This window comes from Anser brachyrhynchus (genome assembly GCF_964034855.1).
Source record: "Anser brachyrhynchus genome assembly, chromosome: 2".
Taxonomy (NCBI): Eukaryota; Metazoa; Chordata; class Aves; order Anseriformes; family Anatidae; genus Anser; species Anser brachyrhynchus.
In genome coordinates this window covers 85,665,666-85,809,844 of record NC_137695.1, presented here as the reverse complement: position 1 = coordinate 85,809,844, position 144,179 = coordinate 85,665,666, and the positions used below count along the sequence as shown (strand labels likewise).

Here is a 144,179-nt window from a genome sequence, read left to right as displayed (position 1 = left end):
ATTTGCATATCACTTCAATAAAAATGCAACGTACACCTTAAAATTCAGTTCTAAAATAATTATGTGCTTACAGAAACACACTGTAGTGGCAACTGGAAGACGCTGTCAAACACTGGCAAACAGAAGATTACATGTACACAATCACACAGCATAATAGTGACAAGATTTGTTTTAAAGTCCTATCAGTGCACGGCATTACCTTTACAAGAAAAACAGAATCAGCCGTTCTCACCGTGACTGTAAAGTATGTGTTCTGGAAGAACAGAAGAACTTCAGAAAATGAAGTGCAGTTGAGAAACATTCAGCATGTGCATGCAATGCCTTCAGAAGCAGCTCTTCACAGACACGTAAGATGAACACTGAATACAATTATTGCTAGCTCTAGCAATGTAGGTTGAAAATTCTTATTCTACTTCAAAACTGTTCCACAGAGAGCCTTTTGGTGAAAAATTTCCTAACTGAAGAATCGTCACCTCAGATGCTAAGATGGAAGGATCAATGCTACTACAAAATTTCTCCATGTCCAGGGTCTGTGAAAGTCACTGTGCTGCCTGCACAAATTTTGAGCTAGGGCAAAGCTGCAAGACGGGCTTCACTGTGATTCTGAGCTACCAGCGAGGGGCAAGGCTCCCTTGGCTCACATGGAGGCTCTCAGCCCGAGCCTCCTGTAGGCCTCCTGCTCACAAGGCCATGAGGCCAGTCAGATCAGGGACTGATCCCACTGAAAACTTTATTCTGCATCTCCTTCTGTTCTTCCCTAGCTTTGGGGACAAACAAGAAAGCCACTAGGGAAAAACATCTTCTGGCTTCAGTGCAGGCCGCTACCAGTCAAGTCCAGTCCATGAGGCCTCAGCAAGTGAACACACGAGCTCTCTGCTCCTCTTCCCGCTAATGACCAGCTACACACCTCTCCCACTGCCTCTGTACCAGTTCTGGTGTTCACCAAGCTGCCATTACAGTGAGACAAAGAGTGCACTCATGTTAAATCCAAGACAAAGAATGCAGTGGGCCACTGTGCCAATAAACATTGCTGAGCAAATTATTTTGGGGTGCGTGTTGCACAGCAGCAAGGATAAGGGAGGCCAAGGCCACTACACCAGTCAAGACAGACAAGGTGGATCCAAAGCAAGCAGGAGCACTGTAAGCATCAAGAGCCCAGCCTACTTGAGATGAGCTTGGGAATCCCTGCCCTGACCAAACGCCTTCCCTGTAACAAAATGGAATGGTCTAAGATAAAATCTCCTAGTCTGCACATATTCTGCCACATGTGGGCATTGGTAGAGTAGTGGCTGTTATGACATGACATCAGTCGGCACTCTGTAGATATTTATTGATTTTTACTAGTACAGTGTATGAGGAAAAAAAAAAGGGATTAATTCATTCCATTTTTATTTAATATATTGTTTTTCTTTTATGTGTAGTATATTGAGAATCACTGGAACCTTATTACCTCCAAGATCATTAAATTCTGCCAGAGTTTGAATTAAATTTATTCGTTACTTTTCAACTGTTTTGATTAAATTAGTTAATGTAGTGCTAAAAATGTAGTACTTTAAGTAAGAAGGTGTCTAAAAAGTTATTATGCAACTAAGGTCTTACTAAAATGTGGTTTGATAGGAAGCTGTGGAGGTAGAAAAATGAGTTGGGGAGGGGAAATGAGCAAACCGGGGAAGCTGCTACAGACAAAACTGATATATATTTTTTCACCCTAGAGCTCATGTCCAAATAAATGTATTAAGATTTAATTTTGATCAAAATAAATAGAAGAGTTCTCCACAGCCGTACAATTATCACATAAGAATATTCATATAAAATTTGAATGTTCTAATATTTATTCACATGAAAAAATATACAAATTAGTTTTGTATCGATTTCAATATTCTGGAATATTAAAAAGGGTTCCACTACTTCTAAAAAAGAGACAGCAGAGGTATGGGAATACATGGTTTAAAAACATTTTAAACGTATTTTCCTTTTATTTTGGTGCTTTGTTCCTGAATGTGTTTGGGACAGATATATAAACACACTAACGTACGCTCATGCTGACTTTATCAAAAATATGCTCCTACCATTTTCTAAGTCACAGTTTCCACAGTTTCTTGTTACTTTAGACTACGTCTCATTGGTTTTGTTGTTTGTTTGTTTTTTTCCTACCGAGTACAAATTGCTACCAGGTCATTCATCATCGCCCATAATTAACCAATCCAATTCATTTTAAGCAGAGTTTTTCCAGAGAAAAGCAGGATTTCCCATAGGGGAGATACTGACCTTTGAAAGTATTACCCTACTAGCACACCATTTTTAAATACAGTAAACAAACCCTTCACATACTTTATGCAAATTTGTAGCTACACTGATAAAAGTCTACTATGTTTCAGGATACTTTAGAAGAAGCAGACTTGTTTATGTGAGGATAAAAAATTAAAAGTATATAAGTACATCTTAAGAATTATCTCGGCCTTATGCAAAAATGCTTTTTACACAAAGTTTAGGTGTCACAGCAGATTAAATAAAAATGAAATCTCACCAGTTAGCAACCAGTAACTGGAAGCATAAATTTTTCACACTGAAACATACAAAAGTTTTTTTCCCCTACCAGTTTATATTACTGGATTTTGTACATCAAACTCTCTTACTTTTGTGACCTTTTGCAAATAAAGATGTTAATATGTATACTCTTACAAAACATAACCAAAAGATCTATGGAACAATAAATTATCTAATTTCTATAAATGACCTTTTTAGACATTTGCCTAGTCTCACGTTCTTAACATCTATAAATCTTTAAAAGGAAATTCTGAATTGAGACACTACTTTTGTTGGAGGCAACCTACGACAACAAAACTAAACTTTATGAATTAAAAAACAACACATTCCTTAAGAAGGACAACACATTCTGTAAGAAGAAATATACCTGCTTTATCTTCTACTGCAAGTGTTTATAGACAAAATAAAACTTATTCCAGAAAAGCTGAAAACACAATTTAGGAAGAATTATGAGTATATTTAACAAGTACACTAACAGAGCTGAATCAGATCAAAACTGTTAAACCATGTATACATATTTTTCTAAGTGAAAACTCCACCTTTTCCACCATCTTAATATGCTTTGCTGCAGAACAATGTCATGTTTCATAACAAAACTTACAAATTCCAGATTGGTTTAGCTGTTCAGGACTTTGCATTTGTGACAGTCATCTAGCCAGGTTTCAATATAAACTCAAGTTTATTGTCTCTAAAGGTAAAAAATATCGTCAGCAAATGCTAGTTTTACAGTCTTCACAATATTTCAGAACTGATGAAACAATAAATCTAATCAAACTTTCAGAACAACAACAGCTGGGCTGATATTTAAGTGAATTTTTTTAAAATCACATTTCTGTTGCTGTCAGTTATATTTAGGATAAATAAATATGGCCCTGCATTTCAAGCTATGAAGTTACAATGCCTGTTGTGCAGCTGTTTGCACAAGATCGTTCACTGGCAAAAGCCAGGCATTCTGGCACCAGTGTTTCAATATTCAATTCAGCAGATTAGCAAAGCCAGAGGCTGTCAAAAAGGATGAGTGGGAGGGTGGGAGTGTAAAGTATATAGAAGATGACATCTATGTTTAGGAGGTAGGTAGTTTAATTATCTATGAAGTTATTGATCTGGAGTTAAGAAGCAGTTGAGCAAGTGTTTTAGGGAATGCCTTGAGCAGCCAGCTCATAATTAAAAGAATGCTCATGCCCTCAAAGGAAACTGGAAAGCAAAAAATACTTTGACACACTTTAAGAAGAATCAAAAGAGAAACTTGAAATATTCGCATCTGAGTGTGCCACATCTATAGTTGATTTTTTTTTTCCAAACAGAAATTTTCACATAACTTCAAATTCACTTTCTTTAGAAATAGTTTCATACTTTTCCTGTTAAATTTCCTCAACACAAGTAACGTTGAAAGATGGTCTTATTTATACAGATAAGTATGGAGCACACTACAAGCTTCTGGTCGAATACTTACTCATGAGCCACTGAGTGGGCACACAACTATTCCATGCACCAGGAAAAGAATAAATGCTTATATTCACTGAAGCAAAATACCAGTCTAGACTCCAAAGCATCACCAGCAGGAAACCTAAAAGTTTAACCCTATTCTTTAAAACAAGTTCATTCTTTTAATCTTTGCCTCAGTCTCAATCTCATTTGTAGCTTCACCACTTCTGTTGCTGGATATAGTGAGATTATCCCAAACTCCTGTCAATATCGCTCTTCTGGTCTCTTTATATAAACATGTACAATTAACAAACAGTAGAGAAATCAATTCAGTTTGTATTATAAATCAAATACTGCCATTCCTCATTCCCTAAATACCCATAAATTAAGCTGCAAACGGCTTCAAATTTACAAGGTAGATGTAAGACATGGGATAAACAGAGTTCCTTATCTACAGCATGCTACTTACGGCCAAAGTTTCAGGCACACAGCAAAAGGCTGCGCACCTACACCCTGCAAACAGAAGGTAGGACCTGTTTACACAAGGAAACGCCCAGACAATTCTGTGGCTACAGTTATTGTGGAACTTTCTCAAAAATAGATCTGTAAAAATATTCCTCTCTCCTTTCTGTATGCTGCTGCAAACAATTTGCCATTGGAAACCCCTAGTCAGCTTGGTTAGGGCAGTATTTCCCTGAATTTTCCTGTCAGAGCTTATCTGTGCTGCAGATACCAGTATAGCTCTACTCAGCACAGGTATCAATAGCAGCACAGGCATGAACCTGATCACGTACAAATCTAAAGTAGGGGTGAAGCTCAAGTCCCCAGTGTTTCCAACCTGAAATAGATATATGAAAACTAGCCTGGGAACATCTGTGTGCATGTCAGTCACACTTCCCAGCTACAGAGCAGTCCTACACAAGGACGTAGTACCCATGGAATTAGTATTTGGCACCTCAACATGACTTGGACTTTAAAATAAATTAAAACAACAACAACAACAGCCTGTTACTGAGAACCATCTTTACAACTATTTTGATTTTGTTAATGTGTGCTTATCCACTGGTGCTCAAATATTATGATTAGAGACGACATAAAAACTAAACAGATTAGACAGAATAATTTATACATAAAGAAGCTGTGCCGAGGGTCCTGAGACATCAGTAACACAACCGAAGCCAAATCTGATTACTCAGTTCTTCTCTAAACATTTCAACGTCTTTTTTTTTTCATCTGTTTTCACTAACATGTTTCATGACAATCATGAGATCCACCTTTTCTAATTTTTTTTTTGCCCTATAAAGTCAAGCAGAACAGACAAGGTACTACTTTGAATGTAATAGAATATAATTTTCATTTGGGGACAATTTGCACATATATGGGGTGTTAAAATGCCTTCTCTGTGAACCACATACGAAAAAGAAAGGAGTAAAACCTCAAAGTCTTTCTGCTTCAAGGACATACTTCTAGATAAACTAGATTGGTCTTGTTAACTAGACATATCCAATAAAGTATTTCTTTATTCCTCTCGCCAACAAAATATTACTTCAATAAATTATTATACTGTCACATTCCCAGTCCCCATGCTTCTTATTTCTGGAAGTATTTTACTATTCGAAATAGTTTTCCCCTTAAAGACTACAAAATGAGACTACTTTTATGTTAAGGGGCAATTTTTGACAGATGGGATTATTATGAGCCATCAAGAAAAACACGCATATAAAAGGATTTGTGGATGTGAAAAATCCTTTTCCCCTTTAAAAAAAAAAAAGCTTTAATCACCTCATTTTGTTTTTCCTTTATAAAATAAATAAATGTATATTCCTATTAGAAAATGTCTGAATAATGTCCTCTTTTCAACTAGCCTGTTGCACAGTGAGCACTTAAGGTTTTCCTTTTATCTTTCTATGATAAGAATAAGCAAATATTTAGGTAAGTATGAAGAAAAATGATTGCATTGGTTGTATTCTGGGAAAAGAAGAACAATATTGGTTCTTGATTTATAAAGAGAGTGAAATGACTGAGTAGTTAGCATGGTATTTTATAGCCAAAACTTCTCCCAAATCAGGTTTTAGCAGTTAATTTAGGTGTCTTATTTTGGATATACATGAATATAATAAGTACTATACACACTAGCACTGAAGTGCATGATGCAACAGAAAGTTCGGTTTCACTTCAAGTTGGAGAAAAAACCGTATCTATGTAACTCAGGAATGCACAGTTATTTGAACTGAACTTTTATTTTCCCATTAGAAAACTGTTTTCTTTAAAACTAGCTAGATGAGCAATTCCTGGATGTCATAAAAGAAGCTAAAATCTGCTTTGCTCCTGTCTCTGTGTATATATCAGTCACACGAAGCTTTCACAGGGCCACACAAGTCCCTCACTCAGCGCCAAGCTCCATGCCCCCATCATGGCACGAAATTACACTGAACAGACCCCTCCATAAAACAGCAGATGTGAATGTTTTATGCAGCACAAAACAGAAACCGATTATAGAAACAAAGCAATAAGCATTTCAGTCAAGGAAAAAGCAACTAGGAAGTGGCTATGGTCAGGTCCATCCCTTGCATCTCCTTACCCTCTACCCCTGAAGTCATTGGCCAATCTGATACAGCTGGAGGACGTGGCCAGCCCGCCCAGTAGCAAGCAAAAGTGGGGATGAGAGCTGGGGGTTAAGCACTGTGACACCTCTTGTTATTCTTCCAGACAGTGTCACACCCAGACAGCCTTCAAGGACACTAACTGCAACGTTCACAACTCATTCATCTCCCACACCCAGAGAACTCAACAGAAAGTTTTACGAGAAAAGCAGCTGGACTGTCAAGGACAATTTGCTTCTACCGTAAACACTATTTTAAGGTCATAATTACTACTTGCAGATCATAACTACTACCTACATGTTTTTATTTTCATTGTCCATTTCAAAAACAAAACAAAAAAGGCTCGTCAGTTTAGGACCAGCTTTACTTAGAATCCCAGTGACATTACAGAAGGCAAGAACTAGCAACAGTACATTTTGGCAAGGCTCTCCTCCTAAGCCTATGCATGGGGCTGAAAAGCACTTCAAGGAATGGAAGTGAAAATTGCTTGATTCATCAAAACAGATATTTCTGTTTTATTTTTACACCTAAGTTAAAAAGTTTGTTTTTAGAACAGTTTTACCAATGATAAAAAAGATACTGATTTTCACCTTAATGAATCACACTTGTCACACAGCTGCCAAATATAAAAATCTTTAAGAAATACTTTTTACATCCTCAGAAGTATAATAAGCTCACACAGAGTGAAAATTCCTCAGTATATCTCACCTATAGGCACCTTATATTTATATATATATATATAACAACAACTGGCAACAAAAATACCAGACTGTCAGCATGAGAAGCTTTGTTAAACCTCTGCTCAGTGAACATACAGACAACTGCTTTCTATACAATATCCTCCCTCTGTGCCTAAATTCTTGCTAAGAGAAATCAGCTACTGCCATGCAATACAGATAGCAAAGCATAAATGGGCATAATACAACGTACCATGAGCAAAATTATTACAGGTCACCTCTATATTAAGAGTGCCTTACCAGTATAGCAACTTCACGCCTTCTGCTTAAGATGAAGCTGCACTATCAAAGTTATCACAGGACCATTGAATGGTTGAGGTTGGAAGGAACCTCTGGAGGTCATTTGATCCAACCCACCTGCTCAAGCATGATGGTCCACCTATAGCAGGCTGCCTGAGAACATGTCCAAGCAGCTTTCGAAGACCTGAAAGGAAGGAAGGAAACTCCACAACCTCTCCAGGAAGTTATAACTTCATTAAACTGTATCAATACTGCAAAACTACGACCAGCACTACAGAAAGCCAAATAGGTTGGGTTCCACTGTAACGGTCTAAAGGCCCTTCCTTGAAAAAAATCTATTGGTATCCAACCACACCTTTCCATCTTTCAGCACAACTATATAAGTCACAGGCTTTGTAGCAGAGACAGAGGTCTTGCAGGTAGATAAAGCTGATGTATCTGCACCTGTCCCATCACATGCAACACATCCCATGAAACACACTAAAGTTGGTCAGCATGATCCAATGGGCATTGTGCTTTCCATACATTATATACCAACACCAATGGATACCCAGGCACCAAACCTGACCTGCCCAAACACTCAAAGACCAGGAGTGGAAGCAACTCACATCATTCTATGCATCCGCAAAAAACTGGCAGCTGTTATGTTACTTTGGTCTACAACAGGTGGGAAGGGTCCCCCAAAACTCATCTGTGATCAGAATCATGTAATCATTGGACTATCCTGAGCCAGGATATTAGCCTAGTGTGCCCCTCTCCTCATTCTGAGTACTTAGATGTGTTCTCAGAGGATAATGGAGGCAACCTGACAATCCAAACAATTACACAAGTGGCATCTGACATACCATTGTCCTTTCCACCTCAGGCAGGATGGTGTGGGAGATCATTGCAATCAAAAAGTAGCACCTGGTTATTTTTCATCTGCGGGGGTAGCAAATGTCTTTTTGGTGAACAGTAATTGTAGACAAGTAGCTGTGTAGATCTACTTTTGTAGTACCTGCTGGCATATATTCAGTTCACCCTTATTTCATGCAATATGTATTGTATTGTGTGGAGTCACAAGGGCACATGAAGGTTTCGTGAAGAAACTGGTAAGATAACTTGAGCAGTAAAGCTTGAAAGGAAATAAGTCAGAAAAGAAGGATGATGTCTTAAAAATAATAGGAATTAAACAGAATGATTAACACAAGAAAGGACAACATTTTGCAACACATCTTTGTGGGGAGAAAACAAACAAAAACAAAAAAACTATTCAGAAAGTTACACTCTACCTCTTTGGAAACACAAAAGAATGACTAAATTGAACTATTAAAAATGTGTTATTGGTGAGAAGTTACAAGCACCACGGAGCTGGTGCAAGAACGTGACAGACCAAGGATACTTGTCACAAACTGAGAACAACTTCTCACCAATAGCTTCTGTTGGGCTGCTATTCTAAGCATCAGTGGAAGTGGTAGAGAAGATTGCTATATTTAGAATAAGAAATGGATCTTAAAGGATACTAGCACATCACAACAAGGATTAGATATACGGCTTCTATGACTTTTTCCATTCTCAGACTTATAGAAAAAACTAAGAGGAAATGGAAATCAAAGGGGCTTACATTTCCTATGCTTTTATCAAAGTTTTTCTCTCATAGCAAGGTTTTATTAAACAGGGTGTTTTTTTTATTATTGGGGTGGTTTTCTTTGAATTTTTTGACAGATGTTGAAAGAATTAAATAGGCATGAAACGGTTCTTGGTAAATATACATATATATATATTTAATATATATTTTATTATTTGGTTGTTGGGTATTTCTTCTTCCTTTGTGAAGCTAACTTGGGGATGAAGGGAAAGGAGAAGGCTTCAAGTTAGTCATACTTACTCCTGAGCAATAACATGCAATTTTTCTTAAAAGAATTTTAATTCAAGTTGATTTAGCAATGAGTTAAAGAAATGTCTATGTATTTTCAAAGGCTTTAACAAAGACACCACTCTTCTCCAGAGAAAGGCTAAGAGGCTGCAAGAGAAGTAGCTGAGAAGCATGCTTAGTACCTCCTTATCACTGCATCTCCAAAATTAGTATCTGCTCTTAGAGAAACCTCAAGAACTCTAGCTTCCTTCAAGTGCCCTGCCATCCCACACAAGACAGACAATGCCTGCACAGAACATTTAAGAGGAGGCAGGGCAAAGGTGTCACCAGCAGCATAAGAAGTCAGCATACAGAACATGTAGGTGTGTGCATGCTGTCTCTAGATACAAGAAGAACCATGCCTGTGGAAACAGGATTTCCCTAGGGTTACCCAAACATAGGAGCAACTTTACCTGGCCACACTTGGATCCCCTACTGAGCTCACAGGCATGGACACAAAAGCATTTGTTACCTCCCTCAGTCCTTACGTCAGAGCCCAAACACAGCACTGAATATTTCAAATTCTGAAGGCCAGACTGGAGCTTAATAATCCTGCAGTAACAATAACATTATGGTACATAATGATTTTACTGGTCTATTCTTCACTTACTGATTTATGAGGCAAAGGTGACCTATTCAGCCCTCTGGAAAAACAAAAACTTCATAGGAAGCATTTTGTTGTTGTTGTTTTGGTTTGCTGGTTTTTTTTTCAGTTTTTTTTTTAAAAAGGCAGAGGCTTCATCTGCAGATAAATAAATAACAGGATAGGGAAAATATATGGGTTGTGATGCTCCATTAGCAGACATCACATCTGTTACTCATATTTTAATATCTTCACTGTCACCCTGAAGCATACCATGTGCAATTAAGAGGAAATTGCAGTGCAATTTTTTAAATAACTTATTGTCAACAGGCATAGAGCACTAAACCAAATACAAATCACCAAATCAATTCAGCACCAGTTTGGAAAGTTTTGATTAATCCTCAATTCATTGCTCTGCTATTATAATGTGTTATTAAATGCACCCACCACTTTAAGACTCCCTCATTTCATTTGTAATTATAGTAAATATTGATTGCATGGGTGGCCTGGAGACAGCTCCAAAATGTGCAAGCAGAGTCCCTGGAGACAGAGTTTAGCGACAGGACTCTCTTCTTATGATTGCCATTCAGACAAACTCAGCATAGATATAAAAAGTCACAATACTAATATACTGGTTAAAATGCATACCTGCTTGGATTTTGCTCAGTTAAGCACATCTATTTGTTACAGTACACGTTTCTAAAAGTCTTAATCAATTTTATCTTTAAATATTGTTGCGGAAACTTTTCTAAAGCTGTTCTGGGGATGGTTTAAAAACAAAACCACAGTCTCAAAGCCCACCTGATATCACCGGCCTCCATTAGCTTTTTTCCTCACTAGCTGTTTAACAAAACCAACACATATAGACAGCAGAGGCCATAGCCAGTTCAGTAAAAACTTAGCACTTCTAAACAGAGCATCTGACTGCACCTTTCTTCCAACATCTGCTCCTTCTGATGAAAGAAGGCCAATTCAACAGTCCTCCCTCTCTTTCATATCGCACCCCTTCAGCTAAGCAGAATCCCAAGCTCTCCCTCTGAGACCTACTATGCACCCTGTTCCCAAAAGGCACAGACACTCAAAGCTTCCTCACTTTCTTCTTGCTAGGTTAAGGGGATGTCCAACAGAGCTTCCTCACGTACAGGCTTGTGTCTCTAGGCCATCAGCTCCTGCTAGGGCTTCAGCTAGATAAACATGCTGTCCAGCAAGTTTCCCTCCACCATAACCAAGCAGATACACTGCAGATTTGATCACACTCTTTCATACACTTCAATAAAGAATTTTAAAAGCTTAATTTTAATTCAAACACATAGGTAGAACAGTCCTGTGAAGCATAATTGGCTTTGTTATAAAATTATCTTGTGTAAACACGCTGTGTACACCTCCTGGCTAGCCATTTAGAGTGATGCTGGTCTAGCTACAGGCTACAGCTTGGTTTCATTTAAAAGGCACCACCAACACCTGGCAGAGGATTCAGTCACACCTCGAACCCAGTTCCATTAGAAGGTTTTGCAGAGTACAAATGTCACATGAGTGCATGCCAAACCAATATATTTAAAAAATGGACCTAAAACCAGACAGCAAAAAGGTCAACATGGAACACAAACGAATTCATCCACAAGTAGCACCTCATTACATGAAAGTGCCATCAGTACCACTGGCGATTTTATTGCCATCAGAACATCATCATCATTTTCCACTAACATTCTTACCTAGCTGTATGCACTCTGTTAGAAGACACTAAGGCAACATCAAACAAGTTGATTAAATAGTACCGATAAATATTCCCAGGCACTGGAAATTTCATTATCCGTAATGTTTGTTAGAATGACCCCCAGCACAGTTTTCAGAGCTGACTATCATTCATCCCAACACTTCCTGCGCATGCTCCAGGAGCCAGCAGTAACTGGGAAATACCACATGCAGACAGCCTGCATACCACCCCCCTTTCTGAAGACTGGAAAGTTTAACGCTAACAGTGCAGGATGCACTGTGTCATTTGGCTTCAGTGTCAGACAGCTATCCTGAATTTACACGTAGAGATGCGAACTGAAAGATTGATATTTTGTACAAACCTCCATTAAAAATAAAGCAGAAGCCTACACTTTACTTAAAAATAGAGAAGAAAACCTCAGTGGAATTTTACATTGACCAGTCTGTTTCAAGATTTTGATATATTTTTTTGATATACTAAAGCACCTTTTGCAGCACTGCAACGTGTCCTCCCTCTTGCATGATATAATAAAATGGCTAGAATTTGAACAAGGAGGTTGGACAATAATCAAATCAAATTTTTGCTGTCCATCTCTCTTCACACTGCAAAGATTTTACCTGTGAACAAAATTTCTTTTGCTCTTCCTCCATGTGTACTAGATTCAGAATGAAACAGAATCATGTGCATACATCACATGTTAATAAAACTATGGCCAGGTGGGGTGTGTGTGTGTACACACAACAGCTAACATGAGTTTCCATAATGCACCTACAGATCAAACTTGGCTGTACTGCAAGTTTATAGGATACAGTACATGCAGATAGAAAAATCTAATTAGATTTTTTGGAACTTTTCTCTCGTTTAAGTACCTGAATAAAGCAGCCAAATCTCCAGAAGTGCTCAGTAATAAGTGGATTACAATTTTTTGTGGACACTGCTGGATACTGAGAACTTTCAGACAAGGCAAAGTAGAGTCAGTGTGTGATCACTTTTGCCATCTGGTGCAACAGCAATTGGCTCAACAGTGAATAATAATTATTACAACAGAAGTCAAAACTATAATGCTGCTATAAACACTGGCTAACACAGCTTCCTCTTAGAATGCTATCAATATTTGGCACAGGACACAATCACCTTAGCATCCAGTTCAGGTTGCAGAAATTTGCTTTAGCTGAACAACCAAAATGATCTTGGGATCTTGGTGAAATAAGCAGAATCCCTGAGGCATTGCAGTGCAATCAGAAAAAAGATTTTTGTGAACTTTTTTTTTCTTTATCATTCATTATTTACCACATCATCCTTATAAAATTCTAAAGGAATATAGAAAGCATGCCAGAGTTTCTTATTTCAACTCCGTTTCTGTTCTTTTTCATCATTTTCTTTATTCCCCCTCTACCACACATGCTCCTCTTTATCCTCTCCCCTCTTTATTCCTCCCTCCGTCCCTCTCCCCATGCCCACCTCCCCTCTCACCTATGCTCTGCTGAGTCCATGAGATGGTACTGCCTGCTTCCAAGGCTGTCTGACACCTCACACACTAAGATCCTGTTTTCACCCACTTGGATTGCAGCCTCTCATGGCTACCGCAGAATGAATACTTTGCAAAAGCTTCAGCTGAAGATTTCAGTCGCTGCCTGGACCAAGGTTATGGAAAACACAAGGTCTTGCTCACAGTAAACTATTCTGAAGATTATTCTCTGAGTTACTCCATGGCTTTCAGTGACAGGGAATGGAGGGGATACCAGCAGTCTTCCTTTTGCTGAATTCCACCTAGGTTTGCTGCATGGTCAACCAAGGCAGCCAAGCTAAACAAAGAGCTTATTGCTGCTGGCATGGTGGGACCCACTCCCCCTTCACCCTCACTTTTTCTGTCCCTCAGAGTCAACTGTGATGCTTCACAAGCAAACCAGCTCAAAGAATGACCAAAAAAAAAAAAAAACACAGGGGTCTCCTGGAAAGAGTCCAGCGGAGGGCAACAAAGACGGTACGGGGCCTGGACTTGGAGCACCTTCCCTATGAGGAAAGGCTGAGAGACCTGGAGAAAAGAAGACTGAGAGGGGATCTTATCAATGTTTACAAATATCTTAAGGGTGAGAAACAGAAGGATTTGGCCAACCTCTTTTCAGTGGTTTGTAGGGACAGGACAAGGGGTAATGGCCACAAGATGGAGCACAGGAAGTTCCGCACCAACATGAGGAAGAACTTCACGGTGAGGGTGACGGAGCACTGAACAGGCTGCCCAGGGAGGTTGTGGAGTCTCCTTCTCTGGAGATATTCAAGGCCTGTCTGGATACCTACCTGAGCAGCCTGCTCTAGGGAAGCTTCTTTGGCAGGGGGGTTGGACCCGATGATCTCTGGAGGTCCCTTCCAACCCATACAATTCTGTGAAAACCACAGTTAGACCAAAGACTGCCCTTCGCAGCAAGCATACAGATAATCCCAGGGCATCTTGTCAGTCTGTACCTTGAGTCAGGCTGTAGAAGGAGAAGTGAAATCCATTTCCACAAAATCACAAGAGGCCACCTAGAGCCTAACATCTGCAACACTGTCTGACTTCAGTATGTTGGATACTGACACAATTATTATCACAGTTCTGCCATTTTGGTTTCCTTCCATTCCGGAGCACAGACCAGAGATCTCTTTCTTCCAGGTAAGTCAAAGTGTTAAAGGGTTAAACCTCAGCACCTAAGATTGAATGTTGACTGAGACTTATTAAACTACCATGCAGCTCTTTAGTAAACACAGAAAAATTGCTGCCACTTACAGTGCTTTCTGCATGGAGTATTATGAATAACTTTTAAATGGAAATGAGAAAACAGAAAACCTATTAACATTCTTCACAGAGACTTTCCATTCTTTGTTAGTCACATATTTTGACACCTTGCATTGAACAAGTAACATTTGCACTCCCTTCCCTTAAGATGCTTATCTTTTTTTTATGTACCCTGTTACACAGCGATATTAATAGCAAGCATGTCACCTCAGCTCTTTAGTGCTTAAGAGGGGAAAGAGAAAAAATGCTTGGCCTGCACCTGCCGTTAAGTTACACAAGTCACTTGTGTGGCAATCTCCAGTCCTGGCCACAACCCAGCCCTTGGGCTAACGACTGATTTGCTCATCATTTGTTAGTGAAGACAAAAATGTCCAGAGTGATCTTGAGTGCTATCTATTATACTAATTTTTTTCCTCATTTCAGTACATTTTCATTTCACAGTGCAGTGAAACCTTTCCCCCACCCCCAAACTCCAGCTACTTTGGGAGATCTACTCTTTGCCAGGTATACAGCCCAGCCCTGGGAACAAACACAGGCTGTCCAAATTCAGTGAGGCCTTTTGCTCTTGCGGACCAGCCCTTCCAACTCCCTGAAGCTCAGCTGGTTCATCTATCAACAAGTGAAAGGGTGTGAGCTTACTACTGCTCCAGAAAGCAATAAGTAGTATAACCATTAAATGCCACATTTTATTTCTGAAAGTTTCCAGATCCTTTTAGCTGAGTTATCCCACATAATAAACACAGTATGCTTGGAAAAGAGCAGCCTATTCCATTTCAGCTAAGATCTATGCTTTCTCCACTTACCTCTCTCTTCAGGCTGAAGTCAGATGCTATTGGAAAAACAGCCATATTATAAATCACACTCTTCAACACCTGCAATTGCCCAGACTGGTTACACATGTCCATTGGAGATGACTAACTGGAGGAAGCGAGTCCCTAGATCCAGCTGTGCTGGGGAGGACACTAAGAGAGGACTGAAAGAGAGCCAGACTTGTACTAGCAGTGACTCCCCCAAGACACCCAAGGCAAAAAGTAAGCTGTTCAGTGAGAAAGGGAGAGGGTTAGGGAGGGAAATGGTTCAGTTAGGACTATCTCCTGAAAAAAAAAAGAGGTATGACCAGAGAACTACCCACGCTTGCAAAATGGCAGTCATTTGACCTGAAATCCAAATTCTTTGGGCTGGTTGAAGAGACTGTCATAGCCACATAAGGCTCAGGAGGGAAAACAGAGGGGAAAAAAAACCAACAGGATTTTCTGGTCTGTTAGGCCTGGAATAAAAGGAACATATTTGCTGGTCTTTACAGGTGACAAACAAAAATACAGCCTGTGACCAGTATAGCAAAACCCATATAAATGCCGCATTGGAAACCAACATTTCCAAACACCTCTTTTCCTCTCCTTAGCACAGATCCCTGAAATTCTGGCCACGTTTTGATCTATCCAAAAGCTGGTTCACTCCGCAGTGAATCATTTCCCTAGCATGTCCTCTAACAACTCAAGCAAAGGTGGTCTGCATTATAGGTCAAATCACCAACAATGACCCAAATCATACACTTTTCACACAAACACGATGCCTTTCTTTTAGTGGATATGTCAAGCCTGCTGGACTTAAATAATAATAATAATACTCTTTTCATAAAGGTAGGATTCATATTTTTTTTGCACAAAGAGGTGGAGATATGGGGAAAAAGAATAGAGAGTTTCATGACTACAGGAGTCATCTGTGACATTGGAAAATAGGCCTTTATTGTAAACTTCTCCTTTTATCCTAAATCTTGTAATAAGCCTAAATATGTTACTTAGAGAAACCACGACTAGAAATCATAAGGGTTTCAAAACCAAGATAATAAAGGGATGCCAATGGGCAAACAGAGTCAGAAAACCCTGACTGAAAACAAAGTAATCAAGAAATTTATTTTTTTTTAAACCTTATCTAGTTTTTTTTTTTTTTTTTTTTTTAATTATTCATGACAGCGAACAACATGACCTGGCACCAGGAAAACATTCCTCTGGCACGGAATATGTTTTCGTGTTCATTCTGCAGATACTTCAGAAACCCTCCTTAAAAAGTCTCTAGAGTTATGTACAATTTTCCATCCTATTAAGTTAGTTTACTTTCAGTATTCTTTAAAATGGTCCTTGATTACCTATTCTTCTTTCATATGTATCTACTAAGTGAAAGATTATAATCATCAACTGCATACAGTTTCTATGATTATTTCACACAATTTTTCTGTTGTATTTCTATTAGTTTTTGCTCATTGTGGTGCTTAAAATATTATACAAAATACCAAAAGTAATAAAATTATAAAACAGTATGAACTAAGGAAATTTCTAAATTTAGAGGGTTCTTATAAAGCTCGGAAAGCAGACTAGAGATTGCAGAAAAGTAACATACATGTTTTAAACAGTAATTCAGACTGATTTGGGTTGAAATCTAATGCTGACAACATGGTTTGGAAAAGCAAATACAAATCTGAAATGCCACAGATGGAACAAATCCAGGTCCGTGACGGCACACCCCATTCCGATCCGGCATCAAAACTGGCAGAGCTGCCTGCGCACACATGCACTCAGCAGACAGATGGAAAGGAGCATCCCTCCTGTCTCTGCCATCTCCCAATCAGAATGGGAAGCTGGCCCTGGATTTATTAAGGCAGTGGATGGAGAACAATAACAGAGCCCTGTGTCAACTGTACACTAAAATATCAGGTGAGAAATAATAGGAAACACAGTCCTCTGAACTGGGGAAGAGCACATATTTCCAGCCTGCAAGTGACAGGCAAAACACACTCCCCTGCTTCTCCTTCTATTCCCCATCCATAAAGGGCTTTCCATGAACTCCAGTAAGAGAGGCATACCAAATTCTTCAAATTACAGGCCTGCAACAGATAGCAGCACTCATTACATTTAAACAACAACAACAAAAAATAAATTATTTGATCAATTCTCAAAGAGAACTCTGTCCCACCCACTAGAACTAAAGAAATCTGGATCCAAAAAGGTAAAATTTCAGTTATAAAGAAGCAACAAAATCAGGATCACCAAGAATTTGGTATTGAAAGTGCTGCAAACAAATAACAATTACAAAGATGAACAAGAGGAAAACAATAGTGCAGGAAAAGGTAATCTTCAATTTCCTTGCCCTATCATCCAGCCCCAATTAAAGCTGAAGTATCAAAATCCATAGCTCATCTTATCCCTCCATGTCAGGAACAGGAGGGAGTTATAATTATCATTGCCAACATCAAAACTTCCAACCAAGCAGAACAAACTTCTAAATCTGAAGCTCCCCCAGGTTCTTATGCACAGCTACAAAGCAAAGATAATCAAGGAAAAGAGGCTGACCCTGTATACATATCGGTTCTATTCCTCCTCCCACAACAAAAGCAACAAAGAAATTTAGAAGTTTTAAAAACTACCTGAAAACAAAGAAAAAAATGAACATTGAAATCGTTGAACTGTTAAATTTAGGTAACTGATAACAAGAGTGAAAAGATACCAGCCTCTCATCTTAGAGAAGGATTTCTTTTTTTTTTTAATAACAAATAATAAATAAATAAATAACAATAAAAACAGCAAAACAATAATTATATATACCTTTCAACATCCAAGGTTAAAAATGTTAAGGTAGTGGCCAACTCAAAAAGATTTTTAGATTATGAAGCTCTTGGTCAGCATCACGTTTGACAGACAAGAGACCCCCGTGGGATCAGAAGATGCCGTCCAGCCATTGCCATCACCTCTGCCCATGCACCCACGTGCTGAAGCAGTCACAGGCCCCCACAGTCCCACCCTGGGGTGGGAGAAGGGGCTGTAACGTGCCACCTGGCAGAAGGAACTGCTACCCAGTTTTTGCAGCCAGTACTAAGAAACTGCATTTTATTGGCTGACCTGGTCACGCCCTTTGACTAAATTTCTTTGGATATTGAAATAAAGGTCTGGTGCTAAAAGGGACTGGGTCACAGTTTAATCTTGTAACTGGGATCAGATTTCCTCGCTACAGAGAATGCTGCCCATTAATCTGTGGTTTTCAGCCCCAGCTAAAAGACACTTAGAAATTACCAATGCTATTTAGAGGCATCTGTAGAAAAAAATATCTTCTTTCCTTTACAGTTGCAAATGCATGCTAACTTTTCTAAATGACAGAGCAGCAGCTAAGGTTTCTGATTATCCAGGGAACACAGAACCTGCTTAACAGCAAGCAGGTCTGATTAACGTCTGCACCCTCGTGACTTCAACAGCCCTTCTTTCAAAGGGATCGACCTTTAATTTCTGATAAAGTTCGCTTCCAAACTTCTGAAACCAGCAGAGAAGATACCATTGCTGATAAGCACAAATTCCATTTGTATTCTCAAGAATATTACAACTGCCCTAGAAGAGGGTAATTAAGTACAAAAAAATGTCAGTTTTGCGTCTTTTACTATCCCATTTGAAGGGTCAAAGGAATTTGGTGGCCTGCCACTGATTAAGTTACCACAACAAGTGGTCCTTTGCGATGAACGTGCTAAGAGTGCAGCCAGTCAACAGATGTGAAATGTTCCAGGGCAGAAAAGCACATCTGAGTAGGGAGCAGTGACCCTTGCAGAGCTCAAGCTGACCACAAGTACTTCAGATTCCTGCTTCCACTCCCGGTTACTCTGCCACCACTGGTCTGTCGCCTGATGCTGTTGTGTTTTGTGCTCCAGCCCAGCAGCCAAGGCTCGAAGCTCCTTCAGTTCTGCTCAGCAGCCTGTTGCTGTTGCTCTGACCTTTCCAGCACCTCCCCACTTCCACTCCACACTCCCCTATAGCTAGAGGGGCTGGGGCGGGGGGGGGGGGGGGGGGGGTCTCTGCAGGTAGGTGCTGACTTTGATAGCAGCGGGGCTTGCAGAGGAGATAACGATGGGGTTGCTTGGGGTCAGTCCTCTAGCTCCTCATTCAGCTATGATTAACAAGTCACTTAGGCTAACTTCCCATGAGTACTTCCTATGTTTCCTGGGTATCCAGCTCACAAGTGGGATGTGAATTAAACTATCATGTAGCAGATATAAAAACTGTGGATTAGATTTTCCAGTTTTAAAGTTAGCCATGAGCTCTCTAACTTGCATACTCTTGATTTTGGCTTTCTTCCATACCCCATTTTTGAAGTGCTGCAGTAACAAAAACAGTAATTGAGCACAAAAAGCCTTAAATGCTGTTAAAGGTTCCAAACAGCATATGGGTTTAGGCATGTAGGTAGAGCAGAAAAAGTGAACAGTCTAAGATTCTAACCAAGAAACCCATTTCACCACCTGCCAAAGAAATCAAAGACATATGTGACAAAGAACACATCTGTGCTACCAGTTGCAGAATGGCTTATATCTCATGATCTCCAAGCTGGCCAACATGTCCAAAGGGAGGAGGGAAAAAAAAAAAAAAAGACAGTAGGGTGGTGTTAACTTAAGTCTGGCACTGTGCTGCACTGAAAAGTTGCATTGCTTTCAGGTTGGAGCCAGCTCCCGGTCAGCCAGCTTCAACCACAAACACAAGCTTACTTCTGCCTTTAAGAGAGCTCTGTGAGCACTTTAAGAATAAAATGAGATGTACAACAGGACACTAAGAAAGGAAGAAGTTGTTTCTCTGTGCTTCTGATCATACAAAAAAAAATTGTATTTATATATGTATTATTTTTATTTTTAAATACCAGAGTGAGTTCAATGCAGCTGGACAAAACAACGTAACAGGTTTAATAAGTTGGCAGGGTAGTTCTGGGAGCCTTAACTGCTCTCAACCTCAGTGTTACAGTAGCCTAAGTGAACAATTCAGATATTTTTCTGCAGAGTCATCTTTCTACTTTTCTAACCACTTCAGATGAATTTGTGAGAGGGCTGAATCATGCTAACACAATTAAATCCAAGTGAATTTACAGAATCACAGAATGGTTTGGGTTGGAAGGGACCTTAAATATCACCCAGTTCCAACCCCTGCCATGGGCAGGGACACCTCCCACCAGACCAGGCTGGCCAAAGCCCCATCCAGCCTGGCCTCGAACACCTCCAGGGATGGGGCATCCACGGCTTCTCTGGGCAGCCTGTGCCAGGGCCTCACCACCCTCGGAGTAAAGAATTTCCTCCTTATATCTAATCTAAACCTGCCCTCTTTTAGTTTAAAGCCATTCCCCCTTGTCCTGTCACTACACTCCCTGACGAAGAGTCCCTCCCCAGCTTTCCTGTAGGCCCCCTTTAGGTACTGGAAGGCCACTCTAAGGTCTCCCCAGAGCCTTCTCTTCTCCACGTTGAAGGACCCCAACTCCCTCAGCCCGTCTTTGTGGGAGAGGTGCTTCAGTCCTCTGATTGTCCTCGTGGCCCTCCTCTGGACTCACTCTAAAAGTTCCATGTCTTTCTTGTGCTGGGGGCCCCAGAGCTGAATGCAGGGCTCCAGGTGGGGTCTCATGAGAGCAGGGTAGAAGGGGACAATCACTTCCCTCCCCTGCTGGCCATACTGCTTTTGATGCAGCCCAGTATACGGTTGGCTTTCTGGGCTGCAAGCACACATTGCTGGCTCATGTTGAGCTTCTCATCAAAAAACACCCCCAGGTCCTTCTCCTCAGGGCTGCTCTTAGTCCATTCTCTGCACAGTTGTGTTTGTGTTTGGGACTGTCCTGGCCCAGATGCAGGACTTTGCACTTGGCCTTGTTGAACCTCACGAGGTTCACACAGGCACACCTCTCAAACCTGTCCAGGTCCCTCTGGATGGCATCCCTTCCCTCCTGTGTGTCAACCACACCACGCAGCTTGGTGTCATCTGTAAACTTGGTGAGAGCACATTTGATTCCATTGTCCATGTTACCGACAAAGATGTTAAACAGTGGCAGCCCCAACACTGACCCCTAAGGAACACCACGCATTACTGATCTCCACCTGGACATTGAGCCGCTGACTATAACTTTTTGAGTGTGACCATTCAGCCAATTCCACAGAACAGTAATGATGGCCATTCTCTCTATTCAGTAACGCTTCTTTCTCAGTCAGAGGAAGCCACTGATGACCCATAAAGATATCTCCTTGTTCAAAGAGCTCCCTCTGAGATTAGTCCAGCAAGCAAAAAACTTTAACTGAAGAATAAGCCAACACTGCCGGAATAGTTACTTGTGTGAGGATTGCACTATGGACCCACACTAGTTATTCAAAGATGGGTAGCTCCCAGAAAGATAATGCAGGAGACACTCTGAATGTATTCCATACTTAAACAAGTTGCACTATTTCATGCAAGCTGTGTAACAAAAGAACACACATGGCCATTCTGGGTTTAAAATAATTTAAACTTACACATACAATGCATCAAAGCAACCTGAAACATGTTTCTTTGGCTGAGTCATTTAGGGGTATTCAACAGAGCACCAAATTTCAGAACAGCATGAAAAAAGAGATCAATGCCAACTGGTGAAGAAATTATTAACATATGCGGTGGACAGCTCTAGTAATGTAGCTCAAACTGCTAAAACTGCAGTATTATAATGAAGAAAGCAGATGGTATTTGATGTCAAAAATAAATGAAAGCAACATATATGCCTTGCTGAAAAAAAGTCCACATTAGCTTATCATTTGTTTAGCAAAAAATTAGGTTCTGTACTTTGCAAACAAAGAATTTACTATCAAAATATAAGTTTATAAGTGCACAAATCAATGCTAAGACTATGTTTGTTAAAAAGTAGTCTCCATCTCAAAAATTTCACATGCCTTTTCACTGAAGCTGGGGAATAGTTCCATAAACACCAGAGATAGCAGCCAAGGCTTGAAGCTGAGCAATACAATTCCTCTAGCCACTAAGAAATAGAGAACAGCATCTTACAAACCTTTAGAGAAAAAGAAAGGCTTCTATCAACATCCTCCCTCATATACAGATGAATACAAAGAACAGGCAACAACCCATTGGTGAGGGTAGAGAGAGTTATAGGATTTTTGAATAAATCAGATAAAGTAATGGGTTGAAAAACTAGGATTTTTCAACTAATTATTCTATATTCTTAGGAAAACAAAACACCACAAAAAATATTTGAGCATGTAATTTTTATTCCAAAAGACTATCTTCCATAATTCCAAGTATCCCAAGGCTGAAAATCTGTTTTCTATAAGGATGCTATTCAATCTGTAATTAAGCTTGCAAGCATGAAAAAGGTCAGTGGTCTTTTCCTCTCTGTCTTAAAATATGGGAAAGTAGTTAGCTTTGATGCAAGTTTCTCCTCCTCATTTCTTTTATCAGTATCATCCACAGTTTCTAATGCAAAGCAGATGATAACAGCACAGTTCTGAATAACACAAAATAGTTAGGTATGTTATTTTCACCACCTGTTCTTTACAAAAGAAGCAGAGAATATTAATCCTACTCTATTTTTTTCATTTTTACACTGCAGCTAATCTTGTTCTGCAGTTCACACATAATTTATGTGACTTAAAGCAAATAATGCTAAACATGTAGCCAAAAAACATTACTCCTCTTGTGTCAGGAAACTCATACTGAGGTCTCTACACATAAGCCTAAAAGCCAGGACTTGAGCTCCCCATCGAAAAGAGCTCCTACCACCAGCCCTTTTCCTACACAACAGTTGACCGATACCGGTTGCAACACTGAGCTGATCTGCACAAAACTCAGCATCACAAGTGCAGATTGCTCAGCACACTCAGCTCCTGCTGCAGGCAAGTCAGGCTACCCTAGACACCCCCACATGCTCTGGTAAGGATCTCCCCACACTCCTTCAATAACCGAAAGTTCAGCATAAAATTCAATATACCACAATACTTGGGTTCAAGAACAATTTTACTGGCACCTGGTAAATCTTTGTGCCAACTGTACCACCAAGAGAAAAACAAGAACAACAACAACAAAAAATGATATTGTTGTTATAGTTTCCAGACTAGACTTTCATGTCAGGAAGGATGAAGTGAACATCAGAGTCATCTCTATGGCTATTTGGTACTAATACACCTACGAAAGCTGTACTTTTATTTAAGAAGTTTCATCGCAAAATTGACCTAGAACAAAATAAGTCTGAAAAATTTATTAAATAACTTATTCCATTGTAGATTTGATTAGAAGTTATTATTTTTCTTCTAGAAAACAGAATTATACATATTTTTTCATGTAGTCATGTTAACTTTATAAGACATGGGAACTCAGATCATTCAAAAACTCCTTCTATAATCCCTTAACTTATTGTCCAACCATACTCTTAGCTCTAAGTGCAAATACTGATATTTATTATTCAGCACTAAAAAGTCACATATGAAGATAATAAACATAAGAGTTTTTAATAATTTAGGAATACCTACACACTTCTAGCGATACTGTACATGTACTACACACAATAACCCCAATAGAGTCTATGAAAATAATTGCATGTGCAAGAATTTCAGAACTAGGCCAAAGATACTCAAAACAAATATAACATGGTTGAATAATGCATAAATATTCAAAAAGAAACTTTCCTTTCATTTTCAAGTAGATCCAAAGTTGACCTTACCACTTCTATCCCACACAGATGGGATCATATTTTATTGTAAGGCAGCTTCTATCAACTCATTCTTACAAGTCACTGTCTGGTGCTTTAATCCTCAATTAGTCCTTCAAAGGGACTATTTCCAGAGTAAAATATTTGTCCCAGCACTCTGCTTTATCAGAAGCTGGCTCATGCAGTAACACGAAGCTACCATCTGAAACTTACCATCGTAGCGTGGAATACATGCAAAGGCCTGCTGGAAGTCAGGCCACTTCCATCCTACAGGCCGCAGTGCAAGATTGCAAACAGTTTTTGCTGCCACACCTAAGTCAGAAAAGAAGCTAACACAGAGGGTTGGGAACGTCATAAACATATATTGCCACAAAATACATCAAAATTTATTATGGTCTCTAAAGACACAAGCTCCCAAATAGTCTCCCATTGCTGTAGCAACGCTCTCACTGCTATGGCAATGTGGCAGGAGCACGTCGTGCAGGGCATGGCCTATGCTGGCCGCATGTGGGGCAGGCATGGGGAGGCCCCTGCCTGTCCACAGAGAGTGTGGCTGCTCAAAGGCTACACTGAAAACCTTCACTAGAAACGCTCAGAGCTGACAAAACATCAGCTGTATGTGCACAACCAGATAGTCAGTACAGTGTCCAAAGCCTCCTGCCTACCAGTGTCTGTGTGGATCCAGCCTCAGTTAGTTATGGTTGGTGGGTATCACCACGTGTTGATTGCTTACAGAAAACACCAGTGATTGGAACCCAGATTGGTATCGCTAAATCCATCAGCTGAACTGGGCACCAGCATTGACAGCTTCAGCACAGAAAAAAAATAAAAATAAATTCACAACAAACACTTTGCCTCTGAATAAACTGACAATATCTACAAGTACCAGTGTGTATGTCTGAAGGAAGTCACACAGTCCAAATAAGGTTTCATCACTTCCTTTGTTTTATAAGGAAAAGTATTCTAAAACTTAATTTTGGTTTACGCAATGTCCTCATGGTGATCTACTGGATGCTAATGCTAAATCACTCTTTTAATAGCATCTGCAGGTTATGTTCCAGGACAAGTGCCAGTAGCTAATGATCCTCCCATTATTGATTCTTCCTAGATGGGATGAAAACTCATTTTCCTGGTCTTGACACACAAAGACCCTGTCTTGCTTATTATAAATATATACGTATATAAGTAGTTTGGTTAGTGGAAGGCATTTAAGAGGATGCCTTAGCTGGTGTGGATTTGTTTTTAACCACAAAACTAATTTTTCTGTATTTAAAGAAATGGAAATAGGTAATACAACACAGATGTACAGATGAAATGTATGAGGTTAGCAGGCAAAAAAAAGATAACATGCACATCATGACCCCTCCACCAGACACTAATTTTCCACTGTTTCCTTGCCAGCAATAGGACTGACCAGCTCAGATCACAAGCCAGAATACATTCAAACATCCCAGTGGGTGCTCAGGCCAAGACACGGGACAAACACAGTTTCCTGTATCAAGAACCATGGGCCACAGAAGTTAAACGGATTAGAAAAATCACAAAGAACTAATTGTGAGGATTTTCAGGGACACCAGACATTTTAGGTGGCAAATTAAAGGGTGTCTCACCTCAGTACCTAGACAATTTTAGACAGCATGAAAAATCCCTCTCCCTGCATGATAGTAAAGTAGGAACTCTGAACCAGGGTGTCATTTCCCACCCCCAGTATCAATGTTGAAGTGATAATAATGAAAGAAACACAGTCTAAAGATCACAGTTAGCTTCATCAAAGAGGTATTTAACAGAAGCGGTACATGCCCTATTCTCCTGCTATTTGCCAGCATTTTTAAAATATATTCTGAAGCAACAGATATTTACCTAGAAGCACCATTTTGTGTACCTGTTAGAGAACAAATGCAATTCATCACACTCTCCTTTGTTACTGGGGTAAAATAAAGATATCCTTGAGTCTGAAGTCTTACCAACTAATAATACCATCTGATTAATAGATGCAAACCTTTCACCTTTCAATTATACAATAAATTTTGACCACTTCACAAAACTGATTAAGCCTGCCATATCCATGTCCTTACATAACATAAAACGCATGTTCAGTATAGAACCAATTATCTTTGACCGATGAAGGAGGCATTCTTTCTTCCTTTCCTTCCCTGCCAACCCCTCCCTTTCTTTTTATACCTGCCAAGTCCTCTTATCTGAGGTCTTTCTACTACAAAAATAGTGAAAAGTGAATAATGAATATCAAAATATCAATATCAAAATTCAAACACAACTATCGTTTTGTTAGTTTTCTACAGGGTATTTCCATCAACTACTGGAAGTCATGAAGAACACAGTTTCTGCGGTTCAGATACTCCATAAAACATGCTAGAAGATGCCAAATAAAAGAAATATGATTGGAACAGATGGGGTTGACCTCAGGGTGTGCTACTCAGGCCTCAGAAAAATACAACATTGAGAAGGACACTCAGGTCACATAATGACAGAATTTTACAAGATCTCCACCAGTCCTAACCACACTACATATGGTGATTCTGCAACAGTGACAACAAATTAGTAACACTCACCCAGGGCACAGTAAGCAACCAAATGGACACTGGAAAATACTGGTGATACAGAGGGGAAGAGTGGTTGATGTTTAATAATCTTTTCCCATGTATTCAAACACTTGTCCAAAAGACCACTTTAGAAGAAAGAGAGCCTGGAGAAACAATTTTTGTTCTCTGTTCTGCTAAGCTTGTTTGCAAAAGAGCTGGAACCATCAGCTTTGTACAAATAATGAACATTGTGCCACATCTATGGGAGAGTGACTACATTTACTTTCAATTCGGTTAGAACACAAACATCCATGAGTTATTTGGCAAACAGAATACATTTTCTTTCACTACTGGGTATCAAATGTCAAAGAGATCCCATGGAGCCAAAACAATGAAAACTAATAATAAAACAAAGTCTACTAATGTCATCAAGAGCAGAAGGATCTAAAGATAAACTCAGATGACATGATCACATACAAAAGTCAAACCATTTCCACTTTGTCCTTTCCCAAAAGCCACTCATGCAAAAGCAAGTTGTTTTTTGTTTGTTTTTTGGGTTTTGTTTGGGGGGGGGGGGGAGGAGGGGGGAGTAAAATATGTCTCTATTCAGGGAAGTGGAAGCTTTCAAATGTGCAGATGTTTGTGATTGCACACTAGCAGCCTGCTGGGAACCATTATTGCTGTTGAGAGCAAAGCTATTCAATCATCTATAAGTCACTGTTCAACACTGTTGCCCTCAGTCAAGGAGGTGATTAATGGATTAATGGAGTCCAGCAATGACATGGACTACACCCTGCCCATGAAAGCTCTTTGATTTTAATTCAGTTAAACTATTGAAGTAAACAAACCAATTTGGGTGTTCAGCTAGCTCTGTCTCATTAAAAATTATTTAACTAGACTAGTGGTAAAAGAATATTGCACGTCCTCAAATTCAGTTTGGCATTCTGTAATCATAGCAGCAATTACATTTGTAAAAAGTTAACAGTGGCAGAAAATGCTCAACCTTTCATTAGGGATTTTCATGTGCAATGAAATTAATACTTTCTAATCACCACAGTACAGCAAACATGCTCCTGTATGTTTCAATGAGGCCAGCAGTAACTACAGTCACAAGGCAAAAGTCTCAGCCAGAATTTGCAAATTGTATGTTCAAAACACAACAGCACTCTGCCCCTCTCAGCTAGGATTTCTGCAAGCCACAACAACAGAAGCCCTCAAGAACACCGTAGAGTCTGGTGTCAGACTGTACACGGCATTTCATGCAGGGACAAGTTTTACTTGTCTCTGGTTCTACAATTGAGATGGTGAGTCCAGATGTAGCAAGTCACATTATCAGGGCTCAGGAATTTTACCTTTTTATTTAAGTGCCCAGTGCCCCATAATGATTTGAGCATACTTTTAAGTACAAAACATGAAATCACAACACCTGTAAACAAGAGTATCATTACCTTTGTGCTCTATATACATTCAGCAACAGAGAATACTACCACAGAGGGCACAGAGAGAAGACCAGTTGTTTATACCAAGGGATGCGCTTTGGAAAGCTGACAGCAAAACCACTGCATGAGAAGCACTGGAGGGAGCATCACCCCAGCCATGACCTGTTGACTGCTTTAATTCCTTTTAAAGTGCTGCAACAGCATCACACCTTACATCTGTTTAAGGCATTGGGCAGTCCCACAGCACCCAGAGCTGGCTGCAGCCCTGGCAGAAGCACTCTGCAGCCTTGCAGCATGGCTGCACCACCATCCTGGGTTATCCTATGGTATTATCACTGCCTGTTGTTGTCACTGTCACACAGTACAGAAATGGAAAAAAATAAAATAAAATTGTCGTAATGTAAAGTGGAGCTGACAGCATGCCATCTTTAGAAGATATTTTTTTAAATGTCATTGTCCACATATTTCACAATACATCAAAGGTTGCTTTCAGACCTTCAAGACATCATTTTTCACCACATTCTTCATGACAAATTAATACCAGCCTTCTGTATCTTATGTCTGAGAATAACGTATGTTTCCCACACATCCCAATCAGCCTCTTTGCTCTTAATTCACTCCAAATCCATCTCCTAACACCCTTCTGCTTCGTGATCACTGATCCCTTTTTCTCTCTCACATGTGACTTTTTAGCAAGTATTCTACACATATCCACAGCACTATAACCTGATATAAACTTTGTAAAACTGCTTAAATTCACACAACACAAGATAGTAGAGAGGATTACTTTCCTTTGGCTGCATGAAACAATCACCATCCAGAAAGCATACTAAAAAAAGTACAGTTTCCATGCTAACAAAGAAATAACGTTCTCTATATACAGAGTTCTGATTGGCACTTCAGTCTCCTGGTACCACAGGACATCTTAGTAGAAGATGTTACCATCTGATAAATTCTCAGCAAATGAATGATCTATAAGATCAAAAATGACAAAACGACTTGCACACAGTATACATGTGAACATGGGAGAGCCTACCATCCTCAGTCTGCAAAATTCAGTACACAATATCTGTACCATCTAAATCTCCTTTTATCTTACTTTTAATGCTAATCTGTCAATATACAACTCCCTGGCCACGTGTATAATACAAAGAAACCCGCAACTTTCCAAGGAAAAATAACCATATATTTTCAGCAAGAAGTATATGCACGTTGCTTTGGTTCCAAAAGCAAAGTGAAATATGAGAAAATTGTATTGACTTGCTAATGTATTACAAAAAGCATTTACATTTTTAGTAGGCTTCCTTTTTAGCTTTTAATTTTTACTAAAAAAAAAAAATGTCCTACTTTCTGGTCTATTAAAAGAATTCTTCACTTCTTCATTTTAATTATCTTCTCTTTAGCCTTTCTTCACTTCTTAGTATGACAGGAAATTATTACTCCTTATGGAGAATGTTCTTTGATAAATAGAGAGGACCACTACTTTAAAGCTGCATTTAATTCCTCTTACTTCCTCAGTCTGAACCAGTTTGCCATTGAGCACTTACTCTTTTGAAGGAGTTTTGTACATGAATCAAATTTCAAGAATCAAACCCACATTATTAACTGTTGTCATAAAAAATGAACCTCACTATGAACTGAAGCAATAGATGCTGAAATCTAAAAATCTGAAGCCATTAATGGATTTGTGTGTCACTTCCATTACAATTTTCTTACATGACCTCTACAAAACACCACTTGGTCTAAAGCAAAGGACAAAGTAAAGCAGGCACACAGACTTCTAGGACAGCATTCTTTAACTTTGTTAAAACCGTTCTTAGAGTTTTATAAGAAGCAGTTTTATAAGAAGCAGATGCAGCTTCTTAAAACACCATTCAAACTGAAGGTTTGTCAGATAAAAATCTTCTCCAGTCTGTTACCTGTCCACAAAAGTTGATACATTTCATTGTTTTCAATTACGTTCTGTGGAAAGTGGATGAGTGGATGAGTCTGACAGTGTCAAGATAACGGAAAAGTGTTTAAAAATGAACAAATGTTGTTAATGATTTCTATGTCTGATAACTAAAATTGGAATTTTAGCTTCCTAACAAAGCCAGGAAACTGCACAGAACTCAGTAAGGCATCAGATACAAATAAAAGCTCCCTACTGCTCAATAACCACACTGAAATTAAAAAAGCAGAAGGAGAAGCTGTTTTCTGAAGACAATCCAGGTGTTAATCATACAAGAAAATAGCTTAAATCATAGCTTGCTCTTCTCTCAACTGTGTGGTTTTGTTTGTTTTTTTATTTGCTTTGTTTTAAACAAAAGCTCACCTTTTCTCCCAGCAGTGTTTACATTTAGGTAAGGCAGCGAATTCTTACTTTTTGACACCGTTCCCCACAACATTCTCCTCAAGAAACTGGCTGCTCGTGGCTTGGACTGGCGTACGCTTCGCTGGGTTAGAAACTGGCTAGATAGCCGGGCCCAGAGAGTTGTGGTGAATGGAGTCAAATCTGGTTGGAGGCCGGTCACTAGTGGTGTCCCCCAGGGCTCGGTACTGGGGCCGGTCCTCTTTAATATCTTTATCGATGATCTGGATGAGGGCATCCAGTGCACCCTCAGTAAGTTTGCAGATGACACCAAGCTAAGTGCGTGTGTCGATCTGCTCGAGGGCAGGAAGGCTCTGCAGGAGGATCTGGATAGGCTGGAGCGATGGGCTGAGGCCAACTGTATGAAGTTCAACAAGGCCAAGTGCTGGGTCCTGCACCTGGGGCGCAACAACCCCAAGCAGCGCTACAGGCTGGGAGATGAGTGGCTGGAAAGCTGCCTGTCCGAGAAGGACCTGGGAGTATTGGTTGATAGTCGGCTGAATATGAGCCAGCAGTGTGCCCAGGTGGCCAAGAAGGCCAACAGCATCCTGGCCTGTATAAGAAGCAGTGTGGCCAGCAGGTCTAGGGAAGTGATTGTGCCCCTGTACTCGGCTCTGGTGAGGCCGCACCTCGAGTACCGTGTTCAGTTTTGGGCCCCTCGCTACAGGAAGGACATGGAGGTGCTCGAGCGAGTCCAGAGAAGGGCGACCAAGCTGGTGAGGGGTCTGGAGAACAAGTCTTACGAGGAGCGGCTGAGGGAGCTGGGCTTGTTCAGCCTGGAGAAGAGGAGGCTCAGGGGCGACCTTATCGCTCTCTACAGTTACCTTAAAGGAGGCTGTAGAGAGGTGGGGGTTGGTCTGTTCTCCTACGTGCCTGGTGACAGGACGAGGGGGAATGGGCGAAAGTTGCGACAGGGGAGTTTTAGGTTGGATGTTAGGAAGTACTTCTTTACCGAAAGGGTTATTAAGCATTGGAACGGGCTGCCCAGGGAGGTGGTGGAGTCACCATCCCTGGAGGTCTTTAAAAGACGTTTAGATGTAGAGCTTAGCGATATGGTTTAGTGGAGTACTTAGTGTTAGGTCGGAGGTTGGACTCGATGATCTTGAGGTCTCTTCCAACCTAGAAATCTGTGATACTGTGATACATCATCCTGTGTTTTCAAATCTCTCTCATGCTGTTTGTCAAACTGTCCTAAAATGTCATGTCATAATGATCTAGTCATGTTTTCTACTTCCTATGCAAAGCTGCAGATGTCACCTCAACAAGTATCATAAAGGAGTTTTTCCATATCTAAAGCAAATTCGTCTACAATCAGTGTCAAAACTAACAGCAATATGGGAAAAATTTATTTATGTGAAGTTTAAGTCCTTGATAAAAGGACTGAGCCATCAGAAAAAAAAGCTGAGCCATCCCAGCCACACATGTGGCTTGTTTGCAGAGATGAGCCCAAAACAGCAACACTTCACTCCTGCAGGACTCTTCTACGGGGAAGCTCAAGAGCTGAGCGTACAGGGGGAAGGATCGGGCCCAGAATTCAACTTTGCCTCCAAAAGGTTATCCATCAGCCTTCCATCTAGGCCACCATGACTGCTGCATTTGAAGAAAGCATTAAATTGGTCATTTTCGGATTTTTTTTCTTGCAAGCCTTAGAAGACAATCAGAACTTTTTAAACAGAAAGACTAGAGCAACCAAAGCCTTTCTGGTTTCAGATTTTAGATGTTTTTAAACTATTTAGGTTGCCACCCAGAAGAGTTCTAAAACACAATCCGGATTTTTCCCTGTGTCAGAATATTATCAGCTTGTAAGTGCCCACGTATTTGTTATTACTACGTTTAATTTCCCAGAATTTGGATACCATTCACCTGTTTACCTATAGAACACCTTCCATTGAAGTAGTGTGATCTCCTTTACAATAGGTTTTGCAAACAGCACATAAAAATTAATTTCTCTCCCTAGACAGGACAGAGGCGTTATAGACCTACATACTTTCTTAGAAGGTTCCTTTCAGTGCTTGCATTTAATGCTTCCCTACAGATGAAGGACTAGAAACACACACAGACTTCACTTTGAGTGTAAAACAGATCTGCAGAACTCATTTCTACTTCAAGCTACTGTGCTAAGTTACATTCTGGCACTTGTTCTTGTAATGCCATTCACACTCCCTACAACACTACAGCTCTAACGGATGCTCCTGCAAGATGCAAATAAGAATCCCAAGATCCTTGGGGCACCACACTATGTTAGAGGCACATTAAGGTCAGGTTTATTTTGGAGGGGAAAGGCCTACTCTTATTCCTGAAACCCCTTATTTTTTAGTTTTCCTACAATAGCAGATGTGTATTACTAAAATTAAAATAAATAAATAAATAAATAAATAGATAGATCCAAACTTGCTTAAGCTACCAGGCTTAGGTTTACTGGGCTGTAGGGCTTCCACTTCCATAAACTCACAGGGCATTTGAAACTGAGTATTTCATAGAGAAAGAGGAACCAGAGAAGCTGTTCTTTCTAGCTCACCCCTTTGTTATGTGGTAGAAAAGGAAGGTTACATGTGCTGGCTAGCATTATACTTCCAAATCACTTCCCCTTCCCCAAGGGATGCTTTATGAAGACAGAAGAAGGAAGAAAGAGAGCACTGTCCCAAAGACCCACATTCTGAAAAACTATGTGACAATGCCAAGAGAGAGAAAAATGAGATCACTTCAGAATACTCACCTTTATTAAACACATTTTTTCTCTGCTTTCAAAACACAAGTGCCCATCGCATCCCATCATTCTTTCAAAGTCTGCCAATGGCCTACTTTGGCAAATAAACAGAAAGAGGCCCTGCCACCTATCTTTGGACAAATTACACTTCTACCTTACACACTGAACCTGTTTTATCACTACATCTGTACTAATAAAGAGGTTTCTCTTTACTGTAGCAGTGAAAGTTACGTCTAAAAAATTCAACCTCCTCATGCCACCGCTATCTAGACTCCTAGAAGTAAAACTAAATGAAAAAGCGTGAGCAAAGCAATAAAGATCTGCAGACAAATCTGAAAGCACAGAACAGAAATCTCACGCCTTATTTAAAAGCCAGTAGACAGTATAATAATAATAAAGAAGTATAAGATTTATTGAGATATTCTGGTTGAATTGCAAAAGCTAGGTGATTTATAATTAAAATATATAAAAAAACCACTGATTTTGTTTCTAGATGTTTGTCCTCTAAGAGAATATCAAGAGTTCTGTTGTCTCTCCTGCATCCCCCCCCCACACACACCCATATGTATATATATTGAGAGAGTGAAGCACATGCTCATGAGCACTCTCTGAGGGGGTGAAGAAGGAGAGTGAGGACACACACCTGTACTCAATAAACAAACCATAAGGAAATGCTGTCTTATTTCTTCAGGTCATTCCAATGGATTTTAAAGAAACTTACTGCCTGGAGTCCATAAAAAGTCTTTGTCCCTCTGTCTTTTCAGAAAGGTGCAGTAGAGTGCAAGAAATACAAGAATAACAAACAAAAAAAGCCAGTACAGAGTTTCCCCATAAACCTAATCTGAACCTAATGTAGCTTGCATAAACATTCAAACAACTAATCAAAACATAATACCCAAGTTCTGTTTTCCCTCATGCCTTACTTTCCCGTAATACAGGTAACAGCACTTTTCCCCAAGCTTATTTGGCCAAAGTCTATCGTAATGCTACAACAGTAAAATACTATGATGTGAAACAAATTGCTCACAACCCTGATGATTGAGTTCATGTTTATATGTTATCAGAAATGCACTGGGATTTACTTCTACTCCCGGCTGCAGCCTGCTGGAATTCTGCCTCTGGCTTCCATTCACACAGGACTGGAGCTCACCATGGGAAACCTCACTGGCCAGCACCTTGTTTCAATAGCTATGAAACACACTGCACGTTTTGATGCCACGTGAAGAACAACAGTAATAACAGTAAGTCAGCCTTGCATAAAACACTTAAAATAAATACATTAAGATCTGCCTGAGTAATCAAGGGCGCTGAATACTGTTTAGTGCTTGTGACCACCAGCGGTATCATATCCAGGATACAACGCTAATTTTAGACTGCTGGATGAACGCCACCATAGCATGTGCTATTTATACCAAGTTTTGACATGTCCATCCCATGGCACATCTCCACTTCTAAAGTGGCACTGTGAAGTTATTAAAGTTTCCAGTTACGACTTGGCTCAAAACTGTAAAGTACTACAAACCTCTTTCACAAAACTCTTCTGCATATTCTGATTATCTTTACACACATTAGAACTTATGAATAAAACCAAAATAAATATCTGAGAAGAGCATAATCAGCACAGGACAGTTGTGATTTATATTCTTGCCCCCTACCCTGAAGTCCTTCTCACCAAAACCCAAAATAGCAATGTTTAGAATCATAGAATCATTAAGGTTGGAAAAGACCTCCATGTATTGTTGCAACTTTCAGTTCAATGCACAAAAAAAAAAAATCATAAATAGCTTTCACCTTACAGGGAGACTATTCCAGTAGTGTACACTATACTGACCACAGCTACTTCTATCTTACTGAGTGAGAACCATAAATACAATAAAGAAACGTGATAAATGTATCACTATATTCCACGTAACAACATGGGTGTTGTTATCACCACCAGTTATCACGTTGCAATTTAGACCTATAAATCACTGAGTACATTGGACAATACAGTTTTATTTAAGAGTTTATACTACAGAGCTGCTGTCTGCTTTCCCAAGAAGACAACAGTAACCAAGGTATGTGGGCAGCAAGTTTAGGATGAGCTTTATCAATTAAGATTTAAGATTTCTACATCCCTACTTACATGCAATTTTTCCCTTTCCTGACACATTTCAATGGGTGGACAGACTGTACGGCAAGTTGTCTTCTGTTATAATAGATTAATACATTTTTAATCACAGCGATTTAAATGCGAGCATGGTATTTGACATACAACCTGAAGCAAATAATAAGACGTATCTTCTGCCAAAATCTCCAATGAAGACAATCCCAATAGTTAGGAAGAAATGTCAGCCAGAAACAGTTGCATGAAGCATGAAAGCCCATGAGAAGGAAAAAGTCTTTATTTATTAAATTAAAGGCCACTTTTTCCATTCTAATACTTCTGCTCTGTTTTTGTGGGTTTTCTCAGGTATGCTTAATTAAACCCAGTCATCAACACCAACTTTGTTCAAAAGAGCAATTAATGAATATGGCAGAGAAGCAGCTTAGCCCTAGAGGAGTCTCTGACATTTGTTCACCATAAAGACTGTTCATTAATTGCTCCCTTTGTTCTAAGCCTCTTAATGATATTTTTGACACAGCACTACAACTCATTGTGACTTATTCTTCACAGCTAGAGACATCTGCACTATGTTAAGTTAATAAAACTACCTTTGAAAGATTTTCAAAACGATATTTAAAGACACGGGGTGGGAGGGGGAAGGTCTGGACATGCTGACAGTGGAATAAAAAAAGCTATACTGCAATTTTTACTATTATCTACAAGTATGCTTTGTACTATAGATAATTTAAGCAAACATTATGTGTTCTATATTTACCATAATTAATAAATCTCAGGCAGAAGTCCACAATGCTATCTCAGCCTATTTAAACTGTGACCCCATACCAAACAGAACCATAACATTTCATAGGTCTTCTGCTGATAGTAAGCTCACAGGTGACTGAGGACTGGCTAATCAATTGCTTTAGTAAAAACAACTGCCTTCCCGCCCCACCTCCCCTTCCTCTTCAAGAATAGAATGTTTAGAGTCTGGCCCTGGGTTACAAAGGAATGATGCTGAACCAAAGATCTCTCTCCAAGAGCTAAAAAAAGTTATTGCCATTTCACACTGACTTCTGGAACCCAAAACAGATAACCAATGCCATCCCATAAATCAAAGCATGAACTGAGAGTGGCCCGTATCAGTTTTAAAAATTAACTTGTTTACCTCCATAATGTCCATAACCTCAGATAATCCTCATAAATGATAGAGTTCTACTGCAACACATGTAATAATTCACAGAAGAAACACAAAGTAAAAACAATCTGCATGGCAAGTTCATACCTGGAGGACAGTTGAAAGCCCTGTAGATCCACAGCTCTTCAACGTGCAAATGAAAACAGTGTTCATTCTCAAAGCTGGTGACATTACTCCAGTTATCCTGACCCAGTTTTCCAATTAAAGGTTCAGTTTCTGTAATTCATATTTAGCAACTCCTCCTGCATGCCAGTTATTTACATCGACACTGCCATAGAGTTCCATGCAGTCATATGTGAGATATTTAACACAGAGTTCCTTACATTAGCTAATTGCATACCTTTACGTACTTAAGGAGTATAGCAGCAGTGAACACAGCAGCAACCTGGTTTCATGACCTACTCAAGAAGGAGTTAGGACCTGTGAGCAGCCAGGGCAAGCTGAAGAGGAGCCCAGGGCAATGCTATGAGATTGAGTGGGGCGCAGGGTACACTTGTGTGGAGGAAAGAAGGAAGAAACACTTTCACAATTCTGCAATTGCCCTTATCCAGCCTTCTAGCACCCACCACACTGTTTTCATACAACAGTTTTGGCTCTGGTTTCTTCTGAAACTTCCCATTCCTACGCATCCAGCACATCCTCTCTCCTACTTCCGCTCCCACCTCTTACTTCTACCAGCTGTTCCTCCCACCTTGCCTACTACCTACCTCATTATCTTTACTCCCTGAATGAGGCATTTAAAAAACACACACCCAACAGCAGTTGCCCTTCTTTGTACTGAGCTTCAGGACATGGAGCAGCAGGATAAAGGCAGACAGCAGCATGGATGCAGGCAGGCTCCTGTCACTCCTGCTTGTCCAGAGACCAGCAACCAGAAGACACTCAGCATGGGCTATGGGAATGCCAGAAAGGTGACCTACCATGTCTTGGATGTGACAAAGGTAACAGGATCCTCAGCACACCTCCTGATTTCTAATTCAAGGCTGAGCTTGCAAAGAACTTGCTTTCAGAAACAATTTTACCTGCTAGGATACCATCTTGGCTGACTTGCTAGAGAGCAAAAGCAGAAAAAAAAAGTAATTTCACCAAGATGCAAAACTCACAACAGGCTCTCATCCTTAATGCATTAGTTGGGTTGGGATGAACAAACTAAACCACCACTGCCATTCAGACCATTTTACTTCTACACAGAATAGAATCACTTGAGTATCTAGAGAATCATCAGTTCATTAATGCATTTACACATGTATTACCTACTAGAGGAACGCAGAAGTGCCCTGGCCTCCCTTACATTAGGCAGTGTCCTACACATGGCAGGTCTAGCAGAATTCAGCCAAATTATTAAACAAAACAAGGGATATTCCAATTGTTTTGCCTTAAGACATGCACAGAGCAAAAGAAACTCTACAGAGCATAGAAGCTCATTTTATTAATATTGCTAAATATATAATATATACTAGAAGTTAGATAGCAAACCCTGTAGAGCATATATTTCCAAATTTCTTTGGACCATGAAACAGTGTCAAAGTTAACTCTCAATTTTCCACCCTGCTTCATTAGTATTATGCAACCTCATCACCTAACCTTTAACTGAGAACCTTAGAAAAGCAACATACTGCCACAGTTTATCTCCAGTAATAGACTTCTATCTATTTATCACACTATTGGAACTACAGCTGCAGTTGTAAGGGAACAGAAGGTGGCATAATCTGAAGGATTTTGGAGTTAAAACATAAGTGTACCTAAATCTTACACAATAGATGGAGTTAATCACAGCCTGCAGCAAGAATGCATGGCCATATACACCGTCAAATCAAAGGCAAATTGGAGAATTGCTTGTACTTAAAAAGTTTTTATCAGTTTTCATGAAAAAAAAAAGTATATCAGAACTTCAAACTTCTATGTACAATCTTATTACTGTAGCCCAATTAGTTTGGCTATGTTCCTGGTCTGAAGCTGTTCATTAATACAGCTTCATAATTTACCAGAATCCTACTGTTTCACTAATATCTTCTAAATCCAGCCAAATCACATCTTGACCTTTGCCTTTAAAAGATCTCACGATAGCCATTGTGAAGTATTAATTTAAATTACATTTCTTTTGTTCATTTTTCCCCTTACTGTTAAACTAAAGTTACTCCATTCTTCCCTGCACTCCAGCTTGCCAGAGAAAAGTTTATGAATTTTAGATAGTACACATAATCAATATTTGATGCCAACATTTCTTTGCTCTTCAAAGAGATGAGCTCTTCAGACCTCAGACTAAAACTATCAGAGCAGCGTTCTGATCTCTATTTCAATTCACTTTGTCTTCTGGCATAGTCTTGTGCACTAGCCACTGGACTGAAGCTGACCAGTTCTTTCCTTCAGACAAGCTTGTCTGTCCTTCCACTATTGTTTGCTTTTGTCTGGGATGCTACTGCAGCATTTTGAGTCAAGAAACAATGGGGGTATACAATCTAGCCAAGACTACTTTGTGACAAACTGGAATAGACCATAAAATTTTGGACAAGGAGGGTGCATGCGTGTGTATGTAGAGATAACATGTACACACAGAAACGCAGACTATACATATAGGAACTGGAAAACAAGGTTAATTTTGACCATGCATACAATAAGACAGAAAACAACTACAAATGTTTTTGGCAAACATTTCTTTAAGAAACTACTAATGTCACAGATACATTTTATAATTAACATAAAGTTTATACACCATGGAGAAGTTTTACTGTCAGAAGGCAGCACTATTACAATCCAGTCATCTAACTAGAATAATTCTGGACATCAAGCTCCATCCAATAATTCCTACACAAAAGTTATTGCTCAAATGAGTTTTGCTTATTATACCCTAGGTTTATTAAAATATATTTTTCATGTTTTTAAAGTACCTAACAACTCTCGAATTTTGCTATATGGATGCATTATACTTAATCTTCCTTTGATGTTTCAGTCTTGGGCAAATCAAACAAATCAGCTGAAAGACACAGGCAGCTTCTGGTCAACAGAAATGCTAGAGGAAGGGCAGCTAGCTAATGTCTCCAGCTTAACTCATAAAACACTGCATAAGGCACCAGAAATGTTATTTTTACTTCAACAGTTCTGTACGGAGTGTATCCCACACTTCACTTCATGTTCTGAAGTGCACTTGAATTCACTGGAAGTGGTCACTTTACACAAGCAAGTACAGACTTCCTTGCATGAACGGCGAGTCCAACAGCAGACACCTTGGGGCAAGAAAGAAACATCTCCATTCATTTTTGAACAGCCAGGCCTACCACCAGAAAAAACAATAATGGTAAATCGATGCAACAGCTTTCTCTGGCTGAGAAAGTGCTCTTGGGACCAAGAGAAAAAAAATACAGTAATCACCCTAAGTACTGTTATAATGGTGAGTACACCTTGGCAACTACTGCTGCAAAAAGAAGCTATACAAGACATTTCAGAAGACACTAATGGCTTATTCACACACCAGGTACCATTGCTAAGGCTGAAGAGATTATCAACCAGGCTTGGTCATCACTTCTTTCCCAGTCAGTTGCTACAATAACACTCCCAAATTATTTTCAGTCACAGTATGATACGTAAACTTGAACAACATAATACTAAGTCTTGTTAACTCAAATCCTTGTGACTCAGTCATAGAAGTATGTTTCGTGTAAGCATTTCAGCTCACATAAACCTAATAGTTGTAGGACTAGTTATACAGTGATGGAAATCGACTCAGATACTATCAAGAACTTGAATGTTTTTTCTCTTCTTAATGTCTTGAGATGCAGGGTGGGATTAAAAGTACTTAACATCCAACAACATTCAGAAACAGCCAAACAATTTTTCCTAAGATCGCTCATATCACTTATCATCTATCTGTAGGTTAATATAAACATTCACAGAAATACTGCTCTTCATATGAAGACTGATTTGTGGAAAATTTTTTTCCTTACGTAGAAGCAAGAACATTCAACACATTATCCATGACTTCTTATAAGGCTTGGAAAGTTTTAGTCATCAAATAAGCAAGAAGGAAACAAGGGACTCAAACATGCCACAGAGCAACACCTCCCACAATGAGGAAAGAAGGTAAGGAAAGACAAGATTTCAAAAAGTGAACGAGATCTGCTGGTTAAAACCAAAAATCTCTAAATCCTCAGGTTTCATTTCTAATCAAGTTTTCTAGACCTGATCTATTGCTACAGATACATCTTTGAAGGTGTCAGCATGCACAGAGAGCACAGAACAGCTGTGGTGTCAACTGTTGAATTTCAAATGCCAATTTCAAAATTGTCAGCATTGGCATTGCTAACAATTCAGAGCTCACTAAAGTCAAGATTACTGAGAGTAACAGGAAAAAAAAAGTCTATTATAATGTACTTTTACATGGGGAATGTCAAATCTACAAATTTAACAATTTGACGTGCAATTATGAACCAAGTCTGATTACAGCAAATAATTCACAATACATCAAAATGGTAAGTTGACCTCATGAATAGTTCTTTGCAAACAAACTGAACTCCCTATATCTGAAGTTATGAAAATACTGCATCTCCTTGTATTAAAGTGTTAGTAATATATCCCTACAAAGTAGTACTTTAAAAAAAAAAAAAAGAAACTTCTAAAAAAAATTACAGTACAGCACCTCTGCAGTTGAAATTCAAGAACAAGCTTTGTCAGCATTCATCCTATAAAAAGACTAATACGTGTTTCCTGAGAGGCAGACAGACCACTGTGGACAATGTGTTCATATAGGTATTCAAAGGAAAAATAATACATTGCTCAAGTTATTTTCAGAGCACTTCATGATTTTAGGTTTGAGAGAGAAATACAAAGACTCGAGTCAAATATCAGAATTAAGTGTTTACCTGTAGTTCAAGACTGTTTTTCTTCAAACCCTGATGCTGATTTCCTTGGCCTTCAGTTTAAATAAATTTGCAGAACAATTTTTCCTGCCAATTATAGATGAGAGCAAAAATGGCATTTTATTCCAAAAGCTAGTTGCAAACTCACTTGTAGAGAAGATAACTGAAGGAAGAAAATGAGCCCCTCCACCCAGAACATAAATTTAGTTTAAAACAACAGACAAGCACCACAAAAAGAACAGTGATTCTGATGTAGAACCTAGGTCTCGCTTTTTGCTATTGTTGCTAGCTACCTTTTTTTTTTTTTTTTTTTGATTACTGCCAGACAAAGGATGATGCCCAGGGTGCACTGCTTTATGTTCAATTTTGAAGTCATATCTAGTTCTTCAGGTAAGGAGTCAAAGTTTATGCAGACACAAAAGCAACAGAAGATCATTTGGAAAGTTTTGCAATTCTATTGGACAGTTCAGGTGAGCCTGTAGACCCTGACCAATCTTTACAACAAGTCTCCAGGGCTCACGTTAATGGCATTTTGGGACTCATACCCACATCCATCAAAAGAAGCTTTTCTCCTCACAAACTCTAACTTCTTCACCAATCACACATCCCTAAATCTGTATGCATGACCTCATGCCTTTGGCAAATCAAAGTAGATTTTCAGAACAGTTATGTCGTTTTATGCTACCAATTCCAGCAGAATCCATTATCATTTTTCAACAGAGTAAGGTCTGACAGACAAGCTCTGGAAGACTGAGCTCCAGTTTTTAACAGGTTATTACCCTGAATTTCTCCTTTTCCTGACACATTCAAGGGCAATGCAATGAGGCATTGCATCTCAGATACCTCAGTCCTCAGCAGATGAATTTAGACTCCTGGTGAAGACCAGCATATGTCTGGGTCTCAGTCCATTTGCAATCTGCACAAGAGAGCCTGTAGCATCATATAAAAATAGTGTAAAACAAGGCTATATCAATACACTTTAAATGACTGAGGCAAAATCTCCCAGAATTCTTCTACCAGTCCTAAATTTCATTGTTATTTGAGGAACTAATCGTATTTTTTTATCCACATACCCGGTTTTCCTCTCCCCTCCTTTCTCCTATGGCAATATTCATTCCCCACCCTCAGTCATGCTGAGATCATAGCCTATGGGGCCTTACTGAGATCAGCAGCCATGGGTACTTGAAAGAGGAAAAAAATAAAACATTTTTAAGAGGATCCATTCCCTAATATTGCTTACAGTACAGATCCACACAAAGAGTTACTTCAGCACAACTAAAAGGACCCAGTAGACAACTGAGCGACATAAAGAAGCAGAATAGCAAAGAATGACAAACTACAACAAAACTCTCTTACTGAGAGTATTCTCTACCTATAACTGCCTGCCCTTGGGGAACGCAGCACTCAAGGACCGCCAGGTCACAAGAAGAAGCTTTCATTAGAAGACAAAAAGTTTTCTGTTGTTGTTGGTTTTTTGTTTGTTTGTTTGTTTTCTCTAAGTATTTTAGCAAGCAAGAGAGGATGTGGATTTACAGCATCAGAAACAGGTACAATAGACACCAACACTACCCACACCAACTTTAGCTACTTCAGCTTCACAGCTAGTTCATAAGCCTGACTGTTCAGATGCCTAGCCTACCACAGGATGATATGCCTTGAAGAGCACTGTCAGAAAACAGCCCTCTCTGTTCCTTTCCAAAGCTGAAATCCTATCTGTTGGCTACACTATTGGTCCCACAGTGCAACACTGGTCAATACAGCATCAGATGCTAATAGTGATTTTACTATTATTTTGCACACTTACTTTCTCCTAAACATTCTTATTTAATATTTTGATATCATTGCTTAGGAAAAAAAAATGCTTAGAAAAAGTGAGCAAGGAAAAGTACAGACTGGAGTGAAAGAAGCTAGATAAAAATTAGAATCCTACCACCACCATTGTTTTTGATAGTAATCCAATAAAATAACCACATAACCTTACTGTGAGTTCAGCGTAAGAAGCAGAACAAGGTATAACAGATGAGAACATCAATAACAGAACCCAGATTAAGGGACACACCAGCCCAGATGCACTGGTGTTTTTTGAAGAACCTGCCAGGAAGCCCATCACAGAAAAGAGCAGCCATTGACTATGCACAAAATGCAATATCTTCCCACAGCCTTCAGTTTTGACTCTGACTTAGTAAAGAAGGACACACAAGGTAATACACGATGTATCCTCTCGTAACTGGCGAGGCCAGGAGTTTTCCTTAGTATTCAACATTGGTCCAATTGCACTTCTATTGGACAAGGTCAATAGAAAGGGCTCCATCCTGTACGCCTACTCCCACACCAGGCCATTTCAGCAGAGGTCGTACAGTAAGCTTCATAATCACTGGGGCCAATGCAAATGCTAGTGGACTTCCATTAAAAACATATCACTGAAATGATCCAGATTATGAAATGATCCAGATTATGAAGAAGAAAAAAAAAAAAAAAAGGAGTTTCTGAGGTTCTGTGCTCTGTTTTTTCAAGCATAAAAACTGCCTGATTATTTTTTTAAAACTACAGGACAAATATTCATTCACATACCTTTACCTGTAGAGTTCCCCAGCAATAGAAACAAGTGATTCAGCAACAATGGTACTTTAGGCAAGAAGAACTGAGCCCAAAATTATTAAAGTACTTTCTCTCTAGCTATACCAGACTTTTTGTTAAATTTAGTGATTGTTCCTGATTCACAGTTACAGCTAATTCTAATCTGAAAGCACATTTCAGTGGTGCTCTGATCTTCTACCTAGAGAAAAGCAGAGAAAGGAGCTCAATGGTGACATTCAGAGAAGGCGTAGGGAAAAGAAAGTGGGAAAACTCCACAATTTGCAGTATTTATTCAAGACATCCAACTTGCATTGTAAACCAACCCTGCAGCCATCACATACACCCAGTGAATGAGTTGGAGTCTATTTTGTAAAGCCTCAGAAAGCATCCCCAACATTACAGAGACACAGGACAGCAACAGGCTGCATTTCAGCTTTCTTAAAGTTATAGTTTCTGTAAGCTTCTCCTAAACCAAATACTGCTAACGAGTTGCATGTTACTGTTCGTCTAGCAATGCATTCAAAATCAGTAAGATATATGCCAAAGGTTCACAGCTATTCAATCAATGTCCTCCAAGTGAAAAAAATTCCATTACATTATTGGGTTGGTAGAAACTCCAGTCATGAAAATACTGACCAGTTCTTTCAGTAACGGAAGATCCAACAACTCCAAGGTATACTGGAGCTCAGAGAGATGTCCTGATTTCAAAAATGGGAGTAGTGAAAATCTGTGCCATTTTGTTATTACACAGAAATTTAATAACACTGATGAGCTCAACAGAGATAAGTTTGGAAGTGACAGTGCAGCTGACTTGTTACACAAAACTTAAAAGTCTGCTAAAATAAATCAAACTCTTTGAAAAGATAACCTTCAAAAAGATGTTTTTGAAATTTGAGTGAAACTCAAAAATTTCATCTGCAAAGGCCTCAATGCAGATTTTATGCCAATTCCAGCATTCTGCTACCACCACCGACAAACATCAGCTCCTTTCTGAAGTTACCTGATTTCCTAATATGCTTTGGAAAACAAATACAGCTTTCTTTCGAAGTGGTCCCTGATTTTATTAATGTATTTACACAAAAATAATGAGTATAGAGACAGAATTGATTTATGCAGCAAACAGCTGGACTGTGTCAAAGCACCTCAGAGAAGAGGCAAATTTGAGAACAAATACATGAACAAATCCACCAAACAGCAATAGATTTACATGCCTTATACTTTGGAACATACATTTCTAGCAAAATCAAGAGCAAGACACTAATTAGGCTGCAGTTTTGCGGTCATTAACTTGGTTTACATTTGCTATCTTCCTGACAAATGTTAGTCAAATGCGCTATACTTCAATGCAACCTGGCAAAGTTCTTAAACAAATAATTCGACGCACTTATGAAGCAAACTAAAATAAAATCCCCAGTCTTTTACGAAAACAGTTCGCTGTTTTAGCAGCAACAGCTTTAACAGCAAACTATACCTAACCTGCACGATTCAAGCTGTGAAATTCAGCAGGTTTCTGGAGGAATTACAGAGAGCAGACTGCCACCTGTCTTTTACAGGTCACAGCTGCAGTGCTGCAGCCTCCAAATTAAAACTAGCCTACCAGAAACAGTTGACAAAAGCTACATATCACAGAAGGGTTTGTTTGAAAATTGTTTGATAAAAAGACAAGCTATTATTTTGAGTCAGCTACAGTTTTACCACACACATTAGGTGAGACCAAATGTCTAGTTTGTAACTTCAACGAGGAACGTGTACACATGCAAAAGAGGATAAAAAGATGATAATGAAGAGAAACAGACTGATTAACAATAATTTGGAGAAAATTTAGCGTTGACAAGAACTCCCAATAAAGATCTCCATAAAACCATGTCACAGAACATTAGAACTTCCTCAATGCTGCTTCTCATAATTACAGCAGCAGCAATACTAATTTATCTCAGAAGCTATAGCAACTTCAGAGCATGTATTACCAGGTATTGAGATGATATCAAAATTTCATAAACCAGATGTTAAACCTACAGCTACGTCTCATATCACTGCTATTCAGAATTCAGTCGTTACACATATTAACTAATTACGAGGTACTGCCTCACGCTAAGTAACACGGAATCAGATTGCACACACACCCCTAGTAGCAACTGGCAGTACACACCTCCAAGAAACTGATAGCACTATCAGTTAGCCACTTACGTGTCATCCGACAGCACAGAAATGAGCCCTGGCAGCGCCCAACGAGGCAACCCTCGAATCATAGAGCACGGACAGGGTCTGCCCCTGCTCGCCCAGGCACTCAGCTGTTCCTGCGCTGAATTCCTTCACACAACTTCTGACACAGAGAATAAAGTTTGCAGGAGGCTTCAGTCGTATTTCTGTGATTTACGGCTTGTAATAAATAGTTTACTCACTGGAAAGTAATGAACTTCATTCAGTGGTAGTCCTGTACGTGTATAGGACTACATCAACACAAGTTAAAATCCACGTGGTTTCCATGAGCTGCCTGTGGGAGGGAAAAAAATACCACCACCAAAACCAAGGTTTTTTCCTTCCGAAAACAGCAGGAATAGATAGTTACCACCCTCTGCATGCCTGCCCAACAGGAAATCAGCACAACAAACCTGCTATAACCAAAGTTTATGGATCATTACAAAGTGCACAAGCACTCCTACTACTTGCAAATATTTTAAGAAAACAGCACTGGTTAAAGATTAAAAGCAATAAGACACTACTGATATCAATGCCTTCAGCTTTCTCAGTCAAAACAAAACTCTGTTACAACATCCTAAGGAAGGTAGGATACAACTTAAAAGCACGCATTTACACTACCTAGTTCAAAACAGTATTTTGTGTTTATAAACTGCCACCCTCCGGAGCCAAGCCTTTGCTCTCAGCGGGACCTCTCGCAGCTGTTCAACATTAAAATGAGGAATCAAGATGAACCCATTAGTAAGCGTAATGAAGTTAAATGCTGGCCAGGAAGGTAGGAACACAGCACAAAATACAGCAGGCTACCAAAAATCTCTCTCACCAGACTGAGCACTTAAGGCCATATCTTAGCCTTTACAAACAGCAACGTGCTTTTGATCGAGTACCCATTAGTCCCTCCGTGCAAAGACGTGACATCACCGAGTTCAACGACTCTTAGTTAATCAAACTTTTCTAAATTGTGTCAGAGCCTTACTTACCTACCAGCCCAAAGATGCCAAAAGTGCTACAGTTAAGACCCGAGTGCAAGTTCCATTAGGAAAAATCTAGTTATTCTAGTTTCACAGAGCCCTGGCTGGGCTAGCACTATCCTAGTCTTGATAAAAATGAAAATTAGAAAAGAAGCGTTTTGCTTTCAGAAAACACGCTCTTGTAAATTATCCTGAGGCTGCTCAAGCACGCTATTATACTATAACAAGTTTTCAGTTTCAGGATGCTTTCCTTGGCTGCAGTCTTGCAGATTCTCTCTTTGCCAGGGCGCGTTTGCGTGCAGGCGCTGGCAGCAGGGCACGGTGCGTTACGGGGCCGGGTGCCACTGACAGCCCCCCCCCCCCCCCCCCCCCCGGGAGGTTAGCGCCGCGACAATCTGCCCCGCACTCTTCCATCCGGACAGACACGACAAAGCCTGACAGCTGTCATTTACCCGCTGGAGTAATCCGGTGGAGCAATCCTCGCGAAATTAAAGAGCGATAGAGCGCACCGGGGCGCCTCCTGCGCGGTTGGGGAACGCCAACTCCGAGGCTGCACTTCGCCAAGTGCCAAAATTCAGGTCCGCCCCGGACCGGAGCCTCGCCAGCCGAACACAAGTACCGAGGGACACCCCAGGGGGATAAAAGTCCGGGGGCGCCCCGCTCGGCCCCGTTTTCCTTCTCCGGGACAAAACCAGCGCAGCCTTTTGGGGGGAACCCTGCTCCTCCTGGGGCTTAGTGGGGAGCTGCGCCGGGCAGTGCCCGGGGAAAGCCGGGTGCCGGGGGGGCTCCGCTCCCCGCCAGCGCCTCTCCGCCTGGCCCCCGGCTCCCCCTGCCGGCACCGGCCGCTGCGGCTCCCAAGAGCCCACCCGGGGCTCCTGCCCCCCGGGGGCGCCCCGGCAAAGCGAGGGGCTCCCGTGCAACCACTCCTGGGGGTCCCGCTGCCGGCACCGGGGACGGACGGGGTTTTGGGGGGATGCGCCAAAGCATCCCCGCGCCCCTTCCCCGAGCTCCGCACCGGGGGGGATAGGGAGCGAAGGGGGCCGGGTGGGCGGCTGGGGAGGGGATTTACCTGCAGGCACCGTAGGGCAGCGCCGTGCCGACCACCACCACCGCCGCGCCGTGCCCCGCTCCCCGGCGCGGCGCCGCCACCGCTTCACGGCGCCATGGCCGCAGCCTCTCCCCGCTCGCCCCCACCAAGTTCGAGGCGCGGCCGCCGCACCCCCAGCGCCCCTCGGCGGGGCGGAGCAGCGGCAGCCCCGGGGGGAGATGATGCTGAGGCCGCCCCCCGTCCCTCCCCGTCCCCCCGCTCCCCGCCTTGCCCCGGGCACGGAGCCCCCGCACCGCTCCCCCCCCTCCCTCCCCCTGCTCCCCCCTCCGGGCCAGCCGAGAAGTTGCAACCGGTTGAGCGAAATGTTTGCGCTTGGGGTTCGGTTTCTGCGTTTTTATTTTTATTTATTTATTTATTTCCCTTGCACTTACCGCAGCTCAAAAAAGCATGCCCCGAGGCTGCTCCCTGCGGTCGGGTCTGAGAGCAGGGGCGCCCCAGAGCAAAGCGCAGCAAACGCTGGCGGTGAGGGGAGGGCAGGGATTTGCCTCGCCCCGACAGGGGCAGCTCCGGGGGTGCTGGGCTCCTAGGGGGGCTCCCAGCCCCAAGGGGCTCCGGGGGAAGCGCTGCAGGGAGAAGTGAAGGGGAGCCAGGGGTGCGGGACCCCCCCCAGCTCTGCCCCGGACCCCGGGGGTCGCGGAGCCCGTGGGCAGCGGGAGCCCCGGCCCCTCCGGGGCATTTTTGGGAAGAATTAGATGGTTTCTCCGCCCCTTCCCCTGGAGCACAGAGCGACGTGTCAGCCCCACAGGGTGCCGGAGAGGGCCGGCGGCGTGGACGGGCTGGGGAGACGTGGCACCGAGGCATCTTCCCCAGGTACGTGGCTGAGCTCCCGCTGCGTGCCTTTCGGTGCAGCCCGCACATCTGTATTAAGGCTCAGGGTTGTTTTCATTCGTCCGTATGTTTTAATGAATGCCATCAAAGCTTTTTTTTTTTTTTCTTTCTTTCTTTTTTTATTTCCTCCTCTCTTTCATGGCAGCATTTGCATGTTTCTGCTACGAACCGCAGCACAAACTGGCTTGTGCTGTTTGCAGCGAGACCTCCATTTAGACGGCTAAAAGCAGTGAGAGTTTATTAAAACAAACAAAAACGTGGAATTGATCCACGCTAGAGTAATCCCATGAAAGTATACTTAATTAAAACAGTTAGAGTCAAAACTTATCTGCACGCCAAAATGTTGCAAAGCCAAAGAGCTTGAAACATCCAGCTCAGGAGAGAATGCAACTTTGGCTACATGATAAAAGAAACTTTTTCAAGGAGAAATGTTAATGAAAGTTTGTAATTACCATTAAAAATGAAGCTCAGGAATTTGGAACATCCTTACTGATTGTTTCTTGGTATGAAAGAAAAAAAGGCACAAAAAATACCAAAGGCCAAAATTTTTTTCCATCACAGTCATATAACCCTGAGAGTCAAGGATGTTTCTTTAGTTGTAACGATACTGTTCTGTAAGGCAGCAATGTAATGCATATTTATGCAGCATCACTTTCCTGTGAAATTTCCTCATCTCTAGAAAATATTTCTAAGAATCCATTAAACAACTGAAAAGTGCTATCAAAGTAACTGCAGATATAGGATGATTCATATACATACCCCATTAACTTATTTGCCGTGTTTTTCAAGATGTCTGTCGACATCAGAAAGTCTCATGTTTTGTCTATGTCTTCATCTATTACAATAGCTTTAGACTTTTTAAATAGGAGATACGTTTGTTCTTCTAACTGCTGAAAGAAATATATATAATATCATAATATATATATGTTATATATATCAGTATATATATATACTGATATATATATATCAGTACTTCAGCAATGAAAGGTAGGGACAGTGTAGGCAAAACCCACTGCCAGAAATAAATAAATAAATAAACAAATAAATAGCATTCTGGAGTGATGCATACTTGCATACTTTAGCCCCTAAAAATCCCTCTGCAGTTTGGCTATGAAAGAATGGGTACGCATGTTAAAACAATAAATAAATAAATAGGAGACTTTTATAGCTATAGTATGATACCTGGTTAATGATATACAGTCTGACCTAAGAAAAACTACATTGAAATCGTACTTTATATCAGCTCCAGAGGTTTTAAGTCATGTGCTTTATAACTAACCACCAACCTCAGGCAAGAGCAACGGTGAAGTCAATGATTAATGATATGCCACTTGATTTTACTTTGAGAAGCTCATGGTCAAAGATCTAAGATGTATGAAACTGGTCACGAGATCAACCATATTTGAACTAAAGCTACCAAATGTAACATAATTCAAACTCTATGTCTAAGTGCAGAGTTAAATCAGATGAGTTGAGAGAGCATGACAAGCAATTTTAGGCAAAACAATCCCTAGACATACTATAATTATAATAAACCCATGCAATCAGGAGCTAGTTCTTTGGATGGTGTCTGTACAGGTACCTTGCACTGTGGTGTCTCAGTCCCAGGCTAAGCCTCTATGTGCTACTACACCCAAAATATGAAAGGATACCCTATTGTAATCCAGATGTCTTATGCTGAGTATAGGGAAGAAAGAAGCAGCTGCTGTATGATCTAAGGAAGAAAAAAACCTTCACAGGACCAAGTCCCAGTTCCATCCAGCCTTCCTTCCAGTATGGACCTCCTCCTCCTTTGCCCTCTATTTTCCTGCCATTATATTTCTTGCTGACACTAATTCTTGATCCTTGCTTACAAGAAAAGAGAGCCTTGGATGTTACAGGGTGGCAGCATGAAGTCAGATAGTGCAGTTGGAAGAGGAAAGGCTGCACAGCACCTTCAGGCTTTCGTCCAGCTTGGTGGGAAGCCAGGTTTCAGCTCCTCCCTGTGGTGCCAGGATATAAGGAGCGTTAGAAAGCAGCAAAGGGGATGGATTTCCATCTGTTCAGGTAGGAAAGCCACAGTGTAAAGGAAGGCCTGTCTCCACACTACTCATCAAGAGCACCTTGAATAGTAGGTCTGTCTTTCATCATTTAGGAAAACAGTCAGGCACTGTAAGCACAAAGTTTGTTAGGTTAAAAGGGAAAAAAAAAAAAAAAAGAGGGAAGGAGGAGTTAGCTTCAAACTAAGCCTTGAGCTGTGCTCTATGCTTCAATCATGGTGAAAATCCCAGCTTGCTTCACAACACCAGAGTTCAAAGGCTTTATTGCCATTGCATTATTTTTTTTCACTCCATTGGAAACACCAGTTGTTGTTTGTTTTTTTTTGCAATCACATCATCTGCTACTCAGAAGAAACTCTCCCGATAACTGCAAACTCCCCCGAGCAGACCAGCAGGAGTATGGCACACGTGAACCCTCTCCCGAACCAGTTCTAAAGAACCCAGCGTCTGTTCAGTCCTGTATCTTGAGTCCACCTCGCTTATGCAGCCTTGCTGAGAGACCTGTTCATCAGGTCGACACTGCTGTCTCTTCCTTCTTTCCCACTGAGATACAGTAAAGCATTTGGCCAGCTGCATTTCCACGGTGTGAGTGCTCTGCATTCCCACCTGCATTTGGCAAAGTCAGCCTCCACGGCTGGATCACCGTGACTCTGCTGCATTTAAATGTCAGGGGCTTCTGATGTTGTTATGTGTAAAACCATGAACATCTTTTCCACCCCAGGAAAGTAGGTGACCCAGCGAATTGAAATTTGCTATCCTCAGGCAGTTCCAGCAGGGAAGTATGTTGTTAAAAAGCAGGACAGGCAAGGCTATAGCCATGTATCCCTAGTAGCATGTTCTCAGTAGCAGACATTAGACAAGTTCAGACTGAGCAAAAATTTTATTTGTCTTAGTAAAAGACACCGTAGCAATACTTGCTTTAAATCACAGGGAAATAAATGTCAGAGTTGCAAACTCTCTCCTGTTTTTGTCAGATGATTGCCTCACATTATGTGCTGTATCTAAAGGTTACGCTGTCTAGCAGCTGTAATATCTCTGAGTTAGGAACAGTGAGATGAGATTCTAAATTACTTGACTTTTGAGAGCTAGGTGTGCTTCTGATGAGTTTTTATTTACTGTTTGTGATCAAAAGAGAGAATAAAGCAGTATTTCTCATGGTATTTGTATGATTAAGACTCTTTATAACAAATGCTTAAGGTGATATTTTCAACGCAACTATAAAACAAACAAATGTGCACTTGCATTTATAAATGTGTTCTATGAGCTCATTTTGGTAATTGCTTCTTTCTTTTCATTAAAGTCTCTGACAGATAAGGCAGTTAAAGGAGTTGTTATATCAGCATTAAATAAGGGCCGTCTAACTTCAAGTCCTTAAAAGCAGTCGGATATTTGGTGAAAATGATGAATTCTGAGGTACTGACTCATGTGACCTGAAAATGCCATCCATTTCCTGATTCACCTTCATATCATCTCTAGGAAAAGAGGAATATTTTACAATGAATACCTGCAGTCAAACAATTTTTTGTGTCTGTGTTTTTCTGTCTTTCAGCCACTTCTCTGAACTGACGTGTTCAAAATGAAGAGCAAGAATGAAGGTGAGGAGGTCCTTACCTGCGAAGGTGAAAATGAAGAACGCCTTGGATAAATCAAGAAATGCAAGGAATAGAAATAATAGGAAATATTTATAACTCTGGTCTCTTAAATAGGCCAGAATTTGGACTGAATTTATGAAAAGTTACAAATCTACATAGAATCAATTACATTTGAATCTAGATTCAGGAATTTTTTTATTTAATACATTATAAAGATATCAGTATGTCTTTACCTCTCCTTCGGATGATAATACATTCTGTTGTCTTCAGCCTTGCACAGATTTCTTATATAGGTTAATTTAATTTCATCTTAATTTTTTAAGCCCAAGACACCTCCTTACATCAAGCTAGGGTGTGAATTTAGCAATCCATTAGTTGGTTCCTCTCTGTCTGCAGGTCCATGATCATTAATAGTGGAACCCTGTGTTTCTATGTCACCAGCAGTACGAGTGGGATTTGGACAAGGGGTACATACATATGAACTTATCACTGACAGATGTTGAAAGCACATAATATAGAGCTTAATTAGACTTCAGGCTTTTGTGCTGGTCGTTTAGGGGCAGTGTGGGTAGAGATGATACTTGGCATAACTCCTGCCTTCACAGAATTAGAACATCACAAATTTTAGAAGAGATCTAAACCAGCTGTGTAGCCCTCATTCTCAGGCAGTATTTCTGTGGCACTCTGATGAAGCATTAATAGCCCTAAATCTGATTTACCCCATGAAAGCACACCAAACAAGCAGTGAGCGGCAGGCAATTAGGAGCGCTGTGTGGAACGGGACAGCAGAAATGGAGGTTACAGGTCCAATCCTAATGATATTTTCCACTCTTGCTCCTACACTCTGTTCAGTTGCCTGTAAGGAAAAAATAAATAAATAAATAAAAATAAACTCGATTGTATGATTTGCAACCAGTCTTTTTAGTCTGGAACTGTTAAAACACAATGCCTAACAATTTGAAAGTTTCTATAGAAATACTGTTAGGCAAAGACAAAAGAGAAAATAAATTCAAGCTAATTAATGCTTATCATTTAGAAACACATACACACACACAAAAAAAAAAAAAGCCTTTTGAGTTTACTTTGCTGACTACTTTCATACTAAAACATCCACCTCAAAGTCTGGTCTTCTGTGCCATCATTAGTCTAATTCATAGCAGAATAGGGCGATAGTAGTGTAATGAGGTGCCCACTTCATTCCAGATTTGAAAGGAAGCCCAGCAAGCAGCTCTGCAAAGTTTTTGCTGCGCTTCTGGATTTAGCAGCTCTGTTCTGTCTGTCTGTGTTCAAGGTCAAACATCTAAGTGTCAACCATATGCAAGGGACATTGCCCTACCAAGTGTCTTTTATAACAGCAGATGCTGCAGGCCGTGAATTACGGACAGTGGGTATTGGTCTCACATCATTTATTAACTGCTGTTAATAACCCTGTTTACATCTGATCCCTGCCCCAAATCCCTCCCATATGGTGCACATGTATCATTTTCTGATGTTTTTCAAAAGTCACCTATCAGCAACACGAAGAACAGACCACAGGTCCAGTGACACAACACCACCACTGTGCAAGATCCGCATTGAACTAAACTCTCTGCAGCTGTACTTGTAGCCTTTATGCAGCCTCTGTCCCAAAGTGATGCTCAGAACAAAGGCATCCCATCACTTCCTAAGTGGTTGAGAACTTCGTTAGAAAAGTATAGTGCATCTGTTCATTGCAGCCAGTCCATTTAACAGTGTACAGCCATTTCCTATTATACGTTCTTCTTCCGTTAAAATCTGCATAAGTCAACCCACATAATGGCTTTGTCAGGAAGCTGTCATTCCTCAATGAGAGAAAATAGGAAGCAGCAGTGTCACAGGAAGGTAGAATTAATATGCGCTGGGTGATCCTAATTCTAGTGCTACCTAACACTTGAGTGTTTGACTTCTTGCCCTTAGCTTTCTGCTAACATCAGATGTTGGGTATGAGTTGAATTATTAAATTCATTTAATATTGCTTTCCATAGCCTGAAACAGTTGTAATCATCAACATTATTTAAATCAGATCCATTGTATTCAAAATGTTTTAATTGATTTTCTTTGTATTTGATTAATAAAAACTGTTCCATTGAAAATACTGTGGGTTAATTATTTGTAGTTTTGGCTGGACAAATGAATAGGTGAAGGAGACTGCTCTAAAGCACAGAACACCAAGCCTGAGTCAGCTCCAGGAACTCAGAATTTGATTCTCCAAACCCAAAGTTTCAGAAGTCAAGCCTCCTTCCGAAAGACTTAGCAGGAGGAGAGATGTTCAGCCATACTGTCAAAGAGCAAGAACCATTGTGTTGTTTTTTTTTTTTTCCAGTTATCCCAGCTCCACTGAGATTACCGAGGTTTTATTTTTTCTACATAAGGAGATTTGGAGTTCATATAAGAGACCGTGCTAGATTAAAGAAACTGAGATTAAGTTAACCTTGTAAGTCCATCATTGTGCTTTAAATACTACCAGAAGACACAAAAAGGAGACCGAGATTATAATGTGTACGCACCTTGAAGTACCTCATCTCTAATGGACTTCCTCTATTCAGAGCAGAAAGTGGGGGCCTGTGAAGGGGTAAGTATGTGCACCAACCTACATATCAAAATAAGGCTGGTCACTGTTGCTTTCTTCATCAGCCATATGTTTACAAAGACTTTAAAGGCTGAAATTTTTAAAGTGGTTGTAGCATAACAAAACCATTAATTTGCATTAAAGTGACAGATTTCAATTGGTTTTGGCAGCTGTGGACAGACAATCTAATTAAAAAGACAAGAGTGAAGCAGACCAAAAATACATAAGAACTACATGGCTAGTGCTGTTGTCTTTATTCTGATAAACAGTTCCTTCTGTTACCAAAAAGAAAGTGTTAAAAACAGGACTCAGTCAACAAGTGTTGGGGGGGGGGGGGGGGGGGGGTTGGGGGGGGAACTTCCATGATCTCAACAAAAAAAAAGGAGTCAAAAAATAGCATTTTCATCCAACTGCAGCCCAAAGCAAGCAGGCACTGGACATTGTAGGTGATTGGCAGCTTCTGTTTGTGGCATGATCAATCATCTAGCAAAAAATAAATAAATATATCTATTCATTAGCATCACGTTCTGGAAGGGTTTTATGAACCAATTTCTCCATGGCACAGAAGCAAATGCAACATTGTAACTGCTGTATGTGGAAGCAAGCAGCTCCCTGAGAAGATCTACTGAAGCCTGCATTCCCTAAACTGTCTCTTATGTCTGAATAGTGAAACCCTCAGAACCTCTTGCTTTCCATACACTCAGAAATATGTGCCCTACACCTTTTTTTATTAGATATATTATTTTTCTGAAACTACAGCAACAAAGCAAACATGTATGCCCAAAGTATAATGAAAGACCAGCAAATAAATACGTTCTATCATCATCTTTGTTCTCCCTGATTTCCCTTCTTCTGATTTGTGAGGCACCACTGTAAGAGGCAGGGACAACAAGGCCGAGATTTTTGTATAGGATAGCCACATGTAGACAATCTTTTTAAAGAGAAGTGGTCTCAGTAAGCAACCTCACTTAGAGGAACTAAGCGGAGAGCAGCTCCAAAATACAGATGGTAAGTTTTGTCACCTTTTTGCTGGTTCAGGAAGTTCAGAGTAGTAACTCAGGTTTGGTCTAGGTGTATTAACTATTGGTTTTCTAAACTACTCAAACTGTTAGGTTTTTTTTTTTTTGGTGGTGGTGGTGTGTTTTTTGTTGTTGTTGTTGTTGTTAAAGAGGGAAGAGATGTGCTACAGTTTGAGGCAAAATGCACATCATTTGGAAAAGTTTTTTGTGACCATTTGCTTTCAATCTGCTGCTGTGACCAAAAGAAATTTGAACTGATAAAATACGGCTGTTTATATAATTTTATTTCTCAACATCTGAGGAAATTACAAGACTAACATAGTTTCCAAATACTTCTATTCAACATTTAACGGCTGATGTTCCCAGGGTCAGCAGGCATGGAGGTGGGATGGGGAATGTCTGGACATTCTTTACAGCACAGTACCAGGAAGAGCCTTCACGTGGCTAACTCAACAGGATTTTTCTTCCCTGCTAGATGCAACAAGAGCATCTATAAACATTTTTGAAGTTTTGGTCAAGAGCAAATACTTGGCAAAGATTGTTCTGACTTCACTGGGAGTGAGAACAGGTTGTACCATTTCTAGGTTGATATGACCAAAAGCCTTTTAAGGAATTAAAGTGCCTACATTTTCTTGCACACCAATAGGATTTGCAATTAGAGGAACATTGTAGGTACTGTAAATAAACAGAACTCAAAGTTCCCACTATATTCAGTGACATCTTGAAGTACATTGCAAGTCTTAAAAGTGACACAGTGTGAAAAAGTACCATCTAAGACTGAAGCAATTATATTCTGCTTGGAATTCTTTACGAATAAACTGACAAAACAAAATTCAAATGCATATTACATATAGCAATATGACTAAAGAAATCAGCAAGGAAAGACTTAAAGGGTAGCAAAATACTCTTTGGATTTCTTAGCTGACAACAGGAAAGCAAACCATACTTTTCTCATTTTAAATGATGTCTTTCCTTTCAGTTCTACTATTCAGATCACTTAGACAAAAACACAGATAAATAACCTATATTCTATGTTTGATAACTGTGCCACACCAATAGTACAGTTTGTTTTTTATCTGTTTAAGAGCACCACAATACTGGTTGCTGCTGACACTGCATCATCATCTATAAATACCATGCCCTGGAAAACAACAGAAGAGTTGATGTCTCTGTGTGCATTCACTCACATTGTTCTTAGCACAACAGGACTCTGGTTTGGCTTGGATCTACCACTGGGTTTTACTGTTACATATTTAATATATAATTAATAACAGTCCTACTGTCTGATTGAAAGTTGCATGCTGTGATTACCTGGGAACATTGTTAAATTCTTCAAATGTGATAAGAAGAAGCCATAGGTGTTTAGATACTAAGGAGAGATACAGAGATCTGAGAGACCTACACCACCATCAGGATCTAGGAATGCAGCGTTTAACTATATCGAGCTAAAAGGTCCTTAGGGGTACATTTGGTTTCTCGGAAATTAGCTACCTGACAAACATGTCTTTTCTTGGTACTTATTTTCTCCTCTGTCTTATAACTCTCTTCCCTGTAACTGAAGGAAGTGCTGAAGGAATGAACAAGTCCTACAAGTCCTACTAATTGTTTTTTTTCAGTTGATTTTTTGGGGGGTAAGATTATAAACGAAAACACATTTAACTAAATCCTGTGGAAAATGTAATTTGTTATGTCACAGCAATCACTCAGCATGTGTGCAGCTGGGTTTGATGATACCAGACCCTGCTTGTTATAAAATCAATACCAATGGCCTCAAGAAAGGAAGGGAAAATGAAGAAAGACTGATGGTTTGCGGGCTTAAACCAGTTTAGGTCATTGGGAACTAAAAGGGAGTATTTTAACTTGCCAATGAATTACTTTTTCAATGCCAAGACCAAGGAGTGGAAGCCAAATTAATGTCTTCCGTCTCAATTCAGAAACATTCCATGTCTTTTACCAAAGTCCTTTGGATTATTACAGAATAAAGAAGGGGGAAAATGTGCTATACATGTAAATATATATATATATATATATATATATATATAACTTAAAACACTTCCTGAAAAGAATGAGAGCATAACAAGTACTAAACACAGGATTTGCAATGAAGCTTTCCATAGGCCAACTTTAATTCCACCCACTCAAAGGGAAGCAGTACACCACTTCTAAAAATTAATCAATGCCCTATTTGTTTGTGTTAGTTCAATTCAAGGTGACCTTATTAGAAAAGCTCCATCTTGGAAAAATCCATGGTTGCCTGGATCAAAACAGGAAAAATTTTTTTTCCTCCAAACATTTATTACTGCCAGCATAACACTGAAAGCGTAGCAGAAGCACTACAGTCACAGTGCAAACAAGTCTGATGGGACCCCTCTGAGATGTCAGCCACTAATGCTGGACCAGGAGCTCTGACTGTGCCATTGCTCCAAAACCACTTTTCTCTAAACACTGGGTGAACAAGTGTACAATGGTCTGCAAGTTCTACAAAGTAGTAGTAACAAAGGCCAATATTAAAAGAGAATCGTAACTCTTTACAAAGCTCCCCCTATGGCATCTCCTGATCGTGCTTTATAGCTGGAAGACTGAGGACTCTAGACCAAGCTCAGCTCAGCTCCACAGTTGAAAACCAAGAGCAAAGAAGGAAAACCAGAAACTCTTAGCAGAGTATATACTGTTGTGGGTGCTCACTTCTGTTTTGTGTTTAGGGCCCAAGCACTACTTGGTACAAAGGAAAAATAAATGAAAGAGAAGCAGAGATTAAAAGCAAGCAGATGAAAAAAAACATCCAGGTACAAAAAAAGGAAAGGGTAAAGAGAAAGCAAAAAGGCAGACAGCTGGCACTCTTCATTGTATGAACAAATAAATGTCTCCTCAGAACCATGCCTGAAATCCACCCATCCTTTCCCCAAAAATTATTCAGATAGACCCTCACTTAGAGCACTCAGAATCTCTAGTGTAAGAGACAGGATAGGGCAATAGTCCATCTAGCCCAAGTATTCTGTCTCCGATGTTCTCCAATTTCAATGCTTAAGGAAAAGTTTAAAAAAACTCAAACATACAGCTAGCCTCCAGTGATTTATGACTTATGGACATCCAGCCCATGGTAGGCTTCCATTTCCTTAATCTATTCTGGGTGGGGATTAAGGGGATGGATAGCAAAGCAGATGTTGTCATGGGTGTCAGCTACTGACTGTCCACCCAGAACGATGGCACAGATTAGCTATTCTATGGGTAGTTGGGGGAAATCTCAGGATTGCTTGCCCATGTCCATATGGGAGACTTCAGCTTCCCAGACATAAACTGGGAATATCATACTGCTGCAACAAGGCTGGGAAATTCCTGAAGCATGTTGAAGATAATTTCCTGTCACAAGTAGTGAATGAGCCAACAAGGAAAGGAGCCCTGCTGGACCTGCTCTTTGAGAATAAGGAAGGCATTTTGGGAGATGTGACATGACAACAGGTGGCTGTCTTGGTGACAGTGATCATGAATCAGTTGAGTTCAAAATTTTTGGTGTAAGGAGAAAAAAGGTCTAAGTTTTTGCCTCGGACATAATGAGCTTGTCAGCAGTGTCCCCTGGCAATCTGCTCTAGAGGTTTTAGGGGTCCATGAAAGCTGGTTGCTTTCCAAGAACCACCTTTTAAAAGCCCAAGAGCAGGCAATCCCACTGTGCTGCAAGTCAAGCAAGCATGGCAGAAGACTGTTCTGTCTGAACAGGGAGCTCTGCCCAAAACTAGGGCAGAAAAAGAAAATATATGAGCTCTGGAAGCAAGATCTGGCTTCACAGGGAATACAGATCTGCAGTTTGCATCCACAGGGAGAAAACAAGAAAAGCCAAAATGCAACTTGAGTTGACACTGGCCACTATGGTGTCAGAGAACAAAAAAGGGTTGTTCAAGTACATCAACAGGAAGAGGAGGTCAAAGAAAAATATTGGACTAGCACTTGAAGTGAACAGTCACCAAACAAGTATGGATGATGAAAAAGCAGAGGCATTTAATGACTTTTTTTTTTTCTTTCCCCTCAGTATTTAATAGTAATGACAGATCTGCCTGGACCTCAGACTTGGAAGACCATGACTGGAGGAACAGTGACTTTCCATCTGTGGTCACCAGAGTTGGAAGGGAATGGCTGTATCAGCTCAATGTTCATTAGTCCATAGGGCCAGATGGGATTCGCCCCAGAGGGCTGAAAAAATTAGCAGACTTTACAGCTGGATCCCCCCTCAACAAGCAAAGGTTATAGGAGTCTGGGGAGGTCTCTGCTGACTGGAAGCTAGACAATGTAATACCCATTTACAAGAAGGGCACAAGAAAAGACCCAGGAAACTACAGACCTATTGGTCTAACCCCAGCCCCTGGAAAATTGATGGGGAAGATTGTCCTGGGGCGTACTGAAAGGCATTTAAAGAACAAAACTGTTATCAGGTATAGTTAATATGGATTCATCAAGGGAAATTCCTGCCTTAGTAATTTGATCTCCTTCTATGATAAGGTCACTCACTTGGTGAGTGAAGGGAAGGCAGCGGGCGTAATCTTTCTGGATTTTAGTAAGGCCTTTGATATCATCCCTCACAGTATCCTTCTGGACAGATTGTCCAACTGTGAGGTGAACATGCCACTCTGGGTGATGAACTGGCTCAGTGGTAGAGCTTGAAGGGTTGTGACAAACAGGGCTACATCTGGCCAGTGACGTTCCCCAGGGCTCAGTTCTAGGGCCAGTCCTGTTTAACATTTTTATCTGTGATCTATATGCAGGAGTGGAGTGCATCCTCAGTATGCTTGCTGATGACACTAACCTGGGATGTGCTGTGGATTCCCTGGAGGGATGAGAGGCCCTCCACAGGGATCTAGATAGAGATCTAGATAGGGATCTAGACTGAAGCACTTGGCAATCATCATCAACATAAAGTTCAACAAAGGAACATGATGGGTTCTGCACCTGGGATGAGTACTGCCAGACACAGGTACAGACTGGGAGATGAATGGCTGGGGAGCGGCTCAGCAGAAAGGGTCCTGGGGGTGCTGGTGACAGCAGGCACATGAGCCTGCTGTGTGCACTGGCAGCCAAGAGGGCGAACTGCAGTTTGGGGTGCATTAAACAAAGCATAGCCATCTGGTTAAAAAAGGTGATTCCCCCACTATCTTTAACGTTGGTACAGACTCACCTTGAATACTGCATGCAGTTCTAGGCTTCACAATACAAAAAGAATATTAAGATAACTTGCAAAAGTCCATAGGAGGGCAACAAAGCTGGTAAAAGGGCTGGAAGGCATGTCCTGTGAGGAGAGGCTGAGGACACACGGGTTATTTTGTCTGGAGAAGAGGAGGCTGAGAGGTGACCTCAAGGCTCTCTGCAACTCCCTGAGGAGGGGAAGAGCAGAGGGAGGCACTGGGCTCTGCTCCCTTATCACCAACGACACAACAGGCGGGAACAACACAAAACTGTGCCAGGGGAGGTGCAGGCTGGACATGAGGAAAATGTCTTTACCGTGAGAGTGGTCAAACACTGGCACAGACTTCCTGGTAAGGTGGTTGATGCCCCATGCCTGTCAGTGTTCAAGGGGTATTTGGACAATGCCATCAATAACATGCTTTAACTTTCAGTTAGCCCTGAAGTGGTCAGGCTGTTGGACTAGATGATCTTTGAAGGTCCTTTCCAAATGAAATATTCTATTCTATTCTTTTTCCTGTCCTTGTATGATAGGACAGAATAAATAGTCATTCCCTATGTGCCTTCTCCAGACTTCATATGATTCTTTGAATCTCAATTTTCTGTCTTCTCAGCCTCCTCTTTCCAGCCAAAAAACTGCAAACATCATTTTAGGCTCAGGCATGCTATGGATTTCTTTTCTATTAATTCCTAACATTAAGTCCTATTTTTGAACACCACTGATATTTTCTCAGAACTGCCTCTTGCAGCTCCAGTATTTTGTTCCTGAATGACAACAGGAAGTTTAGGATCTACCACTCCCTGTGCAAAATTAAGGTTGTTTCCTTCTGTGTGCATCCCATTACACTAACATAAGTGGAATTTCATGCCCCTTCTTAACATCCATTCATGTTATATTCTGATGTCTTTTCAAGAATTTGTAGTTGTTCTTTATCTTTGCCATCCACAATAACAGTATCATCAGTGTTTGCCCAATTGCCTCTTGCAGTACATGAAGAATGACAGATGAATTTTCCTCGGATTGTATTAAAAAAAAATGCTAACATTCATCTTACAAACACCTGAGCAAAATGCTATAAAATGTTGTTCCTATTCTATTGTGATTTTTGACTAAGTTGGGAAAAAAAAAAAAAAAGTCAGGATTACTACTTTAACACAGAGAGTTTAGGATTTCTTAACAATTTTCTACTGCTTGTATTCTTTCCTCGAAGAACAGCATAACGGTCTAAGAGATTATTACCAATTCAGATCAAAATGATCATTTTGAGCTGTAACTTTAAGATTGTGATGAATACTGACAAGAATTTTTTGAGCTTGATGTAGTGACTAAAAAAAAAAAAAAAAAAAAAAAACAAGCCAAAATTATAACTGGCATTCAAGTACATTCAAGTACTTTAAACAATGGTCAGATAGTGAGCCTGGTTATTTCTAGAGCTCCACTGTGGTTACTTAGGAACTGAAGTACAATGCTATAGTCGTGCCAATGAAAACCATCAATTGTGAATGCAGAACGCCAGACTAGTTCACAGCTTGCATCAGTGCAACTCATTTCAACTTACAGTTACAGTTTTGACTGGCCACAAGTTTAAAACATACAAGGAACAGATGATTTAATTCTTTTGGTCAACATGTACTAAGGAGATTCAAATTTCAAACACAAATCTCCCAGGATATGTATTGGACGGTATTTCCCCATTCTTCTTTTTTGCCATTTCAACCAATAAATAGTAAGTTGCATTTATATAAATATGTAATTTCAAAAAAAAAAAAAAACTAACTACTATCTCAGATAGATGAGGAAACCTAACAAGTGGGTTTATGATGAAAAAAAAAAAAAGTATGATTAAATAACTCATTTGTAGAAAAGCTTAGTTAAATTCTTGATGTAATGTCTCTGGCTTCTGAATACATTAAAACAAACAAACAAAAAAAAAAAAAAGGAAGAAATCTTTATGACCAAAAAAAGAAACAAGCTGTAATGAGAAGAAAACAGAATGTTGTTCAAAAGAGCAAAAAAAAAAAAAAAAGTATCAATATCATTTCAAGGTACCCGATTCTCTTTGGATAATTCCTGTTTGCGGTGATTTAATTAATGTTGAGCTGGAAAGTGTGACTGGCTCATTGCTTCCAGAACATTATGGGCTTATAGCTGTCTGCATTTCCTTTCTCTTCATTCAGAGATTTAAGAAAAAAAAAAAAATCAACAGGTAGCACTTGAGAGATCACTTGACAGAACAGAGGGAACACTGTACTCTATGACAGTACTTAACAAGCAGCCACCGGACAGGGCTGGACTTTTAAGACAAGCTGTTTCCCTTTATCACTTTAATTCTACCTGGCCCCTGTAGAAAAGTTTTAGCTGACCAAGATTATTCTTCCTACTGGAAAGGCTCCACCAATTTACATATCACTCTTCCCTTAAAAGGCTATTAACACTGCCATTTTAGGCTAATACATAATTATCACTACCATTTTAACCACTATGCATAACTATCACTATCATTTTCTGCATGATTATCACTACCACAGAAAATACAAAAGCATAACCAGGTCATAGTTCTGCAATACTATACAAAAGAATTTCTATTTCCTCTCTTTGAAATAGGGCATTAAATCTTTGTATATTATCCATCAAATACCCTATCAATTTTAATACAATAAAGCATTGAATAAGTTAAGTAATCCTGTTTAAGAGGAAAGCATCAAACTTTCATATGAAAAGTTTATTCATTATCCTGAAACAAAAGAACATACAGTGTATGTTACGCTCAAAACGTTCTTATAGGCAGGAGGGAACATATACCATGTACATAGAACTAAGCATTTGCAGTGAACCTGACTGATATCTTAATCATCTAACCAAAATACAACTAGAAGTTATTAGTAATCTAGTTATAATAACACTGATATTTACAGCACAAAATATACAGAAAAAAAAACACAACCTCATTAATAGTAATACTCATAAAATCATTATTCAAGAAAGCTTATTAAAACTTACATTTTCTCTGGCAGAGAGACTGCAAGAAGTCATTAGAACCATCCTTATGGCCCTAGGCAAGGTGGGCTATACCTCGTGCTTTTCATGGCAGATGCATATCTGTTCCTAAAAAATCCAGCGGAGGGGGCACCACAGCCTTCATGCATCAGTACTCCTATTATTGCAGGTTTTTCCTCTCATTTATCTAAATAGCCCCTGTAACAACAGCAGCTGACATCTTCTTGTCCTAACTGAAGTGAAGAGCAGTTAATTTTCTCCTTTTTGCAGCCATATGTAATGCTTAGATGGGGTATAATCATACTTTTTTTTTTTCCCCCAGATAAAAAATCCTAATTCTGTCATCATTTCTCCTGAGGTTACATTTTCTACACTTCCAGTAGTTTGTGTTCCTCTCTTCCAGACTCTCTTTTGGTCTAATCTCACCTACAAATTACATCATTAGCTTTATCTGAAGGATCTTGGACACCACTTGATTCCAGACCTCTCCCTTACTGAAAACATTACCTTCATCACATAAGATCAAAGCATGCCTTGCTGACATGCCCTCGGGAATGAGTAGCTATCATCTCAAGTTCAATATAGCTATGACCAAACTTTCAGTCTTCACCTTCAAGCCATCTCTTTCCTGCCTTCACTCCAAATTCTCAAAGGTTTCTCACCATCCTGCCAGTCACAGGCACCCATAACCTGGATGCCGGCTTTAATTTAGACTTTCAGCTATGCCAGCAGAACTCTCTCTAAAATGGAGCCTTTTTCATCCATTCATGCTGTTAAAATTCTCATTACGGTCATAGTTATTTTACAGCTCACTTACTGCAGCATCTTGGCCCTGACAAAGGTGTTTTTGTCACAGGCATATCTGTTTATACACTGCTGCCAAGACTGTCTTCAGAGCCCAACACTTCAATAAACTCATGCAGTTCTTAGCATTTTTGACTGTTCCCCTCACAATAATTAAACAACAATGAGAACAAAAAGTAATTCATTTTTAAAGACACTGACAGCTATTCTCATTTTATGAATAATTTTTCATTTATCAAGGGATGGGGTTCAAGCTTTAATTAGTCCACATATTACCCATCTGTTTATTTGTTAAAAAATGTTTCGTCAAATCTATATCGATCTCCCTATAAACATACATAACTTTCCTCTTCCATACCCCCTTCATGCTCACCTCTTTTCTGCAGTGTCTAAAAATCTACACCCCCCCCAAAAAAAAAAAAAACTGACAATGATTACTCTGCTAGTGTGCAAGACACTAGCCCATTTAATTGACATTGTCCAATAATCTCCATGCACATGTTGGTTTGTCTTCATTATTTTGCCCTTTGTTATGGTGGACAACATCCTCTGTTACATGTGTCTCTGTTACACAGTGCCTGCTTTGTGCTTGGGGGTTCTACGAACAACAATGATAATAAAATTAATAGTTATATTGTACCATATGGAAGCTGAACTGATCTAACCCGGCAAATAAATTCCTCAGCTAGGATCTTGCACAAACATCGTGGTTTAGAAAGTTTAGAAAAGCAAAAATGTCTGCCAACATTGCAACATATTTGTGCTCATTTAGAGTTCCAGAGGCAGTAGTCCTGCTAAAACTAGTATAATTATATATAAGTGATGTTGGCATACCACATAAAATATGTCAGAAGGACAGAACCAGATGTTTCCTGGACTGCATGTCCTCAGTGAGTTTTACACCATCACTTTGCAAATAAAAGCGAAGTCCTTTTTAATGAAGTCAGTTTCTCTCTTTTTCCTGGAAAGACCACCTGTTTTCTGGTATTGTACAGAAACTAGTTCATAAGTTACCAATTAAGTTTTCAGTCACTTAGGCCTTCTAGGCAATTCTGTTATTCTGACATTGTCTATTTCTATGTTAAAAATGTCAGGCTTTGTTTGTATTGTACTCTGCCTAATTCCTTACTGCTTGAATTTAGGGTTAACATTTTAACTCATATGTGGTTTCGGAACTGACTTCTAAATTGAAGAGACAAAGCCTACTTATATAACTTTTCTTCCAACCTTTACCTGTCTTGTACAAGAAATGAATAAACAACTCCGTGCTGCTGAATAGCAGCCAAGTTACATTTGCTCAGACTTTTTATTTCAATACTGCAAGTTCTCTATGCTCTCCATAAGCTTTCTTTTGTAGAAACTGCAGTAGCCTGAATCTAGTGTGCAGGTATTGCAAGTTCAGGCTTTTGTTTTAAATGAATCCTACCCCTGTATTTTACTCATTATCTTTGCCATGAAGTCCAGTGTTTATGTTCACAGTCTCATATAACTTCCATTACCGATGCCTTTTTACTCAGACTGTAAAAATTATTTCTATATATATACAGATTCCCCTACAGTTGGTCATACAGTGATATAACCTTCAAAATCATTTCTCCAAGATCAAGATTTCCTAGAAGCATACAGATATCCTTTACTGATAACAAATGTATATTAGGTATGCTGTATCTCAAAAAGAAATACTAGTAATTAGGAAAAAAAAAAAGACAGTAAAAAGAAGCTCTTGAGGAGCTAGGCAGCATGGATTATTCTCAAGTATCATCACTTAAACAAATACATATTTCTAGAATCTTTACTGTCTGAGCATTAAGGAAGAACTCCCTCTTCTTTAACAAGGAGGGAGGTTCGAGTCCAAATTAATATATATTCTGGGACAGCCAACTGGAAGCTGACAAAAGTCGTTCCAATTTTCAAGAAGGGTAAGAAAGAAGACCGTTGTAATTACATACCTGTCAGTCTCATTTCAGTGCCTGGTGAAAATATAGAGAAGATTTTCTAGGAGTTATTGAAAACCACCTGAAAGACAGTGAAGACATTGGTCAAAGCCAACACAGGTTCATGAGGGGAAAGTCCTGTTTAACAAACTAAAATTCCTTTTATGACAAGGTTACCCACCTAGCTGACCAAGGGAAGCCAGTTGATGCAATCTTTTTGGATTTCAGTAAAGCTTTTTTCAATGTTTCTCACAGTATCCTTCTGGACAAAATGTCCAGCATACGGCTAGACAAATGCATAATATGATGGGTGAACAATTGGCTGATGGGTTGGTCTCAAAGGGTTATAGTAAATGGGGTTACATCAGGCTGGTGGTCAGTCACTAGTGGGGTTCCCCAGGGCTCCATTTTATGGCCATTTCTCTTTCACGTTTTCATAAATGACTTGGACGCAGAACTTGAAGATAGATTAAGTAAGTTTGATAATGACACTAAATTGGGTGAAGCTGCTGACTCCCTCAAGGGTGGAAAGGCCTTGCAGAGAGATCTTGACAAATTAGAGGGCTGGGCAATCACCAACAATATGAAGTTCAACAAGAGAAAGTGACGGGTTCCGCATTGGGAATGGGGAAATGCTGTCTATACATACAGACTAGGGGAAGAGAAGCTAGAGATCAGTCCCCTGGAAAGGGATCTAGGAGTTTTGAGTGACAGCAAGTTGAATGAGTCAACAGTGTGCCCTGGCAGCCAAAGGGGCCAGCCATATCCTGGGGTGCATCAGGCACAGCACTGCTAGCTGGTTGAGAGATTTTCTCACTCTACTCTGTGCTAGTGTGGCCTCACCTCAAGTACTGTTTGAAGTTTGTGGCACCACAGTATAAAAAGGACATAAAATGATTAGATAGTGTCCAAAGGAGAACTACGAAGATGGTGAAGGATCTAGAGAGCAAGATATATGAGGATTGGCTTACGTCATTTGGGTTGTTCAGTCTAGAGGAGAGGAGATTGAGGGGAGACCTCATGGCGGCCTACAGTCTCCTCACAAGGAGGGGACAGAGAGGCAGGCACTGATCTCTTCTCTGGTGACTAGTGACGGTACCCGAGGAAAAGGCATGAAGCTGCGACAGGGGAGGATCAGACTGGATATTAGGAAATGGTTCTTCAACAAGATGGTGGTTGGGCACAGAAACAGGCTCCTGGGGAAGTGGTCATGGCACCAAGCCTGCCGGAATTCAAATGTTTGGACAACACTCTCAGATTTACAGTTTGATTTTTGGGTGGTCCTGTGTGGAGCCAGGAGTGGGACTCAGTGATCCTTGTGGGTCCCTTCCAATTCAGGATATTCTATGATTCTATGACTGTTGCTTCACGATAGACATTTCCTGATTAAGTGGTTATTGTCATGGCCTGGTTCACATTGGATTCAAAATAATAGATTGATCCTGAAGTACCCTTGCATAAGACTGGCTTTCTCCTTATTGTGGATAGCTTAATTGTGCCAGAGGACTGAATCCATTGCCTACAATCTTAGTATCAGAGGTTAAGACAACCTTCCAGAAAGAATGTCTTGAAGGTGAAGATGAAACCTTGAGTTTCCTTTCTACCGCTACATGAATTTGGTACACCTGCAGCAGCTTGTATCGCCCAGTAAATACAGATATATTCCTCTGCTCTGGCCAGGCTTTATTAAGCAATGAAGTCTCATGGTTATATCTATTTCATCTTAAGTTACATAGAAAATATTCCTCTTGTTTATTTATAGATGCTGAGATGAATTACAAGAAATCCATGTGGTACAATTGCCTTAGACAAACTGAAACTATTACAATAGACATAGTTGAGTTCCTTCTTATTGTTCTTCTCTGAGTAGGAGATCAGAGGAAACCCATCCATTAGACATCCTTCCTGATATCTGCATGAATCATATAATCACAGAATGGTTTGGGTTGGAAGGGATCTTAAAGGTATCTAGTTCCAACTGCTAGATCAGGTTGCTCAAAGCCCTGTCGAATTTGGCCTTGAAGAATTCCAGGGCTGGTGCATCTACAGCTTCTCTGGGCAACCTGCTTCAGTGCCTTACCATTATTATAGTAAAGAATTTCATCATAACATCTAATCTAAATCTACCCGCTTTTAATTTAAAACCATTACCCCTTGCCATACATTCCCAGATAGAGTCCCACCCCATCTTTCTCGTAAGCCTCCTTTAAATACTAGAAGTTGCTATAAGTTCTCCCTGGAGCCTTCTCTTCTCCCAGATAAATAACCCCAACTCTTTCAGCCTGTCTTCATAGGAGAATTCTGAGATCAGACTCTTTCTGGAGAAACAGCCAACCAACAACAAAAGCAAACAAACAAAATACTTGGAGGGTTTTTGTTGTTGTTGTTGGTTGGTTGGTTGATTGTTTTTTATGATGAATAGGTCTTTAACTAGACTTCTTCACCATTGAAGCATTGATCCAAGGACAGACCATGAAAGAGAGCATTTGAGACTGGTCAGAAATCATCTCCTGAATACATTTTTTCTAAATGGTTGCTAGCCCATGGGAGATAAAGGGTAATTTGGGTTTAACAACATAGCTGATGTTGTGCCCTAAACTTAATTGCCTTTTAGGTTGGAAAAATAATGAATGGGCTCTTACATTCTTGTTCACATAATGACTTAGAGATGTATTGTCTGAGAACATCTGGTCAATGCAATTCTTTAAAGGAAGAAGGAATGTCTTCCACATTACCTTGATTTCTTTGACTCTAAAAATGTTCATGTATCATCTACATCAGGGATCAGATAGCAAGGGTCATCCAATGGTCCCAGTGAGCAGTCTGCTACACAAACCAGCAACAGAGATTTTCACAGAATCACAGAATTGAAGGGGTTGGAAGGGACCTTGAAAGATCATCGGGTCCAACTCTCCTGCCAAAGCAGGTTCCTTAGAGCAGGCTTCCCAGGTAGGCATCCAGACGGGCCTTGAATATCTCCAGAGAAGGAGACTCCACAACCTCCCTGGGCAGCCTGTTCCAGTGCTACATCACTCTCACTGTGAAGAAGTTCTTTCACATGCTGGTGCGGAACTTCCTGTGCTCCATTTTGTGGCCATTGCCTCTTGTCCTATCCCCACAAACCACTGAGAAGAGGTTGGCCAAATCCCTCTGTCTCCCACACCTCAGGTATTTATACACATTGATAAAATCCCCTCTCAGTCTTCTTTTCTCCAGGCTGAACAGACCCAGGTCTCTCAGCCTTTCCTTATAGGGAAGATGCTCCAGGCCCCGTATCATCTTTGTGGCCCTCCGCTGGACTCTTTCCAGGAGATCCCTGTCTTTTTTGTAATGGGGAGCCCAGAACTGGACACAGTACTCCAGGTGAGGCCTGACCAGGGCAGAGTAGAGGGGGAGGATCACCTCCCTTGACCTGCTGGCCACGCTCCTTTTAATGCACGCCAGTATCCCATTGGTTCTCTTGGCCACAAGGGCACACTGCTGGCTCATGGTCAACCTGTCCTCCACCAGGACCCCCAGGTCCTTCTCCTCAGAGCTCCTCTCCAGCAGGTCATTCCCCATCCTGTACTGATACGTCCGGTTGTTCCTTCCCAGGTGCAGGACTCTACACTTGCTCTTATTAAACCTCATTTGGTTTATTCCTGCCCATCTCTCCAGCTGGTCTAGGTCTCACTGAATGGCAGCACAGCCTTCTGGCATGTCAGCCACTCCTCCCAGCTTCGTGTCATCGGTGTACTTGCTGAGGGCAGACACTATTCCCTCATCAAGGTCGTCGATGAAGATGTTGAACAAGAGCAGACCCAGCACCGACCCCTGGGGAATGCTGCTAGTCACAGGTCTCCAGCCGGACTCTGCGCCACCGATCACCACCCTCTGAGCTCAGCCAGTCAGCCAGTTCTCAACCCACCTTACTGTCCACTCATCTATCCCACACTTTCTCAGCTTTGCTATCAGGACGTCACGGGAGACAGTATCGAAAGCCTTGCTAAAGTCAAGGTAGATGACATCCACTGCTCTCCCCCCATCTACCCAGCTGGTGATGCCATCATAGAAGGCAACGAGGTTGGTCGAGCACAACTTCCCCTTGGTGAATCCATGCTGACTACTCCTCATAACATTCTTCTCTTCCAATTGCTTGGAGATGGCATCCAGAACAAGCTGTTCCAACACCTTTCCAGGGACAGAGGTGAGACTGACTGGCCTGTAGTTTCCCGGATCCTCCTTCTTGCCCTTCTTGAAGACCAGAGTGACATTGGCTATCCTCCAATCTTCAGGCACCTCTCCTGTTCTCCAGGACCTTTCAAAGATGATAGAGAGCGGTTCAGCAATCACCTCTGACAACTCCCTTAGCACAGTGGATGCATCCGATCAGGACCCATGGATTTGTGTGTATTGAGCCCACTCAGACGCTCCCGAACCACTCTCTTGTCAACCAGGTGGGAGCCCTCCATTTCCCAGCCCCTTTCTCCTCCCGCCAGGTTCGAGGAGTCCCGAGGGGGAGTCCTTGAAGCAACAACTGAAGCAAAGAAAGCATTCAGTATCTCCGCCTTCTCGACATCTCCCGTTACCAGGACACCCCCCTCGTTCAGTAAGGGACTCACATTATCCCTAGTCTTCCTTTTACTGTTTGCATACTTAAAAAAACCCCTTCTTATTATCTTTTATCTCTTTTGCAAGCCTTGTCTGTGTGGGATTTAGCCCTCCTCGTCGCGTCCCTGCAGGCCCTGACAACACTTCTATACTCCTCCCAAGAGGACAGGCCCTTTTTCCACATTTCATAGACCTTCCTCTTCCTTTTGATCTTCTCGATGAGCTCCTTACTCATCCACGCAGGTTTCCTGCCCTCCTTCCCCAATTTCCTACTCTTAGGGATGCACCGATCCTGAGCTTGGAAAGCTCAGGATTTTGTGAGAAAGATGCATCTTTATGAACATTCTCAGTTTAAGCTGAGATAGGAGACATACGTAGCTATGTGACATTCCACAGCTTGAGATACCAACCTCTGCCAGCTCTGTAATGGAGGAAGGGTGATGTCTGGCTTGAGGCACTACATAAGTGCAAGCTGACATGTGGCATAACAGTCTGAAACAGTCTGAAATCTGTGGCTGACAGATTTATCTTGGGGTTACAGATGACTGTCCAGATGGACTGGAAGCCTCTCCTCTGGAAGGTATGAAATTGCTATTTGCAGTCCACTTGAGCTCTAGCGAGTGACAATTCGCTTCAGTTTTTTTCAGATTCAGCTGTTAAAAAAAGCTGAAGTTCGAGGACTATAGCGTTGTCCTGAAAGCTATGCCTTTGAGTAATTATTGAACAAACATAACTGCATTAACTCCATATGCACAAGTAGCTGATGGACACTTTTTGTAAACAACCTTAGAACTAGGGAAAGTCTGAATGATGTTACATTGCTGTGAATCACAAATATTTTATGGGAAAGAAACAGCTCACAGTATGGAAGCATGTGTCTTGAAGGAAGCTAAAAAATGTCTTTAATGTTTAAAAAGAAAGTGAGTGAGAGAGAAAGGAAAGTAATGTTACCATCTTGAGTCCAAGACAGTCCAGTTTTCTAGACTCAAAGACAGAAAAAATACTTCTTTTCTTCTGGACAAACAAATTTTTGGTAGTAGACTTTTTTTCCTTGATTTCCAAAGATATTTCCTATCAACTGTATATCCAATAAAGCAAGGCTACATTACTTTCATATACTATTCATGAAAGACATCCATGAAAATTATGAGAAAATCCACGAAAAGAATTTGCTGTTGATGACAATACCCCAAAAAGATAACTTCTAAGAATAAGAGATAACTTCTAGGACCTGACCAATGATTATTCTAGCGCAACCTCAAATAAAAGGTAAAGATGTTATCTGAAAACAAAGTTTGGGAAGAAATGTCACTGTTATTCAGCATATCAAACTTGCATTATCTTAGTTATATCACACATTGTTTGTATTTGCAAATAATGGCAGCTTTTTAAAATAAAAAGAAAATTAAATTCTTAAAGTGCAAATGGTTACCTATCACCTCAAATTGGTAAGTATTCTGCAGCTGCCTGGCCCTGGTATTTAAAGAGGTTCCACCAAAAGACCAGGATATCTATGGGCAGATATTCTTCCTGGGACTTTGCATGTTATCTGTTCAGTAGCTTAAGATGTTTATTCCTGTAAATGAGTAAAACCTCCAGTGAGTTCTCTTCAAAATTTGCCATGAACCCTTCTTCGTTACCATTATTATAGAAAATTATATGGAAAAAATAAGTAATTATAAGGACAAAACTTACAGTGTTACTCATAGAAACTTAGTTATCCTTCAGGAAATTTAGCCATTTATTCCTTTTAGCTTGACACTCAAACCTGTTCACAAAGGCAGATGCTTTCTCCTGTCAATAAGCTATATTTATACAGTAATGTTACTTTGCTAGGCACAGTTGGACTGCAATAGCAGACTACTTACTCTACTCTTTTTTAATCTGGGTTTTGGAGTTCTTTAACCCTGGGAACAGCTGCCATTAAAGAAAGCTGTTTAGCTTTCTTAGCTACTGGAATGATAATGGCTGGGGTCATTTTTAGGTGACATCAGGACGTCTTCTCTAATAGGCATCACTAACTTGTCTCTGGGACCTAAATGGATAAAAAATAATTGATAAGAAATCTCTGATCAAAGATATTTCAGTCTTCAGGATCATTACCAACTATAGACAGCGCCTCTTGCAAAGCTCTGAAAACTATTGGGAGCAATGTAAAAGCAGAACAGTCTGCACTGATGTCATGACGATAAGTTAATGATGAAGAGCTCTTGGAAGAAGCTGAAGGGCAAGTCATTGTGACTCAAGATCTGTGTCTTCTTTGTTAATTGGGTGCTCATCATCTCTGTCTCTAAAAACTTCTTAGAAAGTTCTTGAAATTGCGACCACATGAGTATTAGGCCATTTTTATTAGCGGTACACTGAAATGGGAAGAAAATTTGCTTCTACACCTTAATATACTCAGCAATAAATTTACTGTTAATAGTACTGAATAAAAGACAATTTTCACCAACAATTAATTAACTACAATCATTTTTAGAATCATGACTGCTGTTTCAGTGTTGCCACTGAAACATATGGAGATAAAGAAGTTATACTACATGTAGGGACAAAAGTAACCTTAAAAACTAAGCTGGCTGGTAAAGCAGCATCACTAGTGTCCTTACCAAAATGTCATTTTGAGCTATGTTCTCAATCAGAAAACAAAGGCAAACAGGACAAGCAATATAGAGAGAGAGATAAGAAGGTATCAGCAGAGGTGTCTTAATCCTTTACACATTCTCTACCTTTGCACAAGATGGTCAGCACTAAGAACCAAGCTGCTCCAGTTACTTTCTATTACCTGTCTTGGGAACTACATCTTTTCTGACAGCAAGAGACAGATCACAGAAGTTAGAGATAGAAAAGATTCAAGTTCTTACTTTTTGCTTTCAAAGAGCAATCTCATTTTGTTGTGTGTCGATATTTCCTTCTCCTTGGAAGAGTCTTACTGACAGATGGAGCAACTGATTTTTTTTTCCTAAAACAATTCAGATAAAAATTCTGTCCTTCTGGGAGGAGCACAAGTCTTGTGTTTTGAATGCAACTTTTCAAATCAATGGGAAGCAAAATCTGATAAGACTTTTTTTACAGAATTAAAGAAGAAATCGGAATAAAAATTGGTAGATTTTATAAGGAATTAACGCCTACTGGCTTGAGAAGCACAAGTTAGAGAATGAGCTACAGGTTAGAAGACTTTCCTATGCTCTAAGTGGGAGTTAGATAACTGCTGACACCCTTTCTTTTATTTCCTTGCTGGATGAAGGGCTGCAAGAGCTTATATTTTTGATCATACACTTCGGCCAAACAACAGCACAAAGATATACACAGGCCCATGTGTAGCTAGAGTGGTTTCTTTACAGATGAACACTTAAAGAAGAACCACAGATTCTGTGTCATAAAAACAAAGGTCGAAAAAGGTCCTTCTGCAAAGTTAATAGCATCTGTTCAGAGAGCAGGAGGTTTAAAGCTTAGATACTTTTTCTATATCACTAAGTTCAGCACTAACAGCTCAGTCACAGAGCCAATTTTTCTTTTGATATTGACTTGGGCAGTACAGATCGCTGGGTTTTAGTTTTGAAGATTTTGTTGTTGCCTTTTTTTTTTTCTTTGTCTGTTTTCTTTTTTTTTTTTTTTTAATCTGGACAAATCTGTTCCAAATGAAAAAGTTTGTGTCTTCACTGAACGTATCTAAGAGTTAAACTTGCCTGTGATTTTTACAGAATTATATAGAAAGACTGAGAAGATAATCTGATTTTTGGAATGTCATCCAGGGCATTCAGTAGACAAGAAAAAAGCTGAATCATCTTTCTGATGAACTCAAGTTTCACTAGCTGTTTAAAAAGGTAAGCATAATATACAAATGATTCAGTACAGCATAGTTTCTGTTGATTACACCTATCTGCACTTACCACACATTGGGAAATACATAAAAACAACAAATAAACACCATCATACTCTAGGTGGTGTAAGAAGCACGGTTGAGGAATAATATATAGGAAAAGATGAGCCTGTGACATATGGATGACCTGGTCTTCCTAGTGCAAGCCCAGTCTTAGGGAGAAGACAGACATCCTCTTCCAATCAGTGGTGCCTGTGGAAGAGGTTCTCTCCCAGACTTGCCACCATCACCTACAATAGTTATGCCTGCTCTTCTGCTAGTGGTGTAGCTTGTATACAACGTGTAAAACCTGCCAGGTTGCCTTAGACAATTTGAACTATTTACACCATCTCAATTGACTGTATTGAAGCAGATGATCCATACTGGCTCTGCTGCAGTAGTAACAAGAAGCAGATGCTGGAGTCATATCATAAATTGGCAGATGCGTCTCTTCAGCTGAAGTATAAAACTTTAAACTTTGTTTAGATTGGGAAATTTTAGCTATCATTATAATTGTTACCATCCCACATAAAGATTAGGAAAAGGAAGGTGGTGTGATTACTACAAGATCCTGCTATAACTGAGATATGAGTTGTTAAGTTTCTCATCCCTCATCCTCCAGCTCACAGCCGTTTGGCATGGCCACAGCATAAACTCCACTGATTCTTTGTCTCACTCCACAGTTTCCCATTTGCCAGTCTTTGGACAGGCACTGAGCATTAGATGTTATGCTATTTTGTGTCCAAGCCATAAGACTAACATTTCTAACAAAGCTACATATGAGTGAGTGTAGGAGGTTGCTCCCAGGCGAGTAACATCTCTTATTTTTATCTAAATAAGAAAAACAAGTATACTATTCAGTTAAGGCTAAGCTTTCCTGAAATGTATTCAATGACCCAGAACAGATCTCCAAGTGCTTGGACCACCTCCATCTCTCTTACTTGCCAAAACAAGCAATAGCAACAATCTATACAGACAATAGAGGAATTTCAAACCTCAGTTCATACTGTATGAATGCCTTATATCAGGGGGATTTTTCATAAGCTTGCTAAATTTCCATTTTAATTTCTAAAGATTATTTTGTTACTGTAAATATCATGCAATGAACTTACAAATGAGGACATTTAATTGTTGGGTTATGCTTCACTGATTCAAAACCACAGGACTTTTATGTTGGTATGAATTTATTGCATATTTCACTACTACCCGAGCTGTTGAACAGGCTGCATGTCTTTTCTTTGCAGAAGAAAAGCACATTTATGCCTTCATGTAAGTATTCGTGTCTTTTTACCTGTTCATGTACAATGGAATAAGTTTTAAAAAAAAAATCATTTAAAGTTAATCTTCCCTCTTAACCAAGCTTACACAAGTGTAACACAGCTACCAACTGACTCCAACAACAGGGGCTTCTCCATGTGTACGGGATGGAGATCAGCATCAGGGACTGAAATGCTTGAACCATGGTCAGCATCTGGTCGGTGCCTTTCAGTATCCAGTCTCAAGTGTCATTTCCAATGCAGCACTGATGAGCATTTGCCTGTGCCTGCCACTGCAGCCAGACAGCATGCAGCATGGCTTACCAGCATGTTGCTGACCCTCGATCAGCTACAAATTCTTTCTGTTGTGTAAATGAGACCCTACACAAAGAGAAGTTCCCAAAAAGCTTCAGAGCATTTCACTGGCATCTCACTCCAGGGGAACAAGTACCTCTGAGGTAAGTCCTTCTCTTTATAGGAGTTCATATAGTCCAGACAAGTGTTAATAGCCAAATTCCAGATGGATCATCACTCCCCCTTCCCTTTCTGTGCTGCCTGAACAAGGCTGGAGAAGGGATTTGCCACTATGCTGGGATAATGAGCTGTCTCAATCCTCTTGTGACTCTTCTTCACTGATCTTGCCACAGCTGCTGCATGACTGTCATACTTTTTTAACAGGACTGACCACATATTAATATAGAGTTCAAACAGAAGGACCCCTTCGCAACCTATGTTCAAAAGGGGTGTTTAATCTCCCCTCAGGACAAAATACAATAACATGATCAAGTGGGAAAAGGTGGCAGAAGAAAATGCTTGATGTATTGCATTTACTTCAAATGCAAATTGAATTTTTTTAAAGGCCAAATCCCACTTTATGTGAGTGCTATTAATTAAGAACTAGCCAACAGAGAACTTTAACAGAGGTATTGGTACAAAATTGTCCTTCACAGAGGGGATTTTCTATAAGGATTCATATCTACATTCAAATCTATTCAGCTTCTCTTGGCTAGAAAAGTAGACAAGATAGTAAGCCACATACTCATCCAGCTTTTCATGCACTATCCAAAGGTGGTATAGATCACATCACAAAAACCTCTATAGCAGAAACTACAGAGGATCTTGGCGAAGTAAAGATCAATACGTGACTCCTCATTCGAGCATTCTGCTGCTAATAACCTTGACAGCTGCAAATTGTGAAGCCAGTCCCTGCCAGCATTTCTAGATGAACAACCTACTCATTTGCTTCAAGTAGGCTATCTTTTGCTCTGATGAGATACTTGTCTACATATGAAAATGGACATTTATCTCTAACATAAGTAATGTATGTCTCAGACAACACAGAGCATAAGATGTTATGCAGCTCATAATTGTTATGGGAATGCTCTTTCTAAGCTGCATTGATTTTACATCATAACATTTCACAGCAGGATATGACAAATGCTGCCTTCTCATGCACCTCAATAACTTCTGCACTGATTCCCCTAAGAGCTACTTGTTGCACATCAAATAACCAGAAATGCACACAGGATATTTCTGAGGAATTAAGGTGCTTGCTGCAGTACTCAACAGAGCAATTAGCTACAACAGCTCTGGGGTAACACATACAACTGGACTTCAAGCTTGCTGTCAGTAAGCTACGATTCATATCCCACCTCCTATCCCTGCATCACTTTTACTCGTTTCCCAGCAAAAAAAAAGAAAGGATCAGAAAACACCAAAGCAAAGGGCAACAAGTCCATCATTCCACAGTACACAGAGCAAAAATAAACTTCCCCTTTGCATTGTTACAGTCAAACAAGATAGACACGATGATCTGCACTACAAAGGACTACAAGAGCAGTGCTGAAGTCTTGAAGAACAGAAGCTATGTTATGTTTTGTTTTGTTTTTATGGGATATAGGCCTTCCCAGGTCTCATTTCGTTCTTTAAGAAGATAACAGCTTGAGGAGTGGAGGTAACTGCCAAGCAGTTCATAAATTTAATATTCTGTAAGGCTTTTTATTTCTTGCCATGTGACATACTAACCAAAGGACCAGTGCTACACAGTATCATTTTGTACATACCATATTGGTCAAAAAAGAGCTAATTGAGAAACATCTAACAAGTAACACAATGCTAGAAATCTCTAGGAACAGTAGGGAGCTTTCTTTCTCTAGGGGAATTTTCAGAGAAGCACTGCAAAACTATCTTGCCTCACATTATTAGACTTTTCACCAAAAGTCTGGACTGCTGTTATAAACTCAGAAGAAACGAAAATCAGCAAAAATACAAACAACAAAATATTTGTTTATGTGGTATAGCTTAGATAGGTGTATGCATGCTCTACCATGATTACTAGTATGTCAGCTCCCTTTGCCCATGCTTCAACTAATCAGATATCATAGGAACAAGGTAGCAAGCGTTGACTGGATGACAATAATGTTGGCTAGGAAAGCTGCTACAGTTCATGTAAACTGAACAAACACAAAATGAAAGAGTGGTCAACTGTCTAGACCAAACTGGATCACATGCTCACTTGTCTGAATGGGCAATCCAACCAAAATTCATTTTCACACTCAGTCATCAGGCTAAGGAGAGGCATCAGATCACTCTCATAGGAGAGAGGACAAAAATCTCAGCAGTAACTCCCAGTGTCACACTATGCCATAAGGATAGTCATTAAATTATATGAGTCTATGACAAAAGCAAAGAGTATATTTACTGCCACAATTGAGATCTATGCACCTATTTAGAGCAGGACAGTAAGAACTCAAATATTTGAAATGTTGCTCAGGTTTAACTCCACAACCAAAACCTTTAAGTGAAAACAATACATTTGGGGCTATAGGTGATTTGATGAGTCTCTCAATTTTGTTAGTATTCAGCACTCCAAAGACTTATCCCTATAAAATTTGCTCAATTGCTAGCATATGCTGTTTAGTCCTTCTTTGTTCCAGAGTTTTCAGACATTGTAGGTTAACCTGTTAAATTTTCTCATTCCAGATTCTCTTGATTGATTTGGTTGAGTAATCATTCATTTATGTTTTCTTCTGTGCAGAAATACCATCCCCCTCAAAGAAAATGGACATGAGTAACAAAGGCTGCTAACAGTGTTTCCTACTCTAAGCAACTCAGGTATTAGCACTGTTGTTAGTATATGAGACATCAAATCATGTGAAAGATTTTCACTGTACATGAAATATAGAAAATACCACTTTTCCTTAGATTTTTGTGGATATTTCAGGTTCCTCTTGAATATTTTGATCAATGTCAATTACACTTACACCCAGATTCTTGTGCAGAAAATCAATAAAATCTCTGCCTGGTTTTAAGGACTCCTCACATTAAATCTATACAGTTAGAAATCATTTATCCCTGCCACTGGATCCTACATTCAGATTTTTATGGTGTTCTAGGAAACAAACAGAATCTCGATTTACAAACACACAAAGCTGTGAGCCTTTGATCTTTTGAAAGGCCTTTTGAGCCTTTCCATCCTCACCATCTGAGTGGAACCAGAGTTAGAAGAAACTGAGAAATTATGGTATTTGTTTATATGCCACTTTAGAAAACCACCTGGAAAAACTCCAAGTTGATTGATATTACTGAAAGACTACACATGAACTACAATGAGAGAACTGTGAATAGACACACTAAGGCTGCAATCATAAGAAAGAAAATCTAACAAAGGGCACATTGTAGAAGCAGAAAAGGGAGTTATGGTAAAAATTAACTTCCTGCCAATGGCTATTAAAAGCTGTGTCTGAACTTTTATGGATGACCCATCAGAAAGAAATTTATCAGAATTCATGTGCAGAGTGTCTATAATATTAACTTCCATGTTCATTTCAGACACATTTTTATTTCTACAATATTTTAACCTATTTCAGTTACCTGCCACTAGTGTAATACCACCTGTTGGGGTTGTTTACAACAAAGTACCCATATTCGTGTCAGAGGGAGTGATCTAATCTTCTTCAGTTCAAATACACTAGACTGTTTTGCCAGGTACTATTCTAAACCCTGAAAGTATCATGGTAGTTTATACGCCAGGATATAAAAAATGTCTTGTTTGCCAGATGTGAATGTAAAATAGATCCAAGAGATGAGAAATTGTAGGAGCTTATGGAAGGGAAAAACTTTCAAAGGTATCAGCTGTATTTGCTCAATGATGAAGACTAAAGTTGAGACAGAAAATAAATTCCATACTGACCATTACACTGTCTGGTATCCAGGTACCTTCCTGTCCAGAGGAACCTCCAGCTGTGCTGCAAAAGGGGAACTGGTAAGAAAAAGATCTACGAAAAGCAATGTGTGTAGCATAAAATAGCAAATATGTGAAGCTTATGCCTTGGCATGCACACTTTCAGAGACTTTGGTATCTAATTTTTAAAATAAGAAAGAACCTACTTTTACTTAAGATTTCTTACTTCAGAAGAAAGGTGCCTAACCATTTCCTATAAAGAATGGAAGGAGGCAAGAGGGACTGTGGTGGTACCACAATCCCTTGCAAAGCCCAGTATGGTCAACTCTAGTCACTGGAACTCAGTAGCTAGAGCAGTTAGAGGAGATGTGGGTTTAAATTGCTACAGGATGTAGAGGTAAAGGAAACAGGGTTTCCAACAGAGCAGATGAGCTCTCCAAATAGCACATTACTGTTCAAAATGGAGGATACTTTCTTCATCCTCTCTTTTGCCTTCTTCATATGGTGATGCAATAAGTATGTTTTGCAATGAGCTACTGGGTTGGGTGCTCTGAACAGTTAGCGGAACAATGTCTGTCTGCAGATGCTATTAGGTCTTACATATCTCTGTTCAGCACTGTTAACATACATAAATGTGGGCAGTCAAAAATTATTAAGAGTAGACATATATGTACTTCTGAATTTAAGGCAGAAGAGTTATGTTGCACCCATATGGGTTTGGATAATCTAAGTTGTAAGGCATAGGTGCACAGTTTTTTTTTTTTTTTAAGGAATCTATAATATCTACCAAGAAAATTTGAAATATATTCAATCAAAATATATCCTTTTTTATATTTCCAAATTCCACAAAATCTCCAGGTTCTTAAGTTGTTTTTTGTTTGTTTGTTTGTCTCATTTCATGTAAAAACTAGGGAATGGGAAAAGAAAGAATCTCTATGAATGAGTTTGTTCACAAATATGTTTGCCATTTTTACCTGTTTGGGGTTTCTAATTTGACACATCAAAATAAATCATGAAGTATTTCACTACCAGCAGCACATAATGACAGCAAGTTTACATTCCTGAGTCCATTTCAGTCTATTTATTTCACTGGTGTTCATGGATGTGAATGACCAATTTTTTGAAGAGCAATTTTTCTCATGAAAGGATTAAATAGATAATGATATTACTCTGGTGACAACGATGGAAGGTGCAATGTAATCTGCTGAAGGAGAAAAAACTTTCAGTCAAGGATTTTGAGAAAATATTCCAAACAACCTCAGACAGAATTTAAAAGTGACAAGAGCCTGTAATCATTCAGGATTCAGTTTTACTGCCACTATAGTAAGTGGGAGCTTTGTTAGTACTCCCATTACTAACAAAGAGAAAGAGTAGCAGGTTGGGAAGAAAACACTTCATAGAAATCACTATTGAGTAAGACACTGAGAAGAACACACAGAGCTCTCCTGAAAAGTGAACAACAAGATGTCAGAAGAACCAACTCAGCAGCAGCCTCCAGGCTCCTCCTCAGATTCTTCTCCATTCTCATTCCCTCGGCTGCCATAAAGGTTGTTAAAAAGTTTCTTTAAATGTAGGCTACTAACCATAGTCAAAGAAACAAAAATGAGAGATTACATTTCTAACTTTTAAAATCCAACCTGCTAGAGCAGGCTGTCAAGATTAATGAAGGTGAAAGCACTGAACCAAGTTTCTTCAAGGCTGTTTTAGTATATTTCACTGGGATTTAAAAATCAAACCACATCTGATAACTGCCTGCATGTACTGTGACTGTGTGCTAGCATTTGCAAGCAATACCAGTTTGTGTATTGTGATAAAATAATTTATAGATATATTTTTAAAAGAACAAACAGAATTGAATTGAAAGTGTTAGCCTCATTTTCAAGTTCAGAGATTTGGAAAGACTGTATTTTTCAATCTATTGTCAGCTTGCTTATTTATGTTGCATGAAGCAAATATGAAGGATACTGTTGCTATAATGGAGAAAGAAACCCAGGGCGGTAACAATGCACTCGCTGAATTGACTTATGTGGAGGACTGAAAAGTCTTTAAGAGAATGACCTGCCCTATCCTGAACAGCCTTTCTATATGAACTTCTTGAAGACAAAATGTCTCAAGAAATTGCATGAGGAAGGGTTTAATTCGGAACAGCTATTGTGTGAAATGACAGGATATTTTAGGAGCAAGCAAAAGGTCACTGGGCTCTTAGGATGAGTCTCTCAAACCACTTTATTTTTCAAAGGGGGTGGGCAAGTGTCTGCAGAAGTAAAATGTCAGTGTAGCAAGACATGGTGACTCCACATCTTGGCAGGTACATTTATAGCAGCAGCGGTGCCATTTCCCAACCCAAGCATGGAAGCAACCAGTGTAGAAAGGAAAGGGGGAGGTGATCAAAGGCCAGGCACATGGGAAGTAACAACATAGAGAGTCAAATGGAAACCTGAACAATGGAAGGCAAACAAGATTGTGATCATCACAAGCAAAGTGATCATGAGACATGACATGACACAGCAGAAACATGAAGAAAAAACAGGGAGATGCCATCTGGCACCTCATTCACCCTGTCCTAGATGAATGAGAAGAATCAGAGAACTCCAGAGATGCAGTGAGAAACTCGGGTCATCTGCAGGTGGCAGAATGGCTGCTCCCCCAGACCACTGGCAAACCCTCATGGCTGTAATTCTCCCTTCACAACCTGAAAGGTTGGCCCTGGAGCAGCCTCCATCAGATCTCCTCATGGCAATAGACTGGTGTGCATCAGTATTAACTCAGCAGAGAACAAGTGGAGTGGGCATACTAGCAAGTGAACCATTGTCATGACAGGGAAATCTCTTTGACAGAATTAAAACTACCCAAGTTATAAGCCCTTAATAGCTATTTTCATGTCATTTGCAAGTCATTTTTATTTGTATTCTGCTATGGCTCCTCATTTCTTGCTATTGAGCTGCTGCAGTAAGGCTGTATTCAAAACCTGGCCCTGAAAGTCTTGAATAATGTTTTTTATACTTCTGTAGTAGGGCCTATAGACTGCTTTAGTCTCTTTAGACTCCTATAGTCATTTTTGTCATTTCACCTTTCTCCTTCTCTTCCTGGGATTGATACCATTGTCTCCTCACCCTCCTGTGGGCTGCTGATACCTCGTCCTTAGCTAATGGCTTTGGGAGCAAGAAGGTAGATATAACTGGCTTTGGACTGCATTCTTTTGCATGTTCACCTTTTCTGCTGGCACAGGTCACTGGTGTGCTTCTCACCAATTCTGAACCAGTAATGTAGATTTTAAATGTGCTCAAACAGCACAGGCAGATACAATGAGGAAAAAAAGAAAAAAGAAAAAAAAAGTGCTTTGCATGGTGTCATGGTGAAGCAGCTCTGTGTAAAATTGCCTCTTATTCTCTCATTCTCCAGCTACTGCCTGAGCCTGGTGTATGGGAGGTGCTACTTTTCTTCTTTGTTTGTCTTCCTCTGCTGTCATTATAAAGTTGTGCAAGGAGGAATCCATGAGTACATCTTACATAGAAATTACATGAATGTTATTTTGATTTTTCTTCCCATTGAGCTTTTCATGAAGTCAAACTTTTGGAACTATGCAGTCTCTGCATTAATTATATGCAGAGACACAGACTCTCCTGATATACATCTTCTTACCCAACACATACACTTTGGACTAAAATGAGAACTGTAGCTGGTGACTGAAGGTATTTTAACTATCTTAATATTAGAATTAGAAAAGGGTCTTTCCACAGCAGAAGATTTTCCAAGAGAATAGCCTTCAATTAGCCAAGAGAAAGATCTATATGATTGTAACAAAAGATGTTTCCTTATCAAGTGTAGAGTGAAGCTATTCAATGACTATTTTGCTGAAACCTGAAATACTGGAGGACAGAAAGAAAGTTCACAGAAAGGCACTACGAAATGTTAGGGAGCAAGAGCTGAAATACCTGGAATGAAAATGATGGTAGGAAAACAACAGTAGACAATGTTAGAGAGTGGTTAGTAATACAGAATTGATAGAACTAAACTTTAATAAGTCATAACAGATGTCACCAGAGTGCAAGAGAAACAAACACCAATGTAAACAGAGGAAGAGCATGAGAATCCGCTGCCATAAACCAACTCATAAATATTGCAGCTTATTATTTTGGCAGTGCTATGGAAATATTAGGTATACTTAGCATATCTAAAGCATTTTGTTATTCCAGGATTCCACCAAATCACCATGCAAAGTTCACAAAATATGGTTAACACTATCTATACAGAGCTAAAAAAATTAACGTGGAAGAGGGCATGGGAAAGAGCATCACAGAAGGACATGCATTAGAAACATGTGAAATGTGGAGAAAAAATGTCCTCATAACTCCTCAAATATTTTAAAAGAGTATTTGAAAACACTGTGCCTATAGTGTTATTTTAAGGTGACATGGTGACTAATATATTTCTAAAAGGTCATGTGTATTCTGTATCTTGCAATGGTTAGGTAGTTGCAAGCTGAAATACTTTATTTTGTGCCTCATAGTCAGATAAAGGGAACAACTGAAAAAAAATGTTTCTTTGGCAGAGCATGAATGAGCACAGCCTGCATATCATACTTTATCAGAGCCTACAAAAATGTAAGCATAACAATTAAGATCAACCTGGTCTTCTCCCTTAGAGGAAGAAGTGGGACACATAGCAACAGAAGAGGTCTTTCTTTTTACTTTACACTCACAGCAACCTATATGCTGAAAGCCAGAGAAAAAAAATAAACTAATAAACAAGTTTAAAAACAATAAAGGTTTTGGCAGAACAGAAATAGGTCATTTTAGCAGTGACATTTGAAAAATATATGTTTCAGTGAACCCAGTAAAAATAAAAATAAAAGAAGCCAACCACAGCAAGCAAAGCAAAGCTCAGCAGCATAGCACTTTGAGTGAATCATCTCAATCTTCCCTGGATTTTTGTTTTAATAACAGGTATTGAGCAAAGACCTAAGTCATCAAAGGTAGAAGAAAAAAGTATGTTATAGAGACAGTACATCCATCTCCAGGACAACAATCTTGACCTTCAGCACTGACAGGGAGTAGAGAGTAGGATGGTGCACAAGACACTACAGATTTTATAGAAATAACTATATCCAGTCTGTTAATAAACACACTTTTTTTTTTTTATATTCAAAAGTTTATGCAGGGACAGACAACCTGCCAGAGAAGCTCATTTTACATCAAATTAACCTTCTAAAACACAAGATAAAGCAAAACCAGACCAACAGATATAATGAACCTTCCAAGATGCTGCACCACTTTGGACTACATCTATGCAGTAATAAAAGACGTGACAGCAACTCATGTAGAAATCTGAAAACTAGCTTTGCACTATGTGTATTGCATGTTGCTAGCCATGCAGCTGTAGCACCAAGGAATGGGTACGATTTAGTCTTAAGTATTTACCTGGATTTGGAAAGTTAGCAGCTTGCACTGCAATTCATGCCACAGTAGCAGCACAGCTGTTAGTACCTGAGCTGGCAAGTTCACAGCTGAGACATCTTTTCTCAAATTACGATGGTAATTTGATGATATTTGAGGATGTAGCATTGGCATTCACACACTATTTCAGGATTTGTATTTATTTTGTGTCTTTGCTTGAATGTGGGAATTATTATTCATACAAATTGCATTGATCTTGTGGTCCATGTCACGGCAAGATGACTAGAACATTTATAACCCATATATTTTTTGTTTTAAAAAACATGATTAAAAGAAACGTGATTTAAAGGAGTTAAACAGTATTTTTAGAATGTAAAAAAAAAGTGAGAAAGAAAGGGAAGAAAAAAAAAAACTTTAAAGAATTTGTATCTTGGTGTTCCTGTTCTGCCTTCTTTCTATGTCAAACTTACTACGATACCAGGCCTCAGGCCTCAATAAAATAACTCAGGTCTCTCGAGTTGTGTGCACATGTAAACTGCAGACATGGCACAAGGCTTTTGACTGAATGTTCAAATGACGTTACTTTGATTAGACATTTCCAGTCATCTACAATGAGTAATCATGGGTGGAAAATGGTAAAAGAGATGGTAAATATTTGAATGACAACTTCTAAGTGGAAGAGTGTCACATTGGTATTCAGTTCATTTTTCACTTATAGTGAAAATAAAGATTTCTTGATACTTCCATAGTGATTTTTTGATAGGTATTACACCTAATTTTCACTAGAAAGACAAAGTGATCTTATCTTTCATGTTATCTACCAAAGAAAAATAAAATCTATTGCTGGACTGGAATCTAAGTGAAAATGGACTACACTTTGGTTCTTTTTATCCCACATGCTTCATCATACTTGACTGGAATGGGGGCAATTTTTGTTTTACAATAAGTGCCCTTTTATTTTTGTTCTAGTATGTTGCAAGTGAAAGAACTTACATTAAAAAACAATGTGCCTTATTACACACAGGCAAAATTAATAACCTCCAGGAGAAATGACTGCCTAATTCTTACAAAATACCAGCCTGGTTCTCATCCAACTGGTGTCATGTTATTCAGCAGTTGTTCCTGACTCACTGAGTTTACAAAATCAAGATATTTCTAAGTGGATGGCATACTTCAATACATTTAATATCATGCGACACAAAAAAATATACCATGCTAATCTGAAACACCTCTAAGCACATTTTCCATAGCTTATTGTGAAGGAAAGTGAAAGCTTAATGTATCAAATTAAGCTATTCAGGAGGAAACAGGAGGTGAGGACAACCAATGGATAAGGAGAGGTCAGAATATGAAAAAGTAGCAATTTAAACTAACTACAGTCTCAGAGTCCCAACCTGCTTCTTTACCTGCATGTGCCCTGTTTAGCTATTTATAACCACCACTTTCTAGAGTAAGAAACTAGACAGGGATATTCAATAGAAGTTTCTTCTTTTATATATGGAAGAAAATAAGTTGCAACTGTTTTTTAGTTTAGAAACGGACATTAACAACTGGGTTCTTAGCATCACCAAGGGAAAAATACAAATCGTTAAGAGAACATAAAAGAAAAGGAGCAAGAAACACAAATAAAATGGTGACATGCAAAATTTCAAATAGACAAGAAAAGATTTTGACTGTTACTTAGTGTTCTTCCTTGTCATTTCATTTTATACTGGGAAGATTGTTTGACAGGCTTTCACACAAACACTTGTAGAGAAGGTAGATCCTCTGTTCAGATATGGTTATATTTAAGATAATTAATCCATTCACTGAAAGTGACAAGACACTCCAGGATATATTTTATTCTGTCAATAAATAAAACTCCAAATAGTTAAAAATATCAAGCTTACCAATGCATTAGTGAAAAACTTACTGCTGCAGAGGAGGATATGTCTTACTGTTGCCTAACATGAAGTGCATGAATGACTGATCTGGTAGGTGGATTCCCTGCCCAGGTCAGGAGGTTGAAACCAGATGATCTTTAAGGTTCCTTCCAACCCAAGTCATTCTATGATTCTATGACTATGGGCCACAGCAGACTGCACAGGGTGAATTGGGAAGAAACTGGATTGTGTTAAAAAGGTAAAGGACTAAATAGACATCAACACCTCCAGGTTTCACCTACATTGTTCAGCTGGCAAATGTACCAACCAAGAAAGAACATGGCCCAGTTTTATAGAGCAGAAAGGATCAGTCAACCATATCAGCAATGAAGGAATATTCACAGGCATGTATGAGAAACAGAAATAGAAAGAAAGCACAGTGAAGGCCACAGTTCCTTGTTGGGCTTTACAGAGCATGAAAATACCGAACACTTTTTTTAGTCTAGATTTGTGGAGACAGGTCATGCAAAAGCCAAGAAGCTGCTAAGGGATAGACATGTCAATCATTAACATTGGACCTAAGAGTCTTAGTTTGCATTTAGGTAAGCCCTGGGACCCCTCTGGAAACTTCCATTTCTCCCTTTAGGACTATTGACTTGGCTAACAATTTCATTTTTCAATGCAATGTGTTGCAGTAATCATGCTTGGCAATCACAAGCATGGATTAGTACAGCCAAGCTGAGCGTAGGAAGACAGGGTGCAGTTTCCTGTCCAGCCTCAGGCAGAAAGGGGACATTTTGCACAGCTGGCATTGTGCACGTTTGCAAAAGCAATGTAACTTGCAGAAGGCCTCACAGGCTTTACATTTTGACACATCCCAAAGTTCAGTCTAGTTAAAGTGCTTCCTTTTGCCAAAAAAAAAAAAAAAAAATCCATACCTAATTTGGAAAGGAAAAAAAAATATTTTTAAAAAGCACAAAAAGCTGTCTAGCAGCAAACTAAAAGTTGTGTCAAAAGCTAGATCATAATTTGTCATTGCAATTATGTTTTCCAGAAAAGAAGAGAAAAAAAGTACGGAGAGAAATGCTGAATTGTTTGCAGATTTCCTTTTTGATGATTATTCCTTTCACTCTATAAGTAACCTCAAACTTATCAAAACAGAAAGCATCACTGGCAAAGGATCTTCCATACCATGGATGTAGTTTTGTATGTCTGGTAAAGTGATCCTTGATTTACTAGCAATATTTCAGTAAGGAAAGGAGAAATAACTGTAGTTCTAGTACGACTGAAGACAACTTACCTTCTTTCTTGACAAAAGACTGCAGTTTGAACCTGCCATTCTCACTTCCTGCCTCTGACTCATAATCAAACTGCTCTTTTATTTCAAAAAAGGAATTGCAAATTTTTTGTCTGAAGTTTGACTGGTGTTAGACAACCTTTCTGTTATGAAGAAGCATAGTGTTTTTCCTATAGATATTCCTCTACAGAGCCAAGTATGATGCAAGCACCAGTAGGCAATCAATACAGGGTGCTTTAAAAAAAAGACATAAAAACTGAAGCTGATCAATTCTTTTTCATCAAAACATTTTCTAGAAGAAAAATAGGATTTTGATAAAAAGTCATCTAGGTTTCAACTGGAAAATTAATTTAAAAAAATGATTTCATGGACAACCATAAATGCAAAGGTGTTGGTTTTAGTCAGGGAAGTACAGGTGAGGGAAGGTAAACAGATGAAATGGCAGCTGCAAACTGTGAAGATACTTTTTCAGGAAGAAGGGAGGATAAACTTTTGAAATAGTCCCATGCCAAATCTGGGAGGCATTTCTGGACCAGTCGTAGACAAAACCCCCCATATGATTAAGCAGTATTCCTGGGGCAAATGTTCATCAGTAAAATGTCTAGATGCTGTATCTGCAATACAATTTATGAAACCTCTGCACTTACCTTTCTTTTTCAGCCTAGATGTTCTTACATATTAACTCGTCATAAAGAACAGAAACTTCTTATGCACTGAGAAATAATGCCAGAAGTTTTGTGATTTCACTACACCACAAATTGAAATGAAAAGCACTTAGTAAATTACTTAGCTGTTTAGAAAATTTGTTTTCAGGTTTTGCCAGCTGAGACACAACCATTTTGGTTCATATGTGACAGTCTCAGAGTCCTTATCCATTCTAGACCCTTATACATGACACAGCAAGGAACACATACATTATTTTCCAGAAATCCTTTTTCTAAGCTTTTGCAGAAAAATTTAACATTATATTCTGTTTGCTCCTCCACAGACATGCCACCAGCAGTGGTTATCAAGGATATACACCACCAAAGTATACTGTTAAATCAGGGTCACCACATCTTCTATATTCTACATAATCAGATATCTATGACAAGAGAATCTGCCCAGTTATCACTCTTAACAACTTCTGAACCACATCTGTTTGTCGGGTTCTGTACTGCGGCACAGCAACATTCATCTTTCTGTGACAGAAGAATCATTGGAGTGAGATGGGACAACTCTCCCCAGAAGTGGTGCTGACAACCAGATGTGCAGCCAGCACTGACATGAAGTTGCTGTTAAAGTTTCCAATAACCATTTTTGCTAGATTTCTGTAACAGACCTTTACAGAGAAGCTAGCCAAAGAATAAGTTTTCTGGACTGCAGTGAGTTTAAGACCTGGCTAAAACCAACCCTAATTAATAAATACTCTTGAATTCTGCATTTATTTTATATGTGAAAGCCAACAATAATAAGAACCTTTGGGAAAAGAAACATACATATTTGTCCCTTGATTTGTTTTTGGTAGCATTTAAAATTCCATAGACAATGTTCAGTGTGGACACAAGCACAAGGCCCCATCTCCTATTCTCCTCCTGGATGATAAAAACAACAGAGAAGATACAGCAAACAGCCTCACAGAACTATTCATGTAGGAAAGGATCTCAGGAGGTCATTTCATCCAGCATCCTCCACAAAGCAGGGTTAACACTGCATTCAGATTAGGTTTATCAGGGTTTTGAAAACCCAATGGAGTCATAGATTCCATAGCTCCTCCAGGCAACCTGTTCCTGTATCTGACAATCCTCACAAAACAAAACACACAAAAACAATCAAAACACCTTATATTCAGTCAGAAACTCCTAGGGAGGTGCTGGTCTCTGCTCCCTGGTCACCAATGACGGGATGTGTGGGAACAGCACAAAGCTGCACCAGAGGAGGTTCAGACTGGATATTAGGAAAAATTTCCACCATGCCTGTTCAAAGAAATGAAGTCATTTGCAAAGAAATGAAAAGTCAAGGAATAAAGTCTTTTCAGCCTCCTGCATGTTTTCATGACAACTTATTTAGGACTGCACTATGTTTTTCATTTACTCTCCAATTCCGACAAACCACCTGAAGTGGCATGTGATAGTAACTTTCTCCTTGCTTTTCTGTTCTCTGCCTGCTCTCCCAGTAGTTCCTTGCTCTGCTGTTTAACTTCTTTCCCCAATAAGATCTTAATTCTAAGCATACTTCAAAAGAAGCATTCATTCAAGAATGTAAACCTTTGAACAATGAATAGTCCCAGCTCAGCTCTTCCCTGTTTCTCTTCAAGTAAACCTCCTGAAAAGCATACTCAATCCCTCCACTTCAACTTTCCGTAAGACAGAAACACACAGAAGGCCCAGAAAATGGTCATTGTTTCTCCCAATTAACATAGCCTGAATCAAAGACCATCTTTTTGTCCTTGTCCTAGAGACAAGTTATCATCTGTAGGCCATGTGCATATTTCTGTGTAGAGATTTACAATGTGTTGAAGTAGTGAGCCAATGAACTGGATTGCTCTTAATGTCCTCCCAAAACAATGGCGAAGCTGAATTACTGAGGCTAACTGCTGCTCTCACTGCTAGCTAGATAGTCTATTTAAATCCTAAATACTCTTCTGAAACTTCAAAGAAAAAAAAATAATCCTTTTTAGCATTATTGCATTTTATGTATGCTCCCTTCTCTGTTAACTTCTTTTAGTGCTCTTAATTTTCTTTGGTCTTCAACCGCAGCTTCATTTTCTCCTTTTCAATAATTCTCCTTTTTCAAAAATCATTGTACAAAATCTCTCTCATCTTCAGTCTCTGAACTCTTATTATTTGCCTAAATAGAACTGGGGAAAAAAAAAAAAAAAAAAAGAGCTGTTCAGTGTTTTCTTTGCTACCATTAGTACACTTCTCCCTTTAATTTTCTTCTAATATTTTAGTACATTGTCTTCCATAGTATTATCTCTTTCTCTCAAAGGTGTCTGATCTTTCTGAATGTAATACCATTTCCCCTTCAACAATATCCTCTGTTGCTTACAAGGGTGTCTTTTGATGTCCCTGACCTTTCCTTTATAGGCTGACCTCTCATTCTGCTTTTATTTAGAATTATTCAACCACCAGAAGTTCAAGTCCCTGTTATTAAAAGCTTAAAACTTTAAAAGCTTCATTTTGTATGTTTGAATCACTCTCGCTTTCTCTGGAAAAGGTAAGTAAATATGTCAGATAAGTGGACATAGACTAGACTAGATCTAATGGACTTTAATACATGCATAGCACGTCTTCGTACAAATATGTGAGTGTATTTGGTACCAGACACAGCAGTGTTAGTTTATATCCAGGTGGCCAGCAGCTGGAAGGACCAAGACCAGAGCGAAGATAAGTCCCAGGTTTGCCTGAAATCATAGACATAGTCATGCATATATGCACATTTCATGGGCCCTGCCACTGCTTTATTGCCCTAGACATCACTAGAAGTATATAAATTGAGACAGAGGACTTTCTGTGCATTTCTGTTGTCATCCTCTCCAACTAGTGTGGTCTCTGTATCCAGTGCTGAGTAAGGACACACTGCAGCCAAACAAGGGCTGCACATTTTCATACTGAATGAGATACAACTCTGTTGCTTATTACATGCCATACTCTACAACTTAATGGTTATTAGTAAAACAGAGAATCAAATGCAAATATTCTTCAAGGAGCACACTTGGATTTTGATAGTGTGAGAAATTATTATTTTTCATTTCACATAGTTTTCAAGTGCCAAATGCTATAAAGAATAACACTATTTCTTTTTGCACATATTTCCAAATTTCCTTCAACACTCATATCAAATGTCTACAAAAGTTTGAGATCCTTATCCAATTACTGGTTTAGAGTAAAATGTATAAAAATGAATGAAATGAGAACAGAAAGAATCCTGTGCACTGGAACTGGTGTCTGAGAAAAACACAGTGCCCCACAACCACCCAAAACCCCAGCCTGTGGCACCCTGCGCCTCCTGGTACAATTTGAGGGATTCTTGAATCTTGCCTCTGCAGTGGCCCAGCTTGTCTGGGGAAGAGGAAAATGCCTTCATTCAGCACGGGTGGTAGCCCAGCAGACAGGGAAGTGCCAGGTGAACACACACTGCACAGAGGAGCACAGACTGTCCTCTGTTTCTTGGTTAAGTGCTATAACTGGTAACTTACTGGCAACCTCCTGTTACCAGTAAGTTGTCCAGTAAGTGGACACACATGCAATCCCACCTTCCAGACAGAGCTTGTGAGAGGCTCCATACTGCCCATGCATTTGGCAATTTGGCAAGTTCAGAAGTCGCAGCAGGACAGACATCACTCTGCTCAGCGACCCAGTCCCAGCGGGGCAAGGGCAGCAGGAATCTTGCTGCTTGCAGAGACGGGTTCAGTGAACTGAAATATTTCTGGGATTATCCTACCACCAGACAGAGGCTTTTAGACCAAGTGTTAAACTCCAATGCCCCTAGTTCACCTAAATCCTCTTTTTAGTCTCAACTATTAATCTAAAAATAAGCTCTCAGGGCTAATATTGACTGTCTGATACATATTTGATACACAGCAAATTTCTAGAGACTTAATAATACAATCACAGAAATAATGTGCAGTAAAGACAATAAAATTCCACAAAATCTTCATTCACAGATGTGTCATGACCCAATTTTTCCAAGGTATCTATGAATGAAAATGTCTACCGAGGATCTTAAAAGCACCAAAACGTGCCCAGAAATCAAGGGGATGAATATCTTGAACATTCTATTGTTGAATAAATATACACTTCAAATACACAAATTATAACTGTTATCGATAAATCATCTAGCACAGTGAATTTTTAACCCATTCCCTATTCAGCAGGGAAAGCTGAGAGAAAGCTAGTGACATATCATGACCTTTTCTCATTACGTTTTTACATTTATGCATAAAAGAGTAATCACAGTCCACTTTGAGCTTCCCTCCCCATCAACCTTAAAGGCTACAATTCTGAGTCCACATGTCTTGCAATATAGCCATAAACCTTTTTATCATTTTTTAGCTTTTCTTTTTCCAAGTTTTATTCCATAAACACTACTGTTGCAGATCTGTCAATACTATAAGTTTAGAGGAATAAAGGCAGCTGGGATATACATTATGCACACTGAATTTATCTATCCAGTTATGTGTTACTTATGGCCAGCAAGTTTGAAATCTGTAGTGATTACATTGTTTTGCATATTTCCAAGCGCATGAAAAATGACACATACTAATTCCTCAACACAGCATACCACAACCATGGTGTGAGGTCAACATCACAAGGCTCTACTTTCATTGCACCTCTCAAAAACGGGCAGGCAGGTCTAGCTGTACAGCATATTCTCTGCTGTGGGGCATTCATTCACCTGGTTCTCACTAGCAGCAGCCAGAGAGGCTCACTCAGGCACTGTGCCACCCAAGGGACCAGAGCAGCAGTGAGACCCGGGGAGCACAAGAACGACAGTACCAAGCACCACGCTGGTCTGCTGAGCCTAAAGCCTCTCTCCAAAAGTGGGCAGCTGAAGATGCTAGGGGATTTATTTAAAAAATAAAAAATAAAAATAAAAAATTCTATGTATATCCTCCTAGTAGTCAGGGATGGGACTTCTGAGTCTGTATCCAGAGCAGAGGAGTTTTTAGTCACCAGTTGACCTATTCTTTATGAATACATGCACAGTCACTTTTGCAACCCGTGTATACTTCTAGTTCTCCCAACATCGCAGTGAATTCACAAAACTATGGTACATTGTGTGAAAAAGTACTTAATTCAGTCTTAGAGCCAATAATTCCATTGGCTGACTCAAATTCCCATATTTTGAGAAATAGTGATTAAATTATTTCTTGCCCACATTCGTCATGCTGTCCTGATTTTATAGATCTCTGTGATACCCTGCCCTTTTCTGAGCCAAAAGGTGTGAAGTTTCACCTTGTTCAGAACACGTGCCCTGCTTCACACCAAACTCACTGCAACAAATTGAGATGAGTTATGGAAAGTGCAATGTTAACATGACATGAAACAACCTGAATAATCACCACACAATTTTGCATTCCTGTCCCCTCCAACAAGGTCTTGAAATATCTAAACAAAGTTTACACTGAGGCTTTGTACACCACCTAACAAAGAGCTAGGCTGCCAGCAAGCCTTTCAGGCAAACTTGCCAAAGTGGACAGAAGCAGCACCAGTTCAAAAAGTTCTGTGCTCTCAGATGGGCTTATTACATTAACCTCAGCACAGCACTTCCAGATCAGAGCTGGCTTCAGGCAAAGCAGAGTGCAAATTACTGAAAAGGCTCGAGAGGCAGGCTGCACAGTGTGTAAGGCAGATGACAGCAGAAAGGCAGGAGCATCCCTTACGTGAAGAGGAAAGCAGTGTGCAGTGGAAAGAAAGCCTGGCCCTGTTTATACGGTGTTCCTGCTGACAGAGAGCGAGCAGAGCTGCACACAGAGCTCAAGAGGTGACTTGACCAGCTCCAGGACTAGGGCTTTCTGCCTGTAGTTTTAACAAGAACAGTAATTTTTTTCCTAAATAAAAAATCTGGAACAACAACAACAACAAAGGCTTTGTTTGATGTTTCATAATTTTTCTGTATTTTTTTTTTCCAAGGAATGGTAATTCAGTGTTTTCTGTAAGGAAAATATATATATATATATATGTATATATGTATATATGCTTAAATAAATGAAATAATGTTACTAGGAGATATGAATAAGAAAAGCTGAAAGAGTCCCTTACTCAGAAACTATTCTTTCACTGTTCGCAGAACCATCTTGTGTCTATTGCCCTGTATACCCAGATATTAATTAACAAATGACTGTATATGGGGTTCTTCTATATTAAAGATAATATAGCGCTGTGGATGCTGTAATGACATGGCAGTTATGTTTCAGTGGTAAAGAACACCAGTTCATTTCTGCGTGCTTTAGCTCAGGTGAGGACATGCTTTAGCTGAGCCTGTACATGCTTCTGCTATTATAACCACTCAGCACTTCATTGTTAGCTGACTATCCTAATAAAATGGAACTTAATGAATAAAGAATAAGGAACAATAAATACTATATCAGAATTCTGGGGATGAATGTCTGGAATTCAGCTTTGGCAGTTTACGAAAACATATGAATTTTATTTAAGGAATATTTTATTTCATTAATATCTTGTCATCTACCTATGACTTTTACAATTTTACAGAAATTTGTTCTCATAATATTCACATAGCACCAGTAGTGCCATTTAATCTGTTAATAACTGTTTACAGTCTTACAAAGAAAAACATCTATTTCTAGGATGTCCCAGTTTGCTGGAAGGTAGACAAGTTGTTTTATTTGTTTCTTTGTTTGTTTTTGCTTTTGTTTTGCTTTTTAAACATGATTGCATGCATGTTACCAATATAAATGAGATTATTCTCATGTTAAGGCAAATAGAGCTGAAAACAGAATTTAACTTACTATTTATATGTACTTAAATTCATTAATTATAATTCTAATAAGATTAAAAATGAGAGCCTTGCAAAGACAGTTAATTTCACTAAGAATAAAAATCTATTATTTTTTGATTTTATGGCATTACTGCAACTATTCATATTTAATATATAATTATTTTATCTGCTGTATAAATTGAGTTACTTCTAAAATCCTTAATAGAAAATAATAAAATTATATTACTATATAATTATATATATATAAACTAAAATTGATTTCAAAATATATCTTCCATAAAAAATAAAAATATTTATTTTTATAAGCTCTTAACCCATGGTTCTTATTTAACAGCATTATTGTAATGATTTAATTTATTTCCTTTTTGTTATAAAGCAAATTAAAAATAAAAATAAAAAGGAATAAAATCATACAGAGGCAAATACCTAACTTTATCTTTGTAAATAACAATACTGAAGCTAAGGGAATCACCCACACGCAAGATTTAGGCATCTATTGGAAAAGCAGTGCCAAAATTACCAGGAATATGTTCAACAGAGCAATACACAGGTGAAATGGTTGCCTTAAGGGCAAAAAGTAAGCTTTTTTTTTTGTTTTTATTCACAAGAAAAAAAATGCTGTAATAGCAATAATGATAGAACATCATGAATTCCTAGAGAAAAGAGTGAAAGAAAGGGACAGCACTCCACTGATCCCCAGGAAATACCTTGGGACATCACTGTATGGTGTCATTAATCAACCACAAGACAAGAGGATGCTAAACATCTTATGGTCTTACAGTTACTAACACTGTAGCAAGGGATTTAAGCCCTGTAACATTTCAGTTGACCCAGCTGAACACTTGTCTGTGGTTTAAAACTGAGTATCTTAACGTGTAGTTAATTAAAACAACTAATTAATGCTGTCTAATATTAATTCCCAAGTCTGCAAAATACTGAATTCTCTTCATTTCCATTGCAAACACTGCAAACATGACAGTGCTCTGTTTTTTTGTGGAAGCAACTAAAAGGCCAGAGTCAACATCAAGTGGTAATACAGGATCCTACACACTTCCAGCTGGATTTTTTTTTTTTCAAGCTTACTTGAATATCTGGTCTATGGCTGAGACTAAATTCCCCAGATTATCAAATTATCAATACAAGGAGGCAACAGACTTCCAGACATGAATGTCCTTTCTGAAGAATTTCTACCAGAGTTTTTATTTTAAATCTCTTTTCAGACCCTAGTTTGTCTAAATTCTAAAAATAGAGGTGGTATTCACTAACTTTTCAAAAATAAAGGAATCCCAGTATCAAAACCAAACAGGCTGAATGGCCAGGCCCAGAGCATGGTGACTGGTAGAATGAAGCCTAGCTGTAGGCCAGTAACTAGCAGTGTACCTCAGGGGAAAGTGGTGACTGCACCTGAAAATATAAACCTCTTCCATATTTGCTCCCAACAAGCATTTTGAAAATTTGTGATTTCTGCTATTAACAAAATTCATAAATGAAAAAAGATTAAATCTATTTTGTCACACTCCTCACTTGCATCCTACAGGCTTGAAATTTCTTCAGTCAGAAAAAAACTATTTTTTATAACAGTCAGTATTTCCCAAGAAAGCTTCAGAAAACTACTTCACTGCTTTGTGACTCAAAATAGAGATCCAATGAATACTAAGGATGTAAGCCTGTATAGGAGCTACTCAACACCAGGTGAACACTGGAGACTGATCAAGTAAAATAACATCATATTCTCCATCAAAAATCAATTAACTCTGATTAAAAAAGTTAAAAGTTAAAAAAAACAGTACTGTACATTGTGCTCTTAAAGTTGTTATAAATTATTTGAATATGTATTTAAAAATTCATCTTTTAAATTATGCTGTATGTTACTGATAATTATGCAATTTTAAGTATACTCATTCTTTATTCTCTTTACTAGGAAAGGTAGGATATATCTATCATAATCAGATTTAATTTTTTTTTATTTTATTTTTTTTTTATGGCAGACATTACCTGTTGTCTGGCAATCTGACATTAGAGTACCTGAGACAGCTCAGTACTGGTCTTTGGAACTTTTCTCTTATTCTATTTAACAAGTTCAACAGGTATTGGATAGATAACATTAAAAGAAAATATGCTTGTGCTTAATTTACTGAACCTTCCAGAAATTCCTGTAAAAATGTATTAATAAAATCAAATGGGTGTTGTATTATAAAAATCATTGTCCCGGTAGCAGTTCTGAATTCTAATGTCCAGGGTAATAACTGCCTTGCTGCTATCAGAGTACTACCCAGTTTGAGAGAAACCACGTCCTCATACCTTCGACATGGTCTGAGAGACTGCTTCCCAACCTTTTGGGCCTTTGGATCAGACCCTTCCATCAACATTTCCTACAAACAATCATAATTCCAGGTCATCTAATTTTTAACATTAAACATTATTTTAATGATTGCCTTTATAAAAAGTTGTTGGTTTATAGAAGTAAAATGTTTTGTGCCCTAGTGGAAATAGCAAGATATGTTACAGGGAATGAACAAAGCCCAAGAGCTCTCTAATATCAGCACCACCAAGCATAGGATAATTTGAGTGACAAGTCTGAAATAAGCCTATTGGGAATGGGAACATAGTCCTTGGACACATTACTGACAGCCCTATAGGCCCTTGCCAGAGAGATCACCAAGACTCAAAGACAGCTCCCAGCAAAGTGGAAAAGAGGAAAGAAACCAGCACATTAACTTTCACTTGTGCTCAGCCAGGGATCACAGCCTCTGAATTTGGGTTCACTGAACTTCCTAGGCAAAGACAGAAATATTTATCACTGCTGACGCAGATGCTGAACATAAAGTGGAGATACCCTGCACATACAGTCTATCTTTGCATATCAGGCAAATAGCAAGTGGTTATGTCTCTGAGAGTGGGCACACATTACCTTATTTGAGTAGTAGGGCAGAAACTGAGTGTTAAAAATCCACATTCGGATTATGAAGCTATCTTTTGAGAGGCAGGGCACCTGTGAAACACAGAAGAGTATTCAGATTCACAGCAATAATTACACAGTAAACGGTATATGAACAGTATATTGAACTGGACAGGTAGAACTTTTACATGCTTACTTTAGCAAGAGCTAAAGTGCTCAAGAGTGAACTTTACAGTTCAGTCTGAGAGACAGCCTCTTAAGAACCAAATACCTACATGGACAAAATAATGCTTTTTCCTTTGATGTATTATCTACTGCCAGGAGCTGAGAAAATCCACAGGGCCATGTGGAGACAGAATGGTAGAAACTTATATCAAGAACTGTGTCAGCCTGCAAGAGAGCAAAAACACTCCCAGTGCAAAGACCTTATTGTGACACAGAACTCATTTCCTTCCTCTGCTATGAACCCTGGTGCTACTGATAATATTCCCATTTTTTATCTCTAAAGAAAGTCATCAGGTCGTTCACCTCAAGACTGGTGTCAGACTCTAGCCACTTTTCTTTTCTGATAACAGTAAAAAAAAAAAAAGTAGTTCTAAACTCCTTTCTTCAGAGGTGAATAAGGACCGGCTCCATGGCACTGGCAAGTCAGATGTATGACTCCTGTCAAAGAGCACTGCATAGGATGGGTGGCTTGAGGGCTGCAAGTACTACAAGCAGACTCTTTCCAGGTTCAATTTTTCCGAAATTATGGCCAATCATGCTTGGTGGAAGATGGGGAGAGTGAAGTAAATGGGTTGATCAGAATGGTCCGCTGCAGTATGAAAAGCTTTGTCTCAATGTGGACATGTGAAATACAAGGAAGTCTGGTCCCATTTCTTATTGCCAGCTAGAAGCCTAGGAGCACTTTCTCCAAGGAGAAGGAACTTGAGAATCCTACATTAGCCTCCACTTTGAAACTGAATGGCACACCCCATCATAACACAGCTATTAAGTTTCTGTCAAGAAAGAAGCATCTCAAAAGTGCAAAATCAAAGCAAAAATATCAAAGTAAAGGGAAGTGATGTTTAGAAGTTATCAAAAAAAGAGTTGTAACTTTGTACGGTGTCTTCAATGCACTTGGAAGAGATTATACAAGGTGCAGCATCTTTCACAATCATGATTTGAAGAACCCAACCTGTCAGCATTGTTGCATTTTGAAGTAATGTTAAAATTCATTTTTCTAGTGACTGAGTTGTTAATGAGCTACCTCCAGGTATCTATAAGGCTTCAGAGCAGGACACACTTCAGAATCAAAAGACTACATCCAGGCATCAGTTTAGGTGACAGATGTCTCCTCTGCAGAGAAGACAGTTCTTGGAAATCACTTTCCACCCAGACAGTGGGCATTTCATCCAATTTTGAACACTGCCCTCTCCCTCTGATTAAGAATATTTACCTTCTAATCCTCAAACAGGCTAAGTACTTGAGAAGAAAGAAGCTTTAAATTAAGGCAGAACTCTGAGACAAGCTCTCAGAAGTATAGGCAAATATATTTATTTAAGCTGTTTTAAAAGCTGTTCAGACTTAATACTTACTTTTAAAATGGCTCTACTGGTGAAAAAAAAATAAGGAAAATGTTTTTCTTTGACCTACCAAACCAAATATTCCTTCAAAATGGGCCCTAATGTAAGTTTATTAAGTTATTTAACAAATACAATGATTTCTAATATTTTTCATAGAACATATGCATAGAAGTCATTGAGTTGTCAGATTACTCAAAAGATTACTCAACTTTTCTAAGGTTTATTTTTAGGTATTTAAACAGATTTATAATCTTTCCCACTAGCAATCTTTAATTTCCATTAAGGAATCCATGCATCGTGGTTTTGGCTAGGGAAGAGTTAATTTCCTTTTAGAGGCTCACACAATTCTGTGTTTTGCATTTTTGATGAAAATAGTGGTGATCAGATACTGATGTTTTAGCAGTGCTTACAGCTCCTGGCAGCTCCTGGTGCTGCCCAGCCAGCGAGGAGGTTGGGGGTACCCCAGGAGCTGGGAGGGGACACAGCCAGGACAGCTGGCCCAGGCTGGCCCAAGGGAGGCCCCACACCGTGTGGACTCAAGCTCAGCAATAGCAGCTGGGGGAAAGGAGGAGGAGGAGGAGGGGGATGTTCAGGGTGATGGCGTTTGTCTTTGCAAGGAACCATTACACTTAATGAGCCCTGCTGTCCTGAAAGTGGCTGAGCACCTGCCTGACGATGGGAAGCAGAGAACAAATTCCTTGGTTTGCTTTGCTTGTGTGCGCAGCTTTTGCTTTACCCAGTGAACTGTCCTTATCTCAGCCCATGAGCTCTCGCACTTTTACCTCTCTGATTCTCTCCCCCATCCCACCTGGGGAGAGGGAGCGAGCAGCTGGGTGGTGCTGAGCTGGCGGCCAGTTTAAACCACAACACCGTATATCACAGAATCACAGAATCACAGAATCGTCTAGGTTGGAAGAGACCTCCAAGATCACCTAGTCCAACCTCAGCCCTAACACTAACAAGTCCTACACTAAACCATATCACTAAGGGCTACATCTAAACGTCTTTTAAAGACCTCCAGGGATGGCGACTCAACCACCTCCCTGGGCAGCCCATTCCAATGCCTAACAACCCTTTCAGTAAAGAATCACGCAACGATTAAGAACAAAATGGACTGTATCTGTTTCTGCATATATTTCTACTATTTTGCTGTACACTGGGTAATTTTGGAACTGGAAAAAAGGGGTTATCCTTAACATTGTATCTTGGCTTTTGTTTAATTAGCTTAGCTCTGCTTGTTTGCATCTTGTGAAAAATCACACCATAACCTCCCTTTTTTCAAAGCCCATTAAACAGTTTTATATATCATACCAATTTCAGATCATTTGCTCACTCTGATTTCTCTTGTTTTATTCCTTCTATATTAATATTTTTAAACTTTGTGGCATAGATCATGATCTTTATGAGTATTTTCTACCGTTTGAGAAGTTAATCAGTCATTTACAAGAATGTTTTTTAAAAAGTCCTTCTCAGAAAACGTCAGATGTTCTTGAAGCACATTTGATGTGATTCCATTACAATCTTTCCTGTCAGATTTTGTTGTTAGTTGCAAAAGCAAGCATTCATACATAAAAACTGTGCTATGAAAGGAAAACATACACATTATTTTCATTGCTGACATAAAGTTCCAATGGTTGTCGCTTTTATTTCAGAATGGCTCTTGCCTTCAGTTGTGCTTCCAGTAGTAAGTTACTGATATAAAAACAGGCACAGACACCTGTCAGAATTTGTTTCCTGAGACGGTAGCAGAAAACAAACAAACAAAAAACATTTCTCTTCCTCCTCTGCATCGAGCAGTTTAAAAGTTACAAAAGCATAAGGATAGAATGAGGGAGCATCCTAGAATATAAATTAGAAGGTATTTATCATCAACAACAGCAATAAAAAACAGCAATTAAAAAAAAAAAAAGACACTGGATTAACTGTTATTCTTTTTTTGTTTTAAATAGCAATCTCAAAACTTCGTAAATTGCACAACCACACAAATTTGGAGTAACAGATATCTAGACTCTAATTTTAACTTTGTGACTGATTTGCTGGGAACTTGAATCTCTCAGTACTCCAGCTTTCTCTTCTATAAAATGGATCTAGTAGTTCATGCCTAGTTTTCAAGACTACCTGAAATCCCAGAGGGAAGAAAAAATCTGATTTCAAAATTAACTTTCAACACTTACATTCAAAAAGACACTATTCTTTTACTGAGAATCTCAATTTCCTTAACGAGAAGACTCTATAAAAATGCAAACACTGTATTGAGGAGTTTTCCATAAACACATGGACAAAGAGAAAACTTAAAATGGAGCCCTGCTACCGACCCTACAACTGATATTGCAATAGTCTCCTTTTTGTAAGCCCACTTTCACCACTCTGCAAAATAAATGATCTCTAGGATTTATAGCAGACATAACCCAGGTTCCTTCTGTTGGTTGATGCTATATAAACCACTAAGTGGTTTGTGCTGTGCAGAGACTCATACCAAAAAAAAAAAAAAAAAAAAAAAGTGGCTTTATGTCAACCTTTTTTAACTTTGTTAAAGTAACTTCATTCACATTATTTTTTCTAATGAAAAAAATAATAAAATTAATAAACATTTTGCCCATTAACAGTAACTGTTGGAACACACTGAATCCAATAAACTGTTGTTATATAGTTTATTCCTTTTTCGTCCAGTTTAGTTTAAAAGTTTAGAAATAACGCCTTCTGACCAACTTCTGCAATGTATTGATCAAAATTATCACCTTTCAAAAAAGCTGGGGAAAAAACACACAAACACACACACAAAAATATCCCTCAACCCTGGCCTCTGAAATCACGTTTTATGGTAGCCTGCAATGACTGGAAATGAAGCTCAACTGTCCTAAAGTGTGTTTTTGTTTATTTTTGGTTTTTTAACTGTTCTGGACAGCAATCTTCAAAGCTGCATATTTTATGTACTTAGACAAAGATAGAAATACATCTGAAGGGACTCCTTTGTTATGGCAATTGTGGGAAAACATTGCATCATGCTCTAAGGAGAAAGGTCACTATGAAAATTCAGAAGAATTGCACATGAACTTCCAGCCAAGTACATGTCAGTTCCTGCCCATTAGCACTACTTCCTGCTTCTGAGTAAGGTGGAAAAACTACTCACTAGATCTGAAGACCTTTTGTTTAATTTTGAGATGAAAAAAAAAAAAGGAAAAATGTCAATGTACAACAATATAGCAAGTCTTTTGGAGAAGATGGGGAAGTAATGCCATTAAATTAAATCATTCTTGCCAAATATATGCTGCTTCATATAAATTTTTAGTTCATATTTACTCTACCACAGACATAATTCCCTGTTTTAAAAATTTTTGCTGAATTTTGATTCACTGTTACTGTGGCATCATCATCAAGCTTTCTTCCTGTACAAGTTTCCTCCGCAACCAACCAGTTTTCAGTTAGTTTTTGACAAGTGTCCCACTATAAGCATCCAGTCTCCACTGCCCCTCACAGACTGAAAGGGAACACTTCTTTAGACATCCACAGCTCCTAGGTGGCTGAGCCAAACATAAGAGAGGATCCATGGGAATCCTTCTGGTCTGGCAGCCAGAGGTTACATGGGGTATCACAAGACATCTGAAATTTCACAAGACACTTATGTCTAGGCACACCATACAATCCCCAAATACCAGTCACAGATAAGCAGTGCACACACAGTCTCTGTGAACAGAGATAAAATATAGAATGATCTTGAGAACATCTCTCACCTGTCTGATAAAATAGAATGATAGTGTATTCAGTGGCAATACCATGGCACTTGTTTGGCATTATCAAACCATTTGAGTTTTCCAAAGCAACAGTGATGGACACATCACCTTTCAATTTACTGAAGTTTACTTCATACTACCACTGTTTTGTATGTTTTCTTTTTTCTTGTCATCATGATGCATTCCACCTTCAGTTCCAGTGCCTGACACATTATTGCTCCTCTTAATAACAAGGCAGCTGGGAGCCAGCTAGGTCCACAGCCTTGATTACACCAACTTGTTCATGGATCTAATACTTTCCCAAACTCCTCAGAGGCTACAAAATAGCCTGCCTGCTGGCTAAAACATAAACTATGCGTGTCAATGTTCTCCCACCAGAGTCTCAAACCTCACAATGATGACCAGTAGGGAGGTCCAGAAAAAGCCACTCTTACAGGAGAGATAAATAAAAATGAATACTTTGTGCAGCAGTAGTAGGAGCTAATAGAAGACCTCTGCCCATGTCTAGCGAATTCTGTAGAAAACCAAGCATAAAAGGAGGCACATTAGCGACATTACGTGCAGTGAGAGTGATCTTTGTATTTAATGGATTAAACAGTTTTCACTCACTTCTAACATTTCTCTTCCTCTCTAAATACCCACGAGTTTGCAAGCAGTTGCAGAAGGACCTCACAATGTAACAATGCAACAAAATAGCAGACAGAATTCAGTGCCAGTAAACACCTGGAATGAGCAACCCTGACTGCACACACTGTAATGAATGAGCTAACTCTGATCAAGAAAGAGGTCTTATCCTCACTGCTAATAGTTCTGTGGAAACAAAGAGCAAAATGATCATTTGTGACCAGAAAGAGAACAGAACATCAGAAAATAAGGAGAGAACAAAGAAGAGTTCATTATGTCACAGCATATATCAGTAATGTGCTCGAATTCAGAATTACCTGCTCCTTTTTGCATTTCAAAAAATATGCTATTACTAGAAAAAGAAAAATAAACAATGAGAACAATAACTCTTTTGTGCAAACTGAAGGAACACAATTAGACACTACAGACAGGAAAAGGAATGATGGAAGGGGTGCAACAGAGGTCTGCAAAATGAAAAGCAGCACGCAGTAGGTGAACAGGGAGTGTCTGTTCACTGCTCCTGATAACAGAAGTGCTAAGGGTCAGGAGTTGAAAAATATCAGGCTTAAAGCAAACAGAACTAAGCATTCTTCTAACACAGAGTGCAATCAAACAGCCAGGTTACCTTAGAATTTTCTAGAACATTACAAATGAGTTCAAAAAAGGATTAGGCAGACTAATGGAAGAAAACTCCATTATGAGCAGCGAAAGACAAAGATGCAGATGTGAACACTGGCTTGGGAAGGAAGCCCTTATGGCACAATTTGCTGGAAACTGCATGCTGGATTAATTGTGGAGTAGTCAAATTTACTGCAAACAACTTGTCTGTTTAAACTTGCAGCAATCCACCAGGATAATGTCTGGAAGTATGTGATATTCTTGATTTGAAATCTAAAGTGCACAAATGGTCTCATAATTAAAATCACATTGCTTTTGCTCCACAACTGAAATAAACAGCAGGAGATTTAAAAATGTCATCAGCACTGTGATTCCTGCAGAGTGAAGGTGAGACAATTTGGAGAGGAGTCAGAAGGAAACGCTGGATTATTATAAAAACCTCTCCCTTTATGGTTCATATAAATTTTGCATAGGACACAGTTTCTGCAAAAATTAATTCAGATCCCCGTAGCCAGCACGCTATTTCAAGAATCAAGAGAACTTTGTCCTCACCTTCTTACCTCTGCTGCTGATTTACTAACTCCCTCACATCTTTTGTGCTTTAATTATCTCACCTACAAATCAGAGATTGTAAAACATTTCATAAAAAACAGCAGCCACTTTATTGAGGTCTATGAATTAAATTCTCATTTACTGATCATTAGCCTACAAAATGAACCTGACAGAGCAGCCTGGTTCAGAGACAAAGGTGGACTAATTTGAGTAATCTGGCAGAGATTAACTAAGAATGGTTCCTCATTAGAATGATTCTAAAAAGTGTCTTTTAGAGAAGTCTCTGTGCATTGCCAACATCTTTGTTCATTTCACTGATTACCCCTTTTATCAAGATTTCCACAAGACTTTTTTTCTCAGCTTTTCCTGAAATTTAGCTCAACAGGTACTTGCTCTTCCCCAGGAAAATGGGAAGGTGACAGAGGGAGGAGACTGTCAGGACTGTCCCTGGTGGGAGAACGGTCATACCTGCACCTCATTTCCAGCAGGTATCTGGTTGCCTGCACCTTCTTGGGATTATGGCAACTTGACTGAAGTAGTTTTTCAATATTAGGTACTTGAGTACTAAACAAACAATGACTTGTTTGTTCAAATAAGACCTTGATTATGCATTAGAGTCACGGTCTAAGTTTCTATCAGTAACGATTTTTTGTACTTTTTTTTTTTTTGGCACAAGGCAATAACAAATCCAAGCATAATTTTGTTAGTTGTTATATGTAATACTTTTTAAGTTCATTTTGCATACAACAATACAGTCTGGATAGTTCTTGCTTTTTGTAGGGAAGTTTGCGTTTCTATCAACCTAGATCGTATTTATACTGCATAGCTCCAACTTTAGTTAGATACTCTGATAATACTGGTAGAGAAGGTGGCCTTCCTGATACTGGGGTGACATTACAACAGGTCTCTCTAGATTTTCCCCTCTGTCTGTTCCTTGTACATGTAAATCACAAGGTTAACTTTGCCTTTACATAACCCCGTACAGTATGACTTAGCTTTCTAAGAGATAACTCGTGCTTTCGCCTGTTCTCTGATAAACATAATCATCCAGGTCATGCAACCTAAATGTGTTGGGGCCTGTTACAGGGTGCTTTCAGTTCACATTATTCAATTCTTGAATATTTGTTTACCCACAGATCCCATGCGATGTGTGTACTTTTAGCCCGCAGGACACTGGGAGAATCATGTTACAACAAAACAAACAAATTATAAAACTGAATCAGATTATGGCCAGATATCACATAGAGGCACTTTGCTTGCACTTTCATAAAAATATAAAAACAGTAGAAGAATTGTAGCTTGAAAAATAGCGCATATCTGAGAATGTTTTATGTATCCTTAGAAATAACAGTACAAAAAAATTAAAAAACATAATTCAAAGTCCAGATATACAGATCTATCAAGATTATCACTTTTCAGATACAGAAATACACCAGTATAAAGCAGTCAACCTGCCATCATTCAAATATGATTAAAACAAGTGTGTTTATATTTCACAAGCTGTATCATTCTTCATTTGTCTCAAAAGTAGAAAATATAAACTGTTAATATGCTATGTCAGGACAATACCTGTGTACACCCAACAATGCTACTGAATTTATGTGCTTGAATGTACCTTGCTTTCACCGATGAATGAAAACATATATCACAGTCAATTTCAGCAGTAGATTCAAATTGATGACACACCTCAGAAGCTATATACATGGAATAAACATTCCAGATTGCCCACGACTTGAAACACATTTACCTTACAAGGAATCATGCAATGAATGCCAAAGACTGAATTCAACTTTCCCTGTGGTTTGTCTCATATGAGGTATTCTCGTAAGAGTTCAGCCCCACATGACAATGGCTCTTTTGAAACTGGTGCTAGTATTTTGGACAGCAACAAAAAGGAGGGAAAAAAAAAAAAAAGTGAAATGAGGGAAGGAAAACTTTACAGCAGAGAGCAAACAACCCCCCCAAATCTTCTGTGCATAGGCTCTGTTGCCTGAATCTAAGATAGACCTTCAAATCAAACTTATTGACATTGAGATTTCAGTGATATTGAAGATGCAGTAGTTGTTTTAAAAAAAAAATATTGCTTGCTCTGTCCACTTCAGTTTTCAGTATGGAGCTTTCTTAAATCATGATAAATGTGCACATCGCTGTGACTCAGCTTGGAATGATTTTATTAAGCTGGCCTGAATAGAAGGACAATGGAAGGTAAACACTGCCTTCCTAACCCGCTTTGCCATTTCTCGTTAGGTTATATATGTATGCCTTGGTAAACAAGCCATATGAAAAGAAGCATGAAGAAAAAGATCATGCTATGGCTAACTTGATAGTCTGTTTTTCAATTGTTAGTGTGTTAAAGCTGAGTTAATTTAAACATGATTTATTTTTTAACTCTGGCTGGCCACAGTTACTTCTTATTTTTAGAGATATTAGGGAATTTACACAGAAACGTTTGATCATCCTCACCAAATATTGACTTTGAGGATGATCTTTGAGAATTCATCTTGAGATTTATGATTGAAACTTATATTATTCTAAGAGCAAAACTTCATTATTAACTATCATAATTAATTGACTTATCCTAGATTTTAATCATGTTTGCTTAGAAGAAACTTCTTTTAGAATTTTCATTATCATGTTCTTTGTCTCTCCTAATAGTCTTCCAGATTTTTGTTTAAAATGTGCTGTTCAGTAAAAAAGCATACAAAAATGTAAAGAAGCAGAAGTAACTGAATCTGGCATGACATTGACTACAGATGTACAAGTTTGTGTGAGATGCATGCAAGTAATGTTGCATGGTAAGTAACAATGCTGGCAACACATGTATCCCACATAAAAGTCAATGGATTTAAACACTTAGAACATGTTAAAACATTAACAAGGGCAGTAAGGGCAATATCAAAATAATCTACAGATGCAAGCAAGCAATACACGTACGGAAAAGCAGAAGACTCTGGATGAAAGTTTGCTTGATTTTCAGGACCGGCATTGGTTTCAGTGAAAAAGTTACCTTCTCCATGACAAAGAGCCAAATTCACTAGACTTGGGTTGGCTAAGAAGCACTGACCATAATCTGGATGAACATACTACTTTCAGTGCAACAAGGAATGACACACACCAAGAAAACATAAAAAGAATCAATGTTTATTGGAACAAAAGCCACATGGAAAGTTGGGGATAATATGCTTGGATAGCTAACATATGTAAATTTGTTTCCTTGGAAATCGGTATGAGTAAACTTGTCTGGCAGGCTACCAGGGTCTGTCAGTGCAACTCAGAACCAAAACACAGGTGCTTAAGAAAAATAAATTAATCTCAACTCACTTAAATTCACTGGAAAATACTCAGATTTGAAAATCTAGTGTTGAGTACTTATGAGACAACAAATACTACAGCCATTTATTTCCATGTATCAGTCCAAAATGCAACTGCTCAAATCCTGCTGATACTATGCTTTAATGTTAGACCTGTAAATTCACGAGAATAAAGCCAGAATTACACCTGAATACTGCAAATTCTTATAATTTCAAATTCTTATAATTTCACTGTGATGGACACAATTTATTTAGCTGTTTAATTGTTTTCTTCCAGACTGCATACATATTATTTTAAAAAGAGATTACTGATCTCAGAGTAATCCTGAATGAAAATGGGGAATGGCTCATTTTTTATGATATGGTTGCCCCTATTCAGGGACAGTGGTCCCCGGGGTCCAAGGGCTGGCTTAAAGACAAAAGAAAGCAGGTACAATACACAGTTAGCAACTGGGAACTGTAAGAGAAGAGCTGTGAAGTGCAAGAGGCTTTTGAATGTAGAACCAAAAAAAAACAAAGAATTGTCCTCAGGTACTATGGGTATGCCGTAGGATGTTCTGTAATCCACTCCACCACCAAACCAACAGGAGAGCCTGAAAGCAAGGATTCCTCCACTTACAGGCATGGAAAGAGTTAATTATGAATTCTTCTTAATCTAGTCTGTTTTACTTAGTCACTTTTTTTTTTCTCTCTATTTAAAAACTATTTTTTCCTAAACTATACTTGAACAAAAGTCAGCTCCTTTGAGTTTAAAAGCCATTTTGGTCATTGTCTTTGGGGAGCCAGTTAATAAGAGAACATGTAGGCAGATGCACTTCAAAGCTTTGGCTGGCTCAGTTACACTGCACTTACAATAATGTTTTCTGAAGTGTGGTTGTAATTGTGCTTGGATTCTCTCTAAAAATAGAACGCCAACAAGCTAGAAAGGGCATGGACATTCTTTGATTCTGAAGATCTATACCATATAATTTCTAGTATCTTATCAAGTATTACATTTGGCTGTTAAAATGTTTATAAATCACATCTATTCTATGCCATTTGCCATTTTTTTTTCATACAAGCAGCGCTATTCTCTGTGAAGCCACATCCAGTAAAGTAGTCAATCCCCAACTCAAGCAAAATAAATTACAACACAAATAAACCACAAAGTAGAACTAAATGCACAAGAAGGGATTTGGGGGTGGAGACATGTTAGCTCTTTTTAGGTATAAATTCTGTGAAGAAAAATATTTTAAAGTATTTTTTTTCCAGTTAATGTTGTATTTGGTAAGCTAGTGATGACTAGTCGCAATAAAAATAAATTTCAGGACTGAGACCACAAGTTTTGAAATAGACACACTGCAGGGATTCTGCCTGCTGTGATCATTAGGAATCCAAGACATAACTCACCTGAACAGAGAGGACTGGATTATAAATTATGGCTAGATTCAAATTACATTTTGACTTTCTGTACCCTTTAAGAAAAATAGAAAATCTGAGCAAGACATGAGTATCTCAAATCAGTTTGGGGAGAAGTCTGTGCTCAGGCACATTAAATGGTGAAGGAGATCATCTTTTCCTATAATCCTGACTCTCTGCTAACTGATATCACATCTGTCTTACTGGGTGGAACAGGATACACACATCTATTCAACTCCCTCTTGACTCAGGTATTTTTATGTTTACTAGGTGAGGATGCAATAGATTTATTTTTTTATGTGTTTATGTGTTTCACTCCTAACCATAACCCTTACAAAGACAACAGTATGATAACATATAGGCATCATTAGTTCCACTGCAAGACATGTCTATACAAACAGAAGCATAAATGAGCAAGTGGAGATAAGTCCTAGTACGACACATTACTGTATACGTAGTTTTGAGGTTTACTCACATTCCTCATCAGTTCATGCACTTCAGAAGGGCTCAGTCCTTTCTTAGCTATACTTCAGAGTGCAAGGGGAAAAATTCTCAACCTTAAAGCTCACTGGTCTCCATATTAACATAAATCAGATTTACCGGTGCAGGATTACTTAAGTTCAAGTGCTTCAGCACTAGCTTCTTCTTCATGCATGGTGACTACCATGTCACCTGTTGTGCACCACTTAAACAATATTCTATGCAACACAAATCTCCAGCTGTCCTGCTAGAGCATGATTCAAATGGGACAAGGAGAAGGCTGGCTGAAAAGTTACCTCTTCCTGTTAAGCTGGGAGAAAAACGAACATTTACAAATCAGGTTGTATGGGGCTCAGTTCAGAAGGTGCACAGCACAGACACCTCACCAATTCACTTGAATGCAATATTTGAAATAAAGACAAGACCCTTTCCACAGAGAATTAATCTGGAATTACTGTGCGTTTGACCAATTCCCAGTAGGACTCATCTATTGCAGATTAATAGTGCCTTTTCAGAAGTAACTGACCTTTCTTCAAAAATGTATTAAAGTAATTTGAAATAAGGCACTCTTACCATGGAAGAGGCGTATGCCACAGCAGGAGCTAAGTCGGGGGTACCTAATCTAATGTAAGACACCCATTTCCAATCTGCACTAACCCTTTGCAAACAAGGCCAAAGATTTGTGCTGTTTTGGCTGCTGCGCTAGCTGCAGATAACCCAGTTGTAACTGATGTTGCTAAATATGCCCACATTTGCAGAGTTCTGGGTTTTACCTAAATCAGAAGGCTGTTGAAAATAAACTATGAGTTGAGTAATACACTCCAGTTGTTGCATATGGACTCCCTGTGTGGATATTGTATCCCACCTGGAAGGAGTATCTGTACTGCAGTAAGAATGGTGACTGCAGAATATATGCTGCTACACCTAATTTAATTTTACTAGTTCATATACCAATGGCTGCAGCAAGAGAGGCATAGTCACCAACCATGTAAGCAGCACACGAGCGCTGCAGCCTTGGCCCTAAAAGAGAAGCGAGCAGCTGCAGGTGGCTGGGCAGCAGGGACCCGTTTTGTTCATGACATCAAGGCCAGTGTCAGCCGTACCATGCCATTGGCAGCAGCACGGCTTCTGTGGGCACCCTCTAACCAGCTGCAGGCAGTCAGGCAGATTAGCATGTGCTGTTTGAAAAAGTGGTGGGAGGTAACCCAGTTTAGTTTGCTTAAAGCAAATGGCTCTCAGAACAGAGATGGAAAAGCAGCATCAGATGATCAAAACCTTTACATTCACTGCAAACAAATGATCCTGTTCCTTCTCTCCTAAACAAACCAAAGAACCTGGCAGAGGCCAGCTCAGAGTCCTGATGACAGTCCCCAAAGGGCATAAGCCCACCAAAGCAAACAAGACTTCCGAAGAAGAGTCTGACTGGAAGGGGTGCAGACAGTCCTAGGAATTTATTGAGAGTACTCACTGATAAATAAAACATGCCTGAAGGTTTTTTTGAACAATTTCTTTCAAGTGATGCCTCGTGCACAAACCTCATGTTGTAGGCAGGGCTCAAGATATCTACCAGCTTGTTTCTCAGGTATGACCCCTGAGCTAGGATGTTGTGGACAGGGATAGAGTGAATCCCAGACTGAAAAGTTCTGGGATTTTATTTCTTCTATTCAATTTAAAATGCACAGCATTATCATGCTTGCCTTGTAATCCTTTACACAACAGCCAGTTACCTAAATAACAACCATCATTTCTTCTAGGTCCAACGTCTCTACTTTGATGAGCAGCTAAGGGCAAGAAAAAAGACATCTGAAGGAACGAATAGCAGGTTTCCAATGACGAAGCTGAATGCAGAACACTAAGAACAAAGATTTTATTATTATTATTTTGAGCTCATCACTCAGAGCAGAACAATGAAACATTTCTAATATGCATGGCCCAAGGCCAAAGGGCTAAGGCAGGAGAAGCAAGTGAGCATCCAGGTAAGCACAAGGCATCAACTGTATTTGTCAAAGGATTTATTCATCAACGATGCTAAGCTTAGAGGAGTGATAAATAGCCTAGAGGGCAGGACTGCTGCTCAGGTGGACCTTGAGTCTAGAGAAGATGCCTGACAGGAATCTCAAGAAGTTCAGTAGCAACAAATCAACAGCAAGACAAAAAATCCTGTGCACGGGAGAGAATAACCCCAGCTGGACATCCACTGGTGAAGGAAAAGCTCTGCAGAAAAGCAAAGTTCACAAGTTGAATATGAGTTAGCAGTTTGCCCTTGTGGTGAACAGAGGCAAACAGACCGAGCTGTGTTTGCACCTGAGCAGCCAACAGGTAAAGGGAAGGGGCTGCTCCCTTCTGTTAAATACATGTGAGACCACACCTGGAGTACCATGGCCAGTTTTTGCTTCCCCAGGAAAATATATTGAAATACTGAAGCAACTACAATAGATGAACTCTTTGAGGAGAGCTTGAAAGAACTGATTGATGGTAGGAAATTTGACTAACTTTATGGTGAAGGCACATAAGCAAAGTTGCCCAGAGGCTGTGGAATCTCCATCCTTGGAGATACTCAAACGTTGACTAGACAAGGCTGCTGTGAGCAATCTTACATTAGATTTTGCTTCTTTGAGTGAGGGTTGGACCACGTGATCTTCACAGGTCCCTTCCAGTTAACATCAGTCTATGATTCTACAAAATGATACCAAGTTCTTGATATCTTCCTTTCCATTTCTCCAAAACACACCCTTTCTTTTTAAGAAATGCTCAACTCTTCTTCCATTTACATTTTACCTTCCAGAACCAAACCGAATAAAACAGTCCCATATTCTCATTTTTCTTTTCCTTCTTTCATGAAGCCTCAAAACACCTTTCTATATCAAAGAAATTTTTTTTCTTCAGAACAGGTGGCTAGAAATGCTCTGTTCCCTAGCATAGTAGCGAAAAACATATCTCTGGCAGCTCCCTAGGAATTAGGTCGTTACTAGAGAGATAAAACTAAACTGTAAAGGTGACTTAGCTTCTCAGAAGGAGAGGCAACTGTTTCTTATTTAAGTAACTTTACTGATGACTATGAGATTTATGGCGTGAGGCACAGTTTCTCTTGATAGCTGGGAAAATAATTTTTCATCAGAGCTGAAAGTGGGGTTTCTCTCTCAAAATTCATCTTCCTTTCCTCATTGTCAACTGTGCATTTTGTAACATTGAAAAAGAAGTTTAATTAGCCTAGCACATGGTCAATACATACACTTTCAAATATACCTGTGTCTACAATGTCGTCCGAAGGATTTGAAAAATACTCTGTATTATAAAGTACTCATCCTCAGCTCTGACACTGCTTCTATCTGCCTAATACAAATGCTTCTTGCATTAATAATGATATGGTTTTTAGAGTTTCTTCTGGTTTGATTTGGGGTTTGTGTTTTTCACACATTTCATGTTACTCGGTGCTAACACTTAAATCATTATATTGAGATCAGGATTTATTTCCTGAAAGATAATGAGGACAGAGAGGTATGACAAAAACATAAGACAGGCAGTTCCAATTGCTACTACAACTGTATTTTCTGGAACTTATTTATTTTTCATTCTGTTCTTTCAGTAATTTAATAAATGAGATACCAAAGTTCATGAAAGTTAGAAATGTGTTAGGTGGTCAGAGAAGAAGAAAATATGCAGCATAACAAGGAGAAAGGAGGGCAATTAAGGCACTGTTCCTGGCCCCAGACTTATACCTAAAAGTAGGTGTTGTATAATGTTTGCAGATTTTTATTATTATTATGCACTGTCTATATAGCACAGTTCACATATCCCATTACAGTACACATAAGGTTCATAAGAACATAAGGTGCATACATTAAAATGCTTTGGGTTTATTCATCTGGATTTTGCTTAAGAAAATTAAGTATATTCCAGGTCAGCAAAACTGCTCATCTGACAATTATAAACTAATAGTGTTATTTATATTAACGTTCTTGAGTCACAAGAGAAATTGACACTAATCACCAACTTGCTGCTCCAACCATTTCACTAACAATAATAATAAGCCAGCATAAATTTTAACAGAATAAAAGCCTGATGTAAACAAACTGTCCCTCAATACTTAATTAAAATATAATGAGGAACAGGAAATACAGTCCTGGGTACTGTTTAAGGTTGCATGGCACCATTTCAATGTCACATCATATGTCACATTTGTTTATTGACAAAGAAGTGTATGTGACCCCTGGGCACAGACTTACTGATATAACACCATGCATTTTAATGTTCACTTCTCATTTTGTGTATATTCAGGAAATAATCGTTTTATCCTTTGCATTCTTGCACACCTTAACCATCAACAACAAGGGCTTTGCCAAAAGCCTGCTGAAGCCTGTAAAAGTCTTCCCTTTAACTGCAGTGGGCTTTCAATCATGTTACATACTACTGCTGCAAAACAGAGACATTTTGTTTTTTTAAATCCCTTCTCGAAGCACACATGCTTAGAGCCTATTTTACAACCAAATTATTAGTTTGCTGGTTTCACTTAAAAAACACATGAAAACTTGGCAAGAAAAATCAGAGAAAAGCACAGTACAAGCACTTCTTTTTTAATTCACACAGCTGCTTAATGACTAAAAGCAACTAACATCATACGGAAATGTACTCATTAGATTTTAGTATTTATAACTCGGGTTAGTTATTTATGGAGTTTTAATGGGAAAATTGACCCATATGAGCCAAAAATTCATCATAGAGCAAAAATGTATCTATTTTCATATCTTGCAGGCTTTGTACCTCTGAATGAAGACATTCATGGCATTAACAATTTTCACAGAATTCCTCTCACTCACACCCAAACAGAGGAGTCATAAGTGTAAGGCTGGGCTTTGTTTACATTCTTTCTGAAATACAGTAAGAAGAAATGAACCTGGCTGCAAAAACATGAAGCAACGGTAACACTATTTTTTATTCTAAATATTCACCAAGAGTAAGCGTCAGATAAATAATATTGTAAAGCAGCAATTACCAAAGAAGTGACTGGGTCTAAAAGGTTCTTTGTTTATAAATAGTTTCATAGTACCACCTAATTTAGGACCTAGACCTACAAAAGAATGCAAAGCCTTTTTTAGGGGAAAAAAATGGGGGGGTGGGGAAGAAAATAAGAGGCAAAACAAAACAAACAAAAATCTCCCACACCTTAAAGACACTTCTGCATTACAATAATTCACCTCAAAAGGGAACATGACTACACTCAAGTCAGCCCTACGTGAGCCAGCTCACTTCCCAAAGGTAAAGGAAAATGGGCTGTAAAGTCAAGGACAAACATAGCTGGGCTCTAAACCTGGCAGTAAAGGGCTGCACTGGGTGACTCATCAGCAAGCAGCAAGTACCAGCTTGGAGTCTGTGGCACAACACTCATTCGTGAGATTAGGTGAGAGGCTAAAGTTGATCTGATTAAACTGATGCAATGCGTCAACAAGAACTAACCTGCAAAGAACTCTTACAAACCTCAGTACAGTTAATTTAAAACTGAAAATCTGGATGACATCCTTGACAAGTCCTAAAAACAGCAGAGAATTGCTTTGCTTCACATGCGCTCAGCCTCTGACTGCTCGTCAAAACTGTTTTACCTTTAAAACCTGTGGATGAACCCTGCTGAGCTCTAAAGTCACTGGTGCTGCCAGGTTGGTGCCATTGCCTCTAACCAAAAACTGCATGCTGAGAGACAGGATTGCTGGTTCCTAGCCTCCACTAAGAACCAATTTCAGGGTGCCTTGATGCACTTTGATAACCTGCGAGAAACCTGAATTCCAAACCGCTGCTGAGTTCCAAACCATACTGCCACTTGCTTGACAGACACATGTAAAGCACTGTTTTTAGCTTGTTTAACTAAGGCAGACTGCTGAAAACACTAACTGGTGCACTCCAACATAACTGCAGATCACTTCAGGCAGTCCTTCCACACCCCAGGTGAATAACCTAAGCACTGAATAAAAGAAGCATAGAGGAATATGCTCTTCCCTTTCAGGTTTCATTATCTAGAAGGCTTTCAGAAAAGTTTCCACTGATGTAATTTTTAAATTCGGATCGAAATTGAAATATTTTTGGTTGAACAAAGCCATGTTTCTAGGGAATAAAGAATTATTAAAATAATAATCCAGAGCCACATAAAATACCCTGCTTCTGGCCTAGAGGATTCAGAGAAGAGAAATTTAAAAACAGTAATATAATTATATCATAGCATGTTTTCTTCCTGCTGGAAATCAGCCGAGGCAAGACATCCTAACAAAAAACAATTCTTAAGGCATACTATGTGCTTTCTCTCTCAGTCACAGAATTGCTGAAAACGTTATCAGTAAAGCAACTTTAAGAAATATAAACTATGAACTCCTACATGATTCTTGTAGACTCTTAAGAAATTGTATTCAACTATGTAAGCGCAGTTCTGAAAGTTTACTTGGGTACACTTCTAATACAATCTGTTTGTACAGATAACTGTCTTAAGCTTACCACTATGATTTCAAAAGTGGTGAGAATTAGTGCAAAGCACTTCGACAGTGGATATTTTCTCCTGGTTTTATGGCCACTTAGAGAAAGACAACAGAGAATAGCACTACTGTGACAAGAGTTCCATAATACTTCCTCCTGCATTATGTGCTTCATTAGTCAGCCCCTAAAACAGTACCCATTAAATGTATCTCATAGTTGGATAAACGTAATATTTATTTTATAGTTGACTCTAGAAGTATGCTATCATTGTCTTTCCTGGATTCTGTCTGGTATTTTTCATATTGTTCACATCTATTGTCAACTGTGAGAAACAATACTCTTTCTTTCCAGAAGCTCCATTTTGCAACATTTGCAACTCAGTGACCCATTTGGGGCTGGGCACTCAATTTACAGTGACTTGAAAATTCTTCTTTTGGTTGAGCAAAGACCAGAGAAAGAGAAAATGAAGAAACACATCCAGCAGTTCCTGCTGTGGCCACATAGATGACAGTCCTGCTCCTGATGCCTTCCATGATGCCTTCAGCTGAACAGTGATGGCAGCAAAGTTTATGTAGTCTCTCTTTTCCCTGCCACCGTGAAAGGAAATACATCTATCTGGCTGCTTGACAGGCAAACTGAGAAGGTACATGCAATGCACTAGGTTAGGGTTACTGCTTGTCTGTCCTATTCTCTATCTGGTTTATCTCCTTATTTGGTTTCTTCTACAGAAAAAGGTATACAGCTCATGGCCTTCTTTCTGTACTTTACTTCCCATACTCTCTGCAAATATTAAGACTAAAATGTATGCTGATTATACTTTAAAACTTAAAGTTCAAGCCCCAAAAGAAAAGATTGCCAAAAGTAAAGAGCATTTCAATGGTCAGTATTAACTCTGACATTCACATCATGTTTTACTTCTGTAGCCTTTCCAGCTTTTTCTGTTTCTTTTCCCTGCCTCCAGTGCTGAGCTGATTTTGTGAGCAGAGAGAACTCGGGTACAATTTATGCTATCTCAAACCTCTAATAAATTAACATTTTTCAAACTTTGAAAGAATCGTGATAACAGCTATGATTTCATCATTTTAATGTTCTGGTTTTGGATTTCATCCAATAACGGAAGTAGAAATTATGATTGTTGCATCTTTGATAAATATCACCAATGTGCTCATGCTACACAGGACACAATGATAAATGTTGTCCATATCAGTGCCACGGATGCTCAAAGACTCACAGGGGAATAGGTTCCTGCAACAGTGCTTGTTCACTTGTCTGCCTAAAACCTGTCATTGATCTTTGGAATGAAAAATTCATCTCTATGCATTTTCATATTCCTGAAACCTTCATCTTATGACTATGCCCAAATAAATGCATCTGTGATAAATACACATCAGACATACCAGACTTATGCAAAATGCAGATTGTTACTATACTAAAACATCAGTATTCAGGTTGGCTTCAAAGCCTTGAAAATTGATGCCAAAAGACTGGAACATTTGGAAAAATTTTGGTTGTAGCCATAAGATGAATCTAAACAAAAATGATACTTCTTCGTGTCTGCCCCACAAAGTCAATGCAATGCCTGAACAAAGCAACACCATGATTAATATTCAGCAGAAAATTGATCATGATGAGGACTGATTTTAATCTTTGTTTTATTTAGACTTTGATGTATAGCCAACTGAATTCAATAGCATTGAAGAGCCTGCAGATTCAATGGAGTTTGGATTAGACCTTTAGTTCTTCTGGCTGCCTAGATGCACTGATTCACAGAGAAATTGTTTCATATTTCTATCTGCAAAAGGGAGGGCATCATCTTGACTTTTAATTTGATTGGTTCAAATAAAAACAAAACAACAACAAGGTTTACATTTTAAAAATACCTGTGTAGTAATCTATATAATTTCTAAAATCTATATATTTTTCTTTCTAAAATCTTGCCTAGAGGATTACTAGGACCATAGTGAGAAATTATGAAGTCATACTTTACATATCTGACATTCCCAGTTTGGCAGGAACTTAAAAACATATACAAACAGAAGACTGTTCTCTGTAGCAGAAACATACATGGCAGTTTGCGGAACTTCACAGTGAAGCGATGAAGGAACCTCTGAATAGAAGTCTCATTGTTTTAAGACTGTTAAGACTGGAAACAGAAAATGAACAGTAATCACAGGAAAAACACACAAATGAAATGGAATTTTAACTTTCAGACAGGTACCGTTTTCATTTTTTCTGCCACTTGTCATATGCTAATGGAGCATCAAAGGCAAACTAAATACTTAAAAATACTAGGGATAGGTAAAGAGCATAATAATTACATCTATCAGAAGTTATAGAAGAGTCAGGAGAGATGTTGAGCCTGGGAAGAAGATGTGAGAGGAAGGTATTTTTAGTTTTGTTTTCATTTCTCACTATCCTCTTCTTTTATTAATTGTCAATAAAATAAGTTAATTTTCCCCAAGTTGAGTCTGTTTTGCCCATGACAGTAACTAATGAACAATCTCCATCCTTATCACAACACATGAGTTCTTTCATTTTATTTTCTCCTGTCTTGCTGAGGAGAGGGATTAAAAGAGCAGCTGGGTGGGTGCCTGGCAGCCAGCCAAGGTCAGCTCACCACAACAGTCAAGCTACTCTATTATCCTCATCTCCCTGTTCTCACTGTTATTGTCTAATCCTCCTATGTTTTTCCCTTATTCATTTTAGAAGCATGCTCTACTGTTCTTAATTCAGCCCCCTCTGAGCCCTACCCCTGCCTCTATCTGTGTCTCTCTCCCTGCTTCCTTGCAGAGCTGGAAAGGCAGAGCTTTTAGAATTTCTGAATCTGTTTGTTCTGCTTCTTATTAATCACCAGTTGAGCACTCTGAAATGGTATTTAGTAAAACCATTCAACCAAAGTTGGTCTTAGTGTTTCGAAGCCTCCTTGTCTCTGCTCAGTCCCCATCCATTCCACTTCTTTTTGTGGCTACTGACTGTATGTATTTTCCCACTATTCTCCATAAACAGCTAGAGCAGTGTCCCAGTACGGCTCTTCATTTGCCTTACTGCCTGCAGCTTCTGTAGTTGTTTCCACCCCCCCCCCATCACTTCCTAGGGGACCCAAGCTAAAGCTCTGCTTGCTGCCTGCCAGCAGGAGTTTTAGTGAGATCAACTCTTTCTAGAGTCAGCTATAGGCAGAGAACAAGACTTCCTTTCCCTGCTGCCACCCCTCTTCATCCATTTGTATCCTGTCCTCTGCACTGATTTCCTGGTGTGGCAAAACTAGAGCACATTTAGGAATACCCAGTCAGGGCACTAAGGGAAGGCAAACCCTGGGACAAAGTTGTCCATGCAGCACCCTGCCCCGAGTCCTCACAGACCGCTTGGCAATCCTACATCCACCTGTCAGAAACAGGCTCAGCCAACCCATGTTTCTCTCACAGACCAGCACCTCGTGAGTGGCTGCAGCTTCCCCAGTCCCTCAACACAAGCACAGGCTCCTCAAAACCTTACGGCATGTTTAGGACAGGCCATGTAGGCCCTCAGCTGTATATGGCCACCTACGCTGCAACAGGAGAGGGACGGGGGGACAGCCCTTGTAGTAGTCACACAAGACTGTCAATAGAGAAGATTTATTCACACTACCAACGTGCACGTGGGGAGCAAAAGAGCTGCCTAGACGGTAAACATGTTTCTCTTGGCAGAAATAATGCGGTATTTAACTAACTGTTTTGTCCTGACTTGCTGCTCTGGGGCAGCGCTTCAACTTTACCTCTCATCACCACTCTCACAGCTGGACCAAGGTCAGTCTCTGCTACCTCTGGCCACACTGGCCATCTCTGCTCACTTTGGACAAGATCTGTAGGCTTTATCTGATGAAAAATGCATAGATTGAAGGGAAATCAAGATAACAGGTATAATAGGATCTTGCATGGCCCTGGCATCTCAAGGAAAGGACAGAGCTATCTGCTCCTTGCAAACTTTCAGGCTGGGCTAGAAGTAAAAACTAGTGCTTGGCACTCTCCCTGCTGTAGCTGAAGTCCTCTCAGTCAGAGTCCACTCCTTAATTTTCTTGGCCCTCTCCCTTTCTCTCCTCTTTATGTCCTATGCTGTTTTATGTCATCTCAGAGGCAAGATTAGTCACGTATTTTTTGCTCTCCAAGATGTCTCTAAGTTTGCAGGTTCTTTAACAATTAATGTTCAAAAATCCTTTCTCATTATTCAGTTATTTCTCTCTTCCACCCCACCCCCCAGTTACTTTCCTAGGCATTTTTATTAAAGTTTCTCTCTTATTTCCATATCTAAAACTCTTTTCATTCATATTCTTTACCTTACGCCTTCCAGGAGACACACACACCAAAAGAAAAAAAAAAAAAAAAAAAAGACCATATGCTTCCTTTCTGATCTGTATCTTTATTTACATCAGCAACAATCCCATTATAATGAAGAATTCAGGGCGTTAAGAACCACTGATTGTGAAGCTAGCTTACTTTAGCCCTAAAATGGACTGTTAGATAGCAAGGAACAGTTGGAGGACTAACATTTTCAGAAAGCACAGCTAGTTTTGAAGGAATATGTTTCTCCAAGGCTTAATTTATCCATGAAAAGTTTCACTGATTAGGACAAATATAAGAGGCTTTCTATATGTAAGTTATCTGGTTCTATAAAAAGACTAAGGTTTCTCTTGTGCCCAAACCACTTTGAAAATATTAAACAAATATTTACAAACTTTTACTTACTGGACTTACCAAAACCGTTTATGGTTTTATGTTATTTTAGCTTATCATTGTGATTGAATGTAATGGGGAAAAAGAAAGATTAGGCACAATGTGTAAGACAGAGTCAAAGAAATACCCTGTAATGTATAACGTATATATATATACACATCTGTTATTATTCTTGTTATCTTTAAGAAAAGAACACCACCTGAAGAGCCACCATACTATAACGCCAACCTTTCAAAAAAAAAAAAAAATTAGGACCTGACTTAGAAATGAGCTCTTAATTTGATGGTACCTCTTGCAAAATCATTTAGAAAATACTTCAATAATTGCTTCAGAAAGATCTTACAACCCTCAGACTATCAAATAGCTTCACTTTGAAGTTAGGGTGTTGTGATCACACACACAAAATGCATTATGCTACTTCTGGTTGCCAGCATATGAACACAATTCTCGTTTTTTCTCAAATCAGTCACTTTATTCTGTTTCATCATTTAAGTGAATAGACGTATAGCACATTGCTGAAATGAGAGGTGTTTTGCTGTCGAAGAAGAAAATCTGGTTAACAGCGTACCTTTAAGCAAATTCACAAGTTTTACTATAAAATAAAATTGTCACTAACATTTATCTCCTGCACTTACTTCCATCACTAGCCATGGTTAAACATGTGGATCAGAATTCTGTGTGGAGGTAGATTAGAAAATCTATAATCTATTCTCCAAGCAGTAAATGTAAAATGTTTCCATACGTTGCCTCTTGGTTTTATAATTGCACCCAAACAATGTTTGGGAGCGATTGCTTATTGCTTTGTCACCAACCAGATAAAACTAGGGAATCTATCTGGTGTTTTTATGCATCACTGCTTCCAGTCCACACTCTTGTTTTCACCTTACATGTGGACTCAGGACACTACAAGGCACACGAGAACCTAAGGAATGTCCCATGGGATCAGATCAATGGTCCGTCAAGCCCAGTGCTGTCTCTCCAACAGAGCAGCAAGAGCTGCTGCTCAGGAATACCACAGGCCTAGCCACTTTCTACAGCCTATTCCTTCCTCCAGCATCCAGGCTTCCTGAATTGGGGATTTTGGACAGTGCTAATCTCCCAGTCTCCCCTGTGTTTTAAGTGCCCATTCATGGAGCTGTGGTTCATAAATTCACCTAACTTTTGAACCTGCTGATACTATGTCTCCACAGCTTCCTGCAGCAGCAAATGCCAGAAGTTCACAACCTGAAATGTAACGTTCTCTCTTTTGACTGCTTTAAATTTATCTGCTATAATTTTCCCATAATGCCCCTCAGTTCTTGCATTTTGGAATTGATGAACAGCAGTTCCAACAACCCCTACCTGTTCCCTTCATGACTTTGCAAACCTCAGTCATCTCACCATTCAGCCTTTTCTCCAAACTGAAGAAACTTAAATCTTTTAAGACCCTCTTCAAAGGCTGCTTCACCCACTTTATTATTTTAGCTGTGCCACTCTGTGTATTCCTTCCTCAATGATACTACATCCTCCTTAGGTCAGGAGGCCAAAACTACACACAGTGCACAAGATGTAAGTGCACAAGAATTTTACAGAACAGTAAAATAATGCACTCCATTTTGTCTTTAAAATCCTTCCTGATGATGACCAAGATTTTTTTATTTTTATTTTTTGACTTTTGACTTCTAACTTTCTGTCTGCTTCTGCACACTGAGCTAATGGATTTCAGAGAACTGTCAAGGCAACATTTATGATAACTCCAAGATCTCTTTCTTGAGTTGTAACTGCCAGTTATGAATACATTAAATATTACATTCAGAGTGTTCTTATCTAGTGAATAAAGCTTTAGAAATAAGTCCCTGCCTTTCCAAATCTACTCTGCAAACAAAATTTGGGCTATGCAGTGTTATAGCATACTTGCTTATTTAAGCTTAGCTTCCATTTACAAATAGAATAGATTGCAGTCTTGTTCTCCACCCCTCTAGTCCCACATTATAGACCACTTTTCTGCAGGGGACCTCTTCCCACCTCTTTTTAACCTGGCTTCTTGAAGAAGCATATCTCATGCAATTGCACTATGTCTGCATGTGATAATTTGCCATTCTATTTCCCCAGTTACCTTTGAACTTGTCAGCCAATTTCAAACACATTCAACAGAGGGATAAAATCTCCAAGGTCATTATATCCAAGAATTTAACTGAAACAGGAAACTGAAAAGAAAAGAGACCCCAGTCAGTGCCTCTGCTGAAGAAACAGCTATAACCTGCAGTCATCCTTAACAGAAAGCCTGCACAGAAAGAAATTTTCGATGCCTCAATTGTACAAAAAGTTTCATTTGGAGTTTGTACTTCAGTAGACATCAGAGAATGTAATCATAAGATACTAATCCATCAGAGACCGGTCTTCATTAATTCTAACACTCATAGAAGTACATATTGATTTACTTTGGGTAATGACTCACAGGAAACCACTTAAACAGTTTCATAGCAGGAGGGGAACCTGGGCCAGCTGCAGCCTCAGCTTGAGTTGCCAACAGTCCCTCTGTTCTGGCTTGAAGATACTCCTGGATAAAATTTTCTAATTAGTAGTGTGACTAGCATCCCACAGACCAGTACAGAGGCAGAAAACAAAGAAAAGCATAAAATAAAAACTTCTTATTACTGCACCAAAACCCACGCTTGTAGCACACAATTGCAACTAACTGCAGAACAGAGGCTGGCAGTCGGTTTTGGTGGACAAGATTAAGAGCAGGGGGGATTGTCCCATGCAATGACCAGGCTTCCACTGGGAACTTTGGCAGCAAGGAGGTGGCAGCTCATCTCCTACAAGAGAAAACCCCTGCCAATGGCTGAGGAAGCTGCCCCTGGCCCATGGTGAATGATTTGGCTTTGCTGTAGGACTTCTAGGAGAGGCAGGGACTGCTGTGCCCCATGGGAACCAGTGCCTCCTCCCTGCTGCACCATATTGGCTCTCCGCAGAGGAAGGGCATCAAACTTAACAGAGAGATGACAATACATAAAACCAGCTAAATAATTAGTTATCCAGAGTCTCGCCAGCTTTATCTGGAAGTCACTGTAGGCCTAACCACACTCCAACAACTCCTGCCTCAGTGCTGAGGGCTCTGAAGATGCCAAGAGACCTAAGTGGCCCTGACCAGCCTCACCTAGGCCTCCCCTGCTACTCCAGCCTTCAGGTGTGCTGCAGGTGGGCTAGTCTTTGACCATGTCTCCTAGTCGGACCTTAGGCCTATGCTACAGGTGTCTTTTCTCCTGTATGGACTCTACAGACATGCTGTAGCTCACCTCCTGTCCTGTCTCTCACCACCTTTTGCTCCTTTTGACTGGTCTCCCAGAATGGGCCCTTTGCTCATCACTGGCCACATCTGGGTGTGCTCAGTCCTGTGTCTGCTATAGGCTTAAACAGAAACACAGCGACATCTCAGCATGAGCAAGTTACTTAGCTCTCCAAGAGTATGGATTGATACTGCCTAGGAGCTCTAAAACTTGTGGTTCACAAGAAAGACGTGTATCTCTTGTCTTGTCCCCACTTTAAATTCCCATTGAAAGCTGCAATCAGCCACATAATAGATTGCCCTTCTCCAGCTTTCATTACAACTTTTGCAAGCATTCAGCAATGCTTCTAATTTGCTCTGCTGAATATAGTTAATACCTCCCTTATTCCCTTTCATCAACTGTTAAAAGATCACAAAACCACACTTTGAGCTGAATAGCAAAACCCTGTCAATAAATAAATAGATAATAAAATAAAAAGCAAACAGCCAAAACACACCGCCACCAGATATGGACCAAAAGTCATTTGAGAATAGACCATAACTGGTGAAGAGTCAAATTACATTGATAAACAAGATCATAAAATCATAGAATATCCTGAGTTGGAGCAAGTGTGATAAGAGTTATTTTTTGAGCAAGAATTTCTATTCTCTTCCTTCTGCAATTGATTTCCTATTTTTTTCCCCTAGTGTAGCTAGAAACCGAAATTAGTATGCCAAAAATTGGAAAAAGTAAACAAAAAAATACAGATTTGTGTGCATGTGTGCAGTTGCATAGCTACTGTTAGCTAGAATTGATTTAGTTAAGTTCTAATTCATTTGTTAAATGCAATGTTTGTTGGGGGAATGTGGGTGAGAGCTACCAACTTATTGTAGGAGCCTGGCTTTTGCACAGAAAAACAAGGAAAACTAGTTATCTCTACTGCTAAAATCAAATACAGTCCTAAAAACCAAAACATTCTTGTAGTTGCAGCTTTGATTTTCTCAAACACAAACAAGAAGTGCTAGAGTTTTTCCTTGGGAAGAGCCATTCTCTGCTAATTTACACATTGATTAACAGATAGATCTCTATAAAAATATGTATTTTACACAGTTAATATATAGTACTATGTACTACACATAAACGAAAACCAAGCCATGAATAAATTTAAACATATCTTGTGATAAAGCCATAAAATTACATTGTCCTAACATAACCTTAGCACATATATAGCACGTTTTGAAACCCCCTACACTTGTCTTATGAAATATATTATCAGTTCTAAGTATAATTTCTTCTTTTCTTTCTATCTGCTCGAAACACATTACAGTTCTAACAACTTGACACACTATAAAGTTTAGTAACCTTCTACATTTTTAATCAAAATCAGATATTCCCCTCTTCAAAGAAACCCCTTTTCCTGTACACTTACCATCAAAGCTTTCAGTTCACTTAGGACTATATTTTTCAAATTCAAAGTCTTCCCCTGATAATTTAAATAAGGATACTAAATTAGAGCTTTATGTATGTAGCAGCCTCATACGAGAAGAAGTAACCTGCACTGGATGATGCAATGCAAATGGGAAAACAGAGATGTTATCAAAATGCAATAGCTTTCCTCTTCTTTTAGGCAAACTGATACCTGGGATGATCTGTACTAGTGCCACTGTACTAACACTATACCAATATGATCTTATATTTCAAGCTAAATGACATACAGATGTTTAACTTCAGCATTTAGGAAAAAAAGAGCTAGAATACTGTAGCATCCACAATGACCCGTTCAGTATTACGTAAAATCCCTGATGGAGGGCAGCGTGGACCTTCAGTGCATGTGCATCCTCTGACAGAAGACTTGTGTTACACATAATAGAACAAATCGCATGCTATTGTCTGGATCTGCACCACTCCTTAGAAGGAATCTCTTCCATTCAGACACACAGAAAAGGAAGAAATGGTTAGCATGGATTCAGTAATAAACAGAACAGAATACCCAGTCTGTCCCCCTAAAAAGGGAGATGGAAGATTGTCTGCTTGCTTGGTCATTTGTAAAATCATTTAATTCCACAGAACAGTTTGGAGAGAGCAGTCACCAAAAATTAAAATAATAATAATAATAATTGTGGAACTCACAGAGCAACAGCATCACATGGTGACAGCAATGGTTTGTGTGCTGGGGGGGGTGGGGCAAGGGTGGAGGGAAAAGAGGGGAAGAGAAAAGGATCTGGAAAGTGAGAGGCTACAAATTAAATTAGTTCTCTACAACAACAGCCTCAATCATCTCAGGGTGTCATTCATTTGGATTTTGTAGACAGCCTGAAACAGCAGAGCCAAGAGGAATAAATATGGCTCCTACTGACTTTAATGATGTGTTAACAGTACGTTTGTTGTGAATTTGGCCTCTTTATTGCTGATGATTTTACTAGTAACATCCTACTACCTCCAACACCCTTCTGGGTAGAAAGATTGAAGAGAAATCTAAACAGCTGCCAATGTCTTCAGCTACCCTTCATCTAGCTTTTTGTCTGGTTGTTTGTTTTTTTTGTGGTGAGGTTGAACTTTTCAAAACATAATGGAAGCACACTGAAAAGTAAAACCAAATTCCCCAGCAAATACGCTAATTATGTTTCAGTTTAAGATGATAAAATAAACACACAAAGCTGCTGTAGAAATCTGTCACTGTTGAAGGGCCCAAGAATTTTGCTACCAAGCACACCCAGGTCTCTCAGCAGAGAGGAATTAACCAAAGCTGGGAATAATGCTGTGACCTGCATGGTTCGTAAACCTCTAATCATAAAGGATGCACAGCAAGACATTGTGAATCAATGAGGCAGCACAGGAAAACATTTGCAGTTGGATTTTATAGACATACTTTGTTTCTTTTTCACTAAAACAAGACAATTATACTGTACCCAGAATTTCAAATTAGGCTTTACCAGCAACAATATTTTACTAGTAATTAGAGCTACTGGCAATGTTTTATTGTTTTATTTGGTTTGTTTGTTTGTTTTCCTTCTGCCCAGGACATATTTCCTGCTAATAATCTGGAAAGTTTTACATTTCTTCCTTTTACAAATGATTAATATTGTACTAGGAGGAGGAATTTTAAGGTGCATCTTTACTAACGGAAGCAGCATAAATTTTAAGTCCCGAAAATGCAATCCTTACTCATGCTGTTGAACGCTTGTTAAAAGCAACAATCCCATTAAAATTTATCAGGTTCCTTGGGTGAATTCACCAAGTACAGAAGAGCAGCTCGGGGGCACAGAGGGCACATTTCACTGCAGATAGATTACAGAAACCCATCAGCATACTTAGGAATAACCCCAGTACTGGAAAAACTTTCCTTGCAGTCATATCAACTTCAGTCTCTCTTGGAAACGTCTGAGGGTAAGAAGGTAAGAAACACACAAGCCAATAGCATAGGCAGGGTACTCCAATCTGCCAACTCCATACTGTGCTTGCTACAATCTTACACAGGGTGTAGTAATGAAACATATGTTATTTTGAAGTACAAACTATAAAAAAAAAAAAGAGAGAGAGAGGAGACCAGAAAATAATCTTGTATTGTCGTCCTGATACTTGCATGATTGCACTGCTGGATCTCAATTCAAGAGCTTACTCTCGCATGAGCCCCTTCCAGAATCGTAAATTAACATGAATCCAAGCCATGGAGCAAAGCATGGATTAATATCTTCACTCTCTAATGTTGAGCTAAGAATGGAGCAGTTCTTTCCATCTTAGAAAAAAGTAAAGCAATAGAAATGTAACATTTTTCTCATTCTGCTATAGGAAAGATGCCTCTGGGGAAGAGGAACAGAATTAGTACCATGCAGGGAAAATATCATTGTTAAGGCTTGTGACATTTGTACGTTCTTTGTAATATAATTTTTCAAATCTCTCTGCATTTTACCTTTATCTTGTCATTTCATAATATATGATCAGAAATGGTCTTTACCCTGTCACAGAAAACCTTTTCCAAGAAAATCTGGAAGTGACAAATGGAGAAAAATACAGGAAGTGTTTGCAGAAAGATAAGAAATTGCTCAAACAAAAGGACAACCTGATAAGGACACATCTTTGAGATCATGAAGTTATACCTTCTTATCTGGTTAGATAAAATAGCATTACAGTAAGTTACTACAATTGTAAGAAGAGCAACTGTATTGAAGTTTAAAATAAGAGTGTGATAGGTTATGAGTCACCAGCCACAGCAGACACCTGCATTTAAACTTTAAAATGTCACTATTTGCTGTTATTACTTTTGTGAAATTCTAGGCAATTCTTTAAATAAAAAAAATAAAAAGTAGGCTGTCAACAGGTAAGCCTCAAACATCGTCTTTTCTCTGATGTCCAATATGGCAGTGTGTTCCTAGTTCTTAGTCTCGAGGGGCTTGATTCTAAGTTTTATTAACAAGAATACCCAGTGGATCTATTTCAATCTCTAGTTTAAATAGAAGTTATTAATTAAGAAATCTCATATAATAAGAAAAGCTGATCAATACTGACCCCTAATATTCTCACAAACTATGATTCTAGATAAAATTCTGCCTTAGTCAAAGAAGTCAGAAGCACTATTTTCTTTGCCTTCTATACATCGTTATGAATATACACAGTCCATACCTGTTGTTTAAAATGTTCACTCCATATTTATTTGCTATGGCTGTGCATTGTTTACTTTTACAGCAACACAACCTGGAAAATCTTCACATTAGGAGTACAGTAAAAACCTTTAATTTGTATAAACACCTTGAGAAACAAATAACCTTTTCCCAATTCCATTTCTCTTACATGGGAGTATTTTGCCTCAGCTATCAAAGTCTACCTTTTTTGTTGTTGCCCTTACAACTAAGTTGTATAATGAATTCCTTTATTTCAATAACAAATAAAAACCTAGCAAGCTGTCCTTAATCTACAGGCTGCCACACATATAAATGTTTCTTTAATGGATCTTAATTTGTATTTTTCAATTTCATTAGACTTTACTTGCCATGAAATGGAAACTGCACTTCCTGGAAATGACTTGCTTTCTGATTCTGCAGGTGAATGAACTAGCCACAAGGCCAAACTGATGGGAGGCAAGCAGGAAAAAACAAACAAGCAAAAAAATGCACGAGTTGCATGCATACGTGATTATCATCCACGCATTTTCAGACTTAAACTGCTTATCTTTCATAAATCTCAACTAGTTATTCAACCATTTTCACAAAGACTTACAACAGCACAATAGTTTTTCTCTCCTCAGAATGGAGCAGCTGAAAAGCACAGACCAGCCTATAGAGCTACAATAGGATTCTAAAGGAGCTGTACCATATAAGACACCTGTTTTACGTAATTCTGCACTTTTCAATACAGGGCAGGTTATGAAGTGTTTGGGGAGGCTAAATATCTTCAGGAGTATCCTGGTTTACAGAGGGGTAAAATGAGAATAAAAAAGGGAGGCAAGAACTGTCCACATCCAACCACCAGATAAAGACATATCTTCTCCTAAAATGGAGACTTGAGAGAAGGTAGGGGATGGATTTTTCTTTTTAAAAAGAAAAGCTAATGCAGCATCTTATGAAAGAAATTTATTCTTGTGCATGTCTAGAGAAGTTATGCAGTCCTACTGGCATGTTTCTAATAGCATACTTCCACTTTTACTAGCTGGTCAAATTTCACTGAAGTACGACACAGCCAGCCTGTATTATTTTAACTCTGTCTAAACACAGCCGTAAAGGTTTTTACAGCCAAGGTACTTTGATATCTACAATGAATTTAATTAATGCAGACTCTCTTAGAGTATCGTGCAATAAAGAATGGTTTCCAGTCTTTTTAATCCATGACACCTGTGCTTCAAACAATCCACTACTCATGAATTAATCACTACTTTAACAAAGTAGAGGTTATGGTTCCTAACTTGAAGAAAAGGAGAAATCTGTGTAGACACCGGGGTTTAGCTTTTGTTGGCAGTAGTTTTTGAAGAAAAATGGAACTACTTAACAAGAATATGAGATTTGGGGTCATTTTTCTTTTCTTCGAGGCTGTCTGTCCCACTGTTAAAAGAATTGCAGTGTTTTAAATATTAAACTCACAGACACAAGAAAGCAAATAACGATATTTGATTTTGAGGCAAGATGACCGGACACCCTTATCACGATATTGTTGAAAATGAGTACATCAATGTAAAAATCTTTCTTCAGAGAGAATACAAAAACAATCTCTGGAAAACCTTGGTTAGACTTGGCTAAAGTGAGTCACAGTGAATAAGCTGGTCATTGAGTATAGTTCTTATCTTGAAATAAGCTACAAAACACTTTGTCCCTGCAAATGCTCTCAGAGCCGGAAAAAAAAAATTACCAACACCTCAAAAGAGCTACTTGACACACTGCTTGAATTCTGTTTCTCCTGCCTCCTTGTTGTCTTTGCTTTATATTTTCTTTCCCTGCCTGTTGCACATATTCTTGCTCAGCTGATCTTCCTGTCTCTAATGGAAAAGCTCACTCAGTAGCATTAAGCAGCTCCTGCTTGTGTGCTTCAGCACATGAGAGTGAGCTTCACTGAAGCCAGAGGAAAAGAGGGTGGGGGGTCTCCTTGGGTGCCACAGACTTTCTCAGATGCTTTTTTCAGTTCAGCTGAGCATTTGGCTTACATTTCTCATGAAACGTTCAAGCTGCTGCTTAGCTCCAAAAGCAAGGAAGGAGGGCTATATCCTAAAGAAATGTAAAGAAATGTAAAGAAATGTAAAACAAATAGCTGATCCAGCTGCATCCAGGCTGAGGGGCATAGGAAGCCCTGGCTACCGACATAGCACACTTCAAAAATATCTCTCTCTCCCTCTCTCTGAAGCAGCACTGTGAATATGAATTTCTTGATTCATTCTTTCTAGAGCTACAGCAGCTATGGAATTTATGTTTCTGTTGAAAAAACTCTCTGGGAACCATCTAATGTTTCTGGCTACGTTTTTCAATGGAAAATGAAGAGAAGCTGCTGAGGAGTTTTGAGATGTGAAAGGGAAGCTAGGCTACACCTGAGAAAACAGTAAGATTTGGGACAGCATATTGAAAGAGAGCAGCTCAGGAATATTAAAAAGCATCTGGAAAATATTTTATTTACCAAAAAAATAAGAAACTGTGTACAGTGTTAATTCTTAACAAAATAAATAAAATGGGGGGGGGGGTGGGTGGGAATAAAACAAACATTTGTGACCCAAAGACTTATACATGTAAGCAGGCAACTAAACTGTATAAATGAAACAGGAGAACTGACCATAAAGTGGCACTGATCGTTCCAAACCAACATCAGAAGCATTTTTGGGTCATCACATCCACTACCATGCTTTTTCTGCATACCATATAATATAAACACCTTCATAATATAACAATCTCCATTTAAAGCACTTTTTTTTTTAATTAATACAGATTTTTTCTTGCCCAACTTGTACATCAGCGAACATACCGTGACTCAAATATATCCAGTGTTACATGTATGAGCAGACAACAGCACAAAGATTCGTGCAGCAAGATGCAAAATCAGAACAGACATATGCTCTTTTTCCTTTTAAACAATAACATCTGGTCTGAAGGTATCTTATAAAAGCAGATACTCCCTATTCTAATCTGACTTCTACTCTCAGCTACACCAAGCCAACACAGATTTCAGTCCAAGATCTTTGTTGCAATTACTTCAGAACTACCCAGATGAAGAGGAGACAGATCACATCCTTTACACCCATGAATTTAGTCTCTGACAGATGAACTTTGACAAATCTAGCAGGAATGGTTTAATGTATTGCCACCCCTAACTCTCCACATCATCCCTCTCTGGAGGCTATCACATCCCAACAGATGGGAATGCATGAGTTGGTCACTCCAGTTCACAGTGCAGTACATCAACTTAAACCACTGCTAAAGGTGTGGTTTGAGTGAATTCATCAGACTATGAACCAAACTTATACAGGCTGTGCACACGTTTTAACAAATCTGCAGAGGGGCTGGCAAGTTTGGGGATGTCAAACCTGATACAGCAGTACCTTTACACATGCAGCTACATTGATTTGCTCAGTGAATATGAATAAGATCTTGCGGTCAGATGAGTATGGGCCTTGGATGAGCTGGTAACCCTTACATTGTCCAGGTGCTTAATTGGCCATATCTTCTGATCATCCTTTTATTTTAATTGGTTTACCTGATACATTTGTATCCAAGGTCTTCGCTGTCTTATATGAGTGCTTAAAATAAAAGAATCTAATTTACGTTGAAAAAATAATAATAAGTCAGTCAGTAAAAATAGTTTAGAATTTGATTTTTTTGTTGTTTATTTGGTTGTTGTTTTTTTTTTTTTTTCAGGAAAAAAACAGACACAGAACACTTACTGCTGAAGTCTCTGCACCCAGGCTACTACTATTATAGTTACTATTGTAACTATAGTTACAGAGTTATAGCGTCAATCATATATAATTTCTAAGTGCATTTTACCTCTTAAGGAAGGCCATACCAGTGTAATCCAATCTTCTGTTATGAATTTCTCCCCAACTTTCTATAAGTGTAACTCAAAAAAAAAGTAATGAAAATCAGTGGCTAACAGAGATGACAAATCAATTGTCAAATATGGAATCCTGTTTTTATAAAAAAAATAGAGGAAGTTTAGAAATAATTTGTTTGTTTGTTTGATTTGGCAGCCAGTCATTAATAGGGTTCCCCAGGGCTCCATTTAAAGGCCAGTTCTCTTTCATGCTTTCATAAATGGCTTGGATTAAGATCTCGAAGGTAGAGTAAGTAAGTTTGTAGACGACACTAAACTGGGAGGAGCTGTTGACTCCCTTGAGGGCAGAGAGATCTTGACAAATTAGAGGTTCAGCAATCACCAACTGCATGAAGTTTAACAAGAGAAAGCACCAGATTCTGCACCAGGGATGGGGCAACGCTAGCTATACATACAGACTGGGGGATAAGAGGCTGAAGAGCAACCCTACAGAAAGGGATCAGGGGATTTTGTTCAACAGCAAGCTGAATATGAGCCAGCAGTGTCCCCTGGCAGCCACGAAGGTCAGCCATACCTAGGGATGCATCAAGCACAGCATTGCTAGGCAGTTGAGGGAAAGGATTATCCCACTCTACTCTGCGCTGGTGTGGCCTCACCTCAAGCACTGTGTGAGAATATATTTCTCCTGTCAGTCATGCTCTGTCCTAGCTAACAGTTATTAATCTCCTCTGACTTCATAAATGTACCTGTGATGCTGAACCGTCAAAACCCATCTGTAGTATTTTATATGACTTACTAGTTGCTTATAATACATAAAATTATAAGCATACAATGATAATAGTACACAGAAATCACTGGTAGCATCTACTATGCAGATTCACTTTTTACTTTTATAGAACAATATAGAATGAGTTTACCAGAAAAAATAAAATAAAAAAATGATTCCATTCTCTCAACACATATTGGATAGGAGAGATTACAGCTCTGAGAAGGTGAAATACTTTGTGTATAGAGAGGGAAGAAAGAAAAAGTTGCTATAGGACAAAAAAAAAATATATGAAAGTGCATATATAAAAAACTGAAAAAAACTTCAATAAAATGGCTAGTTTGTAAATTTAAAATAAAGTAGATTTTGCATGGGAGATTAGTATCTGAATACAATCCAGTGAATCTAGAGTTCCAGTGCATTCCCCATGTTTCCCTATACTTTTTGGAGCACAAACACTCAGAAAAGACAGCATCAGAAGTGATGACATCTTTAGTGTTTGGTTGGTCGTATCAACAACATCTCTCAGCTTTTGAGTATCTTTCCAGCCCCCCTCTCTTTGCTTCTCTTTTCTCCTCTCTCTTTCTCCTTCTCTTATACACACACTCCTGCAGCCAGTGCTACTGAAATCTAGAAGGTCTGCATCTGTTCCTAGGCCAAAACTTATTTGTAATTAAAGCTTTAAAAAAAAAAAAAAAGGAAAAAAAAAGGAAAGGAAAATAACTGGAAATGCCCAAACTCCTCTATTTTCCTGTCCCCAACATCACTAGAAAATAATTGCTTCTTTGAAGTTCATAGAAAAGTCTGAAAAAAGCATAGCAGTGATCTTCAAGGGTACATCTGGGAACATGACAAAATAATAACCATCACGAGGAATAAAACATGTTGTGCAGTACATTGAACTAAAGCACAGCTGCTATGTAAGACAGTGCAACAAACTCATCTTAGGTGCTTGTGCACAAACAAATTGCTTTTGTGCTCCATAAATACGTAGCCCTTCGTCCTCCTGCTCACTTGGATCAAAGGATCCTCCTGCTTCCAGTTCAGACCTCTCCCCAGCCATTCCTTAGAAGGCTGTTGGCATACACAGATCAAGTGTTCCCTTTGTATTCATCAAGAAGATGGGCTTAAAATCTAGATAGTCCAGCTCAGAAAGAAAAAAAAAAAAAAAAAGAAAAAGAAATTTGTTCCACCCTTGTTTTCCCCATTTCCTTCCTTCCCAGTCCTCTTTAGTTAAGATTAAGAACTGTAGGGAATAACAAGGGTGCAGGTGATCAGCTGTTTCCTTCACCCCATCATTTTTCAGTTGTAAATCTTATCAGGAGCTACACACTGCTCTGCTAAAGACGTAGAGCCTAAGGAAAGGGAAGGCACACAGACTGCACAGAGGAGCCAGTACACAGCAGGGACAGCCTAACAGACAAGATGCGTTTTATTTTACACCACAGTATTACAGATATCTGTCCCCTTCCACAGCCATCCTCTTCTACTCATCAAGTGGACACTGGAAGTTCTCTAGGTCAAAGATCCAGCACCTCATTTTCACTGATTCTCTCATGTTTTATTGCTGAGATAAGTTTTAATAATAATATTAATCCATGGTTATTGTTCAGACTAGGTTTATTTTTCTCTTCCAGTGTTTCTGTATTTGTGTATGTGTCCCTGCAATGTAAGGGTTGCAGTGGAAATTGCTACCCTACAGTGGAAATGCTCAGTAATCACTGCAGTAAACCTTGCATAACATCCAGAAAGCAGCTTAGACTTGGCTCCAGACAGCCCTCATTTACATATCCAAATGTATTTCTGTAAAGCTAAACTAAATGTGTGTTTATCACGCAAGTCATACATTCAAAACTACTGTGTTTTCAGCCTCTTCTCCACAAAAAGGCAAGCCTTTAGAAGGGAGCTAGAATTTATTACCAGGCTGCCAGTTATCGTCAAGCAGAAGCCCTTCTGCCTGGGAACACATGTTAATTCCATTCCTGGACCAAAACTAAAACTGGCCCAGAGCAAAATACTTATCCCCATTGCATAACCAGTTATATCCCCTAGGGAAAAGAAAGTACACAAACAAAACAAAAAAAACCACAAACACACACAAACAGAAAAACAGAGGGAAAAAAAAATCCGTTTCCCCTGGGGTGAAGATTTTCTTGGGTCTTGTGCCCATATACCATCTCACTAGCTGATTTGGTGCTTGCAGATATATTATTGATCTACAAAAATGATGCTTAACAGCAAAGTAGAAAAATTTGCTGATGGCATACAATCGTGATTTAATTAATCAGTTAAAAATAATATGATTGAAGTCCCCTGAAGTGAACAAGCACTATTAAGGATCAAACTCTGCATCATAATTAGGGAGTCTCTCATCCTATTGAATATATCCAGACGAATTACTTACAAAAATTATTTAATCAATAGCTAACAGTGATAATCCCCAAAAGAATGAATAATGTGAATAGCGATGTATGCAAACACATACATTTGGCTTTTTTTGAAGAGAACTTACCTCCTGAAATGGAAAAAAAAATCTGTAAGAAATTGACAATAATTGGATAGCAGTTCCTCACAGAAAATAATAATTATTATTATAAAATCAGAACAAAAGTGGAATCTTAATTAAAGAAAAGCTTCAAAAGAAAAAAAAAGAAATATATAAATAAAAAAAGAAATAGAGTATTCAGAGTGTGACAACATCACAGGGAAGGAAAGCAAAAAACATAAAAGAATAAAGGTGAAAACAGGAGAACTGAAAGTAAAAGTGCACCTGGCTCTATCAAATTGAGATGAAAGAAGACAATATAAACATTACTTGTTTACTATTGTTGTAATATGCTCAGAAGGGATATTTTCTTAAATAGCCATTTAACATATCCTTTACTTTAAATACATAAATAAATAAATAAAAAAGTTATTCACGGAAGAAAAGAAAATGCTGAAGAATGCAGAAAGGTGTTGAAATTAACTGAAACATTAAAAACAAATCTGCTTACTGACAAAAACTACCTTCACACTGTATTTCTAAAAGTCAGATTAAAAAAAAAAAAAATTGTTAGGTGAGTTAGGTGCTATATGAGACAAAGGCAAAACTGAAAGCAAACAGACCCCAGACTGCAATACCCTTCTCCCTTCTCTAGTTTCCACTCAGTTGCCACCTTATCTTAAAGGCATCCAAACACTACACGTACTTCAGTCTCTGATCTGAAGTCCACAAACAGTAACTGCATGCTCCGAAGTTTTTCAGGTCTGTACAGCACCCTCTCCAGGCGCAGTCTGAATGGGATTCAGAAACTGGGAGTTCCCCTACGCAAGTTTGCTGAAGCAATAGTGTGGTAGCCATCCGAGAACACTAACAAGATCACAATTCTGCAAATGCAGCTGTAGCTCTCTCCCTTGCTTCAGGATTTTTTTTACTGAATTTTGCATTAAGCAGGCCTTGATAAAATACACAAGCTAACCTGGAAGAAAGGACGAGGTCCAGGATGACCATATGTTCCTAGCTGAGCACCAAGCATGAAATTCTTCTCCTAGTGCAGGTGTCTAAGCTCCCTCTACAGTCAAGAGAGGGCTAACCAACGCAGCCAGATGAGACCAGATAGCAACTAACATCCTACAGTGGATGCGTTGGTGAGATGAATCAATGCTGACCGGCTGACTCCATCATGGACTATGCTGGAGCTTTGGCACCAGCCTAAATAAAATTAGCACCTAGGTGCTGGCACCTCAGGTTAGGTAACATAAATCCTATTATAGATTACTTGCTCCTGCATTAATACATTCAGTATCAGCAAAGCCCAATTCCTTGTTGTGTACTAGTAGAGATACAACTGGAGGGAAGGGGAACATTCTTATCCAAGCCTAGTATGGCAACAAGCACACTTTACAAGATGTGAAATAAAACCATAATCCCTTTCAGCAGCCTGCACTGAAATTTCCCCCATCCTGAAAAAGTATTTCAACTATATTATGAAAAATAAGCCAGATGCCTTCAATCGTTCTCCCAAAGGAAGTCTGGTTTGTTCCCCAGCTACATTATTAGATAGAGCGTGGACTCCTCTATAACAACTCTTCCTCCTACAACAGGGCTGCAAATCGCAGGCACACTGCCAAGAGTAGAGACGACGCCTGAGAAGAAAGTAGCTCTCTACACAATTACCTCTTCCCTCTATTTTTTATAGGATGGCTCCAGGTAGGATATAAAAATATTTAGTACTGCACTCCCATTTAGGTACCTAAACACTTAGTGGACTTAGCTTACTCACAAAACTGCTTTGCAGAATCCAGTTATAATGTCTTTTCTGTCATCTTTTTTTTTTTCTTGTATTGCAACTGCACCCATATAATAATATTAACTTGACATATTTCCAACTGAAGAATATTCAACTCCTTCTTACAATACTTATGGAAAGATCTAGGTAAAAGAGAAGTCACACATCCCAAGAGCAGAAAGGTCAGTTCATGGCAGACAGGTAACTCAGTCGTTCATCATTACTTCCCACCTAACATTAATATGCTTGAGTATGCTTCCCCATTACTGAGCTGTTTCTGCTTTGAAACTTACTGAAATGCATGGTATTTTAGTGAATGGCAAAGAAAATTATATGTCCATGTGACAATATATAACAGACTAATAAAAGCCAAGGTCATTTCAGGAATGAAGGCAAAACAGTACTCCTCGACATCCTGTTCCTGAATTCATAGACAGAGTGGTCACGAAGTGCACTGTATTCGTCCAATATGAATAAATCTAGAGTTATGGGGTTAGGAAAATGGCTTCAGCTTTCACTTTGATATGCAAAATCATATCAAAAGAAATACCAGAAGAAGAGGTATACCCAAATTTTGTTCTGAAGGAGGTTTAGCAAGAAATACAGAGAATAGCATTCAGACATGTAGCACCTGTGCCATCCTTTCCTTTTGGTATTAGTGGACAAATTCAACAGTCTTCTTACAGAGGAGATCTTTACCTTTGCTACAGTATACATTGCCCTTAATACATCCTAGTGAAAGAGAAAAATAGTTCAGGCAGCAAATGCAAAGGTGAAAAGCTTTTTTGACCCTTCTTAATCCAAAGTTGTTATAGAAATGCAATGCATCGTTATTTCCAAAGCAGAACATTTCAGATACAGATGGACGCACACACGTGTATATATATACACACTCAGTTCTGTAGCCGAGACAACAAACACAAACTACCACGTGTTTAATATTTGTCTTGCAGAAAGGTGGATGAATCTGGGGATCAGAGGAGTAAGGGGGGGAGATGGGACAGGATGACTGGCGGGCCACTGAAGTGCCATTATGGACTGTTTTCAAACCAGAAAACTACAGTACCTTGCTTGCCATGCCAGACCAGGTTCTAGTACTGTCTCCTATAAGCAGAAGTTTTCCAAAACTTTTCAGAACTTTCAGAGACATAATTTTTTCAGTTTTTTTTTTTTTTACATAGAACTGCAATGCACTTACAGTCAGTTCCTTCCTCATCACTGCAGGCAATCAGCCTGTGTCCTGGACCAGAAGCAACAAATGACTTCCAGCACTAGGAAAGAAAAGCATGGAGAAAGAAGAGTCTTACAGAAAAAATAAGGAATTTTTTGTTAGAAAACAGACTAAAAAAAAAAAAAAGCTTATAAACAATCAGCATTAGTCCAAGAATATACAGCTTAGCATTTCTAAAATCTCTTACTGGATTGCAATATGTAAAGAAAGCCTGAAGTTAGACACAACAATATTAATAAAATACATCACAAACATTTGGCTAGTGTTATTCCTTCATACTATTCCTTTATTATCTAAGAGCACATCCCATTAGTTTTGTACATGCACATTATGAAGAATCCTCCAACATACACGTTCACTGGGGCAAGGTGAACTTACAGAAGAATATTAACTTTGATTTTCATAGGAATAAAAGCACAATCTGAACGTAGCTTTTCTGAACATTAATAAACTTAACAACTACACAAAAGTGCAGTATAAAAATGATGAGCCAGTATCTTTTTAGATTTGAAGCAGTTTATTTTGAAACATAATTTCTGATCAGTTTTATGACCAACATAATGTCACATAGGATGGTTTGGGTTGGAAGGGATCCTTAAAGATCACCTGGCTCCAACCCCCCTGTCATGGCCAGGGACATCTCCCACTACATCAGGTTGCCCAGGGCCTCATCCAGCCTGGCCTTGAACACCTCCAGGAATGGGGCATCCACAACCTCTCTGGGCAACCTGTACCAGTGTCTTACCACCCTCTGAGTAAGGAATTTCTTCCTTATACCTAATATAAATCTCCCCTCTTTTAATCTAAAACCATTCCCCCTTGTCCTATCACTATCTGCCCATGTAAAAAGTCACTCTCCCTGTTTTTATAAGCCCCCTTCAAGTACTGAAAGGTCTCCCTGGAGCCTTCTGTTCTCCAGGCTGAACAGCCCCGGCTCTCAGCTTTTCTTCATAGGAGAGGTGCTCCAGCCCTCTGGTCGACTTCATGGCCCTCCTCTGGACCTGCTCTAACAGCCCCACATCTTTCTTGTGCTGGGGGCCCCAGACCTGGAGGCAGCACTCCAGGAGGGGCCTCACAAGGCAAGAAGATTGTCCCCCTCAAGCAGAGGGGGACAATCCCCTTCCTTGACCCGCTGGCCACTCCTCTGTTGATGCAGACCAGGACACAGTTGTCCTTCTGGGACGTAAGCATGCACTGCTGGCTCACGACAAGCTTTTTGTCCACCATAACCCCGAAGTCCTTCTCTGCAGGGCTGCTCTCAATGAGTTCTTCTCCCAGTCTGTACTAATTTCTGGATTGCCCTGACCCAGGTGCAGCACCTTGCACTTGGATTTGTTGAACCTTATTAGTTTCATGTGGGCCTCTCTCTCAATCTTGCCCAGGTCCCTTTGGATCCCTTCCTTCTGCTATATCAACATCCAGTGGCCAACTACAGAAGGCCCTTAAAAACTCAGTTGAATAAGTAACAGATGTCCATATGTTCCCACTGGGCTAAAATAAATGCAAACTGACATGTGACAAGGCAATAGAAGTTGATCAGGGCTTAAACCTTGAGCTACTGCTTTCTTAGAAATCCCAAAAGAGTCTGTGTGTAGGATATCAAAGATAGCTTGTAAAACACTACCTTGTGCTCCCAAAGTGAATAAATTCAAGTTTGGCCACTTCTTTATAATTTTTGTGTGGTACAGAGCTTACTTTTCCTCACTTAGGTAAATCTGTTTATGGAAGTTCAAAGAAACATGGAAAACAATTGGCAAAGTGGATCCATAGATCAATAAAGACATAAATCATAAAGAACTTTTATTTTTGACAATGGAGAGATGCTTTAGCACTCATGTAAATTAATGAATAATCATAAAAGTAAAGATCACACAGTAATAGCTCAAGCAACTCTGCTTGCTGTGTTTAAAGCTAGCTATATCTGGGAAAACTTAACGGCTGTACAGCTTTATTTCTACTATGCAATTTCAAAATCAACCAGAGAGCTTGGTTTTATGCTAGGGACAAGTTCATTGTGTAAAGAACAGAAGTCACAAAGGTTTATGAATAAAATCAACCATGAACGAAGAGATGTAAAGACAATTATCCTTCTGCTTTGCAGAAATTTAAAATCAGATGTACCATCACTGAGAAAGGAGCAGACTTCTTTAGGGAAACAAAAAGTGACCTTTATATGCACAATGATATTATCAGCCTTAGCCTGCACCAAAACAAAGAATGAGCGCATGTGGTGGAAATCAGCAGCTTCCAACAACTGCAGAGATTCTGTTTCCACAGCCGGCTTCATTAGTTGAATTGTGTAGTCAGCAGCCAACTGACTCCCTTGCTAAAGCCTCAGAAAGACAGCCTTAGCCACAGTTGCATGAATACTGTCCCCCAAAAGCTTCTCCAAAGTGTTGAATAAGACATCGGATGTCTGGAGCAAGAGGAGACTGAGCAGGTGCATGCAGGGGACAGCTCAGTCTAGGGTCATTAAGAGCTGGGAAAATATTTCTTATATTATTCTCATATTATTATATCTGTTAGGTTGGGCACTGGGGAGACAGTAAAGTTCACCTGCACGTGACTGATCAGTCTCCACACTCTCACCCAAACTCATCTGAAGGAACAGGAGTAATTCTGGGTGCAGAGGATTTTCAAGAAGGCTGAAGGGGGTACAATCTACTTCTACATGCTCACCATAGCTCCCTGCAAGATCCGGAGGTCATGCAGGAGCTATGCAGCTGATCCATAAGGGAGGACCAGCTGAAAGCTAAGAGCGAACATAGCACAGGCAGGATCCCCACTCACTACAGCATAGTTCCACCACAGGCAAGTGGAGCTGGGTTGGTGAGAGCACCAAACAGCCCCCAGTCACCAGATGATGCAAAGGCAGAAAAAAATATCAGGTCTGAGGTCAGTCTGGGAAATCCAAATGACAATTTAGGAATAGTAGAAGACTGACCTAGACATAAACTTACTAAGAGGCCAAAATGCAGCTCCTGGGCCCACAGGC

At 39.3% G+C, this 144,179-nt stretch overlaps 2 long non-coding RNA genes across 5 annotated transcripts; one reads left to right on the top strand and one right to left on the bottom strand.

The window, feature by feature from the left end:
- Positions 1-48,381: 48,381 nt before the first annotated feature.
- On the top strand, positions 48,382-55,695 carry LOC308190648. The gene is made up of 3 exons (XR_013947436.1): positions 48,382-48,819; positions 52,426-55,058; positions 55,574-55,695. It is a non-coding gene; the product is annotated as an uncharacterized lncRNA (long non-coding RNA).
- Positions 49,692-113,032, bottom strand: LOC308190649. Of its 4 annotated transcripts, none has more exons than XR_013947437.1 (5): positions 108,605-113,032; positions 99,780-99,860; positions 66,995-67,061; positions 64,245-64,474; positions 49,692-52,348 (listed from the first exon to the last, which is right to left on the bottom strand). It is a non-coding gene; the product is annotated as an uncharacterized lncRNA (long non-coding RNA). The 4 variants fall into 4 exon arrangements; XR_013947438.1 differs by lacking the exon at positions 49,692-52,348 and adding an exon at positions 56,324-56,545 and having other exon boundaries at positions 108,605-113,031; XR_013947439.1 differs by lacking the exon at positions 49,692-52,348 and adding an exon at positions 56,324-56,542 and having other exon boundaries at positions 108,605-113,031.
- Positions 113,033-144,179: the final 31,147 nt, after the last annotated feature.